Genomic DNA, 144,179 nt, shown 5'->3' with positions numbered 1-144,179 from the left:
GGCAGTCAGGTTTGTTTTTAACATCATGGCTTCTTGTTCTCTCCTCCAGATAACAAGGAAACTCTTTGTGACCATGTGCAGTGCATAGACGTGCTGCGAGAGCTGGAGGAGGAGGTTCAACAAGAGGCGCAGCGGGCGTACAACACCTCAGAGGAGGGAATCCCACAGCTGGAGCTGCAGCAGCTGACGGAGGAGCGGGCAGAGGATGGTGGGCACCACGTGGCATCATTTCATCACAAAGCTCGGGCATGGGGTCGTCTGGCTGCGCGTGACCCATAAAGTGCCTCTGAACTTCCTCAGTGATTACAGAGTTAAAATGTTTTATATAGTGCCTTTGAAACTCTTACATGATTATGCAACACACAGAAGTTGTCCTCACCCCAAGAGGCCTGGCCCCAAACTCAAAAGGGCAGGCCTGCACAGTCCCAAAAATGGGGCTCAGGTTTTTAAAAGTTCAAAATACTCAAAAATGCCCCTCAAGGAAGAGGATAACCATAAAACCTCTGACTGAAAGTGACAAAAAACAAAACAATGTTCCTTAAATATTAAATTGTTTCTGAAATTAAAATCCACAAATCTGATTTGCGTTGGACCAATTTAACCAAACCGCATTTTCTCTTTTCTTCACAGCCATCAGCAGGGTCGTTCACAAGTACTGGGCCAGGGTGATCATAGGAGAAGGCGGCTATGCCAAAGTCTACAAGGGATACAGGAGGGACGACAAACTCCCGGTGAGCTCAATTCTGTGACCTCATGTATTTGGTGACAGTCTGTGTGTGTTTTGGGGTTATGGGGCAGAACAAAGGCCCCTCCACCAGTCCAAGAGCTGCACGGCTCTGCCTGTTGTCCCCATCACTCCAAGCACTTTCTGCTTGACAATTCTCACTCATGCAGTGTGGGGCACCGTTGGCCCAAATTGGAACCCCTCAAATTTCCAGGATTGCCACTGTGATGTCCCATGTTGTTTGTTGCTGGTTGGCCTTCTTGGTTATACTTATTGACACAATACTCTTACATAGCTGAGGGTCTACGTCACTTTGACTAGAATATCGAGCATGAAGGCCATTATTAGTGCCCTCTAGTTAACAAACTAACAAAATTAAATTCTACAAGTTGTACCCACCAGCACACAGGGGTGCAGTAATCAAAAATAGAGAAGAATTAAAAATGAGGCCACAGGGGTGCAGCCCATAAATGACCTTCTAAAGCCAGGGCAGTGCTGCCCCCTGCAGGTTGCTGTTCACATGGTGGTGGTTCTTTTCACTAATCGCTAAAAAACAGAAAACCATGAGATGGGGAAAGTGTTAGGAGTGCAAAGACTAAGGCTGCCTAAATCTGCTTATTGCCCGCAGGTGGCGGTAAAGGTGACGGGCTTCACGGACAAGTGGATCATCCTGGTGAGTGCACTTTAACTGGAATTATGGACCATAAAGCATGGGATTCGTGGAAAGTCTGTTTTCACCATTGGTTGTGAACATCAGAAACGTACAAGTGGTCCTGGGTTCAAATCAACTACCTGGTCACTGTCTGGGTAGAGCTGTCATGTTCTCCGTGTCCACATATGTTGTTCTCCTGTTATGCCGTTTTTCCTTCAGCATCCAATACAAACTTTTGTCAGGTTAGCAACTTGTGACTTTTAACTGGGCCCACGTGACCGAGTGTGAGTGTGCACTCTGATGGACTGGCCTCCCATCCACAGCAAATCCATCAGAATTAGGGTCCTATTAAGGAATAAGCGGTGTGACCTGTACGGGCGATGGGTGTAAGATAGTGCCAAACCCCAGACACAACATCAGCACAGCAGTCCTGGATTCAAATTAAAGCTATTTTCCCATCCATCTGTAGATTTTTCATGTTAGGTTTATCCAGCGCAAGGTCAAGGGGGTGTTGGACAAATGTCCACCCATCCCATTCTGGGAGCTGTGCCATCCCTGCCTTCTTTTACAGCAGTTAAAAAAAAAAATACACCAAAAAAGTAGAGAAATACAAGATATTGCCATCTAGTGGTGGTACTGTAAATGACATTTGCTCTCCAAAGTGTGTGACGTTTTAGGGTGAATTCTCTCTCCTCTCACAGTGCCAGAATATTTCTAATAAAATGTGTGGGAGCTTTGAGGTAAACATTCAAGTTTCTGCCATCTAGTGGACATAATGTAAAATAACCACTGAGGATGTTTTGTTTGAAATGGTTATGGGTTACTGGTGCCTGCATTGCACCAGTGCTTTCTGGGATTGGCACCAGTTTCCCTGTAACTCTGCCTGGATAAGTGGGTTTAGATGATGGATGGAGGTTATGTGTTTTCATGTTCTCCTCGATCTGTGTGGGATTTCTCTTTTAACCTCCCATACCCTAAAAGTGTAAATATTGTGTAGATTGGCAAATTCTCTTCTGAAAGACTGGCATAGACCGAGGAAGTGTGCCCGTCCTGCACCCGATGCCACCTAGATGGGCTGTACTTCCCTGTAATAGACTGGTGTGTAGGTTTATATGTTCATTATTGTCACAGCGCAGTGAAAGTCCAACTCTCACATTCAAAAATGAAGTTCCTCGAATTTCCTGAATGTCTTTGTATTTGGGGTGGCACAGTGACAGCTATGGGTTCAAATCCAGGACCACACTCTCTCTCTCTCTCTGTGGACTTCCCAAATCCTCTCAGTATCCATGTGGGCTTCCGGCTCCTAAAGATGAAGATGTTGGATTAGGTGACTGACTCTGAATTAGCCCCTGGTTTGTGCCCTGTAAAACACTGGCAGCTGCCGCAGAGGGATGTGCCCAGTGTGCACCCAAGTGGAGATCTTCTTGTAATGGATGCACGCCTGAGTGAGAATCTTCTCCAGTTTCTTGACTGACTCAGTGGCACAGTGGCTGGCTCACCTACCAGGAGTCTTAAGATTAAAATCCAGGCTCATGCCCTCTTTGTGTGATCTTGCGAGTTCTCCCAGCATCCATGTGGGGCTCCACTCCCTAAAGATTGGATTTGGTTGCTGACTCTGAATTGGCCCTGTGTTTGTGCCCTGTGTAGGACTGGCATCCCTTTAGGAGGCGTGTACCCAATGATGTCTTGTTAGACTCTGCATTCCTGTAATGGATGCATGCCTGAGTGAGGATCTTCTCCAACAGTGGCCGCCTCACAGAACTGGAACCTCAGGTTCATATGCTGCCCCTGGCATTCACGTTATGGACTTCTCAGGTTCCTCGTGGTATCCTCATGGGCTTCCAAAGTTGACTGGTAGCTCTGAATTAGTTCTGTGTGTGTGTGTGTGTGTGTGTGTGTGGGGGTCCTTCTAGCAAGTGTGCCTTCCTTGATAGGCCCCGCCCACCTGTAATTTTGTCCAATGACAGTTGTAATCAGTTTTTTTTTTCTTTTTTTTTAAGTTTTTGCATTTTTTTCCGAACTTTCTATAGCCAGGAGAAATATTAGTGTGCCCTGTCTGCTGACACCTAGTGGTGGACTGACGAGTCACATCTTTGGCTGGTTACGTGTATTTATTTTACGTTGTACCGCTGTGTGATTTATCTTTCTTGCTTAATTTTCTCTGAATATTTTTGCAGTACTTTAAGCTAGCCCTAGTGTGTGCAAGGCACTATATCACAACAATCTGAACTGAAATACACACTATAATAGGTGACACATGCCAGTCCCCCAGCACACATCTTCTGTGTAATCCACAAAAGCATCTAGAAATTTCTTTGACTCTCCTTGTGAAATTCACAGCCCGGGGAGACAAGCTCCTGCCCCCTAGAGGTCGGCCTGATGAAGATGGTCTCCCAGGAGCCGGCATGCCCGTCCATCATCAAGCTCCTAGACTGGTGCGAGGCCGAGGACAAGTTTGTCTTGATTATGGAGCGGCCCAAGCCCTGCAAGAACCTCTACGAGTTTGTCATGGTGAATGGCGGCTTTGGCGAGGTGGAGGCACGTCGCCTGTTCCGGCAGCTGGTGGAGGCCCATCAGCACTGTGAGGCACGGGGTGTCTTCCACCGAGACCTCAAGCCCGATAACGTCATCATCCAGACGTCGACCCACAACGTGAAGCTGACCGACTTTGGCTGCGGCTCCCTGGTCAAGGACGCACCTTTCTCCAGCTTCATTGGTAAGCGGGGCTGAGGGCCAGCAGCGGTCCGTGTGATGACTAAATGGCAGCCCACCCCGTAAGTAACCCTAATGCCTCTCCCTAGGAGCCTACCTGTTTGCACCTCCTGAATGTTTCCGAGATGAAGTCTATTATCCGACCCCCTTCACTGTCTGGACTCTGGCCATCAATCTTTTGTTCATTGTTGATGGCCATCTGCCCTTTGAGAATTTCAGGAGAGAAACCCTCGCCATCCCTGACGGCCTGTCCAGCGGTGAGAATGGAGAGCTGGTGCACGTGGCACAGGGGCGTCTGTGGGAGTGCATGCGGTGGGGCACCAGTCTTCGGTTAGGGAATCCCTCAAGCTGGTAGGGGGTAACATAATGCACAGCCGTTCGGGGTGGGGGCCGTTCTTGGGTTTGGCACAGATGACTCAGAAAGCATCTGAAAAAATACATTTGGAGGTCCCATTCCACTGGGTAACTGCAGACGGCTGGCTCTGCTACTAAGGTCCTGCCCCGTGTCACCTTTGTCCAGAATGGGGTAAGAAATCCTACGAAAGTCCTCACGTAAATCCTAAAAGCACAAACAAAATGGAAGACAAAGCCTTGGCATGGAGCTTAAACATTAACAGTCTGGAGGAAATATTAGAGTCACCAATAAGAGTCCCATGTGCCGTCTGCCTCTGTGTGTCCAATGCACATCTGATCATGAAGCTCCTCCCACCAGTTAATTATGAATCAAATTGGATTGGCTGATCCACTTGCCAATCCAGTCCACCCTCCCCTAGTGTTTATGAACATACAGGCCTTCACTTGAAAGAACAACCTGATTGGACCTTTACTTATTAACACTTACCTTAATTAATAAAACAAAATCACAAGTTATGAAAATAAAAGAATGACATGACGCACCAGCAGCCAGCCTACCTTCCCATTCACTGGAGTCTCATATCCTAGCCATGGTGGGCAGCATTAGACATCACCAGGCCTGGTTTGTGCTTAGACACCAGACAGGAACTGACGCAAGCTGGGATAGCCATGGCTACTGTGGCCTGCCACCAGTAAAGTCGCCCCTCTTGTAAATGGCCATTTTAGCCATCAGTGTTATTGGTGATATATAATTATCAAGATAATTCATAGAAAAGGCACTATATAAGATAGATAGATAGATGTTTACTGTAAAGCATTATATAGTAAGTATAAAAGGTACTAGATAACAACTAGAAAAACAGATAAAAGGCAAATAATTTGATACAAAGATGGCAGTCACTATATCTCTCTCTAAAGTTAGGTCCATAAATATTTGGACAGAGACGACTTCTTTCTCATTTTGGTTCTGTACATCACGATGAATTTTAAATGAAACAACTCGGGTGCAGTTGAAGTGCAGACTTTCAGCTTTAATTCAGTTGGTTGAACAAAACGATTGCATAAAAATGTGAGGCAACTAAAGTATTTTTTAACACAACCGCTTCATTTCAGGGGCTCAAAAGTAATTGTACAAATGAAATAACTGGAAATAAAATGTTCATTTCTAATACTTGGTTGAAAACCCTTTGCTGGCAATGCCAGTCTGAAGTCTTGACCTCATGGGCACCACCAGATGCTGGGTTTCCTCCTTTTTAATGCTCTGCCAGGCCTTTACTTTCAGTTGCTGTTTGTTTGTGGGCCTTTCTGTCCGAAGTTTCGTCTTCAACAAGTGAAATGCCTGCTCAGTTGGGTTAAGATCAGGTGACCGACTTGGCCATTCAAGAATTTTCCACTTCTTTGCTTTAATAAACTCCTGGGTTGCTTTGGCTGTATGTTTTGGGTCATTGTCCATCTGTATCATGAAACACCGCCGCCCAATCAATTTGACGTCATTTAGCTGGATTTGAGCAGACCGAATGTCTCTGAACACCTCAGAATTCATTCGGCTGCTTCTGTCCTGTGTCACATCATCAATAAACACGAGTGTCCCATCACACTGCCTGACTCATCCTTGTTTTACAGACTTTGGATAATGAGCTGTTCCACGCCTTCTCCATACTTTTTTCTTGCCATCATTCTAGTAGAGGTTGATCTTAGACTCATCTGTCCATAGAATGTTTTTCCAGAACTGTGCTGTTTTTTTTAGATGTTCTTTAGCAAAGTCCAATCTAGCCTTTCTATTCTTGAGGCTTATGAGTGGCTGGCACCTTGCAGTGCACCCTCTGTATTTACTGTCATGCAGTCTTCTCTTTATGGTAGACTTGGATATTGATACGCCGACCAAGCCCTGGAGAGCGTTGTTCACTTGGTGGCTGTCGTGAAGGGGTTTCTCTTCACCATGGAAATGATTCTGTGATCATCCACCACTGTTGTCTTCCGTGGACGTCCAGGTCTTTTTGCGTTGCTGAGTTCACCAGTGCTTGTTTTCTTTCTCAGGATGTACCAAACTGTAGATTTGGCCACTCGTAATATTGTAGCCATTTCTCGGATGAGTTTTTTCTGTTTTCGCAGCTTAAGGATGGCTTCTCTCACCTGCATGGAGAGCTCCTTTGACCGCATGTTGTCTGTTCACAGCAAAATCTTCCACATGCAAACACCACACCGCAAATCAACTGCAGGCCTTTTATCTGCTTAATCGATAAGACATAACGACGGACTTGAACACACCTGCCCATCAAATAGCCTTTGAGTCAATTGTCCAATTACTTTTGAGCCCCTGAAATGAAGGGATTGTGTTCAAAAAATACTTTAGTTGCCTCACATTTTTATTCAATCTTTGTGTTCAACCACTGAATTAAAGCTGAAAGTCTGCACTTCGACTGCACCTGAGTTGTTTCATTTAAAATTCATTGTGGTGATGTACAGATACATCCAAATATTTATGGACCTAACTGTATATTAAATCCAACATCTGTCTGTCTGTATGTATGTCTGTCCGCTTAACGGATTTAGATCAGGTTTTTTTCTAGAATTTGCTTGAACTTTCCGGTTGATTTTGCGATTTCTCTCATTGTGTTATGTATTGTAGTTTGCTTGCAGTACCGATTTATTTGCGCAAATCCAAGAGAGGCGCAGCAGGCCAAGGGGAGGGGGCGGGGCCTTCCTCACTCACACACCAGCCTCGAGGCGTGTCTTACATCCACTTAGCTAGCAAACGAGAGAACTACTTAACGGATTTAGATCGGGTTTTTTTCTAGAATTTGCTTGAACATTCTGGTTGATTTTGCGACTTCTCTCATTGCGCTACGAATCATAGTTCGCTTGCAGGAATGGTATATTCGCGCTAATCCGAGGCAGAGGATGTAGGCCGAGGGAAGGGGGAAGAGTGACGTCAGGAGTGGGGAGCCATGCAGGACCCTCCTCACTGTCCTGTTTCACTTCTACATGGGCAGAGCCGCGGGGGACGGCTAGTAGTTATTATGAAAGGTGTTTTATAATAGATAATTAGATATGAAAAAGCACTATATAACTCATAGATATGGAAAGGCGCTATACATAGATAGATAGATAGATAGATAGATAGATAGATAGATAGACTGATCAGATAGATATGAAAGGCACTATACTAAACACACAGATATGGAAGGCACTATATAGTAAATATAAAAGGTGCTATATAATGTGAAAGTTACTAATTGATAGATATGGGAAGGCACTATATGATAGACATATAGATGAAAGGCCCTATGTAACAGTTATTAAAAGACGTATCAAATATAGACAGATAGAGGAAAGGCACATTGATACATAGATAAATAAGTACTGTAGATGTGGAAAGGCACTATATAATAGATAGATAACCTTGTGTGTTGGATGGTAAGTTCATTTTTCATTGGCCAGCACAGTACTGGACCTGACGCCTGTATGATGGGTGGTGTCTCCAGACCAGCCAGGCCCACCTGTAATCTTCATATTCATGTTGCACTCTGAACGCTCGTTTAATTTCTAAATGCCCTCTGAGTATTTTGAAGCACGCAAGAGAGTTTGGACGAAGCAGCCGTATTTCCTAATCATGTTCCATGTGAGTCTATGCGTGTCTGCTGGACGTACACATGACTGGCGGGGTCTTAAAACTTGCTGTCTGTTTCAATTTGTGTCTTGCTAACACAGAGCTGAGAGACCTCATCCAGAAGTGCCTGAACGTGTATCCTGAAAATCGTCCCACGCTGGAGGAGATCCTTGAACATCCGTGGATGTGCTAGAAACCTGCACTGAGAAATGGAGAGAGGGATGAGAGCTAAAGCCATACAGAAGAATCTTCAAAGGAAGTGCAAGTCTTGAACTGCATTTATTTGTCTTCACTGGACGCAGAAGTTGACATCCAGAGCAGTAGGGTAAGGAAATGGCAATGACCGTCAGAGGTAAGTCTTCATTTTGCTTTTGAGACCTTTGCACAATGAGTTATGATGTGACGAGGAGGAGGAGAAGGAGGAAGATGAGACATATGTGACAGTGATAAAGAAGTCACCTGATACAGTAAGTCTGAGTGAAGCACCAAACCACCAGCCAACCCCCCCCCACCCCCCAAATCATGATGCCCCATAGTGAACTGGTAGAGCAGCTTGGACTGGTGAAAACCTGCCTCCCCACTGCTCCCACACTGGTGACTGCCCTGGATACCCCAGAGTGGACTGGTTACATGCACTGATTGGGGACTGGGAACTACCTGGGAGTGAGCTTGTGTAGGGGGCAAAGTGTGCCGAATGGTCACTCTGTCCCATGTGGGGTGTGGATGTGATGCTGAAAGAGGGCCAGAGTCTCACTAGAAGGCAACCCAAAGTGAGGGTCTCAATGCAGATGATGTGGAAACATACCACAAGATGGAGCCAAAGGGTCCGCAGGAGGAGGGGTGTTGTGGTGCTGGGATGGAGGGGCTCAGTGGGTACATTCATTACTGAAACAACTGAACCTCCTGCCAGACAACATCACATGAGCAAGGAAGCTTAGAAGTGGACCCCAGAGTGCCTCGGTTTAAAAGCATGGTGGGTCCACAAAGACAAAGCACTGATGCAGAAAAAGGTTTGAAAAAATAAGAAAAGCACAAAGTGAGCAAAGCTGCAGCACAGCAATGAGCTTCAACCGTGACACAGTTACACGACATGGCATAGCAGATCTGGAGGCCAAAGGTGCCATGCCTTTGTTATATAAGTGACACTGGCATTGGGCACAAAGAGACAGGGCAGTGCTGGTAATTGTGGGCTGTCGTAAAAAGAAAAGAATAAAAGCCACATTGACCAAAGCAAGCACTTTAAGACTAGTGTGTCAGCAGCGTGTATCCATTCACTACAGAGAGAGATGGGGAAGGCACTACATAATAATTAAGGCAGATAGATAAGAGACATCAGATAACAAACTGTATATATTACATAAGTACATAGATAGAAAGGCGCTATATCACTTATCTTTGTTTTATAGTGCTTGTCTATCAACTATGTAGCACCTTTCATAATTATTATACAATGCCTTCTATATCTTTCTCATACAGTGCCTTTCATACCTATCTCTATTATACAGTAGCGTTCTTATTTCCTATATAATGATTTATATATCTGTTTCCTCCCACAGTCCAAAAACATGCAGGTCAGGTGCATTGGCGATCCTAAATTGTCCCTAGTATGTGCTTGGTGTGTGTGTGCCCTGCGGTAGGTTGGCGCCCTTCCTGGGATTTGTTCCTGCCTTGCGCCCTGTGTTGGCTGAGATTGGCTCCAGTAGACCCCCATGACCCTGTAGTTAGGATATAGCAGGTTGGATAATGGATGGATGGATGGTTTAGGTGTTAAGGGAGCTATTTTTGTTGTGTTGTGCATAGAAAAACAAAGGAGATCCAGATTCTAATTTCCTTATACAGTGGATGGGGATTCATTTTTATCCAACCCGCTATATCCTAACACAGAGTCACAGGGGTCTGCTGGAGCCAATCCCAGCCAACACAGGGCACGAGGCAGGAACACACCCTGGGGAAGGCGCCAGCCCACTGCAGTATCTATTTATCAGTCTCTTACATTTATATATCTTCTAGAGTGCCCTTTCCTTTCTAGTAGTTTTGGCATTTGAAGTAAGTCGCCATTAATAAAAATGTCTAAGATCATAACAATACTCCTAGTAATAACTGTAATATGCAGATTCCTGGGGCTTTGTATTCTCACAGCTTTATCAGTCAGCTCCTTTAAAATATCACTTATTGGTAACAGTTACACAGAAGTCAGTCTTCGCAGTATTAAAGCGCATTCAAAACCCCAGAGATAGCTAATCCTCAGATGCCCCGTGCCAGTACTCATGTCCGGCCCCATGGCGTTTTTGTGGCATGCTCTTTTTCAGGATTGCTGTGCTGCCCCCCTTTCCCCATCTCCCTTAACTTCTGTGCTTACTGACTGGCAGTGGGCAGCACCCTCAGCATACAGTTAGACGAAGGTGAGTCTCCTCCATGCCAGCCTTAGTGAAGGAGCAGACGTTCTTTGTCCTGCGGGAGTGCTGACCCGGTGATGTGCGCAGCTCCACCAGATAGGAGGCCTAATTCTACAAATGGAAGTAAGCGGATTATGTCTGCTCCAGGGAGTGTAAGCTCATCTGTAGCATGTCCCTGTGTGTCTCTCTCAAACCCATTACTGTCTGCCCCCAAAGAACTCAAATGTGGTTATAATTAGACAGAGGGGCTTGACTCGGATGACATCACAGAGCACTTTGGTGTTCTCCAGTGTAAATGGTTTCCTCCATTGTTCATTCATGGAAAAATCATTGCTGACCAACTGATATTCAATACCCCCTCACCTCCCACCCCCCAGTCATCTTCACTTCACAAATGGCTTCTACCCAAAGTGCTAGCAGGGGCTCTTAGCTTTCCTGTTATCACCAGGTGAGACTGACACACACAAAATGAACACTTTAAACTCTCCTCGCAGACAGGCAGACCCTGGGGGTTTGGATGAGCTGAGACTTTATCTGTCCTCTGGGTGTCGGAGTCCTTGAGGTTCTGGTGACGTAGGTGGGCTTTGAGCGGGGACACTTGGCTCCAGACTTGTAATGTATTTGAATGGGTCATCCGCTGCGCCTGAGGAACGAACACTCGCTGTGGCAGAACGGCCATCTCTCACACTGTGACCTCTTTTGTCCTCACCTGTCTCCCCATTTCTACTTGAGACTTTGTTGTGCCCTTTTGCCTTTTTAGCACCTCATGATATTTCAGGCCACTGTACAAAAAGACCCAGAGAAGGAGTGAGGGAGGTGAAATATGAAGACGGGTCACAGCTCAACTGTGTGAGGTGAGGCCAAAAGGGGGGAGTCATGGTGGTTAGCACTGCTGCCTGACAGAGTCCTGGGTTCAAATTCAGGTATAAAATACTATTTGTAAGGGAATTATCCAGGCAGTTAACAAACGAGGCTGATTGAGTGAGTGGTCACCCCGTTTATTTAGCCCGTTATCCTTTTTATTACGCATGCCGAGAGTCTCATTGAATCAGCAACTCGTATCTCGCTAAAAACAGTTGCCGTCCCAGTTCTTGCTTTCCGATACCTTGCGAAGCTTTTCCCAAATAGGTCGCCTAGCCTTTCGACTAACCGACCACACGAGGGCGCCGTTGTGCTTCATTTGAAGACTTTTTTTAGGCTTGGATTTTAAAGTCCACGATATACGAGACGCAAATGGGCGCCATTTGTGCAATTGAAGGGGCGCGGACTCCGGACACCGAGGGCGACACACACCGTCGTCAATGTCTAATAATACAATATTACACGCTATTGACAACGAGGGGCGACGTCCGTCCGTCTAAGTCGCCTAATGGCTGCAAATAGGCTTAGAAGTGGATCGCCACTTGACCCAATGAGCGTGCAGGATGTGAAGTACGTGCAGCCGAGGGTGCCACACTTTATTGGGTTTTAGATTTAATTTCAATTGGATAAATTTGCCATTTTTGTCCATCAGCCTACATTCAATAACCCATAATGACAAAGTGAAAACATGCCTTTGGAAATGTATTATGTTTATTAAAAAATAAAAACTGAAACCTCTCATTCATAAAGGATTCAGACCCCTAATTCAGTACTTTGCAGAATCCCCTTTGGCAGCAATTCCAGCTTCGAGGCTTCTTGGTAAGCTTTGCAGAACCCAAGTGAACAGAATCACAGGTTTGGCAGTGCTAATGCAATTAAAAAGGTTTCTCTAATAACCAATTTACATTTCTATTTGGCTAATTAAGGATACGCTAAGCTATGTGACAGTACACTGAAGGAAAGTCTGCGGAAATAGGGGGTTTGCAGTCATGTGTGAGTAACAGATGAAAAATCTCTCATTTCAAGCACTAACTGCCATCACAAACACTAGTAATGTCTTGGCTATATATATATATATATATATATATAAATATCTCTGTGTAACTTACTTACAGATACATATTAAATAAATGCACTTAAGGTTATTCAGTCACTTACGATATTGTTCATGATGTGAATTTAAATATTACTTGAGACCGTTTACAGCCTTCAGTACGTCGCCGGTAACTACGGTAGATATTGCGGGCTGTACTAACAGCGCACCTCGCCTGCCCTCTAGTGTTGGAGAAGTAACGAACAACACGAGTGAGTTTGACTCGGGATTTTGAATTCAATCTCTGGTCCTGGGGAGACACATTACTTCACCTGTCTTGTTCCTGAAAAGCCACGTGTAAACTCCATGTTGCCAGCACTGTTTTCAGAAAATGGATGGACATGTTAATAATAATAGTGTATAAATAATAATAAAAATAGTGATAATAGGAACATAGGGGTGGCACAGTGGTACAGAGGATAGTACCGAGTCTTCAAAACTCCCAGTTTGGAACAGACTGTGTGGAGTTTGCATGTTTTCCCTGTATCTACATGGTTGTTCCTCCAGTATTACTAAGGTGCCCCTGCTACATTAAATGGCATTGTGCCCTGTGGTGGGTTGGCACACTTCTTTTTTCCACCTCATGCTGGAACTTCCAACCCACAAGAACCTACATTTTTTGTTCAGCTGTTCTGGTGTTGGGTGGATGGATGGATGGATGGGTGGATGATAGCACCCCCTTCTGACCACAGAGAAAGTCCTCATTTTATATATAATAATATTTCTTAGTTAATCAGGTCAAATCTTTTGTTATTTCGCATGGCTGGTAAGGTGCTATATATAAATGTCTCGTTATTGCCCGTCAGCCTTTTGTCTATTGCTTGGCATCAGATGTGACAGATGAAAGATGCTGTGCCATCACCTTCTGCTCTTGTCGGCTTTGCTTTCGATTGCCCCCCGGACAGCCAGGACTTTGTTAAACAGCGCATCAGGAAGTGGACGAGATGCTGAGTCAGTCAGTGAAATGTAAAATAAAAGAAAAACAAGGAAACATGCAAAACAGAGTCTCTGTGTTTATTTGAAGTTAAGTGCATTTCTTCACAAAGCAAGTGGATCCCAATTAAATAAAAAAAGAATGGAGAAGCAGCACCGTCTGCAGAGCGGGTCGATAAATGGAATGCTGTGGTGTCCTTCTTGGCCTACATTGGCCTTTAGAAACCCCACTGGGTAAAGCAACAAAGAGAGAAAGTGTTCAGAAAATTAGGGAATCAATAAGTAATGGGGCACAACTACAAAGAGAACCGCTTAATGGAGCCGACAGGAAAGGCACTATAGACCCGAGGGGGTCACGTATCACTGAGGGCTGCACCAGACGGCTCTTCTGTCTGCCAGCACTTCCTTCAAATGCCCGCCTCCCCCTAAAGAGAGTCATTGGAAGGCTGGCAGCTGGGATGTCCATTTAGAAACACATGGCAAAGTCAGGGGAGAGTGGCACTGCGGTCAGAACAGCCGCCTCCCACCTCAGGACCCCCAAACTCATTTCTCAGCCCAGTCTCCATCCATGCGGGGTTTTCATGTTCTCTCTGTGTTCTGGTGCATTCTCTGGGAGTCCCCTGGTAATCGAGCACATCCCAAAAATACGCATTTCACTGTTGATTAATTGGCACGAGGGACTGCATCTGTCTAAAAAGACCATTTTAGCAAAGCATTCATGTGCGTCACTCAGGAAGATGTTCAGTTCTGAATGTCGATTACTTGTTAGAAAAGCATCAGTGCTGGGGTGCAGCGATGGCAGACAAGCGTAAAATGACAGAAAATAAAGTGCAGGATCGGAGGAGGAGTGCTGGACGGGTGCGGAGGTTAACACAGTCGACTGTCTCGGGGCTCGCAGTCTGCTCTACCAAATGCATTTGAAGAAAAAGAACAACACATTTATGTTATTACAATTGCTTCTTCCTTACAAAAATATATTGCATATCTGATAAATATATTGGAGTTCTGTATCTTTCTGTTATTGGATTGAAGAAAGTTTGTTTTAAAAACTAAACTATCTGTCCATCTGTTATATAGTGCCTTTCAAATCTATCCATCTATTTACAGTGGAAAGAGAAGAATGTAACCATGCATAATCAATCAATCAGTCAATCAATCAATCAGCATGCCATTCTCAGACTGGCTTAATCCAGTTTAGGTTCTTAGGTTGTCTGCCACTGCAATGCCAAACACATGTCCTGGATGAGGTGTCAGTCTATTCCAGTCTCATACTCCACTCACACTCACTCCTCCAGTCCTGCTTTTGGGTGAAGTACCATAAATAAATAAATAAATAAATAAATAAATAAATAAATAAACAGTCCACTCAAACGGTGTAAAAGTCGGCAAAGATAATGGCTGGGTCAGTAACTGAAAGCAAGCCCAGCAGTTCTGACCACTGCTTTACTGTGCCATTCTGCTCAGATTATTTAGGTCTTCAAGTATTATTTACATAAATTAGCCTCGTTTTTTTCCTTTTATTTTTATTTTCTCCATATTTATTTATTTTCTTGGTTTCAGGAGAGAGCACTTTGAGCCGCAGGGCCCCGTGCAGCGTACTGTATTTGCGGTGAGGAGCACACAGGTCAGAGTGAGGTGCTGGAACGACTGGACGCCGCAGCTGTGAGTCGTGTAGTCGTGAACTCGGCGCAGCTTCTTTTCGCCATTGTTCATATCCAGCAGACGTATTGACTGAAAGGTTTTGCGGCCACCAACTTGCAGGCTTTATGTGAGGCTAAAGGCCGTTTCCCTGGAAAGATTTATTGCGTTGCAAACAGCTCTCTCTTTTTCTCTCTCTCTCTCTCTCCTTCTCTCTTCCATTATTGATGGGAGGCAGGATTTTTGGGGGGGGGGGATATGGTGGTCCTGAGCCTAATGCAAATTTGACTTGTAAAGTTCTTTTAAACGAGTGCAGCACAATCAGAGCAGTTTGGATCAATGAGACAGAAGCTGGTGATCTGCCTGCTCCGATTGAGGCCTATGGTACAGTCCTTAGCCGTAGCCTCTTTGTTATTTTTACCTCTCTGTTTACGGTCTCTAGCAGTACCTCCTGTCTTCAGCATGCAAGTCTTTTGTTAAAGAAATGGCACGTGATCTCCTTCCTAGTCACCCAACTACTCGTCTCCATTTCTTACCCATCATTCTGTAGTGCAGGTCTGTCCTACTGACTACCCTATCTATAGTCTCCTCTACTTCAGTCCTGTCCAGGTCTATCCTACTGACTACTCTTACCTGTCTTCACTAATTCTGTCTAGTGAAGGTCTATCCTACTGACCCCTTAAGGCCCACTTGATGTCTATTCAATGCAGGTGTATCTTACTGACCACGCTATGGACCTTCTGCTTTTGTTTGGTGCTGGTGTATCCTACTGTCCTAATAACACACTCTGTCTTCTATACTCCTGTCTAGTGCAGGTCAATCCCACTGACCATTCTGTGTCCCCTAGTATATCCTACTCACTGGATTTCTCTATTGTTTTTTCCAGTACAGGTCTATCCTGCCAATTGCTCTATCTGTCCCCGCTACTTTTCTCCAGTGATGGTGTATCCTATCGATGATTCTGCCTGTTTCTTATACTCCAGTCCCATGTAGGGGTCTCTACTACATCAGTGATGCCAACTGAACGCCAGTCTACAGTAGTGCAGGTGTATCCTACTGACTACTCCTAGTGTCCTGCTAAGCACTCTCTGTCTTCTACACTCCACTTCAGTGCAGGTCAATCCCACTGACCACTCTGTGTCCACAAGTCTGTCCAACTGACCAGAGCCACCCTGCCTTGCTGACATTGTCATTACTCCTTGACATCATCTCTCTGTAAATGTCACAGGCATGACACACTCTAGATTCCATGATGAGGTGCACTAGAACATGCTGGCGTCATGTCCGGAAGCTGGCATTGCTACACTCTTTCTGCCACACTCCTGTCTCCGTGACGCACTCAAGCTGTCTCCTCTATTGGCTCCTGCCATCTGCTTTTCTCTTCAAACTATAGAATGTAATTTTGCCAGCTCATGCATAAAATATTGTGGGCACCAGGAGACCTGCTTTACACAACATGGGTACTACGAGGCCTGTGTAAAAATGTGGGCAGCACAAAGCATGATTCAAAGATGAGGGCAGCTGGGTATCTGTTTAATGATACACATTTTACATGTTGACACTGAGTGTGTCTCGAAGTATGAAAGTAGCAAGGCCTACTTTAAAATGTGCCCACCAGAGTGCATGATGGACAGAATGTGGGCACAAGGAGGCCTGCCAAAAACTCCTGGGCAACAGGAGCATCAGGAGGCCTGGTTGAAATAACGTGGGCACCATAAAAAGTGTTTGAATAAGAAGGACACCACAGAATACTTAAAACATAGGGGCATCACCATGGGACCTCCTTGAAAATGTGGGCAGTGGGGTGTTTGATTTTTAAGAAAATGAACATCAAGGTATCTGTTTGGCCACGGAGCTGAAATAAAAAGGGAGCATCACACACTCTGCTTAAAAGGCACAGCCAACAATGAGCAGCAAAGAAAAATGGGCACAAGATGATGATCTTCAGAAATGGGGCTGGTAGGAAACCTAATCAAAAAGATGCCAGCCTCGGGGTGTCTAAAGAGAAAGAATACGCGTGTCAAGGTGAGAGTTCGTTTTTTTATTTTTATTGAATGTGATTTAATTCCTGATATTCCGTTTTAACTTTGTCATTCTGGGGTGTTGAATGTTGCTTGATGCGGAATACATGTGCGCAAGTCTGCAACATATGAAAACGTGAAGAAAGTGAAGGCCCTGAAGACTTTCTGAATCCGCTGTATGAAGGAAACAAAAAATATGGGGCACGTTAAGTCTGAGCTCGCCCTACGTGGGAAGATGTCAGAAAAAAGGGGCAAAACATGAAACGGTGCTGGAAGGCCGTCACACAGTCGTGTACTCTGTCATGCCCTACAGCATTCATCACGTCTGACATCCCCTCCAACTGGAAGTCGTGTAATGTGACATTGGCTTTAGAACTTCACCTTGTGACTCTCCAGCAGCGTGAACAAGGACTACCAGACAGCCATGGTGGCCTCCAGATCACATATGAGGCCAGCTTGTGCCCAGAAGGCCTGTCGCCCCAGCAGCTCGGTGACGGCTGCCCACTTAGTCGGCTGCATGTTACACAACAGGCCTTCATCTGTCAAAGCGGCCTTTGTTACTGCTCTGAATCTTCAATAATTCAGGACGTGAGAGCACTGCTGAGGTGTGCTGATTTCCAGCTCTGCTGCATGGGAGGTTTTTGGTTTTTTTGGGGGAGGGCCAAGGGCCCTTAGATGACAGAACAGAGATATGTGAATGTCCTAAATAGCTAAAGGGTCTCAACGTTTAACGTAGCAAAAGGTGAGAAGCTGAAACACCCAAGTGAGTGTCGTGAAGTGCAGGAGAGCCTATGGAAGTGGCTGGGTATCGCTGTTGAAGCCCCCGACATGTCCCAGAGCCTTACCATACCCCTACCAGACTGCTGTGTGCCACCAAACCCTTCCTGATCTACCACCTTTCATAGCCTAAAGACCTACAGCAAAATAAATGGAATATGTGAGCGCGCAGATAAAGGGAAACTGCCGAGGTAAAGAGATGTAAAGGCCTCAGTGAGCACATAAAGAGAACAGCGATGAGTGGGGTAGGCAGGGGGTACGTGGGAGAAACAGAAGACATGGGGGGCTGGCCCACACTCAGAACCTAAAGTCCAGTTTGGGGGGACCATGGAGTGGGTTGCCCCGTGGTCAGTGTGAGAACTGCTAGGACCCAGAGCCCTTGCCCGTGTGTGGAGTCCATGTGCATTTTACACATCCAAAGGTGCGCAGCTTAGTCAGGGTAACCAACAACTCTAAACTGGTCTTTTAGGGACCTTTTTGGACTCTCAAGTGGGCTTTCATGTGTCTGGCCACCTCTTTCATAGAGCCCAGATCAGTGGAGTATTGCAGCGACAGCCGTCCTTCTGGAAGTTTCTCCTATCTTCACACAGTTTCTGTGGAGTTCGACTAGAGTGACCATCGGGTTCTTTGTCATCTCGCTTACCAAGGCCCTTCTCCCACTGACTGCCCAGTTTGACCAGATCTAGGAAGAACTCTGGTGGTTCCAAACTTCTTCCATTTAAGAATTACGGAAGCCACTGTGCTCTTGGGAACCTTCGATAATGAAGATTTTTGTTTTTGTAGCCTCCTGCAGATGTGTGCCTTGCCTAAAATCTTGTCTCTAAGCTCAGGGGCCGATTCCTTCAGCGTCATGGCTTGGTTGTTTTTAAATCAGCTGTGGGACCTTCTAAAGGCAGGTGGGTGTCTATGCTAACCAGTCCAATCAAGTGAAGAGACCACAGGTGGACTCCAAACAAGGAGTAGATGATGATCAATATAATGGGGAGCCAGGGCAAAGGGTCTGAATAATTGGGTCAACGGGATATTTCAGCTTTTTATTTTTTACTGTATTTGGCAAAAAATTCTAAAATCCTGTTATATACATATATATATATATATATATATATATATATATATATATATATATATATATATATATATATATATATATATATATATATCTCCATACCATAATACACACACACCCACACACTGATGGGCCAAAGCAGTCTGTGCACTCCCACATGAAGAAAATGATGTTCAGAATCTCGTAACAACGGCGCATGTCAAGGTCAGGCATATATTAGACAGCACTCGTAGTCAACATGCAGAAGATGTGGACAGATGTTCAGATCTGGGTGACCCAGTCGTGGTGAATACCTACTGACAGTGGTCTGAGGAGGATAAAACCACAAACCTTCAACAGGTGCTGGGCAGCCATGACTCCTTAATGTGACAAATCGATGTCTGGTGCAAACCAACAGAAGGCCACCACTGTGGCACAAACTGCAGTGCATCTTAATTTGGGTTTTGGAAGTCGTGTCAGCACGCGGTGGAGGACTATATAATAGTCTAGCTGTGTAAGCCTGTACTGTAAAAAGCCCAGGGTCCTGGAAACTATTGAAAATGTCAGAAAAAAAATTGAAATGAAGAAATTTGTTTTGCCGATGTGCTCACATCACCTGTGCATTAACGGCAGGAGGAAAGGTAAATGGGAAACCATTTTGCAGATGTTAGTGACTAAGCGACTTTGTCTTCTGAGGTTTCGTTTTGCTGACATGCTGGCCTTGCTTGTGTTATTGGCGGCTAAGCAAGTTTTCTGTTTCCTCGGAGGTGGAACCCTTACCCCAACTCCACCTCTCACTTCAAGGCCAGACAGACACACACACTTCTACCCTTAGACGTTTATATATAAGATAAGTAGATGTGAAAGGCACTATATAATAGACAGATAGAAGTGAAAGGCACTATATAATAGATAAGTAGATGTGAAAGGCGCTATATAATAAATAAAATGAACACTATATAATAAAGTGAACACTATATAATAGATAAGTAGATGTGAAAGGCACTATATAATAGATAGACAGACAAAAGTGAAAGGAGGCACTATATAATAGATAAGTAGATGTGAAAGGCGCTATATAATAAAGTGAACACTATATGATAGATAAGTAGATGTGAAAGGCACTATATAATAGACAGAAGTGAAAGGCACTATATAATAGATAAGCAGATGTGAAAGGCACTATATAATAAAGTGAACACTATATAATAGATAAGTAGATGTGAAAGGCACTATATAATAGATAGACAGACAGAAGTGAAAGGCACTATATAATAGATAAGCAGATGTGAAAGGCACTATATAATAGATAGATTTCCTATGAAGCAGGCACATTAACATCATCATCTACAGAGCCTGGCCTCCATTCTTTTAAGAAGATGCTTTTGATGCCTACTGTGCCAGTGATGACATCTTCCATTTACTTGCAAAGATGAGTAGAATGGGCTGGTGGACATGGTAGGAAAAAGAGTCAAATACGGTACTTGGAATGCGCCCAGAGGAGATCAGAGCGACCCCTCAGGGCTGCACCATTAACATTTTTCTTGATTCAAGGGTGCCATCCACTCAGGTAAGATCCGAATGTTATTGCAGAGCACCACGTTCAGTAAATGAAGAGCAGATTTAATATCTGAAAGTCGGAGAGGTAAAAGTGTTGTCAGATGACCTGCAGCGTGTGCTCCATCAGCGGCTCCCTCGCTGTCTATAGTGATGCCTGTTAACTGTGAGTGTCAAATTCGTATATGCAATCAAGATTATGGACAGAATTCAAGCAAAAGGTATTTCCATTAAAATCTACTTGAGTGTTGTGGAGATTTACCAAGCCAAAGTATTTCACGTTTTTATTTTAGCTGATTTGATGAAATTGTGAACATTTGGTTTTCACGTTAATGTTTTGTGATACTGTGTGCAAGTAAAGGGTGAAAAATCTTGGGTCTTATTTTCGAGGGCTGTTAAGTCATAAAGTGTGAAATTTGTTGGAAGGGTGTTTAGCTTTTAAAAAGCACTGCATTTTTCTACAGAAAGGCAGAATTTGGACTGCGAATTTTCTTCCCTAAGATCTGTCCTCCATGTGTAAATTGGCACGTATTATTATAATGATTATTATGCACATCATACAATTACATCTACACAGTGCACACCCCAGGGAGAGTAGATTTTAAAATGCCCACCCTCGTATACATAGTCCATACGCAGTATAGTGGCCATCACGTCGGACCCCCAGTTTCTTAGATTACTGGTCCATTAGTGAATTTAGTTTACTCATATCCCACAATGCTCGATATTTAAAGCCTGCGTTGTATTGTGTTTTTTAAATGACGTTTTATCTCGTAAAGTAAGTCATTTAACGTGAATGAAAACCTCCTGGGGTTTCCCCTTTGGGATGTCTGTCGGCCTCCTTGCTCCATGTGCCTGTAGAAGGTCCGTGTAGCTGGGGGGGTCAGTTCTTCCTCCGAAAGGTGTTTTGCGTGAATCGAAACACAAACTTCCGCTCAAAACAGACCCCGCTGCCCTCGCCGTCCCTTTCCTCTCCTCTAACCTTAAGGGACACTAGAGCTCCGCCGTCAATTTCACGGTTTTAATCCGAGAGCAGCTCGCTCCCGCCTGACGGATTAGTGGGCGGGGTTTACATGGAGCCGGAAGGCTTGCCATTGGTTCCATACAGCGCAAGTCTGTCCTGTGATAGGCCGGCAGTGCCAGCTGTCGTAAACGCGAGTGAGAGGGCCAGCTCAACCCTGCCTGGTTACAGGCGACAGGCCCCAATCCGTCTGTTTTCCGAACCCGCTCCCTCATTCACGTGCCACCCTACAGAGTCCAACTCCGGTCGGCTGAGACGCCGGCCTATGCCAGGGCACCCTGACAGACGCGATTGCACTGACCGACACCGGGGTCATGTAACAGTCGCCAGTCTACAAATAAACCGCACGTCTCTAAAACGTGATATGCAACCAAAGTACTTTAAACGAACCCTTAAATAAAAAGTAGCTTTTTAATGTTATTAGTATTGCTGCAGATTAATGGGATTGTCTTCTTTGTGGGTTTTAGAAAACTAAACATATTCTACATGTTGGTAGCTTGTGGTGATTTTTTTTCTGTTATTTTAGTAGTGATGTATTTTTAGTGTGTGTAGTTTTGAGGTTTTTAGCAGCCTGTGTATTGTCATTAATAACATTTTTAAGAGATGGTGGCAGTATTTTTAGCAGAATTCGTATTATTAGCATTAGTGGTTCTATTGGCATTATTCATATTTGTATTGGTGTCAGGGAAGCTAAACCAAACTAAACAGAAATAGAAATAAAAAAGCACCACACTGGGCATTGTTGCTTTCTTGTGTCCCCAGCAGTCTTGCTTGTGTCATTTCTGTTACAAAATGTCTGAGGGGGTTGATTTGAACATCTAAAAACAAGCAAAGGGCTGTGATGTCAGCACACTGACTGTTATACGGACAAGGGGAGTCATTTCCAGGGCCTCAACTCTCTTTCCTCTCCTGACAGATTGTCGACCCCACACTTCCTTCACTGTAATGAATGTTAAACAATGTGCCCTGTGGTCGCTCTGCCCCTCCACCAGCTGGCCAAGCAGATACTCCTGGGGTCAATGCTCCTCCAAAACACAGCCTGGGGCCTTAGGGGCTACTTGGGGTATCAAACATCAAAGCTGAACTACAGTCAGTTGAATGGCCTATCTATCCATCTATCTATTATATAGTGCCTTTCATATCGATCTACCTATCTATTTATCTATCATATAGTGCCTTTCATATCCTATCTATCTATCTATCTATCTATCTATCTATCTATCTATCTATCTATCTATCTATCTATCTATCTATCTATCTATCATAAAGTGCTTTTCACATCTATCTGTCTATTAAATTGTGCCTTTCATATCCTATCTATTTATCTGTTTGATTGTGCTGTCATTGTCTGCTTGTGGTCAGACGGGGTCTCTTACTGCACTGGCTGTCAGACTTTTGGCAGTTCATTTCATTTTCCCTATGGACTGTTTCTCAAATATCTCTCATTGTCCCTCTGTAATCCTGCGGCTGGACAAGAGGAAGGAGTTTTGATTTATATATTTTTCCAAAGTATTTTGCACATCCGCCCTTTTGTTCCTACCTTCCTTTATGAATCAGCTGATTATGCTGGTTCCCAACGCCAGCACTGACTGGATAGTGGTCTGTGCTCCTTGGACCCCCCAGCCCCTTCTCTTCTTGCTCTCTCATCTCCTTCAAGACCCAATGTGTCATAACAGAAAGTAAAGTGATAGTAAGATGATTTGACATTTTTACTGTTACATGTGGGGTGCCACCCATCTTTCTCATCATCCAAACACTCCTACATAAAAGATGATTATTTGCTTCTGATTTGAAAGTAGATTTCTGCATTTAAAGCGGAGAAATGTGTCGCCCTGGAAAATGTGTAAATGCAGTAATAAGATAAATGAGAGTGATACACTTGTATAGCGCTTTTCCAGGCACTGAAAGTGCTGTACTTAGACAGTTGGGAAAGAATACATAAACCCACAGGTCCTTCCTGGACTTGGACAAAGCTTCTGATTGGTTCCCATATGACTATATTTGGAAGCCCCTCAGAACCCACCATGTCCCTGAAGTCTACATCTGCTGGACCCAACTCCTCTAAAACAATGGCACAAGTGGCATACAATGCCCTGCTGGTGTTTCACCTCTGTTCACTATTTGAGTTGGTGTTCACCTCTCTCGCCTTTGCTTTTCATATAATCTATGGAGTAGCCCAGCAAAATGGCGCAATGATAGTCCATCTGTTTTGATCATTTCATGCATTTAGGAACCTCCGTTCACTGGATATGTTACTTATCACTCCTTCTTTTTGCACCTTGATGCCTTTGTTCATCGGTCATTCCAGCCCTCTTTTGGACGCCAGACATCATTTAGTCCAGCCATGGATATATTATATTAATAATATATTATATTATATTATATTATATTATATTATATTATATTATATTATATTATATTATATTAATCTTGGGGAGGCTGACTAGGGAGACGAGACGTGATCTTCTCGGAAGACACTTTTAAGTCCCGTGAGAGACACTTTAACTTGATCCCAGCTATTAAAACAACAACAAGCGACAAGCAAAACACGCAGCTCGCCAGCAGTAGAAAGCCAGCAGATGATCCAACCGGTTCTCCTTGCGTGCATTCTGCCACCCGCAGAGACACAAAGTGGCAAAAAGGACAGCGGCTGTACAGGTTTTAAAATGATCGACGGGCAGCGCAACAGCAGCAGCAACAGAAACACAGCAGATGATCCGAACGGCATCTCCTTAGCATGCGTTCAGCTGCCCCCCCTTCACAACGCAAGCAGCGTTATACATCCTGCGAGAAAGAGATGTAACCACGCCCAGGGCCGGAAATAAAGGACAAGTATTGTTTTTACAAAAGTTTTAAAGTAAAAGTGAAAATAATGCATATGTAACAATTCCCATGAAAATAACAATCTCTTTAAATTGTATATCCGGTTAACCAAACCCGGGGAGTGGGCGAGTGAAGTGAGTAGGAGAGAGAGATGGAGAGATGGAGAGATACAGCCACGCTGGTTATCCAGATACCACACTACTCTATGCTGATGACGTTCTGCTCATGAAAGAAACAAAATGTGAACTTGAGTCCTACACACAGCAGTGGAAGATGTGACTGAAGGAAGATGGCCTGCAACTCAACATCAAGAAGATGGAATACATGGAACGTGGAACAAAAATGAATGGAACTATTCGCATTGATGTCCAACCCTTCAATAACGTCTCCCAGTTCAAGTGCTTGGGCTCACTTGTCTGCTCTGATGGCAACTCCGTTCCCAATGGCAGAACATGAGTCACGCCAAGTCACTGGAGTGATATTCCTGAAGTTGAAATTCTACAACACTGTCGTCCACTTAGTTTCCTTGTACAGAATGGAATGCTGGCCTGCAACCACGAAGCACAAACAAGAGCTCCATGACTGATGAAAATGAGATAAAAAGAACCCACTAGACCCTTGACCTGAAAAGGGCCAAGTCATTAGTCACACATATCATCAAGAAGATGTGTGATGCCTACCTTCAATAGTATGGCGGTGTGGTGGGCCCTTCAGCTCAGTCCAAGAGGAAAGTGGCCAAAGACATGATGGCTGGACCACCTGAAATAGGATAGGCAACATGTGGACGTTACCCCTGAAGATGTCCTCAATCAGAACAGATAAGAGACCAGCGTGTTGAAAAGCAGACCCTGTGAAGGTGTGTAATAAGCGCTAGGACGAATGGTACAGCAGAACATCTCATGATGAAATCTGTCAAAAAACTTCATAAACACGTATACATGTGTTGATATATATACTGTCAATCAGCCCACATAGCAGTGAAACAGGACAAACTTTCAAAATCATCCAACCCGTTATATCCTAACTACAGGGTCACGGGGGCCTGCTGGAGCCAATCCCAGCCAACACAGGGCGCAAGGCAGGTAACAAATCCCAGGGCAGGGCACACACACACACCAAGCACACACAAGGGACAAGTTAGAATCGCCAATGCACCTAACCTGCATGTCTTTGGACTGTGGGAGGAAACCCACGCAGACATGGGGAGAACATGAAAACTCCACGCAGGGAGGACCTGGAAAGCGAACCTGGGTCTCCTAACTGCGAGGCAGCAGCACTACCCACTGTGCCACTGTGCCACCCCTTTAAAAATCAATACAAAAATAAAAAGAAATGTAATTCTGGCCAAGAGGAAGGTAGGTACTCTCCAATATCAAACGATGGCACTATATCTGATCATGTTCAGCTCTGACGGGAGAGCGTCTACCACATGGGGAGAAGAGCACATGGCTGTGATATCTCTGCCAATCAGCAGCTACCCTCTAAAACACACATAGCTCTGATCCCTCTCTCTCTCTTAAAAAATGTCAAACGTTACTCCTTACCAATCTGTAGATGATAATGTCTGCTGAACAAACAGGTATCGCTAGCTAAGCGGAGGTGAGGTGCACTCCAACACGTGGTGACAGGTAGAGCAACTCGAACGGAGGCTGGCATTTGAGTGAGGAGGGCCCCGCCCAGCTCCCCACTCCTGAGGTTATGCCTCCCCCCTCCCCTCAGCCCACAGCCTCTCTGTGGAATTCGTGCAAATAAATCGCAAGCGAAATGTGATTCTTAGCGCGATGAGATGAGTCACAAAATCAACTGGAATGTTCCAGCAAATTATAGAAAAAAACTTGATCTAAATCCGTGAAGTAGTTCTCTCTTTCGCTAGCTAACCGAAGGTAGGATACACACCGAGGTGGGCGCGTGAATGAGGAGGGCCCTGCCCACTGCCCTCTCCCCATGGCCCGCTGCGTGTTTCTGTTGGATTCGCCGCAAGCGAACTATGATACTTAGCACGATGAGAGAAGTTGCAAAATCAACTGGAATGTTCAAGCAAATTATAGAAAAAAAACCCGATCTAAATCTGTGAAGTGTTTCTCTTGTGAAAAGCAGACTGACAAACAGATGTTCGATTTTATATATATATAGATATTAATATATACATACTGTGGTGTATGGCCGGCCGTTCATCGCGGCCAATACCCCCAAGCCACCAGGTGGAGCCCTCCCTGCTGTATGGAAGTGCCCCGAAGACCAGCACGACATCATGGACATTGGAGTCTTTATGCACAGCCCTGCTGGATACCATGGGGGCCACTAGGAGATGCTGAAACGATGTTTATTTGCCATACGCCCCGGAAGTACGTCCGAGTCACATGGACAAGGGGAAATGACGTGCTTCCGGGGTGAAGAAAAGGACTTTTGATCTGACCCAGAAGTGATAGGAGTCACATGGACTGGGGATTGGAACACTTCCGGGTCAGGGAATATAAAAGGACTGTGGGAACTCCCAGACTGCGAGCTGAGATGGGTGGAAGCGTGGCAACGCGTCTGGGAGTGGAGGAATTGTTTATCGTGATTATTGTGTTTATTTTAATGAGTATTGTGGAGGAGAGGGTGCTTTGTGCTCTGTGCCGTATAAATAAAGTCTACTTTTGGACTTTTATCTGGTGTCTGGCATCTTGGACAAGGGTTCAAGGGAGTGATAGCCCCGCCTATCTGTCAGAATACATATACATATAGTATATATATAAACAGTTGAAATAACTCTGAAAACACACGAAACAGCAGTCACAACGTGTGTTCATGTTTTTGTTCTCTTCAAATGCTGCCAAACATGCCTGACAGATAGATAGATAGATAGATATGAAAGGCACTATATAATAGATAGATAGATAGACATGAAAGGCACTATATAATAGATAGATAGATAGATAGATAGATAGATAGATAGATAGATAGATAGATAGATAGATAGATAGATAGATAGATAGATCCCAAGGGGAAATTCACATACTGTCTGCTGTTACTGTGGCCAAACAACTTCTTTTCTTTTTCTTTTTCCGGTTTTCTGTGGTGACGATCTGCATCACCACCACCTGATCAAAGCACTGTGCTGTCCTTACGTTGATGTATTAAAGGCCAGATGTCCACACGACCGTCATCATCAAATTCTTCCATAAGAACCCTGAGTACAATGAGGACTAATTGAGGTCATTTATGTTAGGTAGAATGGGGGGGTCTCGTGGCCTCAGTCAGAGCCCCTGCAGATTTTTTTTTTCTCCAGCTGTCTGGAGTTTTTTTGGCAATCGGACCTTCCTTTTATTCTATGTTAATTAGTGTTCCCTTATTTTAATTCTTATTTATTTTGTCTTTTTTCTCTTTCTTCATCATGTAAAGCACTTTGAGCTACATCATTTGTATGAAAATGTATAAATAAATATTGTTGTTGTTGTTAATTCCTGGGTCCAGAGCACTCTGGTCCTTACCTAGATGTCCAATGGCAATCTGCACACTTGCTCTAATGTTCTTATATTGGACAGCAAAGGCTTTTTCCGGCTACACTTCATGTGCAGGTCAAGTTTGGGCCATCTCTTTCTGATTGTAGATGACTTTGACAGAGTTACTAGCAGTTCCTGCCATGACATTTTGAGGCTCAAAATGGGAGTCAAACGGACAAATCTTGAGCTAAACTTGCAGGTCAGGCCACTCCTGGACAAATTAGAAGTCATTTGAAATCCACACTACTTGTAAAAGACCTCCAGGAGATCTTTTGAACTTGTTCTGATGACACCACGCACGACAACAGCCAAGAGAACACCGGACCCTTAATATATGTGGTTCTACCTGCATACTCCCTAAGGAGGTCCTAATCAATGGCACCTCATCTGGAACACCTGATTCCAGTTTATTGATTTGAAAATGGTGATAAATGGAATGGTGGATTTACTTCATTTTGATTATGAAAATGAATACACCATGTCAATCCTACTGTATGTGTCATTTCTTCAGGTAGATCACCCTTTATCGGTAGGCTCTGCTTGCCTGTTCAAGTATGTTGAAAAAGTCAATGATTTCAATGGGGTGTACTTACTGTTTCACATGACTATATTTTAAAATAGGACAAGCGCATGGACTGACCCTTGTGGGGGCCTACTTTTTGACATACTTATGTCCTGACCCATGGTGACTTTTTGTAAGGACATATTCTGAGGAATTTATAGAGTAGACTGTCCAGGGGTGACAGAGATAGAGACAAAGGACAACTAGGAAACAACAATGGACAAGGCCACAGTGAGCAATTCAGCCAGGACATCAGAGTACACCCTGATCTTTACAAAAATGCCCACAGAGATCTCTTTTATGACCACAGTGAGTCATGTGCTCAGTTTTATGACCCCCCTCCAAAGGACGTTGGCAATTTTTATAGCACAGTGTCCTTGCTACCACCCTGGGGCTTTGGAATCCCCACACAGGCCCCAGGGTTAAGTGCTCCCTGCTGGCCTCACCTTTAACTCTTCAAGCAGCTACCCAAGCTTTTCTTAGATGGTCTCCCATCCAAGTACTGGCCTGGCCCAAAATGAAGTGAAGCTGGTGTGGGAAAGAAAGAAAGAAAGAAAGAAAGAAAGAAAGAAAGAAAGAACAGCATCACTAATGCAAGTGTTCATTCATTTGTTTCTTCATTGATTAAATCAGACCTTCAGAAAAAAAGAAACAAAGAGCAATGGATGGTAGCGGAATGTAGATCATTCGTTTATTCATTCATTAATTGATTCGATCGTTAAATCAATCATTCAGAAAGAAAGACCAAAGCTGAAGGCGATGCACGCGCTGACACATCTGACCGGGGACAGCCGTGTGTGTCCTGTGACTTTAATCGAATGGCGGCTCCTTTTAAATGCAGAACGAGCGTCACCACTCGCGATCGAGACCACGGCGCTTTCAATATTTTATGCCCGAGCCGTATAATGTGAATATTTTATGATTTAGTCTTGACTGCTGGAATTTAACCACTCAAGGATGGATGTTTTCCAAAGGGCTGTGCATCGGCGACGCCCGACAGGCTCTTTGCGCTCCTGACAATTGTTTTCCATCTTCCATTTACAGCGGTGTGGAATTTGACGTTTTAAAGTAAAATCACAGAGAAAGTTCTCATTTTCCTGGGCTCAAATGTTTACCTTTCGCATTTCTTAGCTCGAATGGCACACGAAACATTAAATGGTTTGGTACTGGTTGCGAGGGAGGCATGTCTCTGAAGGGATTTATTGATTAAAAGTAAATCGATGCTGTATGAAGCTCGTGTTACGCTTTTGAACGTCTCTCGTCAAATCCAAGGGATGAATGGGAGGGGAGGCTTAATAAAGGGGCGGGCGGGGGTTGTTTCTTGCCTTTCCTTCCGGATATTTAAAGGTTAAGCAGGCATTGTTATATTAGGCTCGGCTGCGGGTGAATGAGGGTAATAGCATCGGGTGTCTGGTACCGTCAAAAGGGGCAAAGAAAGAAAGAAAGGAAGAAAGGAAGGTGGGGAGGAGAGCGAGCGCGCGCACACGTGAGAGAGAGAGAGCGCGAGCGCGCGCCACACGAGCGCCGTTTCCACATCTGAACGCCACGCCAGTGCCTTAGCATCTCTCTTCAAGGAAAGCAGCAGCCGATGTGTTTTAACCCGGATTTATGAAACACACATCATCGTCAGAAGGTTATCCGGCTAGGATTATTGCATTTTGCACACAGACACATCATCGGCACTTGTTTATCGATGTGAAGAGCAGGGATGGAAAATCTGACTTTTAACAGACGACCGACACGAAAACACGCAAAATAACAGAGTGCGTCGGAAAACAAAAAAAAAGGCAGCAGTGGCGCCTGTAGCTGGAACAACCGCCGCATCAGGAGATATGGGACAATGACCGGTGATGCCAAGTTTTAAGAGGGCCAACATGGCCAGGCGGTGCGGGCATCTTTACCCACAAGTATTCATTGTGAGCGATGCAACACCACTGAACACTTAGCAAGTAAGCATTGTTGTTGACGCACCCTTCGGTTGTTATTGTTACCAGTTATGGTATGGAATTAATGAAATGTACAGGGTGGTCGATCTTTATTTTTTTGTTTCGCAGTTTAAAATAATATAACTTTTTTGTATCGAGTTTCTAGGCATGTCTTCTCAATGCTTGAAAGTTGCCATAATTACGATTTTGAATATGATGTTGATTATATTGTTGTGCAATATCCGCGATTTCTGGTTTACTTTTACGGATAATATAATAATATTTTGTTATCAAAACTCTTTTCCTCATTTTTAAATTTGTATTTGCTAGGTGAAATGGAAAGGGTCACTTTTGAATAAGCGATGCCCCTTTCGGTTATTTCACTTGTTAAAAATTACAGACAGGCATTTTGTCAGATACCGTAGCCGTTTCTTGTTAATCCCGGGGGTACCTCTTTGCTGTACTCTGGTATAAACAATGGCAAGTGAGAACGGGAGAGCCGGGACTAAAAACGAAACGAACCAGGGATGGCACTGGTTATGTGTCTGATCTGACAAACAGAAAGGCGCTATATGAAAGATATGCTATAGATAGAAAAGGAACTATATTAATCATAGATGAACAGATATGAAAGGCAAGGTATAACAGAAAAAAAACACTATAGGATAATAGAAAGTGTGATAGATAAAAAGGCGCTATATAAAACACAAAAATACAGGTAGATAGGAAATGCACTATATAAGACTAATAGGTAGGTAGAAAAGGCACTATATTAAACACAGCTGGATAAGAAATGCACTATATAATAGAAAGATTTATTGTATTGTATGTAAAACAAATATACAGTTAAGATAGGAAAGGCAGTATGTATATAGTTAGATAGATTTGAAAGGCACAATATAAGAAACACATAAGAATACACTAGATAGATAAAAAGATACTGTATAAAACTAATATATAGACAGACAGGAAAGGTGCTATATATAAAAAATATGACAGACATAAGAATAGCACATAAATGATAATATGTTACAGACGACAGGAAATTGACAATATAATAGACAGATAAAAGGCACTATATAAAACAGATAAATAGGAAGGGTGCTACATAAGACAGATGGATACAAAGGACACCAAAAGGTAAACATGAAAGACATTATAAAACCTTGCTAGATATGATATAGACGGGCAGATATAAAAGGCACTATACAACAGGCACAACTGGGAGGAAGATCATTTTCAAGCAGCAAAGGCTTCTGCCAGACAGATATGAGAGGTCCTCCTTAAATAATGACTGCTAGACCCCTAGCTGGGCGCAATATAAATGAACCTTTAGACAGATTTGAAGGACACCTGGAAAGTCTCTGTATAGACTGAGAAGAACATGTTAGGGAATTGACAGTCCGAGAAGTGAGGCGGTCTCCAGGATAATAAGGAGGTCTAAGTGCTCCAGTATTTGTCATTTGGCAGGTGGCGCCCGCTCTTTCTCTTGTGTCGTGACGCCTGTTTCTTGTGTTCCTCTCTCCTGGCCCAGCCGGTCTCTGCAGCCTGTCTGCGCTGCATCTCTTAAACGTTACTGCCGCAGAGGCTGAAAGTGTAAAGTGCTGACGGGACCTGCAGATGGAGATGGACGACTCGGGAATTATCCACCGCAGGAGAGTCCAAGTAAGTTTCAGATTTAATACGTTGAAGTATGCCATTTGCTTTTTGTTCTGTTGGCTTATTGATATTGTTATTATGTGTTTTGAAAACCTACATGGTACTCTGTATTCCTGTTCTGATAGTCAAACCACCCCCTTCAAGTAAAAGTGGAGCCCAGGGCCTTTGTGAAGTTCATAATGTGTTTATTTTAGTAAACCTCCAAGACTGACATGGAGTCACCAGGGTACCCAATGGTGTCAAGATGTAGTCCAGAATGTCTGAATTGTAATGGAGGCCCACCTCTGCAAGTCACTGACCCCTCTTCAATGCAGGGCACATTACCTCTGTAGATGTAGGCACTATGATGTGCCGGTCCTCTCATGGTGTTGGACCTTTAAGACTCCCACAGAAAAGCGTGAGGTCCTTCCTTCAATCTGTAAGTTCAAATTGCACTATAGCATGTTGGGCAGACCACCTGATCTCAGGAAGGCCAACAACTCAACTCCAGTCAAGTTGACTCACTGGCCTGTATGACTGATGAACAAGTCATTAGGCTTTCTTTGGTCGGTTGCACACTACATGACTTTGAGTCAGAGGACTACTCAAAACGATTGCCTGCAGCTGCTGAATCTCATCACCATTATGATGTCCAGTTATGCAGTTAGGAATCCCAAGGGATGTCAGATCACACAACCCCTCACGACTTCTCACTACTGTTTCAGATTTCCAAAGTATAGCAAGCTTGGAGCATTTAGATAATCAAGTACGGTGCTGGCTGATTGCGCTGGTGGCTGCATGGCTGTTTTCCAGGTATAGGACGTTCAACCTCAGTCTCAGTCTGCCTTTTTCCTTTTAGCATTTTGTTGTGTTATGACAAATACAAGATGTCACACTGGCAGACTCTTTTTTGTTTGTTCAGTCTAAATCTCCCATTTTTCTTCTTTCCTTGCCGTCTTAATGTATGCATTGGCTGTCAACTCTCTCCTCTCTCTCTCTCTCACACACACACACACACACAAAGGAGCCTGACTCCTGCTATTTACGACAAAATCAAACTGGTCTGACTGTGTCACTGGGGATATCAGCCTGTACAGCAGCTGCCCCCGACTTGCTAAGGTTATATAAATGGAGGCTGAGAGTCAGGTAGTGTGAGTTGTAACCGCGAGTACAAGCATTCCATGAGGAAGGTCAGCTCAGACACCCTGGTGACATAAGCAGTGCCAGTAGTAGCCCTCTGGTGGTATAGTGGACATGTAAACCTAATCTTCTATCTCTAGAGGAGGCAGGATGTCAGGTGAGCTGATGCAGTGCTGCTGGGTGACACTACTTTTTTGTCACAGAGTGAATATTGTATTTAAAATCTTTGATCGCAGTAGGGGGAAAGTCCCAGCCCTGCATTGCCCTGGGTGGGCTTGACAGACGTCGCCCCTCGTTGTTTATAGCGGGTAGTCGGTATGATTAGACTGTGATGACCTGTCCCTTTTAGTGTCCAGAGCATGCGCCCCTTAATGGCAGACTGCGGACTTTGAGGAGTGCCCACTCAGTATCCTCAGAGTTCGATGACTGGAGGAGGTTTACTTTCATTAACACTGCCCACTCATTCTCATCATAGTTTTGGTGGGGGGGCTCCTCTGTGTCTGGAGAATGCGATAAATATATACAGTATGAATGAGAGAGAGAGGATGATTGGGGGCACCCATGAACCCCCTCCAAACCCAAATGATTTTAAGGATGCCAAAAAAAAAAACAAACAGAAAAGGAGTTTTATTGATAATCACACAAGGAAGGGGATCAATATAAGGAATACTGAAGTAATAAAATAAAGTTGATAACACTAAACACCCACTGCCACACCAAGCCTGACTACCACAGATCTTGCACCTCTGTTTCTCTGGCAGGGTATGTTATGCTCTTATTCATTTTTAAAAGCCAGCTGTCTGTCATGTCTCACACCTTCCGCACCTTCTTCATCACCTCTACCTACTCTTCCTCCTCCAAATCACACCTGCCTTAAATTCTGATCAGAATGAGTTTCAAGCTGCAGGCAGGGACTAGTCTCAGATACGTCCTGGAGCAGGTCTGCCTGTGGGTACCAGCCTAGGCGTGCCATGCCCCAGGGGGTACCAAACAGAAATTTCATTTTTGTCGTGTTTTGGCTTTGGTAGTGGTACGGTTGACTTCTCAATTCTTGAACCTCTTCTCCTCGTGATTATTTCAAATCTTTCTGCTAGCATAGCATAAGCATACAAGCCTCGCATCTATTTTTTAATAATGAACCTTTTTTATGTAAGTTTTTAAGGATAAGGATGAGAATTTCACAAGACATAAACCCCAGAGTTGTTTCTAAGTGGTACCAGAAACCATGAACTGGCACACAAGCCCACCGAGCCAGGTGAGGGTCCCCAAGCAAGACAAGCTGGTGGCCTACTGGTCAATAATTTTGAGTAGAAATTTCCATCCTTTTGGTTTATAATTTCTTTGTGATGACATTCACAGAGCTAGCAGTGTCACCTGATGCTGCACCACCTAAATTTCCCAAGTACACAAAGCCTTTATAAAGTGTTCCCCTTTACAAACTGGGAATCTGTGCTAAATCGAATGGAGGAAGATTCAGCAGTGTGGACCGACTAGCCTGTGGTCTTTACCTGTACCATTGGGGGATACATGCAAAATATGACAGAAATGGCGAATCTACACCAATGACCCTACTGGAAAAACACAAGCAGGGCTACTCTGGGGGTACCAGGGGCTGTCCAGAGTAAGGGCATCAAGTAAATTGTGGAAGAAAAAATAGCCTGTGGTCTTTGCCTGTGCAAATTTGGAGTGGACAGGTTCAACAGTGTGGATTTGCATATCGGACAAACACACATTCAGCGGTATATATTAGAGGATATAGAAGTACAATAATTTATCGTACTCAGTAAGTGCCATTTGGGGTACCATTTACACAAATGGGTTGATTGGAAATCAATGTTCCTTTCCACACTGCCTTTCCAAAGACTTATCTATGATGCCTACATAACAGTCAAGTGCTGTGAGTCAGCAGAGAGATGGGAATCCACAGCAGTGCCGTTTAGAGTCTATCCACTAGGAGGCGACATGCCAGATTTGCCTCGCTATTAAAAATCCTCTGTGGTTCTTCACATGGTTGAAAGACATCAAACAATAAGAGGAGAACAAAATGAAAGAAAAAGCCAGTGTCCTAGTGCTCCATGCAGAAACCCTCAGGGGTCCTGGCATGGGCACTTCTGGGCTCTCTACATGTTGATGTCTGGTGTAGACTGAATGGATCAGCAGCCAGCCCTTTGATAAGGCCAATCATATTGTCAAAAATATGAAGCTCTTTGACGCCAAGATTCTCATTGAATGAGCAACCTGCTCTTCAGTTGGCACCAGTGCCATCTCACAGTTCCAGTGTCCTAGGTTCAAATTCCAGCCTTACTCCTTATTTTGTCAGTGCAGTTTTGCAGGCTCATCCTAAGATGAGGTTGTGTGTGTGTGTGGGTTATCTGGCAGTTTTAAATAGTGAGTGTGTGCCTAATCGTGCCCTGTCCAGATTGCATCCTGCCTTGGCATTAAGTGCCAGCTCCCTGTAACGCTGAACTGGGCTGAAAAATGGATAGTTGAAATTTTTGCCTAAAAAGAAGGAGAGGGGAAAGGACAATGGGTGTCCTTCTGTGGAGAGAACCTGGTGGGCATCTTACCGTGAGGGTGCTTTTTTTGCCCAACTGGTCACCAGAAAGGGTGGAGTTCTGCTTTAGCTCAGCTGATTAATATGGCTGAATCCGGGGGTCTAGGTGTAAGAGTGGCGTTGCCCAAATTAATTTCATGCTACTGTGCCGTGTCTGAGGAGACCCCTAGCCTGCCCTTTGGAAGTTTGTATCATTGAGAGAGAAGGATGAAGAGTAACTCGCCAATTAGGGACCAGATTGGAATGAAAAAGCCCTTCGTCTGGCCCAAGCCCCCTCTAAAATGCACCCCCTTTTTCTGTCATTTATTGCTCTTTTCCCTTAAATGTTGTGTAGACTGAAGTAGCCATGTTTATCTCCTGACTGAATAAATCCTGAATTACTCACCAATCCATTAACATAAGGGTGGGAAAGACAAAAAAAACATGACATCAGCTAGAATGACTTACGGTCGCGTCCTGAAACCCGAGATGAGGTCAGCGTCTAGAATGAGTTGGCGAGAGATGCTGAAGGTGTCCAGATTGTGCTGGGTAGGCTTTGGGGCCATGGCACGCATCCCGGGAGCCACCAGCCTTGGGACGGGCATGCACTGCAGTGCTGGCACTTTATTCATATGAATAAAGATGAAATCATGATAAAATTTCATGATGTACCTGTAAAACGTTTTGTGGTGTATTCAATGTGAAAGGCACTATATATATATATATATATATATATATATATATATATATATAATCAAAAATTCCTGAATATGCTCCCTATCTGCTTTTCAATCCGAATGCTCCTTCCTTCTTTATTGACAGGCCCTGCTTTAAAATGTACGCCAGGCTCGGATGTCTCACTAGATGACATATGCTTTCTGTGACATTTCAGACTTGACAACTTTAGGCGCTTCTCTCGATGACAATCATCTCCCGTGTAATTAAGTCGGCCTCATGACTCTAGAAATGCCTGGAAGCTCCAGGGTAAAGACGCTGTCCCCTGACTCACCCCTAGGTGAAATTCAAATACGCTACGCGGCAAGCGTTTTGCCGGCTAATAAGGGGGTCGTCTCCAAGCAAAGAACCAAAGCACTGATTGGGCAGCTTGTGTGCCAGTCAGCTGTGACCAAACTGTCAGCCCGCAGCTCTTATGTCCAGTTGGTGAAAGGCGTCTGCTCTGGGTGCAATCCGTAGGAAAAACAGATGGCATGAGGTATGCAAAGTCGGGGTTGGTTTGAGTTCTAAAATATCTGACTGGGCTGCTAATTCATAAAAAATAAAAATACAGGAGGGTTTGTTTTCCGCATTATGAATCAAGGTTAGCCTACCGGTTATTACTGCTGCTCAGAGCTCTGCAGACTTGGGTTCAAGCCATTGTCTTGTATGTTTGGGTTGGGTTTATTGGCGAGTCAAGTGAATGAGGGTGCCCTGCATGGGACTGGCATCCCTTCTAGAGTTGCCTAATGAAAGCTTGGGGACTTAAACTGAATTGTTTCACAGATGGCCCCGGGGTTTTCTTTTTTTGTAAAAGGTGTTATATAAAGGCATATAAAGAATGAGCATGCTGTAAGCCTTTGGATGGTCTTTTGTTTAAAAACACAACATATACAGCAAATTCTGCAAGTATCAGACCCCTTCACTCTCTGCACACCTCATTGTGTTGTATATTTGCCATTTTTGCCCATCAGTCTACACTCAATAACCTATAATGACAAAGTGAAAACCTGTTTTCAGAACGGCTGCAGATTTATTGAAAATCAAGAACGGAAATTTCTCATTTCAAGAAGCATTCAGACCCTCTGTGGTGGCACTCCACATTGTGCTCAGGTGCCTCTTGTTTGCTTTAATCTTCCTTGAGATGTGTCGAGAACTTGACTGGGTTCCACCTGTGGTGAGTGGTCGCACCTGTGTATAGAAGGTCCCACAATTCATACTGCATGGCAGGAGAAAACACAAGCCATGATGTCCAAGGAACTCTCTGTGGATCTCCACAGTCAAACCGTGGTGAGGTATAGATCAGGACAAGGGGATCAAACCGTTTCTAAAGCTTTGAGTGTTCCCAGGAGCAGAGTAACCTCAAGATTTGTGAGACAGAATATGTTAGGAACCTCCAGGGCTCTTCCTAGAGTTGTCTGTCTGGCCAATCTGAGTATCCATGCAAGAAGGACTTTGGTCAGGGAGGTCACCTAGGACCCAGTGGTCACTCTAAATAAGCTTCAGAGGTCCTCTGCTGAGCTGGTAGAACGAGTCAGAACGATGACCATCTCAGCAGCACTAAATCAATTAGGCGTTAATGGTAGATTGGTTAGATGGAAGTCACTCTTGAGTAAAAGCCATTTAGGAGACTCTGGGAGTCACTCAAACAGAATTATTGAGCCAAAGTGTTAGTCAGCCCTGCCACAGAGGTCAATAGCCCTCATCTTCATAGCCCTTAGTGGGTATCCTGAACACCAGTGTACAAATATCTGCTTGTGAATTTTAAGGCATGTCCACCCACCTCTGCCCAGACACCTGCACCATCGAGTGACCCATCATTAGTGAAGGTGTGCTTACGCCTTGATGCTTTGCCTGCTGTGTAACATCAGTGGAAAGATGGCCTGGTCTGGATTATATATTCTTCCAAGGATTTTTTGGTTGCAGTTGGGGTTGAGCACCGAGAGAGTTAAGCTTCTCCTGAGAGTCTTTCGAACCATGGAAGAAGAGTGTGAAATGAAATTACACTTCACATCTCTCTGCTGGTCTTTCCGCATATCTCAGTCTTCTGCTCTGAACCCTCATAACGAAGGAAGCCTCTGACATAATCCTGAGCTGCTGATCCAGAACTGAGACTCTCATGAACCCCTTCATACAGACATGAACATCATCTGAGGGAGGGAGTGGAGGGGGCAGCAGGTGGACACCCAAAGGTCCCAGTGCATTGCCAACCTGTTTGTTCATGTCCAGCTCGGCCCATAATGCAGACATGTCCCCTTCGTGAGTATCTGAGTCTTTACTGCAGGACTCAGCTCCTCATATCAAGTAAAGATGGTGGTCAGCTTTGTGCATTACTGAGCTCATCATCATAGACCTGAACTGCCAGGTGGTCAGCCACAGCGGCAGAATCAAGCAAATCCGTTTGAGGCAAGTCCATCATACGCTGCAAACTCTCTAATGATGACACAAGCCCACCTTGTACAACTGACCCCATCACTAATCCTCTAATGATGACCCAATCCCACCCACTAATGCAGAATGAGGCACATCACATACAACTGACTGTCTAATGCAGAGAGGAGTCCATCTTGTGCCGCTAAGCTTCTAATGATGACTCAAGCCTATCTTGTACAACTGATCTGCAGACACGAGCCCATCACCTAAAACTGACCCTCTGATGCCAAGGTGTCTGTTATGCATAACTGAGCTTATCATGTCCAGCTAACCCTCGAATGATGACCCATTTTGAACATCTGACCCATGAACGCAGAGCCAAGTTCCTTGTCTGGAATGGAAGCCCCCAGTTATGTCTTGAGCTCTTAATTACAGCAGGGTAACTAAATCCCAGGGAGTCCCTCATACAGAACTGATTTTCTAGTGCAAAATGAGCCGCTCAAATTAGCATTGAATGCCCAAAGTGGACCGGAGGCAAGTTGAAGCCTTGGTACTCATCCTGAGTCCCTAAATAGGAATGGAGCTCATCGTATAAGGCAGAGTCTCTGAGGTCCCCTAGAGCAGAGCTGAGCTCATGGTGAAGAAGTGAGTCCACAGTGCCAGGCTGGGTGCTTAAAGCTCATCGAAACCCTTAAAGCATATCAGCTCACCCAGAGCTAAGCCAGCAATGCCAAGATGAATCTATAAAGCCAGGCCGCTCAGCTAATTGCAAACGAGGTCTCTTACACACAGCTGAGCTCTTCATGTCCAGCCTATCGTTTCTTGTCCAAATGAGTTCATACTGGCAAGCTGAGCCAATTATGCAGAATTAACTCTTTAGTCCACAAGCGAGTTCCTAATGTCTAACTGAGCCCACAATGCCAGGATATGCCCACTATGTCAAGCAGTTTCTTGTATAAAACTGATACCAGGCTAAGCTTTTTGTGCACAAGTGTGGTCATCACATCAGGCTTATTCTTTAATGCACCACTGAGCTCCTTCACATCAGGTTGAGCCTCTCATGTATAAATAAGCCCACAATGTCAGACTGAGCCCCTTATACAGTGCTGTACAGTGCTTAGATCACTATGCCTGGCAGAGTCTCTTGTGTGGAGCTCAGACTACAATGCTAGGTTGGGACCCTCATGTAAAGATAAGCCCACAATGTCAGGCTGAGTCCTTTACGTCGAGCCAATCCTGTCATGCAGAGAGCTTGACTCCCTCATGCCATGCCGAGTGCCTTGTGCATGAGTGCCACATCACCGCCAGCCAATCTCTCAGTGCACAGCTGAACTCCCTCATGTTTAACTGAGCCCCTTTGTGCAAAGTTGTGCCGCTCATGTAAAGAGGAGCCCACACTGCCAGGCTGAGCCCCTCATCTAAAGATAAGCCTACAGTGCCACACTGACTATCTCATGCAGATCTGAGTCCACAATGCCAGGCTGAGCCCATCATCTAAAGATAAACCTACAGTACCACACTGAATCTCTTGTGCAACGCTGAGCCCACAATGCCAGACTGAGTCACTTGCGTACAGCCTAACCCGCAATGCCAGGCTGAATCTTTCATGTAAAGATGAGTCCTTTGTGCTGAGCTGAGCCCACAATGCCAGGCAGAGTCTGTCATGTCCCACTGACCTCTTCCTGCAAAGATGAACTCTCTCATTTGCCACTGAGCTCCTCGAGCCAAGCTGTGCCCTTTGCAGGCAGTGGGCCAAGTCCTTCATGGAACCCAGAAAGGCAGGAAGACACGACTCTTTAAACTTTGCTTAATTAAATGAGACGATTTCATTTCTGCCGCTAATTGCTGCTGTCTGGCATTGTATGTCTGTGTGGGCTGAACGTGCAGTGAGTTCTGCTTGTTGAGGAGCCTGTGATGTCATTTTTTTTTTAAGTCTGCTAATAATGCTTTAAATTTAGATAACGTGCAGCTGTGCAGGTGGAAACTTGGCAGTTGTGTGTGCGTGTGTCGCTGAAGTACGTGTGATATCACTTCTCACCACGTCTCCTGATAAACACTGTGCTGCTGCCAGACTGTAGCTGGGATGACACTGAAGTCACTCCTCCTCCTCCTCCTCCTCCTTCTTCTTCCCAAGTTGTCCCGTGTCAGGTTTCAGTGACTCAGCAAGTCACATGGTGCCCACTGCGACACAACAGTGAAGGCTTACTGTTGAGGGTTTGCCACACTGAGCAATTTAAAGAGGAGAACTAACAGTGACTCCCACCTTTGGGTGACGGACACAATGTTGAGTTACTAATGCAAGCCAGGAGCTCCCAGTGTCTTGAGCCCAATAATGGTTTGGAGCCTCGGACTGCTGAGTAGATGCCCAGCTCTTTACTCAGCTTTGCCAGGTGGTGGCACTCTTTTTGACACCATTTTATCTACCCTAGCCATGTAATCTTCCACAAGTGTTCATTGCTATTATTTTATTTCTTGCAGCACTAAGCCATATTGAAATCAGATTTATTAGGGGACTTGGCAGGGGAAGAACTATTAGAAACAGGTGGTGTTAGACCCCTGGAGTCACAGTGGAAAACATTTGGGTGTGCTAGGCTATGGTTTGTTCTGTTTACACTTTTATCTTCTAACTGGTATTTGAGGGCAGTTAAAGTGGGTGCCCCTTTGGTGCCAACCCAGCTGCCTGCTTCAGACTGACTGGGCTAAGATGAAGTGGATAAACGTCTTTGGCTGTGCCAGCTGGGACTTGGCATCTTGTTAATAGAGAAGGGCAGTGGGAACAGGCTGCCACTGGCATCGTCCTGCCCGTCAAGTGCCACAATGGCAAATGAAACTGTGAAGTTCGGAAACTTGCCACTAGCTAGAGAATGATTTGTCGGGGCAGTCTCACAATTAATCAATCAAATTTTATGAATCAATTTATAGAAGTTGCAACGGGCTAGCGGTCCACCCCAGGTTGTTTCCACTCTTGTGCTGACACACCTGAGATGGAATGAATAAGCCTGTGTTAGTTAGACTTATGACATCTCGCCGCAGTAATGGAGGTGGGAATGCATCCAGTGCAGCCCCCCTAGCAGCAGCTCATCAGCAGGCCAGAGGAACACAGCTGACCACAAGCAGCAAACTTAAACTGCCGATGAAGGCAACAAAAGAGGCTCAGTGAGATGTGACATGTTGTTTGTCATTTTAGTTTTTATGATTTTTCTACCCATCCAAAGGGGGTGGGGATGAAATCTAAGTAACTGACGTCGACTCCAGTGCTATCATTTGCAGTGTGCCCACCTATGTCTCTGTTACATGTCACTTGGTACAGGACTTGAAAAAAGCAGAGCTAATGTTTGTGATGCGCCATCTGTTGGATAGCAGAGGCATAGCAACCGGATGGAGAAACACACACACTTACACAGACACTTGTGCTTTTATTAAGGTGGAAGGTTACATATTTTATTGTGGATTCAGAAACTATCGAGATCTCTTCACTTTCTACATGCTTTACTGTGTTGTAGATGTAAACTTAAATGGATACATTTACCATTTTTGCCCATCAGCCTACAATCAAAGTTGAAAAGATGTTTTCAGAAAGGTTTACAAATTTAATAAAAACAAAAAACTGAATTCTGTCATTCCCATTAGTATTCAGAGTCTTTACTCTGGCACTCCACATTGTACTCGGGTCCATCTGGTTTGCTTTAGTTCTCCTTGAGATGTGTCTAGAACTTTTTGGAGTCCACCTGCGGCAAATTGAATTGACTGGACATCGCAAGTATAGGGTGGTCCAGATCTAATTATACAATTTTCATTACGTTATAACTTATTAAGTTTATTACATAGAAAATCACCCAAGAAATCCCGGACCACCTAGAAGTGTGCGAACTGACAAAATGAACAATTGTCTTTGCGCCGAACTGGAATCGTCCCCGCATAAATCAAAGTCATCCAGACAATCTGGATCTACATAATTAATTCTGGACCACCCTGTACCTGTGTATAGAAGATCCCACAATTGACATTGCATGTCAGGACAAAAAGACATGAAGTCCAAAGAAATGTCTGCCGACCACTGCAATCAAATTGTGGTGAGCACAGATTGGGTAAGAAACGCAAGAGTTCTGCAAACAAAGTCAAAAAAAGAGAGCAGAGGTCAAAAATCAAATAGCAAAAATACACAAAAATCACTCGCCAGCTCCCAAGTGCATTCACAAGGGCTGAGAGCAGAGCCTTGACGGTGATGGGCAGAAGGTCAAACCTCTTGGGGAGCTACTCACAAAACACACGGAACAGAAAAGAAGATAGAGATACATAGAAACTAACTGAACAGCAATATTAACATAAACAAAGGAATCGATAATGGACAGAAAGAACACAGACATGGCATTTGAAACCCTGGCTGATATATAACAAGATCAGGGCAAGGACATAAAACCATCTCCAAAGCTTTGAGTATTCACAGGAGCACAGTGGCCTCAATAACTGTGAAATGAAAGAGGTTTGAGAGCACCAAGACTAACCTAGAATTGATGTTCTGGCCAAACTGAGTAACCAGGCAAGAAGGGCCTCGGTCCGAAAGGTGACAAGAACCCAATGGTTATTCTAACTGAGCTTCAAAAGTCCTTTGCTGAGATGGGAGAACCTGTTGGAAGGACAACCAGCTCAGCAGTACTCCATCAATCAGGTGTTTATTGTGCAGTCGCTAGATGGAAGTTTTCAGTTCCATACATATAGATACATGCATATGTGTATGTGTACATTCATGTTTTTGTTGGTTTTATGATTTTATTATTTGTACTGTGTCCTTGGGTTTTTAGAAAGGTGCCTTGAAATAAAATGTATCATTACTATTAGTACTTCTGAATTAAAGGCATATGACAGCCTACTTAGACTCTGAGAGCATGAGAAAAACATTGTCAGGTCTAATGAAAGAAAAATTGAAATCTTTGGGCAGAGCTCTAAGCAGTATGTCTGATGAAGACCAGGCACAGCTTATCACCTTCCTAATGCCATCCCTGTGGTGAAGTAAAGTGGTGGTAGCATGGTGCTATGGTGGTGCAGCGACAGGCAGACTGGTCAGAATTGAGGGCAGGATGAATGCAGCCAAATACAAAGAGGGCCTGGAAGATAACCTGCTCCAGAGTGCACACCAGCATAGACTGGTAATGGGATAAACTGCCCAAATCCAGGACGGCAAAGCTTATAGAGACTTACCCAATATATTCAAACTTGGAATTGTTGCCAAAGGAGTTTCTACACAGTACTGAATTAATGAAGGAAAAAAAATGGCAGTTTTTGGATTTTTATTAACTTTGCAAACCTTTCTGAAAACACATTTTCACTTTGTCATCATGGGTATTCAAGTGAAAATGGATTGGAAAATATGGCAAATGTATTGTCGATTTAATCTCAAAGGGATACAAGAAAGTGTGCAGAAAGTGGAGTGAGTCCACTGTATGTACTGTACAAACTGGGTATGCTTTCTGAGTGTTGCACTTGTGTTCTGTGGGTGGGTCCCAAGAGACAGGTCCACCGTGATGTCACTGCTAAAGGACTGTCCACGGCCTATGTTTTCAGGCTGAGGCCAGAGGTCTGGTAGATTCATTAGGAGCTGTGCAGTAAGGATCTTTAGTGTGAGTATTATTTGGATTTTAGGTTTCTGATTATATTTCGCCTTCTCATAATGCATTTGTACAGTAAGGCTGAGCTGCCCAGTCAAAGATTTGGAATCCCACTTCTGCCACCATAAGCTGGGCTGAGCAAGTCACTTGATGAGCCTGCAGCCAATCTGTATGGTACACATGAGATGCATCGAGGTAAAGCATTCACCAAGAAGGACGATACATCAGTAAGGCCGAGAGCGCCCCCCCGATGTACCTTTCCTGCCCTATGTATGACCCCAATAACTTGGAAAAAAAAAATCCTAATCTTTCCAAAAGAAAGTTTAGAAGTAGTAAGAGTTAATGCACTGCCATGCACTTGTTTCACTCCAGCTCATCAAACTTTTATTTCTCTATGGACCCTTAAAGATGTCTGGCTGAGATTTTATTGGAATTTCGTACTTCAGTTCCTGCTATTACCTTTTACTATTTTTTTGCAACATCATGTTTTCTTAGGCCAAGATTTGGCTTTTTGTTTGTCATAATGCTCACCAAAGCTGTGTAATTTTCCATAATCAGGAGAAAAAGGACAGATGTGTGCCATGCCATAGGAAGTCAAAGTTTATTTTTGTCTCTCTTGCTCACTCTCTCCGTCTCTCCCTGGTGGTTTCTAATTCCTCTGTGGGCGCGTCAAACATGATTTCACTCCTAACGAGGTTGCATGGAAATTTCTCGTGCGTCTTTCTCTTGTTTTTTTTTTTTTTTTCTCTTCTCATCCAGGGTGAGATGACGAGATGTTAATAGGCTGCCGCTAAAATCAAAGCTTTGCATTAACACGAGTCACAGGAGGTAGCGCACATTCTCAAAGGGACAGGCGCCTGGAAAATAAAAACGACTGCTGCTCTGATCCTTGTGCTTTTCTACAGTTTGTGCTGTCAGTGCTGTGACTTACTTCACTCTTCCTGGTGGTTTCAAATACCCCTTCCAATCCTTATAGCCCCCTAATTCCTTTGAATCCACTGGTTCCCTGACTCCATACGTTCATGGTAGGCAATGCAAACGCAGCCAATGATGTGCAAAAGTCACTTGCTGAGTGGATCATCCTGTATCTGGACCAGCGCTCAGAGAGAAAGGACAGCCACTGTTATGGTGGGCATTTATTCATATTTTGTTTATCATTTTGAACAATCTTACACTCATTTGGGGGTCATTTGGAGTTGTAGTATCCATTTCTAAGATTTATTTTTAATAATAATAATAATATATTTTAGTTATTCATAGGCGCCTTTCTAAAGACTCAAGGATACCGAACAATAGATAAAACACACATTATAAGCAAAACTAAAAATAGAAAATTTAAAATCAGACAGAGCAATTGTAGTCAAAGAGAAAAAGCAGCCTTAAACAAATGAGTTTTAAGTTTAGATTTGAAAAGTGAGAATGAATCAATGTTTCTAAGCTTGGAAGGTAATGAGTTCCAGAGCTTGGGAGCAGAGTAACTGAATGCTCTGCTCCCCATGGTGGTAAGACAGGTGAAGGGGACAGTCAAGTGGATGGAGGAAGAGGATCGTAGGGTGCGGGAGGGAATGGCAACATGGAGGAGGTCGGGCAGATATGGAGGGGTGAGGCTGTGGATAGCCTTAAAAGTTAACAGAAGAATTTTGAATTCAATGTGAAACTTAACTGGAAGCCAGTGAAGCGGCTGTAAAATGGGAGTGATATGGTGAATAGAGAGGGTTCTAGTAATGATGAAGGCAGCTTCTCTTATAAAGAGATTTGCGAGAAAGACCAAAGAAAAGGGAATTGCAATAATCCAGACGAGAAGTGACAAGGCTATGAACGAGGATAGCAGTGGTGTGGGGAGTGATGGAGGGGCGAATACGCAGATGAAAATAAGCAGACCGGGAGATGTTATTGATGTGGGACTGAAAAGATAAATTACTGTCAAGGATGACACCTGTGGGGAAGGGGAGACAGAGGAATTATCAATAACAAATGAAAAATAATCAGCTTTGGATCATGTGGATTTTGTACAACTTTTTCAGTAGTTTTTGATGGCACCTTGTAATTTAACAATCACCAGCATGTTTGTTTACTGCCACTAACTAGGAGAGCCTTCCATGTTGTGAGGGGCCGTGTACTCTGATGTTGTTAACCGCAGGTAATCCATGTGCAGGTTAAAAGGTTATTTCAAAGAGGATTTCTTTATCCGAGATACGAATTCAAAACCCCTACTTAATGACTTTGCTGAAACTTTTCTTCATGGTATTTCTGGTTCTCACTTGCCTGCACACATACTTTTGACTTTAATTTTTGTCTCCTGCTTCTGTTCTCGAGCTCCTGGATTTAACACCTTTGCTGTTTTTACATCAATTTCCTGGTTTTCCTCAAAAATGTCCTGTCATCCTTTCTGGTAGTTCAGCCAGAAAGTCAAAGATTTCAATCCCACTTTTGCCACTAAAAGCTGGCCTCTAAAGGAGACTGCAAACAATCTGTAAATGTATCTCTCTAAACTGTCTTGTGTTGTATATGAGATGTTTTTGCGATTCCTGCTAAAACAAATTGCAAAAAGGGAATCAAGTCTAAAAAAAAGGCAAAATCAGCATCTGCCCTTATTACAGATCTCAGCCCACTGGATTGCACTCACTGCAGGCAGTCCAGCCCCAAAACTCAAACGGCAGGCGTCCTACACAAACCTAAAAATGGGGCTACAGCTTTTAAATATCATTGGAGAAAGTAAAACCCATGAAATCTTCAGGTCTATGAAAAAAAAACCCAAACCCAAAAGTTCCAAGAATGTGTAAATATTTATTTTTGGAGGGGTTAAAAGTATAATAAAAATAACTAAGGCAGTTAAAAAAAAGGAAAACCGGCACAATCTAAAGAAAATAAACCCCAGAAGTCACAAAACAAAGAACATTAGCTTAAATTAATGGAGGGGCCAAAAGGCAGGAATTCCAAATGAAGCAATAAAATTACAAAACACGAATCGAAAAGACTAAATATAATGCTGAAGACACTGGAGCTTTACATTAAATTCTACCTGGGCCAGCAACCCATCTGCCTGCTCTGGTGACTCTGCCTCCTTTGGCTCAACATACACGAGAAGGGCAGACAACGGAAAACAAAATACACAATTAATTAACATAATACATAATAATAAAAAAATCGCGATCACAATACATTATCACATTAAAAGGGAGATTCATTTTAAAAGAAAATGCAACCCAAATTTTCTGGTTTATTTTTAACGTGAAACCATTGTGCGTTAATAATTATAATTCTTTACGTTTATATAGCACTTTTCTCACCACTCAAAACAGTGAGTGTGGAGCCACTTCAACCATCACTAATGTGAAGCACCCACAAGAATGATGTGACGGCAGCCATTTTTGTGCCAGTACGCCCTCCACACATCAGCTGTTAGGTGGTGAAGTGAGAGAGAGAGAGAGACAATTAGAGATTAAGGATTATTAGGGGATCAGAATGACTAGGCTGAGGTGGGCAATTTAGCCTGGACATTGGGATACACCCTACTCTTCACGAAGGGTGCCCAAGGATCTCTGATGACCACAGAGAGTCAGAACCTCGGTTTTACATCTTGTCCAAAATATGGCACCAGTTTCTACAGCACAACGTCTATGTCACTGCACTGGGGCACTGGGATCCACACACAGACCACAGGGTAGGCACCCCCTGCTGGCCTCACCAAGACCTCTTCCAGCAGCAACCCAAACTTCTCTTGTCCTGATTTGTCTCCCATCCAAGTACTGCCAAAAGAAAGCATAAGTCCTTCAAATTATAAAGGCACTTGGAAGCAAAGCATGGTACTCACATAAGTAAATTGTTCAACCTCTTTTAAAGTCTTGAGGCGTCACAAAAATCACTCTAGCGTGTTTGTACAACATACCAGCAGGCACTCTGCACATTGTCTCGATGCACATCAAATATAAGGAATGGCACACAATAACAGGACAGCTCATCTCGCTTTGTGCAATGGATATGTGCACTGAAGTCCTAGAAGAATCAACCCCCAGCAAATTAAAACACGTTCGTCTCTGCTGTCTCTTCACCTGCCCCTGATTTTGAAAAATCAGACAAGCCCATGTAGCCAAATAAAAAGACAACTGGACACTAAAGATGTTTCAGTTTGGCTTGTTTACATTCAAATGACTGCTAATAAAGAGTAATCACTGAACAAAACTCGATAAAAATGGGCCCCTAGGCCAAAAAGGTTGAGAAGCACTAATCTGTAATACATGATGAATAAATGTCTCCTGCATGCTCTGGTACTCTATCTTGTTGTCTGAGATTCAAGAAGTAAAAGGTATTATAACATGTGAGGGCTACTGCAGGGATCTGGGAACATTTTGGTTGGGTCCATTTATTTAAATATTAAGGGAAGAACAGGATCACCCAGAACCCTACCATGGAAAAACAGACTGAAAATTGCTGGAAAAGTTATGTAGTGCGACGTCTGCCTTAATGCTTGTGCATCTCTGCACCTGTGTACAAGGATTTAGCACAAATGTGTCAAATGGATGCGCTCACATGAGTCTTTTTAATGAACGCACTTGTATGCGTGAACATTACACACTGATTTGTGCTCACATGCATGTGTGTGCATAAGAATGCAGGAGCAAAGTGCCAAATGCAAAAGCCATTAAGTAACAGAAGACTGAGCTAAAAACAAATAAAGTAGGACATGGAGAGGCGTGAACTCGAGAAGCTGCCAGACCCCTAGAATGACAGACACACACATGTATTTTTGGTATGAACTCGTGTTTAAACAGAGAATCCGTCTCAAGGGAGTGTTCAGGAACTTGGCAAGTAAAGGAGGGAGATGGAGGTCCTGGCTGATACTCTGAAATGCCATTGAGCATCAAGAGCTAAAAAACTTAATCCTTGTAGATGCTAAAGCACTCAAGACCCTTGGGATATTGACACTGACAACAGAGGAAACCATGGAGTGAGTGTCTGCCGTGGCATGTTCTATATTCTTAAGGCTAACGTGGGTGCACTTGCAGGATGCAGTTCTCTCGTCGGTTGTTAAAGTCAACAGAAATAAAGCTGAGTAACCACCAGGAGGCAGACCTCAATAAGACCGGGTCAGCTCCTCTTCCACACTTAGCTACTATGTTGTGAGGAAATATTTGGTGCCTTCTGCTTTTCTATGCATGCTTCGCTGTGAATTTGGTCCAGTCTTTCCAAAGGTTTCAGTCAGGTAGTGGAGAGAATCGGAGGAAATTAAAGGACATCATGGTGTGCGTCTTCTTTAATTTGTTGGTGATCAAGCAGGTGTACAGTGCAATGGCATGGCAAGGCTTTTATTTCCTGGCTCATGTTAATTGTTCTGTGTTTTGTTTGATGTTATTCTGCATATAGGCTATCGTTGATGCTTTTGTCAATTATGTGCTGAATATTAATTTAGCAGCAGCTACATATTGGAAGGACCTGAGGTAAGCAGTGGGCAAAAGAGCTGGCAGGGGCGTGGCCAAAAACACAGACAGGAGAGTCCAGGGAGAATGAGGGACACAAATGGGAGAGGCCAGGGGAAAACAGTAAGCACAAGGAAAGGCACGGGGTGGCGCCCTGGACACAGTTGGGAGGATCCAAGGGAAAATAGCAGGGAGAAGCTACACCTAATTCTGAACACATATCACCTAAACATAGACAGCTTGAGATTAATTAATCTCCCTAGGAGTGGAGGTCCAGCCAAAATCTTTCCAAGACCAAGGAGTCAATGTACAAGATATTAGAAAATTCATCTGTAAGGCTCTCTCTCACCTTAACTATTTACATTAAGAAAAAGGGAACCTGTGCTCACTAAAATGAACCACAGTGAACATTGTTGGCTTGAGAGAATGAACCTGAATGGGCCACAACAGTGCTAGGAGCATCTTCAATGGACAGATGAGTTTAAAATGTTTTGGATGAAATGTCACTTTAAAATAACTTCATCCCAACAGCCAAGCATCATGGCAGCTGTGTCATCATTTGGGAATGGACCTGGGAGATGTGTCCTCATTGATGGGACCTTAAACTTAGCTCCTTTTTATCAGAGGATTCAACACTGGAACATTTTAAAGTCAAAGTCCAGACCAAATTGCTTTGAAATTGCTAAAACAAGCAATTCATCCATTCAAATCAAGAAATGTCATTTAAATCGTGCAGGGAAGACTTGGCTACAAAAAACTATGACAGACAGGCAGGGGGTCATTGAGTCTGGATTACCTTTTCACGTGGGTATTTCATAGCTTTATTTAATGAAACGTAAAACATTTAAAATTAAAAACATACTATTCTTTGTTTACCCTATGTGTAATATTAGACTTTGATGGAGGATCTGACTTGACTGAAATGTCAAATAATAAGGAAGTATAAAAGATACCTGTCTATCTAGTATAAGCTGTGACAGGGCACGTCTGGGTGCCACCTTACTTAAAACAAAACAGTCATAAGCAGACTTCCTTACCAAACAAATCAGGCGTATTAAAACTAAGAAACAAGAGAATGTTAAATAGTGGAAAACAAAAAGTTACATATATAAACAGAAAAGAAATCCTTACTGCATAAGCTGAGATAATCGCCAAAAGATGAACAGGCAGACCCACAAGCACACAATTCAAAAATATAGCACATTAGCATCTATATGAGAAAAAATCTCCCAGTCACCTCTGTTTATATTTAGATGGACACACTACCTCCTTCGCAGAATGAGTCCTTGCTCAGCTGACCTTACAACTGAAATGTTACATTGGATAAAAAGCTACTGGAAATCAAACCCAAATCCACCCAAACCACTTTAGGGACAGAGACTTACTAAAGAGATCTATGTGGTCCTATGACTCCTAGCAATCACCATGGTCCTCTCAAGTCTCTCTGTGCCCACGAGCCTTTTGAAAAGAGTTAGGGCCCAAAGAACAGTAACTCTCAGGGCACAATACTTTCTGGCTCAGGTAACCCCCTTGTGTGGGCCTGCTTGTATTACAGTTCCCATCCATGTGAGCATGAGGAGGATGACAGGTGTTCCAACAGGTTTTAATCCATCACAGCATTATCAGGATTATCATGGGTCCTCCTGACATAAGACATACCAACTCCCTGTTTCCTGCTCATCTTTACCTTTCATACCAAACTTACCCTGGCAGCTTACCATGCCAGAGTGGTGGCTCTGTGACTAAGGATCTGTGCTGGTATCTGGAAGGTTACTGGTTCAAATCCCATTGCTGCCAGAAGGGATCCTACTCCGTTGGACCCTTAACCTGAAAATCGCTCCAGGGGTGCTGTACAATGGCTCAGCCTGCACTCTGTCCCCCAAAGGTCATGTGAAAAGACAATTTCCCCTCTTGAGATTAATAAAATGTATCAAAAATCAAATTCTGACCCTGTCTGGTCTCCTGTCACAATATATATCTATTATATAGGTATTTTGTATCTACCTATCTATCTAGCTAGCGAGCTATCCAGCACTTGTGGAAGCTAAAATAAATAATACAGTGCTACAATATATGTATTACTAATGTACTGATATTGATATACTGATATAAGCAATTGACTACTATAAGTGTGCGTATAAGCAAGAATATTTAAAGCTGGGTGACAACAACTGTTAACAAAAGAATGTTTTGTAATTTCCTAAAAGCAACCATTAGCAAAAGATTGTTCTATGTCTAGGAATAAAAATAAAAATGTGATGACATAGAAAAAAGCATGCAAAAAGAGGAATCACTGAAGCAAGTGTAAAAATATTTTGGAAAAGGGCACAGAGAGGTAAAAAAAAAAACTATATAAACAGCCTGAAGATGGGGAAGTTAGAGTCTTTCTGGCTTGCAAGAAGAAAGCTACATACTTGCTACTCACCTGTTTATTAATTTTTTTTTAACAAACTAACATTGATTAATTGCACTCCTGGCTTCCTCAGCGTCTTTCTTCCACACACTTGTGACTATGAAGAGTTCACTTTAATAATTGCAGTGATGTTATGTGCATTCTTGCTTATCATGGTGATGAAGAGTGGAGACATGTAGCATGTTGGTCAGACATGCAAGTAAGAAGTTCACTTTACGTGTAACAATATGACTACTAATACTACTATCTACCTCTTTAAAATGTATTATTTTTTCTATGTATTTGTTTATTTTGTCATCTATCTATCTATCTATCTATCTATCTATCTATCTATCTATCTATCTATCTATCTATCTATCTATCTATCTATCTATCTCCTGCTTGACAACATGATCCTTGGTTAGTGGCCATCCTCTGACTTTTTCCCTAACTGTGTGATTGTTAATTCTGTCATGAGCCAGAGGCACAAGGGCAGTAGGACATACAGTAAGTGCCTCATAAATGATGACAAGAGCATACGCTCTTGTAAAAAGGAGAGACAAGAGAGCCATAGACAGGTTACAAATGAGGACAGAAACAGAAAGAGAGACAGGCTAAACAAAAAGCTCTTCATTAAGAAGCCAGGGCACACACAGTGGAGTCTTTTCATAGTAAATGCAGGTTTTCCTCTTTGGGGTGCACAGAGAGAAAGTGTTGGGTTAGCAACCCCCACTTGGCTGCTTTTGTAATACAGTCATATGAAACAGTTTGGGAACCCCTCTCAGCCTGCATAATAATTGACTCTGCTTTCAACAAAAAAGATAACAGTGGTATGTCTTTCATTTCCTAGGAACATCTGAGTACTGGGATGTTTTCTGAACAAAGATTTTTTGTGAAGCAATATTTAGTTGTATGAAATTAAATCAAATGTGAAAAACTGGCTGTGCACAAATGTGGGTCCCCTTGTAATTTTGCTCATTTGAATGCATGTCACTGCTCAATGCTGATTACTTGCAACACCAAAGTGGTGTGATTACTCGTTAAGCCTTGAACTTCATAGACAGGAGTGTCCGATCATGAGTGGTAAAAGGTATTTAAGGTGGTCAATTGCAAGTTGCGCTTCCTTCCCTTTGACTCTCCTGTGAAGAGTGACTGCATGGGATCCTCAAAGAAACTCTCAAAAGATCTGAAAACAAAGATTGTTCAGTATCGTGGTTTAGGGGAAGGCTACAAAAAGCCATCTCTGAGATTTAAACTGTCAGTTTCAAGTGTAAGGAGTGTAATCAGGAAATGGAAGGCCACAGGCACAGTTGCTGTTAAACCCAGCAGGTCTGGCAGGCCAAGAAAAATACAGGAGCGGCATATGTGCAGGATTGTGAGAATGGTGACAGACAATGCACAGATCACCTCCAAAGACCAGCAAGAACATCTCGCTGTAGATGGTGTATCTGTACATCGTTCTACAATTCAGCGCAATTTGCACAAAGAACATCTGTATGGCAGGGTGATGAGAAAGAAGCCCTTTCTGCACTCACGCCACAAACAGAGTCGCTTGTTGTATGCCAATGTTCATTTAGACAAGCCAGATTCATTTTGGAACAAAGTGCTTTGGACTGATGAGACAAAAATGTAGTTATTTGGTCAGAACAAAAAGCGCTTTGCATGGCAGAAGAAGAACAACAACATTTATTTATTTATATAGCACATTTTCATACAAACAGTAGCTCAAAGTGCTTTACACAATAAAGAATAGAAAAATAAAAGACACAATAAGAAAATAAAATAAGTCAACCTTAATTAACATAGAATAAGAGTAAGGTCCAGTGGCCAGTGCATATATACAGTGCAATATTGTCCAAATAATGCTTCACAGGCTGTAAAGAAACAGCTTGATCCAACACTGCTTTTAAACAGACTGTTTATAAGCGATCAACAAAATTTGGAAGACCAGAAGGAATTATTTGTATCAACCTGGCCATGATCCTCCATAGGAAAAAGTTGGACTGCCTTCTCTGAGTGGGAGGAGAGTTACTGCCTTGAGTGGAGGATCTTAAGTACCTTGGGGTCTTGTTCATGAGTGATCGGAAAACTGATGGTAAGATCGACAGATGTGTAGGGGCGGTGATGCTGTCACTAGTGAAGAAGGAGCCGAGTCAGAAGACAAAGCTTTCAATTTACCAAGCAATCTATGTCCCTACCCCTCACCTATGGCCATGAGCTTTGGATAATGATCAAAAGAATGAGATCCCAGGCAAAAGCGGCAGAATTCAGCTTCCTCCGCAGGGAGGACACCTCATTCCAAGAAAAACACCTGCTACCTCCTGTCAAATGTGGTGGAGGTCCCATCATGCTGTGGGGCTGTGAGGCTAGTTCAGGGACTGGGGACCTTGTTAAAGTCGAGGGTTGGATGAATTCAACCCAATATCAACAAATTCTTCAGGATAATGTTCAATCATCAGTCACAAAGTTGAAGTTATGCAGGGGTTGGATATTCCAACAAGACGATGACCCAAAACACAGCTGGAAATCTACAAAGGCATTCATGCAGAGGGAGAAGTACAATGTTCTGGAATGGCCGTCACAGTCCCCTGACTTAAATATCATCGAAAATCTATGGGATGATTTGAAGAAGGCTGTCCATACTCGGCAGCCATCAAATTGAACTGAACTGGAGAGATTTTGTATGGAAGAATAGTCAACAATACCTCCATCCAGAATCCAGACACTCATCAAAGGCTATAGCTCAACTAAGTATTGATGTAATATCTCTGTTGGGGTGCCCATATTTATGCACCTGTCTAATTTTGTTATGATGCTTATTACATATTTTCTGTTAATCCAATAAACTTAACGTCACTGCTGAACTCCTACTGTTTCCATGAGGCATGTCATATATTAGAAGGAAACTGATACTTTGAAAGCTCAGCCAATGATAAACAAAAATCCAAAGAATTAAAAGGGTTCCCAAACTTTTTCATATGACTGTATGTGTGCTTTCTTCATATTTGTTTGCATGTCACTTTGAGAAGTAGACGCCTTCAAAGAAATACTGTACTTGTAACCTCTTACAGTTAGGTCCATTAAGTATTTGGACAGTGACACAATTTTCGTAATTGTGGCTCTGTACAACACCACAACAGATATGAAATAAATCAATCATTACGTGATTGAAGTGTAGACTTTCAGCTTTACCAAAAATATCATATGAGCCATTTAGGAACAACAGACATTTTTCTGCCTAGAAGCCTCCTAACCCCCTTCACACCCCCCAATTCCAGGGGCTGAACAGTGTATGGATGTTTGACTGACAAGCTGTTCCACAGTCAGGTTCCCTCTGGAATAGATGGTTATGAAAGGCACTTTATTCAATTGATAGGCCACAATATTATATAGATACAGTAGATATGACAGGAACCATGTAAAATAGATAGACAGATATAGAAGGCACTATACAAGATAGATAGATTAGCCATTACTGATAAAATATTTACATGTTTTTGGTGCTCAGATGACTTTCAGACTTTGGGTTTAGGATCCAGTACTTTATATATATGTGTGTGTGTGTGTGTGTGTGTTATACACAGATAGATAGAACTTTGTTTGTCCTCAGCTCATTAAATATATAAATATGTAGATAAATAAATAAAAAACATACATACACACCATGGTATGAAACACACCAGAATGATTAATAAGCAAGAAAATTAAAAAGAAAGAAATCTTCTGACGTGGCTTTCACAGTCACAGTGAGGCATTATGCAGGTGTATTGCTGTTGGTATGAATGAGCCCCCCGTAGCGTTTCCTGACACACTTGTGCAGAATGATTTGTTGGCTGAAAGTCATCAGTGTTAGCGTGCCTGTAAGTGGATGTGCAGCATTGTTCATAATGGCACTCAGTTTTGTTTTATTTCTCACAATGAGTTTGAGTTTTATACATAATGCACTTGATGTTTCTTATGAATGAACTACTCAAAATTCATCCATCCATTTTGGAGGGCTCTGTTCCTTTAGAGGATGATTGAGCCAGAGCCTATACTCAGTTAAAAGAGGAGTGACGTGGGATGAAAATGGCAGAGCGAGAGAGAATGTCTCAACAGGACTACTTTGTATATCTGTTTTAAACATGCACTTCCCAGGAGTTGCTACTGCCTTGCGCCTGTCACTTACTGGGACTGGCTCCAGTTTCCCCATTACCCTGCTCATCATAAGCGGGCTTGAAAATGGATGGATGGATTAAGTCTGTGGTACTTGCATGCCCTTTCCTCATTGCTTCTTGCATTTTATTTTCTTTCAGAAGGATCTGCCTTTATCTAGGAAAAGCAGCGGGTGAGTACTTTTCTTAAATTTTCATATGTCTGCACCCCGATATCCTCCAACCCTAATGCATGCCTGCCTCATAAAGTCTATGCCTCTGAGGTTGACGTCTTGCCTGAGGATGTGGTTGATAATGCTTTGCTGCTGGTCACTTGTTATTTTATTTATAATACAGAAACCGGCTTGAGCCTTTTTACAGATGGCCCTCTGCTGGCTTTTCTCTCTCACTACACTACACAAGCCCAGGTGAATCTCAGGTTTTCCCTTGGTCTTAAATGTAGGGTACAACTCAATTCCAAGCCCTGTCAAGAACACTCTGTGATATGTGCACCAAATAGCTGAACTGGTTGTTGGCTCATAGTGTGAATGGCGCCACCTAGTGTTCCATCCAATCATTTGTACTATGCCTTATAAAAATTGAAGAAAACATGTGCTCACTAGACTTCAGAGAAAACACCACTTTTCCCTGACAGAAAGTCTGTTGGTATTGTGCCTGCTATTCACTGTACCAAGCTGATTTGATTGCCGGGTGTAATCACTTTTAGAGGATCAATTGCTTGCAGATACAGACAGAACAGGGGGGGTAGTTGGTTCAAGCAGCAATGACTGATGTCAAAAAGGGACTCCAAACATCAGCCCTGCTGTATCCCCCCACATCAAGGAAAGCAGGTATAACATGAACAGTCACTCAGGAGGGGATTGGTGGTGTTGAGAGTGTGCTTTAAACTCGAACCAGTATGCTTTCTAATAAGTTGTTCACCCTCAGGGGCACATGACCAAGCACACAACACTCCATGGGGAGTCACTGAATTGCTCTCATCCTCACCCAGTGGGCCTCTTCATTAGGTGATCTATAAGATGTCTTTAAAGATAGCCCTGCTGTGTGCTCTAGAGACTCCATTTTGCCACCCCATTGCAATCACATCTGTGTATAAAGTACTTTAAAATGCTGTTCTGCTGCACTTCAGGCCTCCACTGGTGCTGTTCTGCAGCAGCTCAACACCCCAGAAATCTGCTCGTCAGCTGCAGTTCCAGATCCCCATTGCCTGTTTTCAGATCCCTACACACAGTTACTCTCCTGAACAGAACTCCCAGAATGCTCTCCTTAGGCAACAATTCAAACATTCTTAGAATGGACCTCTTCTGTGGTAGCTAAGAGCTGATCTTCTGCACAAAGTTAGAGCTGCAAAGAATGTTGTCCTGTGGTGGGGATAGAGGTTCTAGAATGAAGTCCTGTTATGATTTTATTATGCTTGGCAAGCCAGAAAGAACATTTTTATGCAGCATCTGGTTGAAGAAGTCAAAACCAAGAAAACAGCCAAAAACCGACAAGTCAGCAGCACTGCCACCCGGGCCAAATCGAGAGGTGAAAAATAAAAAATTCAAGCAAGTCAAAACCTGGAGAAGCAGAAGTAATAGGATTTCAAGGCACAAAAAGAGTTGCTTTGAATCTGCAAAATTGGAAAACGAAGTGCTTCCAAAGATGACTTTTTAAACCATCGTGTTGTTGACTGGAGGTCACAACCTCTGAAAACACGCCCTTAACAACATGAAAGGCTGCCCAAACAACTGAATTCAAAATAGCAGCAATGATGAATAAACAAAAATGGCAATGAAAATGGACCAAAATTAAAAACAAAAAGCCTAAATTAGTACAAGCTGAGGTACACAAGATAAAATTACATAATAAACTAGAATAGCTGCATCATATATTTGAAATATTAAATGTGTGCTTCAATTCAAATGCTTAAAGTCTAAATATTCTCAATTGTAATAGAAATGTGTCATTTTCCACCCTATGATAAGGAGAGCCCTCTAGCTATCTAACCAGAGCAGAACAAGCTTAGGAGTAGGAGAGCATTGGTTTAAATCCTGCCTGTTCCTTGTTGCACGTCTCATCTTTGCTTTTCTAAAGTGATTGCTGCCTTTCTTGATCAGGGCTGTATAACCAGAAAATACAATCAAAAAGACAAGCCAAAAAATTCTAAATCAAAAATCCATCCTTTCACATAAGCTTAAACAAAAACTTAGAGTTGATATAAACAGTTGAAGCTCAAGATCAACACACTAAAAGTCCAAAAAGGAACGTGCTTACTAACTTTCAAGATTCCGCTTATTTTGTTGTGGTATGGTCCTAGAGTGACCCTATTCCTCTTTATACTTTTTATTATGTGAACATTAACTGAATGCCTCAAATCACAAATTCTTTACACAGTGTCAAAGTTGACTGCTACTGTAGTCCAACACTTCCCACTGTCTGTGACCCCAGGCAATTAGAGAGGGTACCAGAACAGGCAGGAGAGAAAGTTACAAATTCATTCATGCTTTATAGATATTATGTCCAAATGAGTGTTGGTAAAATAATACAAACTGATAAAAAGCAGCTCATCTTGCATAAAATATGTTTACTACCAGGTGACTCTCCATCTTAATAAGATGAATTATTTTCTTGTCTGGCCTGGTCTGGCATGGCCCTTGAAGGTTTCTCTTCAGGATGGAAAAGGCAGAAACAGGCAGCATGGACAGCAAGTTAGAGAGAGTGGGTTTCTTTGTTCCATCTGTCTTTGTGTTGGTCCAGCTTCCTTGTTGCGCTACCTGGACCAATGGGATATGTCCCTGCTTCATTCCAGGCCTATTTAAGCAAATTCAGACCCCATTCCAGCCTATGCTTTCCACCTGGAAGGGGAAGAAGTGCCATAAATTCTACCTATCCTTCTTATTCCAGACATTCTTCCTGGAGGTATGGGTGTCCCTGCATAACTAGCCCACTCTGATCAAAAGGTCTTACCTGATCTAGTAGGGTTATAAATATGCCAGAGCAGCAACTGATTATATAGCTTCCTATTAAAAAAAATAATAATAATAAAAAATTATATACATATATATATATATATATCTCCTTATATATAATTTGATACTATCCGTATGTATGCTGTTCGTGTCAATACCTCGACTGAATACAAGTTAGAATCACGCAATGGGACTCTGCTTCTGTAGTTAGAACATAACGTGGCAACTGTGGACGCAGTATTGCATGATTGACTAAGAAAGTTCGAATGCTTCAGTGACGTCGCTGGACGGCATAGTATAGTAAGTCAGTGTTGGTTCGAGCAGATAACAGCAAGTTCAGTTGGTTTTTGGAATGTTGGTTTGGTGGGGCGTACTTTCCAGGACTAACATCGTCGACTGACTTAAACCCTTCGACAGCTCCAGAACCGTAAGTAATATATAATGTATTGTCATTTGCTCGGTACGTTGAAATATATCTTTGGGCAGTTCAGTCTTGGCATCCGTCCTTCTGAGATCTATTGGCAAACTGAGTAAGGACGGCTGGGTATTAACAATGGTCATTGTTTAAATTTTAGCTGATCTCAGATCTAAAATGACCACGCCAACATAATTATTACTCCAAAATACGGTTTGTTTTGAAAATTTGTTTGCCAGAAAAAATCAAATGAGGTGCGCCGAAGAGCTGAGTTCACGTCTCGCAGCCCCGTTTAAACAGGAAGCTCTTCATTACATCAGCCGAAAAGGTCTATTTTAAGCACAAATCAGTGCCATGATAACAAAATCATTTCAAGGACTTAAAAAAACAAATAATTCTTTGCAGAGAAAGTATGGATTTCACAAACGTAGGATTTGTAGCCCGATTTAATCGGGCTCCCAGTTGCTAACATATATATATATATATATATATATATATATATATATATATATATATATATATATATATATATATATATATATATATATATATATAAATGGAAGAGCAGGTCTATGATACGGTTTGCATATTTGCAGCTGGAGATCCACAAAGGGAGAAAATGAATCACACATCATAAAGTAGTTTTTACTCCTGAGCTTTCAGCCCCTGCCAAGGACCTTCATCAGAGGATAATGCTTAGACTTATAAGAATCAAAGGCAATAAGCATTTTCCTCTGATGAAGGTCCTTGGCAGGGGCTGAAAGCTCAGAATAAAACTACTTTATGATATATATATATATATGGTTTTATATATATAACCATAATTAATATGCTAGATATTATTCTCTATTTCAGTGTGCAATCTCAGATAACAAGGAAGGCATTGCAGCAAGCAGTCACTCCAGTGTGTCACATGTTACAACCTCCAAGACCACAATCCTAACATCGTAGGAATAAAGCAATTTATGCACCTCAAAACAAAAAGCAAATGTTGGATTTTAATTCCCTAGAATTGACAAGTAACTCTTACCTATAAACCCAACAAGACAAATGGAAAATGAAATAAAAATAGCAATCATAACAACACGTTTCACCCCATGTTACACAACTCTATACAGTGCTTTGTGCTAAACATCAAAGAGAATTCCAACTGTTCAATAATCCATAGGCTCGAAGAAGCAAGTCGTCATTTTGGTTATGTATTGCTTCTCTTTGCAGTGTGCAGTCAAGAAGAACATGGCCATCTGAAATCAAGTGAAAATGCAATTTGGTACTTGGACATTAAGAACACATTAGGTTCATCTCAAGCTGACTGAAGGCTCCCCAGACACTCGCAGAACACAATAAAGTTCACAGCAGATGGACCAGGGTCTGCGCTTTGTGAGCTGATGTTGTATTTAGGACACCTCCCCCTCTCCAGTGATAACAAACCCTGCCCACTTCCAGCATTCCACCCAATCATTGTGACAACCTCTTACCTAACTGCCCACCCCCAGCTTATGCACCCTCACAGCTGATGTGCAAATGTTCAGACCTCACTTAGCAGTTTGCCTCCAGCTACTGCCCATCTTCAGATCCTCTCCATTATAGCCCTGCTCATTTTCTCTACCCTTGCAGTGTAGGCAAAATTCATCTCAAAAGGACACTGTGGTGGACGCTCATCTGCTCCTGCAGCTTTACCTGCCCTGGACATGCTAGCCCTGAGAATCCTCCTGCGATGCTCCTAGCGGGTGATGTTATCATTTCACTACTAATTGCTCCCGTGTAGAGCATTGTGAAGCTTGACATGTTGGAGAGGCTGACTGACTGATTGACTAATTAACCCACAAGAGGCTCTGTGGATCAGATTGGAGAGCTTCTGCCTCGTCATCTGGGAGTAAATTTCAAGTCCCAGCTTGTCAGCTCCACTATATGAACATGGCACTTAGGGCCTTGTGGGCATTGCACATGTGGTTAACTGTTTCTTTCAAACAGTGATTCTATAAGTTACTTTAAAAGGCTCTAAGAAAGGATGTATATGAAATAAATTATCCTCCATTCATTATTGAGCCAGCTTAATCCAGTTAAGAGGCACCTGGGTTACAGGCTGTCCCAGCAGGAACACATCCTGGATGAAGCATTTACTGTAAAAGGTGCCATCTGACCATGTCTGTAGTCAAGAGGCAGGAAACCCAAGAACCCAACATTGAAAAACAAGTAGGGAAAAATCCTATAGGAAATAAACTATGGTTCATTGAATTGATTTGAGAAGTTCTTGATGGCAGAACTCATTGTGAAACCATTTAAATTATTTTTTTTTTATTTGAATTGTTTTAGGAAACACTTTCATGTAGTCATTAGAAGAGGTGCTCTATAAAATGAAGAGGGGTGCAGTGGTTCCTAGCCAGTGTCCTCAGTTCCATTCCAATGTATGCCCCCCCCAACCCCGTGCCTGCATGGCTCTTCCTCTGGTTGTCCTGTCACATCCCCAAAGATGTTAATTGGTGCCTATTAATCAATTGTGTGTTTGAAGTAGTGTTTTGTGTTAAAGGTGCTATATAAAGTAAGAAATGTTTTATTAACTACTTTAAGAAGCTTATGGAGGTGGTGCTCACTATTTAAAGGGCAAATGACAGGAAAACATCCACAATTTTTTTATATGGCCTGTTTTGCAAGATATCCTGTTCCACTTCATATTTCTTCTATCGGGTGGGAACACACTGGACTGGATTTTCACCATTGCTAACACAGGCATCGCTTTCTGGAGGTGGTCTGTTTTAGATTGTACACTGAATCCACATTTTGCACCAGTGTGCAGGCAATCTAATCTGGCTGGCACCTTCACTCTTAAAAATAATGGCTCTTTACTGGATTGTGTGCATCCTTGTTGAACCATCGCTTGACAAAGAACCACTTCATTCTGGGAAGGCTTCCTTGCATATTGGTTCTTTCCCATTTAAAAAAGTTTCTAATATGTGGAAAAAACAGAGATATTTAATGTATAATAGACTAGAAAAACTGATAGAAAGGCTAGTATAATCCTGGGAGTCAAGCTGGACTCACTGGAGGAAGTGGTAGAACAAGAGGTCACTCAGGAAGCTACTTGCTATTCTGGACAATGACTTTCATCCCCTGTATGAGGTTTTGACTAAACAGAGGAGCACATTCAGTAACAGAATGAGAAAACTGCACTGCTCAGCCAACAGGCTCTATAATGAGTGTCCCCTCAGCCAAGGTGGTATTGTTCCCTTAGTGTTGAATGGTATGGAGCCAGTCTAGCAGATATCTCAACAGTCAATGATGCCATGTGCAGTATACTGTGCCAAAGTCTGACATAATGTACTGTGAAATTTTAACTTGTTTGTGTGTGCAATTATAATCACTTTAAACTTAGTAAATACCTACACTTTGTTAATTTACTTATAGATATAATTCTTGTTATATGTGTATTTGAATCTTGTTAGCATATGTATGAATATGATCATTCTTGTTATATGTATATCTGTGCCTTTTGTGTCTGCTGCTGCAACCCTGCAATTTTCTAATAAACCTGTTAAGGATATAAATAAATAAAGGTTCTTTCTAGAATCTTCATGTGGATGGTTCTACTGGGATCCACAAATGGCTCCCCCGAAGCACCACTCTGAATAGCCACTTGGGCACCTTGATTTTTAAGAGTGTTTTCATTCCCTTCCTGTGTGTTGCACAGATCCTTGAATGGGTGAAGCACCACAAAATGTTACCAAGTATCTGTGTTGGGCAAAATTTGTTGCCACAAAGTTCACATTACGGCAGATATTGCTCTTCTGTATCAACATATGAAACTGTCATCAATTTAAAGGTGCTGCGTACCTGAAGAATGACATGTCCTTCCCATAGAGCCATCCAGATCCACACCCTGCTGTCCACTGTCGCCTAAAGTCATTAACACTGCATAAGTAGGGCTCTGGGTTGGGGATGCAGAGAGATCACTGCATATTCCACTACCAGATTCAGAAGGCTACATTCCTACATCTTTTGCCCCCTGTGCACCCTGCTAACCTGATCTTTACAGAAGGCATGATGGTGAACATTGTTTGAAGCTTACTCCAGGCAGAATAAATGGGTTTCCTTTTTTCATTGTATTATTCATTCAAAGGATTAAAAGCAAAACATGCTCCCTCTGATAAAGATTTTACTGAAAGGTTCACAATATTAAGTGTAATGTCTTCTTAATGGGACCCTGGGGTTGGTGCAGTGTTGCGGTTGGTCCTTGTCCGTGGTGCTAATATTTGGCTTGCACAGTCCCAAAGCATTTATGGCTTCAGTAAGGGTATTTTTAGCACAGTTACTCATGATGTCAGGGTGGGATGATGCTCTGATCCACTCTGTTCCCTTTCTTTTTCCTACTTTCTCCTCACTTGAATCGGTGTTCTGTATTGTTGAGACTATAACTCTGTCTAAAGCAGTGAATCTAAAAGTATTAGACATTGAAAGAGAATACTGAGAAACAAAAGGACGACCTACTCCTTATACCCAAATCTGCAGTAAAAGGAAGCAGAAAAGGAGAACAGTGGGGAATAAAAGACACAGGCACCTGTCAGATACACCAGACAAATACACCAGAACATCTCCAGTGTTAAACTAACTCTTGTAATGTTAAAGTGTATATATGGAAACATTGTTTTAAGTGTTAACAGAGCTATTTTTGTTGTGTTGTGTACAGAAAAACAAAGAAGATCCAGAGTCTAATTTCCTTATACAGTGGATGGGGACTAATAATACTATCATTATATCACATTTGTATATTTCTAACCTACTCAAAGTGCTTTACATGCTGTACACAGTGGGAAACCACTTCAACCACCATCAATGTGTAGTATCCACCTGGATGATGTGAAAGCAGCTATTCTTGTGCCGGTATGCTCACCCAATATTAGCTTATAGGTGGGGATGAGGTGAGAGACAGGGGATAATTAGCAGGCCAGAATGACCAGACTGTGGTGGGCAGTTTAAGCCAGGACATGGGGAAGCAGCCAGTTCTTTTTGAAAGATGCCCAGGGATCTTAAATGGCCACAGAGAGTCAGGATTGTCGGTTTTATGCCTCATCTGATGGATGGTGCCAGTTTTTACAGCACAGTGTCGCCTTCATTACACTGGGGCATTAGGATCTACATACAGACCACAGGGCAAGTGCCCCCTGATGGCTTCACTAACACCTTGTCCAGCAGCAACCCAAGCTTTTCCTAGCTGGACTATATCTTGTTTATTGCATCCATTCGTTCATTTTTCAGGGTTGAGAGGATACAGGAAACCCTCCCTGGATAGGGAAGCAAAAGTGTCTTTATAATGGTAAAAATGGAGAATGGATAACATTTCGCCTGAAGAAGGGGACTGAGTTGCCTCGATAGCTTGCATATTGTAATCTTTTTAGTTAGCCAATAAAAGGTGTCATTTTGCTTGACTTTTCACTACGTTTAGAATGGAGATAAAGGCATATTCGACTCTCACCATGCAAACGTGCAATTTTTAATATTGAAGTGAAGCTGACTGAATTTACAAATTCCTCATTCATTCAATGACAACCATCATTTGCAAAACTAAGGGACATTATAGCAAAGAAGGCTCTCATTACTCAAATATACAACTATCCATGTAGAAGTAAAGCTGAAACTCCAAATTCTTCATTCATTCCTTTTTCTAAACCCACTTAATCTAATACACAGCAGCAGAAGCTTCATTACTGGTGGAAGGAAACAAAAAAGGAGAAGCCAATCGCAGCTTTTTAAGCGATCAGGATAAATAGCAAGGGTACATAAATAACTCTTCTGTGTGATTATGGACAAAGCAGCAATGCAGACTCCCATTCCAGCATTCTTATGGATAGAAAAGGTGGCAGAGGAAACAAATTCATTCACTAGTTTATTTTAAAGCACATTTTTCCTATTCATTGTGATAGGCTACTTTTTAAGAGTCAAAGAGTCTATCCCTGCAGTGTGTGTGGGGGTTGTCAGTGGGGATACAAGGCAAAAACCATTTCTGGAGGGGATGCCAGGGGAAAAGTGACAGAAATGGAGTGACAAGTCCAACTCCTCATATCCACGGAAATAAATGAAAATTCATTCATGCATTCATCCACTCAATTAATCGTTTTTGTAGCCCTTAAGGGTCAAGGAAACCAGTGTCTAGCCCATTTGTAATGGCATGAACCAAACCTGAGCACAACGCTGGTCCACTGCATGGCACGGCGACTCGGACACTCACCTGAACGGGCCAATTTAAAGTCGACAATAAATCTGACACGCAATAGACATCATAATTTCAAATGCATTATAAGCGGAAATAATAATAAAGGAATCAATAAACAGAGTTTCAAAGAGAGCAAATGCCCCCAAACCACACACACGATGCACAGTCCTTATTTCATTTTTAATCTCCCTGTTTCTTGCTCTCCGCCTTGCACTGTCATTTCAAACCATTTCATCATGAATCAACCCCCTGCTTCTTAGCACCCCACCCCTTACACCCGGTGTACCTCAATTGGAATTCAAGAGACTAATTAATAGAGAGACACTAGGATGCTCCCGTCCCAGCTTTGCGTTATGGTGATTTGCAAGCATTAAAATCTTAAATAATTAACCGAATCGTAAAATGTAGCCAAATAACTGTAGAAGACGATAAAAGAGAGAGTGAGGCGAACATTCCCGTCTCCTCTGTCTCTGTCTGCTCTGAGGTAGATTTCTGAGCAGTCCCGCTCCCCCCGGAGACGGCTCTTATCACCTCACTCTGGCTTCTTTTCCTGCGCTTTCTGCCATTCCCTTTGAGAACCGCACAGGAGACGAGAGCCGCTCCCCCCTCCCCATCCTCCCCCTTCTCTCTCCATTCGCTCTTTCTCTTCTGCCTCACTGCCTGCCTGCCTGTTTTCCATTCAGAAGTGACTTGCTCGCACAGACGCCAGCACAATGTCATCTCTAAGGGACCATGTCTGATTCTCTCTGGACAGTGCTGTCGAATTTCTCTATGCCTCATTTCTTCGACAACAACATGTTTCGACGCACCAAAAGGTAACGTTCGTACGCGGCACACCGGTTTTCAGCCTCCAAGTCCTGTTGTGTCCTGTCTGTCCTGACGTTCCGGTCGAGGTCTCCTCCGTGCTTAAATTAATTATTGTGCATTACAATGCTGCCCGTCACCTCCGTGCCCGTTTCGTCGTGCCCGTGCGACCACCAGGAGAGGAACCACAGCGACACCTCTTTAATTATTAATAGGGAGTCTCACCGCGCCTGTCGCCTTGCTTCCCTATACACAGTTGGTCAATATAAACGTAAGAACCTCGGCAGGGAGAATTGAACGACGGGAGAAATTCACTAGAATCACGAGGCCAACTCCTCACGCGTATGTGCGATGAAACATTTTTATACGAGGCGGCGGTTACTCAGATGAAAACATAAGGCTGTGTGCTGGAGGCTGAGCGAACTGTCAGCATTAGCCTCGAGTGGAACGTGCTTGCTGTCTGGCTGTCTGTCCGGCCGCTTACCCAGCTACATATTCGTTATCTATATCTATCTGTAATAAAAGAAAAGAAACTATACAAAACTGATATTATAGATAAGCAGTATGTAAAACAGATATGTAAGACTCTGTAAAAGGTAGATACATAGATAGGCACTACTTAAAACACATATGAAAGACTCAGTATAAGATAGATAGATAATAGACAGGAAAGGCACTATTTTGTATCTGTCTGTCTGCTAGCTAGCTTATATAGTGCCTTTCATCTTTTTAAGATATTGCCTGTCTATCTTTCTATTTAGTACCTTTTATTACATCTATGTGTCTATCTCTCCATTTTGCTCTGTTCACCTGGTATATGGTACAGCTAGCTGTACATCACATATTCCCTGTATATCAGCAATTAAATGTGGCTACATGTCTACTTCTGGGATAGCTAAGATGCTTCCACACAGCATTGTCCGGATGGAGCTGCAGATTCTCCTTGTGTCTCTGTAGGCTCCTCACATTGGCTGTTTCACGTTTTCTCTCACATTCCAACGATATCCATGTGAGGTGAACTGATGACTCCTAACCAGCCTCGTTATATGGACGTGTACCCTAGACAGGGTTGGCCTCCTCCATTAAGAGGATGAATGAATGTCTCATTCTGCTAGTCTGTGTTTGTTTCATTGTACCAGTTAATCTGCCTCTTTAACCTCCAGTCCAATTATTTCAATTTGCACTTTAAAGTTGTTTTTTTCCAACCGTTATTATTATTGCTTATTATGTGATTGATGCCTTTATCCAAGACAGCCTACAATATATGGTTACATTAGTGGGATTTGAACCCAGAACTCACAAAGGCCAAAGCCTTAATCACCACCATACTTACTGCCTGCCCAAATTTTTGCCATCACCACTGAATCTTTTTGTTGTTGAATTAACTGTCACTTGAAGGACTGAATATCAGCCTGTCCTTCTTGCAGGTCATCCTTTTGTCTGATTATTTTAATTGTTCATACAGTATATACCTGTAGTTGTCCATTATGAGTGAATCTTTCTGTCCTTTGGCTGAAAGTGTCATCTTGGCTGGTAGATGTCTCCCCATCTAATTACAGTAAATGTTATTAAGACTCATGTCCTAATGTCAGTTTACCTCTCCATCATATGTTTTTCTGTTACAGCTGTCAACATTTTTTTTTTACTTTATTCTAAGGAATTGATCTGTCTTTTCATCTATCTATTCATCACTCTTATTTATTAATACAATGTTTACATTTATATTTTGATGAATATTCATCCATCCATTTCCTTTACTTGCTTAATCCAGCTTTAGGGTTGGTACACTCTTAAGAATACTGGTACAGTACTGGAACTTAACTGTGTTTGTGGTTGCATTGCTTGATAAAGAACCATTTCATTCTGGGAAGGGCTGCTTCCATGTGAAAGTTGTTGTTTTGGCTTTGAAAAGTGCCCTAAAGTGTGAAAAAAGCAGAAGTCTTCAATGTCTGGTAGCCTACTTAGCAGGTCTGAACAGACCTAGAAAACCTGACGTTAGTCTTTGAGTTATTGGTAGCAGTGAGAGTCCTAAAATCAGGAACTCACTGGGATTTGACAAATCTTTTATCTGGCTATTTATGGAACCTGTTATAGATCTCAATAAATAAAGATTTGCTTCAGAAACATCATGTGGATAGTTCTTTTGGAAACCAAAAATGGTGCCCTTATGGCATCACCCTGAAGAGACACTGAGATTTTCAGAGTGTGGAGCGGAGTAGCAGACAGATACAAGACTCCATCAAAATCTTTTCAAAGTTATCCACTGCCCATTTACACATGCAAGGCTTGAACCAGCCTCAGATGGGATGCCATTTCATGGTGGGTCTATTTAGATGACTATCACTTTCACAATCTCCTGTCACTCAGTGTGTCTCTCAGATTGCCTCTCCGTTATCGGTTTATCTTTGTGTCTGGGTGTTTCCATTATTCACTGAAGGATTGACTGTCAGATTATCTTTCTGTACTTTTTACTGTCCATTTTCTGTACCCATTTAATCAACCCTGGCACCAGTTCCTCGCAAGGCACACCCACACTCAGTCACACCTAGCAGATTCAAAGTTGCTAATTAACTTAATTGTTTGGGATGTGGGAGGAAGACTGGAGTAGCAGGAGAAAAACCCACGCAAACACGGGAGAACATATAAATGCCATGTTGTGAGGGAAGCAGAGAACCCTGCAGCTCTTCTTAGTTTGCAACATTAAGTTTTCAATGTTCTTAAATATATGTATCTATATTTTTGAATATTGTGTTGGCTTCTCATAGCAGAAAATGTGTTGTCTCATTCTCTGATTGTCACTTTGCCGCCATCATTCAGACAAGTACTTAAAAGCTTTGGAGGAGGCGTGCCGTTTGAACCCTTTAGGCAGAAGGTACCCGTGCCTTGCTAATCAAGTTCAAGCATCAATCAGCCAGCCCCTTATGTCCGTCTGGTCACGTCTCGGTTCTCTGCTGCTTGTGGAAGTTTCTTTTGCTTATCACCCGCTAGAGCGCTCGCCATGCAGCCATAAACAAATCGGATGAGACGTCCAGGATGTGTTTGGGTTCTCAGATGAAGGCTCCTGTGAGCGCTTGCGTGCGTGTGTGCCTTATTAATGGGCGGCACGTCAGCCCTGGTCTCTGAGGGAGAGCGGTGCCCAGGTGCGTTCCTTCCGGGAGAGAGATTGCTGCCGTCTAGGCTGAAGGCGCTCTGTGTCTTTGCAGCTTTTCTCCCCTTTTTCTTTCTTTGCAGACGATTTAAAAAGTAAGAACAAAGGAGAGCCAGCGTGAATCTGTGTCAGGTTTAATGGAACGCGAGTCTCACAGGAGGAAGAAGGCGCTTGTGCGTGCGTGCGTTGATGTGAACGAGGACCTCAGGGTCGCGGTGTGCGTGTCGGCACAAATATCCGGCATTGCCTCAGTGCGCCGAGCTTACCGTACGAAACTTGTAACTATTGTTATGATGAGCTTCTGTTTTGTCTTTTTGGCAACAGGGTGGCCGTGGGAGGGCTTCGGCTGCTCAATGCAAATTGCTTCTTTAACAAGCTAACGTGTTCTTAAAATCTCTTGGCAGACTCCCCACCACAAATTAGCCTCAGACGCACCTGTCATATTCACCTTTTCTTCAAGCCTTTTCAGACAACAGTTTCAATATGCTGCTTTTTTATTTCGGAATGTTCAAAATAAGATGCAGGCACAGATGCTTTCCGGAGCGCTAATGAGTTGGAGATAAAGCAAGCCGCTTTGGTATTGCCGATGTCAAAATATTCATGAAACGAGACAACGGCTTGTGCTCAGTACTGCTTCTGTAAAGCTATAGGGCGTGGGGGCCGGCGGCCACTGCAGAGGATGTGGTGGTCTTCAGCATTTCAGTACCAAAAGGGGGGCTTTGACAGAAACATTCAGAAGCGTTTCACTGACTCCCTCTGTCGAAGGATCTTTAATGTGTATTGCACATTTACCAATAAGCATTATGATTTCAAATTTGCATGTAAACACGGAGTGGACTGTCATCAAAAGAGCAATGGAGTGGCGTGAAAGAAGACGTGAACATGCAATGGGCTGCCACTAAATGGCCATTGGCCTGCTAACAGTTTACTACATACCTTAATAAGCATACTTCACTCAAAACACCAGAGTGGGGACGTGGGGTAAGGTGATAAGGTGATGAGCTGGTATTAGACCTGCAATGGGGATTTAACAAAGCTTAAGTTGGTACCAAATGAAATATTAACTGGTACATTATCTACTGTGAACTGGCAATACAACTGCTATAGAGTCATAGCAAACATTTGATAGGTCAGTCTCAAACATGTTATGGACTGTCACAATGTAAATTATTATGGACTGGAAGCGCTGTAGATTGGTATTAAATCTTTTTTGGAGTGATAGAAAACATTTTATAGGATGGCGTTAAAATGCTTTGTTGCTTGCTCTTAATGAGCTATGGACTGGCACTGTATACATTGTGCACTAGGACTAAACCTGGTATAGAGTGATAGCAGTGTCAAGTGCTGTGGACTGGCACTGCATATGGGCTGGCATGGCATTAATTGGGCTTTCAAATCTTAGTGTATATGCAACGGCAGTAAAGAATGTATAGTCAAGTGATAAACTGGTATTAAGCCTGCTATAGGTGGGTTTTAAAAATGCGAGGGTTGGCATCAAATACAGTAAACCATCAACTGGCACTGTATAAGGGATAGAGTGGCACAAGTTGTGTGATGGACTGGCTCCATAAATGTTATAGACTAGAATTAAATTGGCTATAGATTTATAGTAAATATTTTATATACCAGCATTAGATATGTTATTGGTTGATACTAAATGAACTGTGGATTGGAAAAATATATTGTCTTAAAGACATGCATGTACCTCTAAGGTGAATAAGCAATTGTAAATGAATGAGAGTGTAGCTGTCTGCCTTAAATGGTCTGATATTCCACATAAAGGTGGTTCCTCCTTTGCATTTGATGCTACCAGGAGTGGCTCTGGCTCCGGCTCCTCATGACCCTGCACTAAATTTTGCAGGTTTGAGAATGTCATGTCATTTTAATTCAGTATAGCTCTGAACTTGGACAGTGCCCTTTGTTCACTATGGAAAGGCTCTATACACAATAAAACATGCTTGTTTTTTTCTCCCTGTGTGTTTAAGCAAATCTCTGTATTTGTATGTTCTCATTATGGTGTCAGTATTTTGTAAAGTTTGTAATTGCATATACCTGTTAACCTACTGTATTACATCACTGTGAGTCTGTACTCAGTGAAGAGCACTATACAAAATAAACAAATGGTATTGTGTCATTTATAAGTATACATGTAAACCGTCAGACTGTGGTTGTGAATGAGTGTGCAGAAAGACACTATATACAATAAAGATTGACTGTTTCCATTATGATGCACTGTGACAGTCCAAAATTTCATTCAGGATGACAACCTCCGCCCCAAACATCTCAGTTATGGTAAACATAATTAAAAATGAATTAGATAGGTAGATAGTAAAAGGTGTTATATAATACATACATAAATAGACAGTAGTTTAATTGTGGCAAGGGGGAAATTTAGTTTTTTTACAGAACTTCAATAAATAAAATAAACATTATAACAAACAGCAACAATCCCCTCAAATTCCACAATTACTACAAAAGTAAATCTTCAGACTTAAGAAAGCAGCCAGAGCCACTGTGAGGCACTATAAAGGCATATTGCTGTAGGTATAAGGAGCCCCAACAGCGGTTGTGAATTATTGATTGGCTAAAAGTGCCCAATGCTAGTGTGTCAGGGAGAGGATACGCACTATTGTTCATACTGGCTATCGGTTTTATTCTCATACTTTCCTTTGCTACTACTTCCAGAGTCAAGGCCAGATTAAGACCCCCCAATAGGCCCCTGGGTGTCTTGCCTCCTTAACAGAGAATTGATAATATTTGTAACAACGCAGAGTGTGCCTCCCTAGGTCATTTAATAGCACACTGTATTTCTCACTTTTGATTTTGGTGTGAGTCTTGATCTTGTCAGCTTTTCCATCTTCAACATAGTGGGGCTGTGTGGATATTCCTTAGTTTCTTTAGCGTTCTTGATGAAAAGACCCCTCGCCATCACAATCCTCTGATTGTGTACCCAGAATGCCCTGATGCTAGATCTACCCCTGTCCAGATGGCATCTCTTTAGAATTGCAATTAATTTTGAATTATTAATAATAAGGTCTTTCTATATTAAACAACAATTACATTCTAGTAGAGACACTGACATTGTCACCAGTGGTTCATTCATTCATTTAGGGCTGGACTGGCACTCTCATGAGGGAAAATAGATCAACATTTTAGCCACTAGGTGGCCACACTGCCTGCTGTGTGCTCTGTTCACTCACATTCTGATTGTACTGTAACAGTGGAAATGTGGAGCAGTGGTTGGTCCTCTTGCTTCACAAATCCAACATCTCACATTTAACGCCTGCTCACAGCAGTTGTCTGTGTGGATTTAGCGTGCTATTCCTGTGCCTGTGTCTGCATTTCTTTTTTTCTTAAAGACATGAAGATCACATTAATTGGCAACTCTCAATTGGCCCAAGTGTGAGCCTGTGTGGGTCTGTACTGGTGTACTGTTCTTTATGATTTCCTGCCTTACATCAGGTGTTTCCAGGATAGGCTTCAGTCTCCTGCAATCATGAATTGCATTACGTGAGCCTGAAAATGTACTGTATGTATGTATGTATGATAATGCAGCATATCATTACCCAGATGGAGCTGTGCTTTTTGTTGCTGATCAATGATACTGGGAAATGCTATTCTCTCTTTATGTCACTGCTATGTTGACACTTTTATTGGGAGTGGATGGATTTCACTTTTGAAGGCCACCTCCTTCTGAGAGCTTTTACTGACCTATTGAATGTTTGTGGGGTTACAACATCTCACAAATGCTGTAGCTACTGTATGTCACTTGAGTCCAGACCCTGGGTGCAAATGCAATGTCCAGGAAATGTCACCTGGGAGTCATCACCGAGCTAGTAGGCCTCCCTAAAAGTACAGAAGAAGACATTTGGTGGCTTGAACAGGTTGGGCTTGTTTCGAGTCCAGTGTCTAACCAGTGTTTAAAGTATATAGCACATTTCATGGTGAATGCCATCTCTGAGCTCTTTATTGGTACTATAGACAACATTGCTGCCTGCGACTGATTTATAAATCACAATAAAGTCAGACGAGATCTCTTCTGAGCCTCTCCTCTGCCAGTCACAGCACAGAAGAAGGCAGTGTGAGACACTGACAGGAAAAGCTGCCTGCAGCAAAGTGCTCAAAAGCCTCCAGGATGTAATCCTTTAAGGAACTCGCCACTGATTTCCTTGTTCGATCGAGTCTTTGGTCATGACACGCAATTAAGGAGTAGAAAACAAGCCATTTTCTGGCCAATCAATGAGGCTCTGCTGTTGTGTGTGTCCCAGAAACCTTTATGGCTTTCTTTAAGGGGTATATCTGTCAACAAATGGTGCCTACAACAGCCTTTGGGTGGCATCTGCTTGAACTTTACCAGGAGCGGAGTTTTAGGTAGCAGACCTGGAAAACAGCTTTGTGATTGTGCCTACTGTGACAGGCACTAGAAGGACTGAACTTGTTTGACAGATTGATCGAGATCTGCTCTCTTCAAACACACCCGACTTTGCAATGCTGGGTTGCATTCTGGGCTGTTTCGTGCTTGGCAACTTGGTGTAAAAGGTAAATTGACAAGCCACCTCAAAAGAAATTGATATTTATGAATGTCAATAGAAAAATAAAAATGAAAAATGCAAAGTTAGCCTAAAATAAGGTACAGATGTAGTATCTTTCAACAATCGATTTATGCAGTTCCTTTCATCTATTATATAAAGGTGCCCTTCTTATCTGTTTATCTGTTTGATATCATGTCCTTCATATCTATCTGTCTATTACATGATGTCACTCTTGTCTAATTGACTAATATACCACCTTTCATCTATCTATGTATGTGTCCAATAAGTGCTCTTCATATGTCTATCACTTATATAGGTGCCTTTTAAAGCTTTATCTATCCTAGAAGGATTTTCATGTCTATCTAAATTACATGAGACATATTGCCCTCCTTGTCTGTCTGTCTACCTAATGCAGTGCCTTTCATTTACACTTCTGTCTGATAGACAGAATGCCTTTTTACATCTATCTATCCTGTATAGTGCCTTCTGTATCAGTCTTATGTATTGCTTTTCATATTGATCTATTTATTTATCTATCACTGTAACTTGTTAGAAGTTGCTAGTATGCTGCCCATCTCCGTCCATTTTCAAATTCACATTTTCGGCACAGCACAGATAATTGTTGCCTAATAAGACTCGTATCAGTTACCTGTCTTTGTCATTCTCTTTCTCACACTACCTGTTTCTTCCCTACCCTCTTTTCCTTTTTGCCGTGTTTTTTACTCGTGTCCTTTAACCTCTACGCCCAGCTTTATTTCTCTTTCACATTCTCTCTATTTACACATTGTTTATATTTATTATATAGTTTTCCTCCATAACAAGAAACACAAGACTGCGATCCTCCGTGTGCGTAAAGGCAGACACACATAAATGCGCGAGTGTGCTGACGTATATTTTACAGCATATTGACCTAGATGTTCACATTTTGGGAGTGTTCTCAAAAATGGCAGACATATTATAAATATGAAGAAAAATAAAGTTCGCATTCGGCATCGTCGCGTGGCGCGGGCTGCACGTATTGAACCAAGCCATTTGTTCAGAGTTACCGAACCTGGATGTCTGCCGCCGGCTCTCACTCGCCTGTTCCGTTTCACGCATCGGTTGCCGGTAGTTTATTGCATTCGGAGGAACATTCACTTTTATTTCGCGCGTAGATGCGCGGGGAGCTCTCGTTTCATTCAGACGTCCGTTGGTTTTTCGGATACGCGGGCCCTGGCACTCGATGTGTGACTGTGCAATGGGCGGCTCGGTTAGTCTCTGGTCTTCGCCCGGGCCCTGCGACAAGGGAGGAGCAGATTGCCTGAGTCCTAATAGGTCTTTTTTTTTGCCGAGAGTCGCCTTTTGGTGAATTTTTATGAAGCGGTCATCGTCGTCATCGCTAAGCTACAGCTGATTCACGAATGATACTCATCTATTGGCACTCATTCCTTCTCGAGCCGGCCAGAGGCGGATCATAATTGCAAATTTCCAACGAGAGTGCAATCCCAGAAAGTCCCCGCAGTGGGAGAGCAGCCTCACGTTTACAAGTCATTGAGCACGGGACCTGAGAAACAACATCGGGCCTTTCATGAGTTTAGGCATGTCTACCAGAACTGCGCATGTCTGTTTTGGTGGGCTTAGAGATGTAAGGTGGTGCTAATCAGATCTTGGAGAGCAGGACTCATCTTTCTTTTTTTTTTCTTTGGAAGTATCAGAACGTTTTGTTGCAGCTTCAATAAACCGGTGATCTCCTGGTTTTACAGAAAGAAGTGTATGCATCGCTGGTCCCGTCTAATGCCCTTTCAGACACTCCTCTTACACCAAATAGTGGTGGTAGTAGTGGTAGTAGTGTTCTATTGGTAACAGATGACAGTCACTCAGGATCCAATTATTAAGTCAATCATTACATAACAGAGCGCCAACCAATTAAATCTGACCATGTTTCAGTTTTCAATAATTTTCACAGCAAGTGCCATAATAAGGTATTTTAGTAAGAAAACTAAATGCCATGCTATACTGGTTAGTCTTGCTGTAGACTCATTTCAATCATATGGATATATACTAATATCTCAAAGAATCAACCATTTAAAAATTCAAGGGAATGTTGAAAACTGAAATTTCAATTAACCTCTCAAAAATGAGTGGAACTCAGCCATCCATAGACTCTTATTCTACCGTATATTCATCAAGCATTCCATAATTCATGTAAAAGACTTTATCAAATTTATCATTTGTCTAAAATGTACCCAACCTGTACAACTTGTGCATTAAATGGACTTCATTTTGGACAAAAATCATAACACACTCCTCAGATCGCCTTGGTGTCTCAGCCACTCCTGTTGCATTAATGGCGACATCCCGGATGTCATTAAAGTGCACAGAGGTAAATCGATTGTAATAGCCTATACCACACTACTAGCACGCAGACTTATCTTAGGGAGAATCACAACCTACTTCTTGAGCTCCATTGGTTCTATACTATCTGAAATTAGAAAGAAATAAAATATTCTCTGTTAGAGGCTATGTTGAAATCTTTTTAAAAATATGGCAAGAGTTCATTATTGTTTTTTAGGATACGGATGTTCAGCCTGTGATTGACTCTGGTTTTTTTTTTCTCCTTTTGTAGTTCTATTTTTCCTTTGTTGTCTCGATTGATTTTGAAGGAAATAGATGTATCTGTTAATATTAATTGTTTGATTGAGTAGTATGCCACTGAAATGTTCTGCTTTTTGAAAATGAAATGAAAATTTATATATAAATATATAACAAAAAAAAATTGATGAATTGAAGATAACACTAAGTTTCGTCTTTCATCAAATCCTAGACATGCGCCTCTTGAAATTCTGCCTTTGGCTCATCTTTACTTACAGTAAATCTGCCTTTGATCTGCCATTCTTTTTAATTTTATTTCTGATATACTTCTGTCATAACTGGACTTGCTTCTGTTCCCGACACTCACCGCAAAAAGCACTACACACATTTGATACATTGATATTTACGGTTGATTGATATAACAATTAAAACATGCAGGTTTAAATATCATAAAATATTGTAATTAATCCTTCTAATCCTTAGAGTTGGGCAAAGGTGGATGAGTTTAAATACTTGGGTTCAACAGTACAGGGTAACGGGGAGTGTGGAAGAGAAGTGAAGAAGAGAGTGCAGGCAGGGTGGAGTGGGTGGAGAAGAGTGTCAGGAGTGATTGGTGACAGATGGGTATCAGCAAGAGTGACAGGGAGGGTCTACAGGACGGCAGTGAGACCAGCTATGGTATATGGGCTGGAGATGGTGGCACAGGAGACAGAGCTGGAGGTGGCAGAGTTAAAGATGTTAAGATTTGCACTGGGTGTGACGAGGATGGACAGGATTAGAAATGAGGACATTAGAGGGTCAGCTCAAGTTGGACGGTTGGGAGACAAAGTCAGAGAGGCGAGGTTGTGTTGGTGTAGACCTGTGCAGAGGAGAGATGCTGGGTATACTGGTAGACGGATGCGAAGGACAAAACTGCCAAGAAAGAGGAGAAGAGGAAGACCTAAGAGAAGGTTTATGGATGTGGTGAGAGAGGACATGCAGGTGATGGGTGTAACAGAACAAGATGCAGAGGACAGAAAGCTATGGAAGAAGATGATCCGCTGTGGCGACCCCTAACGGGAGCAGCCGAAAGAAGAAGAAGATTGTAATTAATCCTTCTTAACAATTTAAAGAATATGAAGTGTAACTTAATAAAACCACATTCATTTGCAATAGGGCATAGCGCTTCCTAATGGTGGGGGTCAAGTGATGAGTATCATCGTCAGCACCACAAGTCACCAGCCCCTCATACAACTTGTCCTGCACAACATTAAACAGCTAACTGGCCCAAGCACAACTGCTTCACAGATAATACGACACTGCCGGGTGCCATTTGAATTGTCATATCGTTAAGTGTCTTAATGCAGCCATCACTAGTAGTAGTGACTATGAAAGGCACTATAAAGAGTTTATGTGTATAGTATAAGATGATTTATACCGGCAGCACATCTTGATTCCGTTTGACTTTTACTATCAAGTCTCTATTCATGGCCATCTTTGAAGGTAGTGACTATGTCAGGCGCTATAAAGACTTGATATATTCTGCCAACACTGCTTGCTTCCTTTCTGTTTCAAAATGTGTCTCTTGAGCCCACTTTGTGCTCTCATGCCAGATATGATGGCACCCTTTTTGATTTATAATATTAAAAGTGTTTTTACGATGCTATAGAAAGTGCTATAAAGAATGTATCTTGATGGCTATTTATAATGATCTAACCTCTTGATTCTATTTGGTTTTTAATATTACGTTTCTTTCTTCTGCCTTCTTTCAGAGTAGTGACTAGGAAAGCAGCTGTAAAGAATGCTTCTCAAAGGCTGAATTTATTCTGCCAGCTTCCATTCTTGTTCAAGTGTCCGTTGTCTTTTGCTCCGTCCTGGGTATGACATTAATCTGCATCCATCCCTGCATGTAGGCCCTCCAATCCGAAGTGAAAGACCTGGGGGTTGGTGGCAGAATTGGCACTCCAGCCACCATAAAAAAAACCTCACACTGTTCAACTCCATCTGAACTAGTGTGGTTCTGAGGTATCACCTGTTGCATGGCTGCACTCGGGTCCTAATCTGGATCCTGAGTTGGTTTGTCGTGTGGTGGGTGTGGTAATGCGCTGTATCAGCATATGCTCCTAGCCTAATGTTGTCTTCGGCATCTTCTTTGTGCTCATGTCCAAGCTGTGCAATGAGCCTGCTATAAGAAACATGGTGATTAGATAGGGAAGTGGTAGCATAAACCAGTGAGAAGCTCTGGGTGTGATGGAGATGTTTTGAGCCAGCTGGGTTCATACAGCAAATGTCATGTTCCTGCCAGGCTGTGTTCTCTGGCTCATGTTTATTTTCCTTTTTTGTGCTTTGTTGTTTATTTTACATTAATGTTTTTCATATGTTTATTGTAATTATATTGTTTTGTTGACATTAGTCTGTTTATTTATTATTTAGCTGCTGTGTATTTTGTGTTATTTTCCTATGTTTCTTATACTTTGAGTGTGGATCACTAAGTAGTGGGGTCACCCTGATGTCACTGCTGCTGGCTCCTTCATCTGGCTCTATATGGTAGTCAGAAAGAGAGACCTAATAGTGGATCGCTGAGTTTGTTTCAGTGTTTACTGTTAGTATTGTTTTTTTTTTGTCATTATTCTGGTTTATTGGAATTTTTTTCTCTTCTATTATTGGATTTCATCATTTGATTGCAATTTTGGACTTGTTTGCTTTTTTTTCCTCTTTTGTGTATTTTATTGTAATTTTTAATTTCTGTTAACAAGTCTTCATTTTATAGAGATTCATCATTTCCCTTTCATTCACAAGTCAGAGGTTTGTGGTCATTAATTAATGTTGACTTATGTTTATTTTTTATTGTGTCTTCTATTTTTGTATTCATTTTGTAAAGCACTTTGAGCTACATTTATTTGTATGAATATGTGCTATATAAATAAATGTTGATTGATTGATTGATTGAACCTCTACCTTGTGAGGCATGTTAATATATTTTGGGATTTTCTTTGTATTATGAATTTTTAAAGCCATTTTCCCCATAGCCTGCAGGTTGTAATAATTAATGCAGTATATAGAAAGTATAGAAAGTTTTAATTTTTTGTATTCCCATCTGGTTCCTTGTTTATGCAATACAATAGGAGATGTCACATGACCACAGGATGTGGTGGTATAAGCATGCCAGTGGTTTCAGACATGTATCACCCATTGGTCAGAAAGCAATCAGTACAAACAGGTCTAAAGTTAGTTAGCTTCTCAACAAGTAGGCTCTAGTGTCAGGTTTCTCACCCATTTATTGAAGCTTTTCCTGCCTATGGCTTTGTTTCTTGTTTTGCCCTTGTGTTTTGGTTGCCTAATCATTTTGCCTCTTTCTGTACTGACCTGGTTACTCTCTTCTGATGTTTTTAAGCTCACATAATCATCTCCTGGTTACCTTCCTTCATCACAATAATCCTTGGGCGTGGAGTCTTATTACACAAGTAGCAGTTGGGGACTGACTGACTTGGGGTGAGCCTCTTCTGGGCAGGATGGTGAAGGCCTGCAGTGTGGGTCATTTGGAGGCCTCACACACTTTTGCCATGGCTGTGACTCTGAGTCACAACAGAGGGGTGAAGGTAACAAACTGCAGAGTGTCGAAGATAGAAGTAATGGGATGCCTGCTGGCCCTGCGTACTTGCTTTAGTTACATTGACCCACTGACCATTAGCGTAAGAGTGATGCCAGTGCATCCCCCTGAGTCAGCGCCCCCATTTTAGGCCACCTACCCCATGACCATCCATCACTCATACATGTATCTGTGTGACACAGGGCTGATGGTTACAGATTTAGAAATATCTCATGGCACTGTTATGTGCTGACATTTGTATTTTGTGTTATCTTTTTCTACTAGATTTTGTGTTTTTCATTTATTTTTTGTATTTTCAGCTATGCTGAAATTTTCTCTGACATTTAGTTTGAGCTGCACTGTAGTTGTGTTATAGTTGACCTTGTATTGCGTCTTTTCCGACTCCATTTTGAGTTTCAGTGGGTGCGATCATGTTGTGTATGTTTGCTATGGCATATCGCTGCTCAGTTGACTGGAGATGCACAGTATGTGATGTCATCGATGCGACATGATAAAAGGTCATAGTCATGCATTTTCTGGTCATCCAAAATTATGGATAGCTCTGTGGTGATATGGGTCCACAGCTCGTTGAGTAAAGGCCATTTTTAAATAAATAATCAATGTGCTCGCGGCTTAGCGAGGGGACGTTGGGCCATAGTGAGCCGCGGGGCGATCCGTAGGGTGTGGGCGTTTCTCACCTAGTGCACAGGTGAGGAACTGCCAACATTCATTATTGTCCCGCGGCTAATGCTGCAGCTGCTGTGGCCCTCGTCATATTAAAAAGAAGCGCGAGTCGTTTTTAAAGGAGGAAAGAAAGAAACGAATAGAGAGAGAAAGAAGGAAAAGAGAGGACGGAGGTTACCGGGAGCAGGAGAAGAAGCGGGCGGTACGTGAGTGTGGTGAGCGCGCGATCGAGCGCTCGTGGACAGCTGCATGGAAGCTGGGTGTTAGGCCGATACCCAGACGTTTGTGTTGATGTCGCTCCCGCTGAGCGATCAGGTAGCGGGAGTGACCAGGGAAGGCGACTGGCCGCGGAGGGGCCATTGAAAGGCAGCGGAAGTCGGGAGACTTGGTGGTGGGAATCCCCAACGTGAGCGACCTGGCCGTTGTGGGAAACCAAGTTCTCCGGGACTGGGATGAATGCCATACCGAAGCCAGGGATCGGGAGGTCTCCAGTCTCGTGCGTGTGTTTCAGGAGGGCAGCTGCAGAGAGCGTCTTGCCTGCTGCGATGCCCAATCGGGATTAGCAGGTGAGACGCTAACAAAAGAACACCGGATTTGTTTGTTGTTGGTTTTAAAACTGCTTCCAAGAGAAGATTTTAACCTCCGATTTTTAAGGATGTGTTTTTTTTCTATTTTTTGATTTTTAACCTCCACATGTTCATTTAATGGATTATTTATTTATTTATTGGAGTACTGCACTATTTATGAACACTGTTTTTGTTTTGTTGACTGCTTTTAATAAAAGCACTATTGCACTTTTGTATACCACCCCTTGCTCAATTGTTTATTTGCCTCCATTGACTAGCTCACTCGGCAACATTATCGACGGTGTTGGGTTCAAGGGTTCCCAAACATCAAAGGGAGTGTGGAGCCAGAACCCACATCGTCACATTGCTCATAACAAATTTTTTCAGTCTATTTGCGATTCTGGTTTTTGACTCTTACAAGTGTGGGATGTAGTTTTGGCTTCAATGTCTGATACTAGTCTTCTCAGAAACAAACCTTCCTTCATTAAAGTAGGCATAACAGGCACATGGGAGCATCAGGAGTCAGAATGGCCATGGGATGGCCCCAGTATTTTCTGCTAAATCTCTCCCTTCCACCAAAGTGAAGAGTAATTGACTGTAGAGAATGGAGGCCTGATGAGTCTGAGGATGTCAGGTTTGTCAGGGGCTATACCCAGTGTGCTGCAGCCTGGCAACACAACATACAAAAATGAAGCTGGAAGTATTAATCAATGCAGAAATGTGGAAAGTTGAGGCACCCTATAGCATAATTTAAGAACAGTAGAGTGCAGCTTATTCAGCTACATTTAAACCTTCCAAGATGTTCAAGAAAGACAAGTGAAGCGTCAAGCCCCCCCTCCAAAGTGTGCCCATCTGCACAATCATCACTTGGCAAATGTTCCCTGAAAGTGGTGGTAGGGGGTGCTGGAGTGACCAGGAAAAACAGAAATGGAAAACCAACATGACAGCAAGAACAAGGCACCAGCGGGGACGGCCCAGTGGCGTGTCATACAAAGTGTGAAACTGTAGCAGCTGTGCACGTGTGTGTGTGTGTGTGTGTGTGTGTGTGTGTGTGTGGGGGCAGTGTGCATGCGTGTTTGACATTTAGTGTATCTGTGAATGAGTCTGAATAAGCCTGAGTGTACACATGTGCGTATTTTACAAGCTGCGTGTGTGACTTAGTAGCACATGTGAGTAGCTGTGTACTGTAAAAGTACCTCTGTACACTCACTGAGCAAATTCTTAGGACCACTACACTAATCCTGAGTAGGACATCCTTTTGCTCTCAAACTAACCTTAATTCTTCATGGCATGGCTTCCATAAGATGTTGAAAACATTCCTTTGAGATTCTGGTTCATGTTGACATGATTGAATCCTGCCATCTCTCATCCCAAAGATATTCTATTGGATTCTGGTGCAGTGACTGGGAAAGCCACTGAAGGACATTGATCTCATTGTCACGTTCATGAAGCCGATTTGAGATGGTGACTTTTGCTTTGTGAGATGGTGCACTGTCATACTGAAAGATGCCATTAGAAGATGGAAAAGTTGTGGTCATGAAAAGATGTACTTGGTCACCAACAATACTCAAGACATAGTAAACGGTATCTGTTTTTCAGTTCCTTTTTGTTTTGATTGCAAATAGTTTTTTGGACTGTTTTGTCCATCATTCTGTGCTTTCGAAGTCACCAACATTTTGACCTCCTGGTTGTTAGGGTAGCATGTCTTTGAGGTCGTGACCTTTGATCACAACACTATGGGATAAAAGGTCACCCGTGAAAACACTTCTTTATCCGAGCTGTGGATTCAATGCCTAATTCTTAAATCACTATTTAAAACTTTCTTGCTATGCTATTCTGGGATTTTGACTTTGGCTCTTGCTTTTGACCACAATTTTTACCTTTACACCTTGGTCTTGTGGTATATTCTTTTTGATCTTCGGGTTTTGACCTCTTTCTGGCTTTTGGCAAATCTTCTGGCTCACTCTCAGCACTGGACAAATTGGACCAAATTAAAATTTCAAAAAGGAGAAGGGAACCGTAAAACCCCTGTCCCACAAAGACAAACATTTGTCCCCTTAGTACCCAATGTGTGCTTGGTGTGTGGGTGTGTGTGTCTGTGTGCATGCCCTGCGGTAAGCTGGCGACCTGCCCAGGGTTTGTTTCCTGCCTTGCGCCCTGTGTTGGCTGGGATTGGCTCCAGCAGACTCCTGTGACCCTGTAGTTAGGATATAGCAGGTTGGATAATGGATGGATAGTATATTTATAAAATGTATTACAAAATATTTCCACAAACAAAAAGAAGAGGAATCAAAATGGTTATCTGAAAAGAGCAAGCCACAATGTAAACAAAAACATGTCCATAATGCAAAGAAAGAATCCAAAGTCCTATGCAGTGTTCATAGACATTACTCACAATAATACAGAAGGGGTCAAAATCTAAAAAACAAGAGAGAGACAAACCTAAGCTACACTGTCCAGAGACCCCTACCCCTTAGGTTCAATATAAAAGGGACAGGAACATAATAAAAGGTACTAATATACACATAATTGACATACTACAAAAACTGCAGAAATAATAAAACAAAAAAGAAGGCATAAAAATGTTCAATAGCATAAATTACAAGATTATACTAAAATGACAATGAGAAGAATAAATGAAAGCAAAAGACACTTCAGCTGGACGAAACCCTAGCTACACAATAACAGTTTTTGTAGTCGTCCTGAACAGCCCTCTTAGGTTTAACCAATGCGCAGTCATAACATGTGTTTATTGTTTATGTAGCATCAACAGATTTGTACACAGGGTTCATTACAGGGTCTTTAAAACCATCACAACTGTTACCAGGGGTCGCCAGCTCCGATCCTGGAGGACCACTGTGGCTGCAGGTTTTCATTCTCACCCTTTTTTAATGAGTAACCTGTTTTTGCTGCTAATTAACTTCTTTTAAACTAACTTTAATTGACTTGTTCTTGAAGACTCAGAACCCTTAATTATTTCTTTTTCCTTAATTAGCAACAAAACAATAATGAGATACAAAATGATTAAAAACAACTGGTGTCCATCATACAATATCTGAAAATAAAGAAAGGTGAAGGTCTCAGGAATGTCGATCTGCTCAGGTCCCCAAAACATTTTCACAGAAAAGAGACAATCAACAATTTCAGAAATGTCTGCTAATACAACACGAGAGCAGCAAAAAGCCATGGAATTAAAGAATCGGTTTAATTAACAACAAGAATCGGCGCCTCATTAAGCAGCTGGTTGGAGTGAAATTGGTTGGAGTTTGAGGCCTGACTTTGCTGGTCTTCTGTTGGCTCCCTCACTTCACATTTCATTTCTGTTTGGGTGCCATTTAAGGAAAGAAATGAAGCAACTCAGAGGAACGATGAAGAAATTCAGGGGAACAAATCTTAAAAAAGCAATTCAATTAAAATGAATTCACAAGAAGTTAACTAGCAGCACAAGCAGGGCACTCCATTAAAAAAAGGATTAGAATGAAAACCTGCAGCCACTGTGGTCCTCCAAGAGCGGACTTGGCGACCCCTGTGTTACACCATCCATGCAAAAGTGTACAGAAATACAATTGTTTGAAGGGAAAGCCATCACAATATTTCTCTGAGACACATTAGACCATCCTAAATAGCTCATCTGAGAAAAGTCTGTTGTGTTCCTTAATACTGTATGAGCAACTGGAATGTGGATTGTGTGTCCTGAGTGCCCAAGGAGCATGGAGGCAGGTCTAGGCATGTATGGTAACTGATGATCACAGTCGTTTAATCACCTTGTTGTGTTGCCCCACACCCCTGCCCTGTTTATATGAGTTCCTTTGACCTGGTGATGTCATGTGCTGCACATTTCTGGTTGACCTTACCATAGCAATGGAAAGAGCAACTGTCAATACAAAGATCTCAAAATGACAGTGCCCACCAGAAAAACAAGATGGTAATTCATCTACAACATTGTAAAAAAAAAAAAACATTAGTAACAGAAGTAAACTTAATCACTGGGATCGTCCCCAAAATGACGTTTGAAATATTTTTATCGACCAAGAAACCATTTAGAAAAATTGAAAACAAAAAACAGATCATGACACACAGAATAGGCATGCATAGAGAGAAGAGGTGAAACATATAATAAGAAGGGAAGGAACTGGGGCCCACAGTGGGCACCGTTAGGCCCCACAAAGGGGAGAGGAAGGGTTGAGTGACCAGGTGGAATCAAACTGAAGGGTCACCTTATTCCAGTTGCTTTAGAGGTCATCACTTGTGTTAACTCTTTGTGGTATGAGATGTCCCACAGTAGGAAAGGTGCTAAATAACACATATAAGCCTCTTGGAAACACAAACTTTTCTATAAGCTCTTACAAACAGCATACCCATCTTGATTTTTCAAGTAATGGTAACTCAATCAGTCTTGATAAGTAACAGGTAAAATAAAAAACATGTACCAGAGCACACAAGGATATGGTTCAGATCATGAGGAAGGCTACTGCTTACTAACAATGGCCCTGCTGTTGTGCCGGAGAGGTGTGTTTTCCTTAAATAGTTCAAGTAACAATGACTTCTGGCACAGTGGTGGTCTGCTGATTGCCAGCACTATTCAAATTTGAGAAGCAGACATCTTAGTTGTAGAGTAACAAATGTTAATTCAGTTGGCACACTGTGTGTGTGTGTCAGAATGCTACTAGCACCAGCTGGGCAGAGTTTGATTTTGCGTTTTTTTTTTTTTTTGTTTCTTCCTGCAGTTGCCGAACAAGTAACAGGAAGAGCCTGATCCTGACAAGCACGTCACCCACTTTGCCTCGGCCACATTCCCCACTGCCAGGACACATAGGTAAGTCTGAGGAATGTAAAACCATTAATTAAGCCTTAAAACATGATAAAAATTGCTATTAGGCCAAGTCTGTCGTTCTGTATGTGCATACTGCTCTAAGTTACCACAAGGGGGCACTCGGCTGACCTTTATGGGGAACAGTGTGTCACTTGTCTGTATTTTTTATAGTTTTGTCCTGAAGTTTACGGTATGGTTATTTGTTCGGGGTTGTTGGATGAAGTCTTCTGTGGACCCATCACCCTGTATTTTAGTAATCATAATGCTCAAGTACAATTTGAAGAAGCAGATAGAGAAGCACGACTTTAGATTTGTGCTTTCCTTGATTGGTAATGATGAGGAATGTTTCTTATTGGATTGATCTTCTAATGCACCCTAAACTTTACACACACAAACACACTCACAGACTATCAACACAAGCACTGATTACCACTGATTATATGAGTGATGCTTACACAGCTTATCACACCTGAGTACTCCACATCAGCGCTCATGAGCTTCAGTGTGAACAACACACAGGTGTCCCTGCATATAACCTAGTGCTCAAGCTACCTTGGTCCCCAAGAATAATCTAGACACATATATATCCCCTGATATAATCTAAACCTAAAGGCGGACATAAGAACAAAAGAAATTTGACAAATGAGAGGACACCATTCAGTCCATCAGGCTTGTTAAGCTAATAGCTAAGTTGTCTCCGTCCTGGGTAAGACGTTAATCTGCATCCAGCCCTGCATGTAGGCCCTCCAAACTGCAGGGACAAACCTGGGGGTTAGTGGCAGAATTGGCACTCCAGCAACCATAAAAAAACCTCACACTGTTCCACTCCATCTGAACTGGTATGGTGCTGAGGTGTCACCCATTGCATGGCTGCACTTGGGTCCTAATCTAGGATCCTGAGTTGGTTTGTCATGTGGTGGGTGCGCCAATGCGCTGTATCAGCGTCTGCTTCTAACCTTTCTCTCTAAGTTGTCCCAATACCTCATCCAGATACTTCTTAAAGGTTTCTGGTTCAACTACATGTCTCAGGAATTTTTTTCAGATTACCACAACACTTTGAGTAAAGAAGTGCTTCTTAACTTCAGTCCTAAATGCACTTTGCCTTAATTTCCACTGGTGTCCTCAGGTAGCTAATTCACCATTAAGTTACAAGAATTCTGCTGGATCTACTTTATGTATGCTTTTAAGGATTTTGAAGACCTGAATTAGATCCCCATACAGCCTCCTCTTTCCTTTATTTACTTTATTACTTCATTCACTCTTGATATAAAAACAAAGTATAAAAATTTAAAAGCAAGTAGTATGTATTTAAATAGAATCATAGCACTAGAATAAAATATAGCAAAGTCTGAATGTACAGTATATAGTCTTGGAAAGCTTACAAAAAATTAGAAGCAATGTCAAAAAGGATGTTGTCCTTTGAGGCTTTCAGAATTTAGCCATCAGGCTGATGCATGAGTTGTGCTCTTTGACGTCCAGATGAAATGGTGTCCCTTTCTGTGACGTATTTCTGTCTTTGACGTCACTCTCTGCTCTCTCAGGTGGACTGTTATGTTATGCAGATGTAGTTAGCTAAATTGCCTTCAAAACTCTGTTAAAGTTCACTGCAGTCCTACTGAACAAAAACTTGTAATTGTGTCAGATTGCAGTTTGTTTTTATTATAGTGTTTGTATTTCCAAAATTGTGATATATATTCCTCCATTACATACCCCACCTGAAACAGGACAATTACTGACTGACATCCATTCTCCTTGTATTTATTTAATTTTAGACATACACTTTGAGGAGGCTGTCTAGTGACACAGAACTTCCATATTGGCGTTCTGTAGTCGCAGACTTAATCAAATCAAGAGGCACTTCACTAGCGCAGAAAGCTTCCCAGAAGCTCTGATGAAAGAGTTCAACAGAGGAAACATGATCAAGAGGCATGAAATATTATACCATTGACAAAGATGCTCGGTCCCGCCACCCCACCTCCCACACACACTCACGCACACCTCTCTATCAGAAGCTGACAGTCAGAGAGTAAGAGCTCCCGTCTGGTCACCTCATCATACAGAGTCAAGCAGAACTCGGAGCTCTGACAAGAGCCAATCAGGATGAAGAGCTCTCTTGTGAAACTCATTCAGTCCAGAAATGGAGCTTTCACATGAAGGCCTTCCCCCATTCTCAGCAAGAACCTATTAATGACAAAACCCTCTGTTTTGCAGAGCCAATGAGACGTTGAAGCTCTAACACTTCACCTTATATTAACAAGAGTTAATCAGAAAAGCTTGCCACTCCTCCTCTCTCCGGTCAATCAAACGCACTCAATCAGGAGATAGAACTGTGTCAGTTAAGTACCTCCCCTTATTTTAACCAGAGTCAATCAATAGCTAGAATGCTTACATTTGGCTCCTCCCCTGCTTTCAGAAACCGAAGCTCTCCCTTATGGGTCTCCCCAACAATCAACTAGAAACTAATAAAGATAATGAAGTGTTTACTCTGCCCTTGCCCACCTCCTCAGTCAGAGCCAATAAGAAGTAAGAGTTCTCCTACTTACACCCTTCCCTTCTGTTACCTATAACCAATCAGATGGCAGCCCCTCTTTTGTGTTGACAAAAGCTAGGGATCAGATGTACTTCCTCTACTGCATATCCAGTTATATTTACAGGTTTCCCAGTTTGCCTGAGAAATTGCAAAATCATCTGGTTTTATCTCAGCCAGAACAAATCAGTATATGAATCTTTTAGACATAACCACTCCCCCTCCAGCAAACAACACCAATCAGATCAAAGAGCCCTCCAGTTTGTGCTGTTCACCCTTTCAGCCAAAGATTTTGAGCATTTTCTCACAAAAGTCCCTTCCTCATAATCAAAGACCAGTTAGGCCGTTGACTTTTTTCAGCCTGATGCTGTATGTCGCGTCAGCCAGAGCCAATCAGAATTTTCCTCTCTTCCTCTTTATCCAATGGAAACCAATTAGGGCAAAGCTCTGCCCCCTACTCGCTTCACTCGCCCACCCCTGGGTTTGGTTTACCAGATATACAATTTAAAAAGATTATTTTCGTGGGGATTGTTACGTATGCATTATTTTCACTTTTACTTTTTTAAAAACAATACTGTACTTGTTCTTTATTTCCGGCCCTGGGCATGGTTAAATTTCTTTCTCGCAGATGTATAACGCTGCTCGCGTTGTGGGCGTGGGGGACGGGGGCGGCTGATCACATGTTAAGGAGAAGCGGTTGGATCATCTGCTGCCTTTTTGCTGCTGCTGCTGGCGAGCTGCATATTCTGCTTGTCACACTGCGCGTCAATCATTTAAAAGCCTGTACAGCAGCTGTCCTTTTGCCACTTAATGTCTCTGCCACTCTCGTTGTGAATTGGGGTGGGGGGCAATGGGGTTTTGCCTGAATGCACACTAAGGAGAAGTGGTTTGATCATCTGCTGGCTTGCTGCTGCTAGCAAGCTGCGTCTTCTGCTTGTCGTTGTTTTAAGAGCTGGGTGCACATGAAGTGTGTCTGCCAAGAGCATTCCAACAACTGTGAGGTTTGATGTCTGTGAACTTGTTTTAAATGTTGTCTTACTGCCTTGTCTCTCGCAGGACGTTGTCTTCCGAGAAGATCACGTCTCGTCTTCCTAGTCTCCCTCCCAAGATTTTATTTTATTTTTTTATAATAGAGAGATTTATAACATTTTGTTTGACCTCCAAAATATCTGAGGTAGCGTTTTGGGGGTTTTGCTTTTTAATTAAGGAGGTTTATGAAGACATTCATTTTGTTTTTTGTTTGAGAAGCCATTTTGCTTTTACCATGCTGCCCCCATTGTTTGCTGTTTGTAATTCAGGCTGGGAGTGTTTGACATGTGATGTAATTACTGCAGCGGTGTAAAAGTCACCGCCATATGCTCCTTTACTGTCCAAGTTTAGGAACTAATATAAACAATTATGAAACTCTAGCGTCGTTGTTGTTAAAGATCACTCTAGCTATAAAATGTTTTTTGTTTTTTGACTTGTGTTTTGCCATAATACATGAAATATTCTGGTATTTGACTCTTTGTTATATCTCTTAATTTATGATTTTATGTCATATCCTGGCCATTGTTTATATTTGATTCTCAGCTTTGCCTAATTATTACTATTATGTTTTATCTCATTGTTTCATCCTACTTAAAACTGCTGCCACCCTGTGCAGTCATCACAAATCCATAGTACATGTATGAAGAGTGTTAATTATTACAGAAAGGGAGTGAAGCTTTTAAAAGACCTCTAAACTACCCTGCCTAGAATAAGCCTCACCCTAGGAAGCCTGTCCCCCCAAAACTCCACAGACAGGCTTCAGCCTACACAGGCCAGAAAACATGAACTGGTTTTTAAAGTTCAAAGAATACTTTAAATGTTCCAAAAGATGATACAAAATCCTTGAAACCATACTGTAAACTTCTGCCTACAAAAAACAAATCCAAGAAAGAATAATTTTCAGGCTTGACATATCTCCAGTCTGGACCTGCTCATACCATCAAAATTTACAACACTTCTAATGACTCCTCCTCTTTTATTAACCAGAACCAATCAGTACAAACATCTTTCACTCACACGTTGGCCACCCCAATACCTCATCCAATCAAAAGCTAAATATGTCAGTTAAAAGACCAGCTAAATTGACCAGAATGAGTTGGGACTGACTCGCTTTCAAATGCAGTCAAAGAAGATCAGCATTAGCGTACAATGCTCTCTGTTTTTACAGTATGTAATGCTGCTTCTACAATCGGAAGGCCATTTGTAACCATGTGGATAAGAAACAAGAAGCACTGGTGTGATTAGTCATTTTAAAAGGGTATGAAGTAGAGATAGCCACAGGTGTTAGATACGTAAGCATGCTTGTTTAAAGTATGTTTAAAGTTTATCCCCAGATTGAAAGCAACACTTTTCTTCACCTTCTCATATATTTTTTAGAAATCAACCCTAATTTTTGAAATGACTACCAGAAACTTTCACCAAAATGACCAACAGAGACAACCCACCTATGGACTGTTAGTGCAACTGTGCTTATCACGTCTCGTCTGTCTGAAACTAGAAGCTGTAGGCGTCAGATGTAACCTACAAAACTGAACCTCAAGTTGGTTAGGAGACAAAGAGTGCACATATGAGGAGAGTGCTCCACATGGAGTGATGTCATCAGTGACGTCCCTCAGGAGTCTGTCCTTGGTTCATTACTTTTTCCTGATTTATATTAATGACAAAGATTCCCATATGGTTAGTAAACTTGGTAAATTCCTGGATGATACTAAAATTGGAGGAATGGCAGACACTGAGGAGGCAGCAAAAACAATTCAGAAAGACTTGGATACGCTCCAGAGCCGGGTGAACACTTGGAAAATGAAGTTGAATGTAGAGAAGTGGGTAAAATGAACATCAATTATAAATACAATCTGAAACAAACTACCGAGCTATGCATTTAAAGCAGAAACCTGGACAACCTTTGAGAAAGATCTGGATGAGATATTGGAACAGCTTAGTTATTTGCTTAATAAACAACTCTGTTGGACTGAATGGTCTCCTTTTATTTGTCAAATTTCTTATATTCGTATTGTCATGGAACTTGAGTGTGTGGAAAACGTTTTTGGGCAATATGAGTAAACTCTGGCCAAGGGCCAGAAAAGTGTCGGAGCTGAATAAAATCCTGAGCCAATCCCATTATGGTCAACTTGATTGCAGTTAAGCACAACCCCTCATCTTATTAGAGAGTAATTGAATTAAAAACAGACAAAAACAACTGCCAAAAAGTATGGAAGGAAGAAAGCCAAAAGAAATGTATCACTTGTTCAGTTTTCCTCTTGGAAAATATACTTAGCTCACTTGCACATTTTGTCAATATATGTATATATTTTGCCAAGGAATGGAAAACGAGTACACCAGAATGCACGCTCTATTAATTGTCAGCTCTAATGGGTGTACCTATGAATAAAAGAGGACAGTGAAAGTAATTTGCTGGGAATCAGTGAGCCCGATTAATAAGAAGAAAGCAAAGAGGGGTAATGAGGAGGCCATTGAACATGACGCTTGACTCCTCAGCGCAGACCTCAGACATCAGTCTTTTGTTTCCATTACTCAGGTTCACTATGAAGTGTCTAATCCTTGCCCAGTATCCCTGCAATCTCCTCATCCTTTCTTCCTGCAATGCACAGTTGACGTTGGAAGACCACACCTTCATTGCTTACCCACTAATTTCAAAAAGCTTCAGTGCCTAATGACATGGATCCCTGCATACATTTCTTTGCCAGAAAAACTACATCATCCATTCATTCCTTTTACAGACCTGTTTACTCCAGAATACTCCAAAGCATGAGATGCCAAATAGGAATAAACCCAGAATGGGATCCCACTTCAAAACAGGGTCAGATTGTAAGTTGTGTACATCTTGGGGATGTTTTATAAAGAACACAGTGCCAAAGAATTTCCATGATATGATTCAGTTAATAATAATAATAAGTTAAATTTATTGAGCGCCTTTCACACTTTCACAGAGTAAAAAAAAAAAATTACACATAAGACAAAACTTTGTAGAAGAGGAAAGTTTTCAGTTGAGATTTAAAGGTGGAGAAAGAGGAGCAATCTCAGAGAGACTGAGGAAGAGAATTCCAGAGTTGAGGGGCCATAACACTGAAGGACCTGCCGTCCAGGGGGGAGAGTCTGGTGTGCGAGACAGTAAGGAGATGACTGCTCGAGGACCTGAGAGAGCGACAAGGAGTGTAAGTAGCTAGGAGCCGAGTGGGGTAGAGGGGTGCAAGGCTATGTAGGGATTTCAAGATGAGAAGCAGAATCTTGAATTTAACCCTTGATGGAGCCGTCCATTAATAAAATTGTAGAAGGATGCAGTGGACACTGTTCATCTCTATGGCCATTTCTTCTCATCATTATTTCTGATGCAAGGGTCAAGGAGACACAACAGGCATGTGGCAGGATCAGGCTGCTCCGTGTTAGCATTGATTAAATGAACTTTTAAGAATTAATGATGATCAGCTTATGTCAACCGCTTAATTCAGTACTGGGATACTGTAAGTTGTGCCCTGTCATGACAGCCCTGGGCAGAAGGCAGAAAAGAAGACTCAGCAATAGTCCAGCCCAATGCCCATGCGCACACTCGATGGACCAATTCAGAGTAGTCGCTCAGTTTAACGCACTTGTCTTCTGACTGTTAGCGAACACAAGAGAAGGCCAAGGTACAAATAAAAAACTTTTATTTAATACAGTGGCTTTCTGTAGCAAACACCATTCCGAAGCACCAGATCCAGAATACAACTCATCATATATATGTATATATATAATTTTTTTTTTTATTGCTGGAGCACAGGGAGGTGAAGTGACCTGCAGAATTTGTTTTGATGATTCTGCACATATGAAGTGTATTGATAAGGGGGATGAGACGGAGGAGAGGAGTCAGGTGGAGAATTGTGTTTCTGGGTACAGAAAGAATTGTATGCAACATCAGCAATGCCACAACGACCCCCTTTCCCTCCCGAAACTTCAATGCCCGGCCAGCAAACTGCCATAATCTACATATACACAGTTCAGAGCCTGGGCACTCCTAACCCCCTCCATTCGGGAATGGATACCCATTATTCAATAAGCATTGTTTAGCACAAGCTAAGAGCTTAATGATTTTTCCAGTCAATACTGTTAAAGGCCTGGCACTGCAAAAAAAAAAAAGATGTGGATTATGAAACTACGCCAGGGCATGAGTGGGCATTTGCAGTTAATGAAAGGGATGTGTGGTCACTTAATGCACTGTTAGGGTGCAGGCTAAAGCACTGGCGCACGTGTGAGCACACAGGCAGCCCTAATACACGGCTGCACGTCGGGCAAACAAACCAGGAGCTGGGTGGCTGCCTCAAGCAGGTTACATCCCTCACCTGCATACCACTTAGCTGGTTGTCTCTGTCTTACGTGTTACTCAGCGCCGCTATAAGACAGGGAGGGACAGGGCAGTGGTTGGGGAAGCTTGTAGTTGCCTGATGTTGTGACCCAGAGGGAGCCATGATCTTTAGCTGCACATCCAGCATCCGTCAACATTTTAATGGAATGTGCATTGAAAGGCACTCTTTAAGAACACTTCTCAAGGGTTTGATAGAAGTGGGTACATTCTGGCATCCGCATTCTTGCTGGTAACAGCCGAGCCCCTCCTCTGGGTTCTGACTAGGCCGCCCTTTGTGTGTCGCCTCCTTCTATGATGACCTGTCAGTATGGCTGTGCCCTTCCCTCTATGATACCTGCTGTACTAAAGTGGCACAGTGGAAGAACCATTCATCATCCATTTGTAAACCTGCTTAGTGACTTCATAGTCACTGGGACTGAAACCAGTCATGGCAGACAGGATGCCAGTCCATCACAGGGCACACTCATCCACACACCCATGCTCATTAACATACAGCAATTTAGTATGACACACACCTTTAGAGGGTCGCATGGTGGTGCAGTAACAGCTTTGCTGCCTTGCAGTAAAGAGTTCAAGTTTTGCGTCCCAGTTGTTTCCTGCATGGAGTTTGTATGTTCTCCATTGCTCCAGTTTCCTCCCACAGTCCAAAGGTATGCAGGTTAGGTGAGTTGGCATTGCTAAAATGGCCCTTGTGTGTGTGCGTGTGTGTGTATGCATGTGTGTTCTTCCTGTTATGGAGTATCATCATCATCTAATTCTTCCACATGAAGCCTGAAAACCATGATGACTGATTTAGATTATTTATGTTTGGCAGAATGGGGGCTAGGTGGTCTCATGGCCTTGGAACCCATGCAGATGCAGGCGCAAGTTTCAGTAACCTGGCCCAAGGTCATATCAGGAGTGAGATATTTGACTGAAATTAAAACTGGGTACCCAGTATTCACCCATTAATGACTCGGGAGCACTGGGTAGCAGCACGTGGCTGAGCTGGGACTCAACTCTACAACTTATAGTTGTATGGCACTTGGCCTAATTAAAGGGCAGTAAATAGACGAAACGGCTTGATTCAGAGATATCCACACTTAAAATATTTAATGGAACTGGGAGCCTTATAGTTCTAGAACACTGTGCCATATGGCGTGTTTAAGGGCACTAATGGATAAAAAGACTTGGCTCAGATGCCAGTCTATGCTGTAACTAAACTAGGAGTCTTATTAACATGTAGAACACTGTGCTACATGGTGTCTTTATGGGCACTGGACTTGGCTCAGAGTTGATAATGCTTACTTGACTGAACTAAGTGAACCTTGTAGTTGTAAGTCGCTGTGCCACATGGTATCATTAAAAGCACTGAGGGGGCGAAGTAGCTGGGCTCAGAGACGCCAATGTACTGCATATTGTAATTGATCTGGGAGCCTAATAGTCACAGTTACTTAAGCTACCGTGTCACAAAATATTTTTAAGGACACTGCAGAAGCTGGGCTCAGAAGTGCTGGTGTATGCTGTACGTGCACTGGGCTGTGCTGCGGGTATGTTTAAGGATCAAAGGTCAAGCGACTTGGCTCAGAGAGGCCAGTGTGTGCTGTATTTGGTCTGAAAGTCTTGTACTTGTGGTCAGTGTGCCACACATTTTTCCCTGAAGGTCAGTACATGGCGAGCTGACTTGGCTCAAAGACTCACTTGGAGTCAGCATGTAAAAATAGGACTGGCACTGGCACCAGTGGCACAGTGTGGAGTAGAAGAAAACAAGTTTAATTCTTAGTTTAGGTGAGAAAATGGCAAGCCTTTATATTAAAAATAATATAAAGATCCAGTGAATCCCATCTGTGACCCAAGTTGGTTCACGACATGTCCCGCATGTGACCCCTTGTTGCAGTTTGATCCGTTAAATAACCAAACGTGTCCTGCATCTGTAAAAGGTGAGTTTGGTAACAGCCTTACAGGGTGTGTCTTTGAGAAGGACAGTTAAACAATAAAAGCTGAAAACACCAAAGCTTGACCAAGCAGGTAGAACAAGAAGGTAAATTCTAGAATGTCAAATCTTTTTACCCTGTGCACAGACTGTCTGCCCAAAGTCTAATAAAGCATGGTATGTCCTTTCACAGTGGCATTTGCACAGGTTAGCTGGGCTGCCTTCACCTATGGCCTTTACTCTTATCTAATGGTCACTTGCTCTTTCTTGCAGGGAGCAGTCCGCTGGACAGTCCTCGCAACTTTTCACCCAGCGCTCCAGCTCATTTCTCCTTCGCCTCTTCCAGAAGGTAAGATGTTTGCCCTATAGTACCTTTCCATGCAGACTGTGACGGAACAGAGTGCCTGCATGTTAATGGCCCTCATAGTGTTGTTTTATACTGTGACTCGTGACAAAGAAATGTTTTACAACAAACTAGATGAAAGTGCCAAAGACAGTCACCGGTTCAAAAAGCTTGTTTATTTAACAAAATATTTTCTTGGAGACCTCAGTTTCACACAAGCACAAATTCTCCTTCCTTCAAACTCCCACTTTTTCCAAAGCAAGCATTGTCTTTCTCCCAACCCTGACTGATCCAACTAAAGCTGAGTGGCTGATTTTATGCTGGAGTCAGGAGTAACTCCAGTGGCAGAACATTGTACTCAGGTAGCACTTCTGGGGTTAAGCGGAAATGCCCAATAGTAAGGGATTCCTCACCAGGCAGCTTCCTTTGGTATCCAGCGGGCCTGCCATGAGGTCTACGTGTCCCATACAGCCCTGTGGGTATCCAAAGGTGAATCGCACAGAGAAGCACAATCACCATGAGGAAAACAAATGGCTTTGTGAAGAAGTCTCCCTCTGTTCATCTACTATTCCTACCTCTCTGTGGAGGCAGGCAGAAGCACCCATCCAGACTGGAACGCCCATCTATACTTGGCATTGAACCTCCTCTGATATGGCCACCTGCCAGACAAGGGGTCATCATGCAACCTAGACAGAATGCCTGGCCATCCATTTACTCTGTCCTTTCTTATAAGCCTAATGGCTTACCCAACTTCTTCATGGCCTCCGAGTTGGGTAAGGAGAAACCTGTCATCCCAGCCTGGATGTCACCCCATCCATGACACTGTAAATCATTTTTGTATAGGTGCTTTTGAAAGACATTTCAAATGTTACTTCAGGAAACCCCAGTTATTAACTGCCGCCACTAGAGGACACCATTGTCACCCAACCACTTTCAATCAAAGAGAGAGGTAAGAGCATGCACTGACGCAGCATAACAAACCACCTCCTATCTATCTATCTATCTATCTATCTATCTATTTCTTAGCCATAGATCATAATTTTAACTGCTGGTTTAGCCAATTTCATAACCACAAATTCTCACAATATGTACACATATCATTTAGAAAAATATTTTTGTTGCCCATTAATTAGCATCAGGCCCTGCAAGCAGGTTCTCCAATTTACAGGGAAAACTTGGGGGTTAGTGGCAGGACTGGCAATCCAGCCACCATAAAGAGCCTCACACTGTTCCACTACATCTGAACTAGTGTGGTGCTGAGGTGTCACCTATTGCTTGGCTGCAGTTGGGTCCTAATCAGTCCATGATTAAAATATTAAAGATAAAACTGCATACATAGAATTAATAACAATAGAAAAACAAAAGTGGATATAATCTGTTATTTTTTCAATGAAAAAACAGTGCAGAAATACAGAATGGATTAAAATTATTATTGAAATAGTCAAGGTGAGTCTGTATTTACTTGTATGCAAATATGCCTTGAGATGTTTGAGGTAAGCAAGAAAGATGCAAGGTGAAGTCATTCATGGCAACATATAGTGGGTTCCATCCTTAAACATAACACGGATAACTAAAAGAGTAGTGAAGTCAAGATAAATGCCTCAGTCCAAGTGAATGTCTTTATATTGCACCTTACAACTAACTGGGTGCCGGGTTGAACCACTGCACGCAGAAACTACAGGAATACTTAAAAGAGGAGCACAGATATATTATGTTCACCATCTAGATTACATGGTCCAGTAAGGCTTTTTTAAGTTGTACAGCACCTTTCTTGTGATAATCAGACTGCACCAATGAACACCAGCAATGAAAGTTTGCTCTAACAAACCAACTGGGTGGCTTCAGGACAAGTGTCTGAGTGTCCTCAAGTGGCCCACCCAAAGCCCAGACACAACCCCACAGAACACGTTTGGAGAGACCAGGAGATGGCAGTTCACACACACTTCCCCTCCAATCTAATGGAGCCTGAGAGGATCTTCCAGGAAGAATGGGATGAACTGCCCAAACACAGATGTGCAAAGCTTGTAGAGACAAACCCAAGAAGATTCAAAGCTAGAATTGCTATCAGAGGGGCTTCTGCAAAGTACTTAAATACTTCTATGAGAGATTTCAGTTATTGCTTTTCAATAAATTTGCAAACCTTTCTGAAAAGATGTTTTTAATTTGTCACTGTTAATTACTGAGTATGGATTAGTGGGCAAAATACCATATGTATTCTTTTAAAATTAAATCTGTAACACAATGAAGTGTGCAGAAGCTAAAGGGGTCTGAATACTTTCTCAATCCACTATAGTTACTATATATTTGTTTTGTATAGCACCTTTCATTGCATTCCATCATTCAGATTGGAATTGGACTAATTTTCTTATAAGAGGCAATCAGGCAAGTGAAGCACAAACCCATTGTGGGAAATGTCAGCAATGACCATCTGACTATTTAAAAGCTCAAGGCACTTTACCATGATGGACAATCTTAAAAAGGAACTCAATAAATAATTCATTGTGGGTGATGTGAGCAAATGCTGATTTTTGTTTAGTGCCTTTCATCTGTTCACCAACGCTCACTCATCTGATGTAAGCAAAGCCAAAAAGGGTACACTTTTACTTTACATATCACCCTTCAGTATGAGTGCCATCACAAGAAGCCTATCAAGGTCTGTATTGCTTGAGCAAGTGGTTCAAATGCTCCATGAGCAGCACCATTCTCAAGTGATTCCAAGTAAATGTATTCCTCAAGCCCAGCCTGTGCCCACCGTGCCTTAAATTATGACACTGCAACCCAACGTGTCCCTTTGGTCAGCTGCTGCAATGCTGGCCTCCCCAGTACCTGCCACACTGGATCTCCTTGAAAATGTAAAGTCAGGTCTGCAGCATCTGTGGTGCTGGAGAATTAGTCGCCACCATGTGGGCAGTGCCAGCATTATTATAACTTTCATTAATACATGTTAGCCAAAGTCCCCAAGACAGCTTGATCTCAGCATCATAAGCTATTTGTTTTCTGGGAAGATTTAATGCCAGCAGCTCCCATTTTCCTTAAAAAAAGTCAGTGGCACTACATTTCAAAATAAGCTTTTCGTACAAATGGTCAGATCAATTCAAAACCTTTTATCAGCCTGGCGCTGCCCACTGATGCCAAAAAAATCCAAAAATGACATCCAAGTGACAGGATTTGAAAGGGTTGCCGAGGACGAGTTATGCTTTTAATGTCAGACTAGGAGCAGCGTCTGCCTCTGGCAAGCTGTTTGTCATTGTTGCCCACCGCCTGATGCCGCCCATGGGGACTGATGCGGAGAGACGGGGTTTGAGCTTTTCTTTCTGCTGTAATGATGTCCTGCATTTCTCCCTTGTGCAGCCATGGGCACAGAACTGACAGGTAATGTTGACTGTCCTGCAGCTGTTGCCTACTTGTTTCTGTCTTCATAGAAGGATGAATTGTTTTGCGCTGCTTTGCTGTTTTCCCTGAATTTTGTCCTTTATTTTGCCCAGTGGTGTTTCTGTGTGAGGCCATACAGCTTTTGTGATTTGAATGACCTGTACATGAACGTGACGCCTGTTTGTCCCTCTGTGTGCCGCCTGATTGATTAGTGAAAAACAGAAGTGCTTTGGCTTGTACAGCACTTTTCGCTTGCAACAAGTTTTCCATTTATTAATTTTTTACTTCCTATTTGTATTCTTTTTAAGACATATAGTAACAGCTTTTTAGGCTCCAAGTCCTGGTAAATTCCCAGTCATTAATGGGTATTCTGTAAAAGTCCAGAGTCATGATGCCTTATAGTGGCCCCTACAGGACATTAGAGCGTAAAACATTTGCCAAACAAGAGGAGGCCATTGAGTCCATCTGAGATGGGTCTAACTGCAGCCTGCAATACCTATGATGTTGCTCAGCTAATGCCCACAACATCAGTCACAAAACGCCCTTTGAGTCAGATGACCCTACGACAAGCCTAACCCTAGTCACAGTGTAACAGGGTCCTAATTGTAACTGTACTGTAATGCGTGACTGGTGTTGAGGGCATGTTGTGATGTTGGGGCGTTACGTGACTGACCACATAGGCACTGTGGTGTGCAATTACACTCTGTTGGTTCATAAGGCTTGTTGCCCCAGTGTTTTATCTGGATACTTAATAAAAAAACACTTTTAAACATGAGGTCTTTTGCTGTCTGCAGGATCCCTACCAGGTCTGCCTAATATTTTACATTATCTGTTTGGAACCTTCTAACAAGGGAAGCGATCAAAACAGTGGAAAAAGGGCCAAAATGTAGGCAGGAATTGTAGAAACAAAACAATGAAGCCAAAGTCAAAGTCATCACACAATTAAAAGCCAGAAACTGCAACTCTACTTTAAATTAACTTGTCCAAGAGGCTAACTTTATCTCACCAGCATGTCTATTTTTACTGAGCATGCTGCTTGACATAACAGTATGGTAAGAAAACACAAAACAAAAATTAAACAAATACATTAATAAATAAAGCCAAGCTTTTCTTTAAATTGCTCACAGTCATTTCTTTTGAAGCCTCCCTGCCGTAAATGACAGTTTCTGTGACCTCTGGCACTCCATGTAGGAGCAGGATGAGGAGAACTTGACTTTGTGCCATTTATTTTAGTGGATTTGCTTCTGTTGCCTAAAATGGATGTGCCTATCGTTTATGGAATGGCTCAGACCCCTGAGCCACCTGAACCCACCTTACCACTCTCGGGGTCCTCCCTGGAATGCCTACTCAGACCCCCAGACTACCCCAGTTGCCACAGGGAGGTCTCCTCCTCCTTCTCCCTGCATTGCACCTGCTTAAACCTGGGATGCCTCACCCTACCCGTGTGATGACAGTGAGGTGGTCAAGCGGGTGTTGTGAGAGGGAGGGCAGTCGTGCTGGGCACTGCTGCACATTCTGCTTATGGCTCTGTGTTTTTGTGTTGCAGGGCAGACGGCCGACGCTGGTCACTGGCCTCCTTGCCTTCTTCAGGATATGGAACCAACACTCCGAGCTCTACTGTGTCTGTAAGTAGCACATATGAATTACAGAAGTGTAAATATTGGGTGGAAATAAAGATACCATCTCTCTTACCCATTGGTCCTCAGTTGGCATCTTTTGACAGTTAACGTCATGATGAATAGGGCACATTTCACAGTACTTTATATAGCCAGTGTTTCTCTTTATTGCTCTTGTCACATGAATTATGAGGGATGTTAAATGACCAGACTTTATTTATTTAAGCACCTTTCCTAACAACTTCCATTATAAAGCACTTTAAACAATCAGTCAGTGGCACAGTAATGCTGCCTCACAGATCCCATGTCGTAGATTTGAATTGCCCGTTTATTTCTGCCCAGCACGAGTCCTTTATACACACTAAGTCATTCTGGGCCAATGTAGTGTTGTCACCTCCTTACATTTTTATGTAATGGGACAAAAATGCTTGGGGACTCTGGGAGAACATTCAAGTTTCTCCCAGCCAGTGCCTGGGCCCAGGATTTTTGAAGCTGTGAAGCACCAATGCTAATAAATGCTCCACTATGCCGCCACACTTTCCAGTTTATTGTTCATATTTTTTTATAATGTACTTGATGATCTCCATAACATGCACTTTGAGTTTTCCTGTGCTTCTATGGATTCATCAGTTATACTGCAAGTTGTTTCATTCTATTGTAGAATTACAGGATGTACTAAAAAGAGCATCATAAGGTCGCCAAAAGTGCACAACTGCTCACTCAGGGTGCGGTCTGCTCATTTAAAAAGTTAGACCTGTGCTGGCCTGTCAAGTTTCCTCATTTTCCTTTGCGGCTGAGCTGTTGTTGCTCCAGCACAGCAGAAATTTCATGTATTGACTTGAGGCAAAGTGGCATCCTCTAATAGTGCCACATTTAAAATCACTGAGCTCTTCAGTACGATCCATTCTATTGCAGATGTTTGTCAATGGAGAATGCATGGCTATATACACCTGTTAACAATAAAACACGTTAGGAGGGGTCTCCACCAACTTTTGGTAACAAAGCGTAAATAGACGTCTGGATTTTAGACATCGCTGGTGGCTGTGGGCGGGGCTCTAGGTCATCTTGGTCCAGCAGAGGGACCACCTTGCCAGACAATGGGATTGCTGGGTGATACACAAATGAAAAGACCTTTCCTGTCTTTATGTAGTGCTGGGTACAGGACCTAACAAGTCACTCATGTGACAGTATTGACCCTATACATTGGTTTTTATTAGAAGTCAACACAGAGCAGAAGCCAGTGAATCTGCTGAAGAGTGCATCCACTAAGTCACAGAGTCACAGTGTAGTAAGCTTCAGAGACACTACTACAGCCATTGCCCAGCTCCTCACACAGATCACCATGCTCTTACTTGGTGTCTCCTCACCTTCTGCTGTACTCATTCTCTCTGCAGTCATCCTGCTCCTCACAAGAAAAGCTTCATCAGCTTCCCTTCCAGCCCACCATGGATGAGCTGCACTTCCTGTCCAAGCACTTTGGCAGCAGCGAGAGCATCACGGATGATGATGGAGGCCGAAGGTCACCTGCCGTGCGACCCCGCTCAAGAAGCCTCAGGTTAGTGTCCAATCCAAAGATCTTTACCTGCCCTCAGAACTCTCGTGTTGTGGTGTTGAAGTTGCATGTGCTGACATGGGATAAGATCTTTACTTATGGCCTGTCCTATCACAAGGGGCTTTATGCAGTATTTAACATTCGTATTAAATAGCTCCTTTCAGTCTGTCACAAACAGCTAATTTAATTGGTCATTTTATAAATTGACTGCTGCCTCATAAAGCTTTATAAGGTAATTCATCATATGCTAAAATGTAGTAAAGCTACATGATAAAAAAAATCTTTATAAAGTATTCAGTTTGTATTTATATAGCATCCTTCATGACATTATCTGTTACCTACCCTGTGTTATTTGTAGTGATGGCTAATGTGTTTTCATGGAGAATGGATGTAGCAAAATGTATGATACAAATGGGCTGCAACAGGGACAACACTGAACAGTGGCAAACAATATTAAAAAATGTAAAGTTGTTTTTATTGCATAATCCACAGGCCAGTTTCAGTCGTACACTCATAACATTCATAACACATGTACAGTAAAAATTCCCAGAAAATGAGAGTAGTGCCTGAAAGTGAAGTGTGTGCAAGCAGATTCAACCTTTTAAATTGAAGACCCGCCTCACTCGTCATTCATTGGTCAAAAGTCCTGTCTTCAATTTAGGTGCTCAAATCTGCTTGAATACACTACAGCATTGTCCCCCAACTGTGCCCTATTAAGGCAGATTTCTATCAAAAAGTTTTGTTATCAATGAAAGTGTGAGATTAAAAATATTTCTCTGCTATCACTATAAACAACACGGGTAAGTAACAGATAATAAGCTAATCTGGGTGGAGTATTCCACGTTTGTAAAATAGATGTGTGCATGATAGTGATCTGTGATGGACTGGCATCCCATCCAAAGTTGGTTCTTACGTTTTGGTTGATGCCATGTGAGTGGTCTCTGTGACCTACAAAGGCGTCCATCTGGTTCAATAATGAATGAATGGATTATCTTCACCTGCTTGTGTCCAACTGCTATGAGAAGACAACAGAAGTGGAATCTGCGCTTCCTCATTACGGAACCCTTTTTAGAGCTCACGGCGTAAAAGACAATTGTTACTTTAAGGTGATGTCAGGTGGACTGTTCTGCTTCTTTTCTTTGTGACTTTATTTTGTTTTCTCCACTCTATCTTTCCAGCCCTGGACGCTCACCATCCTGCTATGACAATGAGATAGTAATGATGAATCATGTGTACAAGGAGCGCTTTCCAAAGGTAACCTCTCAGTCTTTACTTCACATTCAGGGAAAGTTAAGTTTACATATCAAATTCCACAGCTCTTTACATGAAACAATAATGTTCTTAATTACACTGTAACTACTATGTAATTACCTGTATAAGTACAGTGTAACTATGAGTTATTACTCTGTACTTACTGTGTAATAAAAAGTAATGTTATAGTTAATTACTCAGTTGTCATTGTTGTTCCACAGTTAATATAATTACAATGTAACAATTTATCACTGATCCAAAAACAAGTGTACTTGCATAGTTACACTGTCTGTACTTTCAAAATGTAATAATAACATTAGGGTATGTAACTACAACTATGTAACAGATGTTCCATGGTCTGTTAATTTTAATGGAGAATTGCAGTGATAACTGCATAGGTTTTCGATTATATTTCAAGATCTGTTTTAAATGGTGAAAACACCTTTGCAATATGGAGTAATGACTCATAGTTACACTGTACTTATACAGGTTATTACATAGTAGTTACAGTGCAATTATGGACACTTAATGTAAAGTTATACCATGTTCTTTTTATATTTGTACCAGTCAGCATTGGTACGTGCACTAATTATTACTTGGGGGACGATAAGAACCAGAACCTTCTGTTTTACTGTATAAAGCCTTGGCCACTAGGGGGCTCTCTGGCACCTTGTACATGTATCCCAGTTTTGCTGTTTCTGCCGTATAATATGGGACATCTGAAAGTGACTTTCTTCAACAGGAGTATCCCATGTATGTACTCTTAAATTTCTTAAATCCTATCAAGTTGTATGACTCATTCAGATTCCAAAAACCAAACAAGCTTCATTTTATATTGTATCTTTCATCAAACTATAACCAGGTATTTGTCATTGAGGTAGCTTAAGAAACTCAACTGGCTAAATGAATGTCTTTATACTGGGGGTGCCAGTAACACAAAGCACAAGATATGAATGGTGTGATGTATTTTTCTTAAGATTACAATACTAAAATTGATTTTCAGTTAGAACACCTGCAAATGATTTCTTAATCTTCATTTTGTATAATGCCTTTCTTCAGAATAAAGTGGTAATAGAGTATACAGTTCAAGCTAAAATTACATATCTGTGTGAAGAATACACTCTTAGCCAGTCTTTTTATATACAGTATAGCAGCATCTTTCACCATCCTGAAAATATGAAGTATTGTTTTGGATAAAAATATATAAATATACATACAAATAAAAGTACAGTAAAATGTGACAATAAATAAATAATAAAAATATGAAATGTGAATCTAAGTGGTTAAATTTGTCATGAGATATATTTTTGTGGCTTATTTCTTTATGTATTTACTTAATTCTTTTGCCACTCCTTGACTTCAGTGACACTGAAGTGAAATAAGGGCTAAAGCTAAACTGTCACTTTCACTCATCACAGTTGGGAGGGCGGGTTCTAACTAGTACTGTTTCTTCGATTGGTGAGTCATTGGTAGAGTGGGCGTAAACCATTGGACATCAAGGGTCATGTTTACAGCAGACACTGCAGATACCGACTCCTAACGATAAATTCGGAGTTTCTTGAATTAAAGAAGCTGCTCTGCACAGTCAGGTTGTAGCCAACGAACACAGTCACAGCTCTGAGCACAAGCTTAATCCTCAGGATTTCCAAGTCATGCAAAGCACATACGTCCACTCAGTGGACGATTCACCAATCAAAACACAGAGCTAGCTAGAGCTCACCCTCTCAAGTTTGACGAGTGAAAGTGACAGTTTTCATTTCAGAGTATATTTCATGTTGTAAGTGGTGCCAATGAAATAAATAAATGAAGTCATTACACATATACATAAAGAAATAAGACAAAAATACATTTTGTGACACATTTCATTATTTATACTTATGTTGTTATTATTTATTGTCACATTTCACGGTCCTTTTATTTATTTGTATGTTTACTTACTTATTCCCCCAAATGAAAAAGGGTCATTTACTCTGTATTTGATATATAGGGTGGTCCAGATCTATTTATGCAATTTTCATTACGCTATAACTTATTAAGTTTATTACATAGAAAATCACCTGAAAAATCCCAGACCAACGAAAAGTGTGCGAATTGGCGACATGAAGAATCATCTTTGCACCGAACTGGAATCATCCCTGCATAAATCAAAGTCGTCCATACGATCTGGATCAGCGTAATTAGATCTGGACTACCCTGTAGTGCCTTTCACTCTGAGAGCAGAATATACAAATGAGGCACAGACAAAGATGTATAACAGAGTAGGCGTTGCACAATCAACAAGCACAGTATATATTTTATACTAGCAGTGTTATACTAGCAGTCTGTGGTCTTCTGCAGTACAGTTTTGTGCAACATTTGGTGGTGACGGTTTCAATGGTGTGGGTTTGCATACTAAGAAAAACACAAGCAGGGGTACCTGGGGCTGCCTTGTGGTAGGAGAAGTGACTAAATTATGGAATGAAACATAGCCTGTGGTCTTCCTCGGTACACATCTGTGCCCACACAGCCTCCAGTCTTCGCCTGTACAAATTGAGAATCTGTACAAAATTTTTTCAGACACAGATTCAACAGTATGGATTTGCATCCTGGACAAACACACACAAGCAGGCATTCAGCTTTATGTTTCACATAGCGTCTTTCTCTGACATCTAATGATATCAGGTCACACAGTTTTAATGCAAGATCGAACGAGCTGACATCATCTTCTAGAAGTGTCCAGTACTTCAAAGCACATGATGTGAACAATACAGTACTTTTAGCATTAGCTTACATTTTGCTAGGCTCTGAAAATTAAATGACCAGCATTGTGTTATTTGTGCTGAATACAGTGCCTTTCATCATTGAAACAATGGCAGAATGACTTACAATTTAAGCAAAGACAAGTTATATAACTTGCTAAGATTCACACAATCAACAATTTAGTGTAATATGGTGCCTCTCATCAAATGGTAATCACGTCAAGTCACATAATTGATATGCGGTGTCTTACCAAACCAAATGACCAATTGACACTGATGATAATTATTTTTTTTTAAAGTAGCCAATATCTCAAAGTACAGGGTGAGTCAAAAATATATTAACATTTGAATGGCAGAAACAATTTTTTCATAAAACGTACTTCATATGTGCAAGGTGATTTACAGGAATGTCTCAATCTGGTCGCCATCATGTTCAACACATGTACCATATGTGGCACATAAATTGTCCACAAAAATTGTATATAAGTCTATACATAGCAGTATCATTAGTGTTAACATAATTTTGACTCACCCTGTACATTATATAAACAATATGGTGCATTTTCCATCAGATTAGAGTCATGCTCTGCACAGCGTCTTTGTCCATGTAAGAATGGCAACTATATGTACAGCTGAAGTGAAGAAAAGCTCATTTGGTAGTGTTCATTCAGTCTTTATGTCTTTCACCAAGCTGTAGTTATACAGTATGTAGTAGATGATTCTGACATACTGACAGGTAAAACAGCTTGCTCAGTGTGGCACAGTGGAGCTATGGTAGCACTTTAGCCTGGGATCCCCTTTGCCCTCCCTTTCCTGTCAGGAATTTCCTTTTCCTTCACATAGCACTTGTCGTAAATTACACAATCATAATTCACTTCTGCAAACACAAAAGAACACACCAGAGAGCAGCACAAGGTCACATACTGGCTTTTAGATGAGACCCCCAACAGTCAGGGGGTTGCCACCAGCCAGAAGGCCTTTGCACCAAACTGATAAGCAGTCAGTGGGTCAGAGTATGCTCATGGACATCAGATGGCATCTTCTCTCTGTTTTCCACCAAGAAATCTCGCAAACAAACTCACAAACCCAGGTGCATTTATCAAGATTAATGCCAAGGGGGTCAAACTTTGGTCTATTGGGCCACAGTGGCTGCATGTTTTCATTCAGGCCACTTTCTTCATTAGCAATCAAGAACTAATGGTAATGAAGAGTGCTACGTCACCTTGATTTTTTAAATGAGTTGCATTTTAAATTTTTAATTTACTCAGCAGCCAAATATAATGAGGTGCAATGCAAGCCAACAAATGACACAGCTAACTAAGGTTCTCATTGGCACCTGCGTCTTTCTTACAATATCTGTCACAATAAAATATTTAAGAAAAAGAATTATGAAGGTCTGTGGTGGGCTGGTGCCCTGCCCGGGGTTTGTTTCTTGCCTTGTGGCGTGTGTTGGCTGGGATTGGCTACAGCTGACCCCCGTGACCCTGTAGTTAGGACATAGCGGGTCGGATAATGATTGGATGGAATTGTGAAGGTCTGGGAAAAACTGATCTGCTCTGGTCCACAAAATATTTGGATGTTGACCTCATGAAAAAAGAAATCCAACAGTTTTGGAAATGTCAGCCATGAGAGAATCAGAGGATTAATAAGCCAAAAAAAGTAAATAAACATGTTTCATTAAGAGCTAAATAGAAATTGGTTGGAGCAAAAATGGTGGCACTCTGAGACTGTATGAGACCCCTGTGTTTGCTGGTCATTACTTTGCATCACAATGTTTGCCTGCTGGTAAAGAAAAAAAGTAACAAATAAGAAGTCTGGATTTTGGAAAGCACGCCCATTAATATTAAGGCAAAAGAGTTCTGTTTCTTTAGCAGGAACAACTCGTGGCTATGCACTGCAGCCCACCAAGATCTGAATTTGACTTCCTGAATGAGGTGTGACATCCCAAGCAGGAGCACAACAATAAGGCCTCCTAGATTTTACTCTGAACATTGTATTTAACAGTATAGAACAACAGCAGACTGACCATGAGAGAGAGAGATCTGTGTGGCAGACATAAATATCTCGTCCTGTGCTTTCCTAGGCAACGGCACAGATGGAAGAACGTCTGTCTGACTTCATTTCATCATTCTCTCCGGAGAGTGTCCTTCCTCTGGCTGATGGAGTCCTCAGCTTCATCCATCACCAGATTGTGGAGCTCGCGAGGGACTGCCTGGACAAGTCTCGTGAGGGAGTGGTCAGCACTGTCTACTTCTTGGAGCTGCAGGAGAACCTCGAGAAACTCTTGCGAAATGTAAGTGCGCCTCTGCTTGGCCGGTGTATTTCTATTTGACACACGCTATGTTCATAGCTACTCTTTGTGTTATCATTCACCTTAGTGGTCCTTCTGCTCCATAATGTCTACAATAATGTACAATAATGACTGTACATAACTGATAAATTCTTGTACGTCACTCTGAAGGTCCTTATAACCTATCGCTCTGTATGTCAATGCATTCTTCTACTCACAAGTTCTTCTGCTCGTTCTTCCAAGCTCATTTGTCTCTTTCTGATTAGATTGGAGGATCCAGCACTGGCTGTGTCTATGATCAACAATTACTTTACATTATTTAAAAGGACTGTTTTTGTAGATTTACACTGTCTGGGTATTGCTTCTTAAGAGATGAGGATGTTATGTATTGAATGGATTGATGCTTTCTTTCCATAAGTGCTTGTGTCTATCAAAAAGTGGAAACTGCTGTTCAACCAGGAATTTTAAGACGTATCTGAATGAGATACTGGAACAGCTTAGCTATAAGCTAAACAAACAAGCTTGACGGCTGCCTCTCACCTGATATTTCAATGAGTTGCATCTTGTCAGGTTTAAAATGTCTCCTTCCTAATAGGATCCCCCTCTTCTCTCACTTTAGGCATTTGAGCGCTCTGAGAGCTCTGAAGTGGCCTTTGTCACTCAGCTGGTGAAGAAGTTACTCATCATCATCTCCCGGCCAGCTCGATTGCTTGAGTGTCTGGTAAGCAACTTATCTTAAATTTATGATGACCCACTGCTTGGATCTTTTCTTTAAATAGCTGCCAGCCACCCTAATTCTTTGAAGACCTGAGGCAAGTTGATGTGCAGGCATCCAGCAAAACTGAATTAAAATAAAACACAAGTACGCTCAGCACCTCAGCTCTGTTTAATGCGCATACCAAAAGGACTAGCAGTGGTGCACTTGATTCTCAAGGTAGCAGGTGAGATATTAATGACTTTAAGCAGGTCACTTTACCTGTCTACCATCTAATTAAAACGTCCTATTCTGGTGGAGTGTTTTTCTGTTGACAATGAAACATTGACCAATCCTATTGGTGCAGACGTGACTGCTCTAAAATCAAATTATACTCTCAACCAGGGCTACAACACCAACTCTCTAATTTTGATATAGATATTATATTCACTGTATGTGCTGTTCCAAAAGCCAGCACTCAGCAAGCTTCTGTATCCCATTAAAGGGGTGCAGAAAGGGTTACCTGTGGCACTCCCTGTATGCTGCACGCTCCTTCTGCCGAGTTTCAGTACATTCTCCCATCACTAGGCACCCCTGTCATTTTTAGGATAGGACAAATGTCTGCTGTCTCAAAAGGACAAATGACCAGTCTATGTTACTGGGCTGAAGTGGTGTAGCACTGTCATTCTTCCTTGTAATCCGCCAGTTATTAATGGAGTCCCTAGTAAAGCCTGCAGGAAATCTACATAATCATTAGCCTCTAAGCCATCGACCTTTTCATTGCATGGTCAAGGACTATCTGACCAAGTCTTATATTTGGTAGGAGTTTAATCCTGAGGAGTTCTACCACCTTCTGGAAGCAGCCGAGGACCATGCCAAAGAGGGTCACCTTGTGAAGACAGACATCCCACGATATATCATCAGCCAGTTGGGCCTGACACGAGACCTCCTGGAGGGTGAGCACTGCTCTTATTTTTCCCTCAAGAAATTTTACTATTTTACAATCTGCTTGACGAACCGTCCCATTTGGAGGAAATCCCCGTTTCTTAATAAGTCTAGACACACTTCCAGCAGAACTGTTTATTAGTGAAACTGGCCCACCTGAAGTCAAGTGTCGAGGGGTTTAGTTGAAGAGCAGGGTTTCAGACATATTATAATACAATACAAGGCAGTGCACATTTATTTGAATTTTTTGACACATAAAAACATAAAAAATCTAAATAAGAGGAGGCCTTCACAATCCTATTACTCTGTACAGGCTTATTCTACAAAAATGAACAGGCTTTATAACTCTAATAGGATTATTTAAAATGAAATGCAGATTGAAACATGGCTGCATTTTGAAATACCTAATAATAAATCAAAGATACCTTTCAAACATCTTAAAGCCTGAAATCAATTTTATAATGTCAATATAGATTTATTATTGCTTGACTTATTTTTTAATCTTTATATGTAAAATGCTAAGGGCTGTCTGCCCATTTTGCACTGAACCTTGATCTTGGTTTTAATCAAAGGCTTGTGACATGATACACATAACATGACCCAAGAACTGGAGCTGTGGGCTACATCACCCACGTAATTAGGCTTTGGATTCTTCTAATGGCAAGCAGTGGCATGGCCATGCATCCTGGCTGACAAGGAAAGAACACTAGTATGGGTACGTGGCATTGCTGACTGAAAGAAAACTTTGGCGACCTCTGCTGACAATCAAGCACATTTCATTTTTAGTGTAAATGCAAGTCATATACTCCAAGCCTAACAGAAAGTCATACATGACCAAATAATTGGAGGTGTGGGCTTCCTCCATCACGTTATTGAGCTTCAGGCCCTTCTTACGGCAAATGACAAAGAACAGGGAGGCAAACACGTGGCATGTCTGATAGGAGAAGAACTGCAGCAACATCTGATGACAGTAAGGCACATCAAACTGGCCGCCTGTGAGTGCAAATCATACACTCTGAACACAAAAGACAATTGTACACACTGTAAGGGCATGACAATGATGGCAACATGACCCAGGGTGCTATGTTTTGTGAGAAGCGCATGAACCACCTTTATTTAATAATATAATATAATATAATATAATATAATATAATATAATATAATATAATATAATATAATATAATATAATATAATAGTATAAACATTCAGCACCCATACCCAATCTGTGCAGACTTTGCATGATCTCCCGGTGTCAGTATGGGTTTTCCTCTGAGCACCTGTGCTTTCCCTCCAGATCCCTAAAGATGTGCTGGTGATTCCATATTGGCCCCTGTGTGAGCGTGTTTGTGTTAGAGCGGGTCCTATGATAAGCTTGCAGCCCATCTATGTCTGTTTCCTGCTTTGTGCCCGGTGCTGTTTGAATAAGTTCTGACTCTCCTGCTACTCTGAATTGGATTAAGCAGGAGCATTACACTGATAACCACTGATTCCTACCTTAAATCTAATTTTGCCAGGACCAGCACTGGCTACCTGCTACCTGACACTGGACAAGTGTTTGAAAGTGTATAATATAATATAATATAATATAATATAATATAATATAATATAATATAATATAATATAATATAATATAATATAATATAACCAGTAACGGCACACTGCATGATAACATGCAGTGAATACACTTGGCTTGAGCATTTAAAGTTTTCATACTCTTTCTCTGTACATTTAGCATTCGTTTGCTCAGAGGTAGATTGGCGATTTAAGATATGAATAGGTAGGGGAAGTGACGGCAAAGGTGGTAGAGATGAGAACAGCGCTCATACACATGCGCCGCACTGCCACCCTAATGGCCACTGCCGAGAGTTGATTCTACAATAAAATAAAATGAAAATAAAAAGAGGAATAACCCTGGAGGTCAATCATCACTCCAAAAGCATATAGTAAAGGTCCATTATTATATGTGTACCTAATTTCAGGTCAATAGGTCAAAAGGTTTGCAAACTACAGGTGATTTAAAATCCTGGAAAGACAAACGGACAGCAATGGTAGCGTATTATATATAAAGATTATATATAATATAATATAATATAATATAATATAATATAATATAATATAATATAATACCAGCTAGGTCAGAGTTTTCATACACAGTTTCTGAAGGGCCACCATTTTGTGCCACCCAAGTTCTGTATTAGAAGCCAATTCTTGTTGTTAATGAATCCTGTTATTTACTTCTGTAACTTGTGAGGGCTCTCAATATGCCACTCCAGATACTTCCAAAACATTTGATTTCCTTTTTTTATTTGAGCACCATCCAAATGTTTTATGGACCAGAAAATATTTCTCAGACCTTCACTATTTTCTTCTCAAATATTTGAGACCGATATGGTCTAAATAAATGATGGACACACAGAAGCTAATGGGGTTAGGTTGGCTATTCATCTGTTGTCTGGTTTTGTAAGTCTCTGTTGTAAGAAAAACGTAGGAATCTGAATCTTTAAAAGAAAATCAAATAAAATTAAGTCAAAAGAAGATGTTCCATTAGCAGTGATAATTGGTTACTTATTTAAAAAGTGACTGAAGTGAAAACCTGCAACCTGTGCAGCAGTCCAAGCTCTCAGTTTAGCACCACTTAATATAATATAATAATTATTATTTTCATGTATATATTGTTTTTGATATTACAACCCAGCAGTCTCTAAACAAGAAAGAGACCTGAATAACTGGAGATCCCCAGACAACTACCTGGGCCAAAGATGGTGCCAGGCCGTACTTAACTCGGGTACACCATCTTGCCATCAGGCGTACCATAAATCAAGCAGAGACAGCCCAATGAAGGTAGATACTCAGTCTCGCTCAAGCCTTTGAAGGGAAAAAAGTGGAACATAATTGATAGTGATCCAGATCCCCAGGGGGTGCATGTACTGCGTGCATCAAGCCAGAAGGAGAGCAGAGTGGCGCTCTCAGTGGGTTCCTTTCGTCTGTCCAACTGTTCACTGAGCTGACTAGTAGGCGTTTGAAGTACACAACAAAAGAAGAAAAAAGCTGTCTATGAGAAGATGTTTTTTGCTTTGTTTTTTTGCAGAAGTGGTAAATCTTGAAAGCTATGATAGCGAAGGAGCCAACACCCCAGAGACAGATGATTCAGTCGAGGTAAGTCTGAACTGAGTCGCTGTGGACTCGTTCTCATTTTGGGTGAAGGGGGATTGAATGTTTTTCCTTTTTATCTGCTACTACATTTCTAAATAACAGATAGTGAGACAGGCATATACTGTATAAGTGTATTCTGACTTCACATGAGCACTGTGGCTCAACATGTAAAGCTACTGTTTTGCAGTATTTCAACCTTGGCTTATTTGCCATCTGGGTTTCTTCTTGCAGAAGTTGTACTTTTTTGCATTGTAAATGTGAATTTTCACTCCATATTGCCTGGTGTATGTGAGTCCAAGTGTATGTCCTTTAATGAATTGGCATCCCATTCAAGTTCAAAGTTATTGTCACACATAAAGAGTACAGTGAAATAGCAGGCTCTTGAATTACTGTTACAGCACAATAATTGCACAATTACTGAATTTCTAATGAAAAACTGTCTCACCAGGCACATGGACTTAACTCTGTACTCACAGGCCTATTTCAGAGATCCCATGAACTAATTATCATAAAATTCAGAGATGGGTTATTATTCACACTGAGGCCTGACGAAATCTTTAAAAAAACAGCTGACTGACAGTCATTTAAATCTTTCTTGATGGAAATACCCTAAATAAAAATAGCATACTGTTGGTCTGGGGTGCCATAATTGTTTTTTTTTTTTTTTACATAATTATCCATGTGCTCTGATTTTTAGGGTCATGTCAAAGCCAAGAAGCCACCCAGTGAAATCGACTTCCAGAACATTAAGCTCATCAGTAATGGAGCATATGGGTGAGTACATTCCTGCGAAAGCTGTAACGAGGTTCATGCCTGGCGCTGCCCACCCCTTCACATGTGCTGTTCCCCTTTATTAATTCACTAACTGCTTTATTCATGCCAGTCAGAAAGGGTTGTCACTTCTGATTTTGCCCACAGAGCGGTGTACCTCGTGCGGCACAAGGAGACCCGGCAGCGGTTTGCCATGAAGAAGATCAACAAGCAGAACCTGATTCTGAGAAACCAGATCCAACAAGCCTTTGTGGAGCGGGACATCCTGACATTTGCAGAGAACCCCTTTGTGGTCAGCATGTTCTGCTCATTTGAGACACGCCGCCACCTCTGCATGGTCATGGAGTACGTGGAGGGTAAGATGTGAATCAGACAGTGAACACTGATCCCAAAACTCTGGACAAAAGATTTGCTGTAATTGATAGGGTGGAGTAAAGAGATGGTAGGGGTTGTCCACTAACCTCATGACCTCCATTTAGCCTCTATCCTAATCCCAGTAGTTCCAATACACATCTCCAGTGGAAAGGGCTGTTTCCTTCAGACAACAACACCCCATCCATTGGTTTCCAAGACCCAAATGTTCTGCTCACCTCCCTCATAACTCTCATATATTTCAAATTTGCACCTCCAACTGAACCTTTCTTCTACCTCCTAGCTCGGTGAGGTTACATCATACAGGTGGTTCAAGCAAACTAGTAGACACTGACGCTATATGTGACCATAATAGAGGAATAGAATGGCCCTCAGGGAGGTGTACGGGGCATGGTCAGTAGTCTTTGTTAGGACCCTCCTCTTTGGTGTCTGTCTATTGCTGCCTATGGATAAAAAGCACACAAACACAACAGCCATACCTATAATGTGCCCTGGCAGCCCTACACTCAAATCTTGTGTTCTTTCCAAGGTGGGGACTGTGCCACGCTGTTGAAGAATATCGGCGCTTTGCCAGTGGAAATGGCTCGGCTCTACTTTGCAGAAACGGTCCTGGCATTGGAATACTTGCACAATTATGGAATCGTCCACCGGGATCTGAAACCTGACAAGTAAGAACATGTGTGCCAGCCCAACACACAAACAGTCATAAGCATTGACATCCCGCAGAGCAGGGAAAGGCATATATACGTACATTGTCAAACCTGCGTAATCCACTTCAGGGTCATTGGGGGATAACAGGAAAAATGACTGTCCACACAGAGAGAACATGCAGACTTTTCACAGAAAACAATCAGATGTGGGCTATAAACCCAGAAGGCTAGTATACTAGGTCTGAATGGGATTTTTCAGTTTTTTATTTTTACTAAATTTGTAAAACTTCCTAAAATCTTGTTTTTCGCTTTGTCAGTTCTGGGGTATTAGGTGTTACTTTATGTGGGGAAAAAATAATTTTAGTGATTTTAGCGTAAGGCTGCAACATAACAAACTGCATAAAAAATGAAGGAGTCTGAATACTTTCTGAAGGCACTGTCTGTGTGTATCACACACACAATTTACTGTAAATACACACATGCCATGTATTATAGTTAAATCTATTTATTTAATCATCTTGTACACTCTCATGTGACATTTATTATAAATCATTCAAAATATTTCACTCCTATCTAGTTTTATACATTTGCTTTTCTAGTAAGGCGGTTATTTTTCACAGGTAGGCCAATAAACAGTGGGCCATCAGTGTTCTCCATGGGGTCCCTTTCTGTCACTGCATCCTGCCATTTATAAACATTTGGCCCCAGCTTAGCCATTCATTCCGTGAACCACTCCGTCTGACAAATGCACATGCTGGATGTTCAGCCAAGCAGAACTCATCAAAACATTGTGTTGGCATGGCTTATGTGTACAAAAAGGCCATTGGCATTACGTGTATGCCTTCATAAGCGACTTTCTTTTCTTCTTCTTTCCTCAGTCTTCTGATCACATCAATGGGTCACATTAAGCTGACGGATTTTGGATTATCCAAAATAGGACTCATGAGCATGACTACCAACCTGTATGAGGGGCACATTGAGAAGGATGCCAGGGAATTTTTAGACAAGCAGGTGAGTGGTAGAGTCACCCGCAGCCGCTGTACATTCAGGGTGCAGCCAAGCATCATAGGAATAGGAGGGAATCTCGATATTTGCACTTCAGGCACTTAAGCTCCCAGATTTGCCCATTGATGCTCATGTCTTAGACCATTTGGTATAGCAGCAGGGGCACACTTTAGGATGCCAAAGTACGATTTTCTTGTCAACATGTAACGCACTTGCACTCTAGTAGTGAGGCTTGCACTTTGCTGATGCCAACAAAGTAGGCACTGTAAGCCTGACTGGATACCACAGAGATTTCAGGGCTCCACCAGAGTGACTTTCTGTGTTTTTTTTTTTCCCTTCTTTCTTTAGGTCTGTGGCACCCCAGAATACATTGCTCCTGAAGTTATCCTGCGTCAGGGATATGGCAAACCAGTGGACTGGTGGGCGATGGGCATTATCCTGTATGAGTTCCTGGTGGGCTGCGTGCCCTTTTTTGGGGATACCCCTGAGGAACTTTTTGGACAGGTCATCAGCGGTATGCTTCTGCCTCTTATAGCTGGGAACTGATTTTCCATATTTAATATCTTGACTTACTTTCAGTTCTGTGTATCTACATATGGTGCATATCACTGCTGGCAGGACCAGAGCACTCAGACACTGTGTCACTTATCTTTATTTGTCATATGTATAGTGCCCTGCTGCCCAGAAAATAAAAGTATACTACATGAAGGGCAGGCACAGGGAAATTAACTTACAGGGTACTCTTCAGCAGACTCCTGAATTATTAAAGTGGGACTAATTGGCCTCTGTGTCAAGCTGGCATGGCACCAGTCCCATTCTCTCAGACCACTAGTTGGCACAATGTGGGAGGAGGGTAGGCAGTGTATGAACAGTTATGGGTACAGGACTGGTGGGTACTTTGGAGGCTTTCCCCAACTCTTTGGTTGTCAGGGTATACACTGATGCCCTCTCCCCTGACATAACTGAGCTGTAAAAGGAGTTTGCCTGCCACACCTTCTCCTCACCCCTCTCTTCACCGCACCTACATTAAAACCTTCCTCCCATATCATGACTGCCGATACCCCAAGTTGACTCTTTAAAAATCACTTTAAGCAGTGGAACTAACATGGGCACATTCATGCATCATTGTTCGTAACACCCTCTTGGGTCTCTCAGGTGGCCGGTGTCAGTATGCCCATGCATAACAAGAAAACCTTAGCATGGTTTGGCAACGGCATAGTTCCAAGGCCGTAACACACTCAAACAAGAAACTAGTCTCATACTAGGGTGCGTCTAGGAGGCATGTCCTGGGCTCATTAACAGTGTCTGTGCCACCCAGCCAGTCCGCTTTTCAGTTAGTTCCCAAGGGCTACTCCAGATCCTGGTCTTCACTTTGTAACATCTGAATGTAAAACGAAAGGCTACTGGAAAGAAAAAAGTGTTCACCAAGCTTATCCATTACCTTTCTGTCTACTCAGATGAAATTGCCTGGCCAGACGGGGACGAAGCCCTCCCGTCAGATGCCCAGAACCTCATTTCTGCACTGCTCCAGACTGACCCATTACTCCGGCTAGGAACAGGTAGAGGATTAAAGCAGAATTAGTCTGCAGCTTATCCATCAAGCTCCTGCACCTTTGTTTTCTGCAACTAAATGGAGTTTTGTTCTCCCATTTCTTAGGAGGGGCTTTTGAAGTCAAGCAACATGCCTTCTTTAAGGAACTCGACTGGAACAGCCTGCTGCGGCAGAAAGCCGAGTTCATTCCACATTTGGAGTCTGAAGAGGACACCAGCTATTTTGACAGTGAGTTTACTTTCATGTCTTTCTTTCCTTCTTTCTTATTCAAACTTTAGATTGCTGTAAGGTTCTGGATTATTAGATTTGTTATTGATTGGTCTACTCCCACAAACCCTAAACTGAAACCACACACACACACACACATACACACACACACTAAATCCCAAACTGTAAGCGGTACTCCTGATAGACACTCATTAGCATTGACTAAAGCAGAACAATTGGGTATCCCCAAGACAATGGCGGCTACAGCACCTTATCCCTTAATGTCATTTACCAAAGGCACATTACTCCTTTCCATGCTGCTCACTGTTGGTGGTGCCCCTCCTTTCCTGTCTTCACCCCGTGGGATAGAATTGTCAAACTACTCACACCAGATCCCCTGTATTTACTTTATTTCCTCAATAACCCAGATGTGCACAGAAAGAATAGGAGTTTAATACAAAGCAGTATTTAGTAGCAAATAAAATGAGGCAAAGCTGTAAAAGTAAATGAATAATACCAAAGTCTGAATATAAAGTGTCAAAGTCTGAATATAAAGTGTTAATAAAAATTCACCCTTGTATTAAAAATGAAAAAGCTTTACACTGATGAAATTAAAAATAAAATGATACTCTTGGTAAGAATATGAAAGCTGATAAGCAGAGCCCAAAAAGGAAGCATCTGTGCAAGGGAGAGAGAGAGAGAGGGAGAGAGAGGGAGAGCGAGCAAGTGAGTGAGTGAGTGAGCGAGAGAGAGCGAGAGTAGGTGAGTGAGAGAGAGAGAGAGCAAATGAGTGAGCGACCCCCAGGTGGCACGTTTTTCAGAAGTTATGCTGGGTCATAGACACCATTGCTGATGTCCAGATAAATAAGCTTTTCTTCTTACTTGGCCTCTGGCAATCCATTCATTACATAACATTCCCCACATTGGGTTCCAAGGCCCTGTGATGCTACCCACAGGTAAATGGCAGATTGTTTTAATGGTGGATGGCTCAGCTTAAAGCTTTAATCATGAAAGTACTGCATGTTAAAAATACTGTATCTTGTCAAGAGTCTGTACTGCATCTCTGGGAATGAATCCATACCACAGGCTTTTGAGCTGTACTGACCAGTCATTCTAACTTAGGATATACACAGAGAAAATAGTCTAAATTTAGACAAAATACATTAATGTATATAATGTACTGAATGCACAGTGCCATGGCCATCATTCATTACATGAAACATCTGTGAGTAAAGTTTCAGATTTATAGGTAAACAATTTATGTTCAGTCACAATTCAGTGGAGCTTATCAGAACAACCTGCAGCAAAAAGCACTTCACTGTAGTTTTATGTAAAATGTCAAGTTGTCGCTCCAGCACAGGTTCATGGTGAAAATGGATTATAAAAATCTACTCATTTCTTTCTTCTTCTGAAATGCACTATATAAGGCCCTTTCACAGTGAGGCACCATGGAGCAGTGGTTAGAATTTCTCCTTCACAGCTCTGTGTCCTGTGTCACAGATCAGGCCCAGTCACAGTCTCTGCACAGTTCTTCCAATGTTTATGTGTTTTTATTTCTCCAGGCGTTGCTGTTTTCCTCCCACATACAATACAACTTATTTTTTGTATTGTGCTCTTCACTGAGTGCAGGTACAGAGCACTGTGAACAATTCTCAGTTAAAATACAAGTGTAGATTATAATTAATTACTAAATATGGAACACACATCACAAAGACATGCAGGTTAAATTAACTGGCGCTTCCAAAGTGGTCACTGCCCTGCAGTGAGTGTGCCTTGTGTTAAACTGGCATCCTTTCCACAGCTGATTCATGCCTTGTGCTTTATGCTGCTGGAGGGAGGCAAAGAAAAGAAAAAGAAAAGGTGCTCCTTCCTTGTGGTCCGGTCTGAATTAGACTTCCAGTGTTTCTCTGCATTGATGAAAACAGACAATCCCCTTCATAAAGGCTCAGGCTCATTTAATGCCGAACTCTGAAGGCCCCACTGTGTGATTTGCTCCCCTACATGTTCTTTTTGGTTCTTGTATCTTCCCCTAAATAGAAAATTATGGCTGGGATTACAGGAGGTACAGCTTCTATATGCCATGACATTCCTTAAAGGAGCATGGGTGTGCTGTCAGCTACAGGAACATTTGCATACTTTTGTGGCCTTCTTAGCCCCATGTCAGTCAAGATGTCTCTCGGAGTGACATTTTAACGTATGAAGTAAGTAAATATTCACACCCTATAGGATCCCAAAGTCGCAGCACGGGGGATGTGGACTGTACCTTGGTAATCCTAGATTGATTGCTGAAGAGTTCCAGTGGCCAATGTCAGACGGGCTAGCAGAAGTGCTTCTTTCAGCACATACATATTCTCCATGTTTATTTGTCTTAGAGGCACACCTGGCATGCCTTTTGGGCTCCCTTACTCCCCAGGGTCCTCCTTGCCAGCAAAGACAGATGGCAAGCAATGGTCAGTGAGCATGAATGCTGCAGCACGACAAGCAGAATGCAAACTTTCAAATGATCTTGTTGTCTGCCCACAGCTCGCTCGGAGCGCTACCATCACATCAACTCGTACGACGAAGATGACACCAATGATGACGAGCCTGTGGAGATCCGGCAGTTTTCTTCCTGCTCTCCCAGATTCAGCAAGGTAGGGTTATTTTGGGAGGGCATGGAGTGGGACGGGCCAGGGAGGGGTCATTTGCTTGCTACCTGTCTGAGGAGGAGGAGTGTGGAACAAAGACTCAGTTTAAATAGGATAAGCTCTTCTAAACAGCATTGTCCAACTGGCACTATAACATCTAAAATATTAATTTAAATTAAGAGAAATTCAGTTTAAAAAGTCGAGTAATAAGTAAAACAAGCCCTGAAGTCATGATTAGTTCTTGTTTTAATAATACTATTGCCTGGTAATGGTATGGTGGTGCAGTGGTTAGTGTTGCGGTTTCACAGACCTTGCATCCTCAGATTTCTTGCTCGGTCGTTGTCTGTGTGGAGTTTGGATGTTCTCCATATGCTGGCTCAGGGTTTTCTTCATATCCTATAGTTTTTTTTTCTCACATTCTAAAGACACACACATCACAGCCCCTTATAAGGGATACAGTTACTTGTGTGCATGGACCCACAAAATCCAGTTTGTTTCCCACTTTGTGCGTAAAATCCATCATACACTCCAGCCCCCTTCTACCCTGAAATAGATTATGCAGGTTAGCATGGGATGTGACTTTAATTTGTAAGATAAACGCAACGACGATGCTTTTGTATATTCAAACAAGGATTGCAAGGATGATGTGCTATAGTTTTAACAATTTGAGTTTGTAACACAAAGCAATTTTTAATTTCCCCTTGACTAGAGTTATGGATGACTGCCAAATAAAATGCATTCATAGGGAAATCTATTGCAAAGATTGCAAAGCTGTGGCCTGCTTCCTGTTTTTGTTAATGTGGGTGAATTTTCCAATTGATTCCAGGTTTACAGCAGTATGGAGCATCTCTCTCAACAAGAACAGAAGCCCACCACGGTGACCAGGCGTGAACACAAAAATCAAAAAGAGGACAAGGTGACCAAGAGGGAGAGTCTGGGCAGCTTTGGAATGAGAGACAAGGGCTGGAGGACCAGCTCTCCAGAGATGTAAGTTCTGCAGTCTGCTTGGTTCAAGAGTTCAACCACCCTGTCAAACAGTTTACAGGCCTCAGGAGTCCCTGGAGCAATCAGAACTTCCCTTGAGGCAAGGCTTCAATAGGCTTTCCGTGTTTCTCGTCTCTGAATGAAATAACATAGCATAGAGTGGAATTGAAAGTGGAAGGCAGGGCGGATATGAATCACATTAGCCAGGATGGCATTAAATGGCTTTAGGTCAGTGGTTCTCAAGTTCAGTCCAGGGGGCCCCACTGTGGCTGCAGGTTTTCATTCTGATCAGTTTCTTCCATTAATTAGACTCCCACTTTAATTAAGCAAGCAGTAACTTCTCAGTTTGTGTTTTTTGGTGTCAATCCAGTAGTTACAAACTAGTTATGCAATTTTTTTTACTAAATGAAGCTGGTATTTAGAAGCATGAGAATAATAACTATGAGAAAATCCAAACTGAAATGATTTTAGCGAAGAGGTCTAAAGACTTTCTGAAGGAGCAGTATGTGAGCCGATTTCTGTCTGTCCAGCGGCTATACTCTGTTGGGTGTATTCAGAAGTAATATTTGAGATGTACCATCTGTTGGAATGGATTTTGCGATACATAGCAAATTTATTCCAACAAATCAGGCGTCACAAACATTATCATTGACATTAAGAATTCTGTATCAAATGCTGTAAAACTTAACTTAACTTAAAAGAAATATATATAGGAGTTACAGACCTCCATGAACAGACCATCACTATGACAGTCAGTGGGCTCCAGTGGGATTATTAGCACTTCCTCAAGTAGCATTTCCTATCATTTTTTTCTGTTTAACATTTCCTTTATTTGGATATGGTGTCAGCTGTATGCACCCTCTGTTGGAATGAAAAATGGGCATATGGAGAATGATGCCCTTGAGTGAGCTTGTTGTGTGTGACCTCATAGGTTTGGCAGACTGTAGTTACATTTTGTTGAATTCATTTTAATTAAGTGACACTTCTACACTTTAGATATGGGAGTTACTGTACATATAAAGCCCTTTGATATGGCAACCATTGTAAAAATCACTATATCTTGTGAGATAGGTCACTCTACCCAGATTTTGAACAAAATACTTACACAGGCCCAAAATACTTAAAATAATGGTGTGGCCCATAGGGGGTGTTCCTAGCCCTTCCCAAACATAAATAAGGAACGACAAAAAAAGGGAGAGCTATTATAAAAATAAAGCTCACAAGGGCCAGTTAGACACAATGAGAACACAAAGTAGAAATAAACAGAAATAAAGCAAGCTGTCCTTATTAAAGCACCAACAAGAAGGGAAGCCTCCCTAGATTTTTTTATCTTGTAGTGATCAGGATGGAATTCTGGGTTAGATGTGATTGAACCATTAGTATCTAATGATGATATTATAATAATTTGACACTGTTTTGGCACATATTCAAAACCAAAGACTGCTAAGTCTGATGCCTGCTCTATCCATGTCAACACCTTGCCACTCGCACAATACTAATAGCAAAAATACACATGTGTGCATAGTCTCGTGCCACAGACTAATAATTTACAACATAGCAAAAATCTGGAATTGACTCTCAAAGTGTAGTGGCAATGGGTTCAAAGAGAGAAATGCAAGATGAACGACTGGGTTTGGAGCACCTCTAATGTGCTTATTTGCAGGAAGCGTCTGTCTGCCTCAGAGTCATCATACACTGAGAGTGATACCAGCCCACCGCTAGCTGCCCGTCGACGCTTCTCCGCTCTTATGGACACGCACCGCTTTGCATCACCCCTGGAGGGAGAAACTGAGCCTCGCAACAAGCAAACCCTGAGTAAGCCCTCACAGGACGGAGGGCCTTTAGCTGCTGGAACTCAGTCTGAAACAAAAGATTCTAAAGATACCAACGAGGCGGCCATCACCCCTATAAGCGGTATTAGAGAGTTTTCTGCCATTATTTACAGCACTGAATTGTGTGACTGTACAGTATTACAGAAAATAACAAAAAATACACATTGGCTTTCCTTTCTTGCAGACAAATCTCCAAAGGCAAGCAACCTCCCTGGAGTGCAAAAAGAGTCTGTGGGCACTGATCCTCTTGCTCCCCGTGCCACCAGTGACTTGGTATTACGACGAGTGAGACAGCAGCAGCTATCTGGGGAAGCCACAGATAAACGCACCTCACGAGCTGGAAACAAAGTCATTAAATCTGCCTCAGCCACAGCCTTATCGGTCATCATCCCCACAGGTACATGCCCGGAATAGTGTGAATAGTAATTATAGTTTTGGTACAAGACCTGCTGATGTACTCTTTTTCCTGCAGTTGAGCAGCATGGTGGATCTCCACTGGCTAGTCCCATGTCTCCACGTTCTCTCTCATCCAATCCATCCTCAAGGGACTCGTCACCAAGCCGAGACTACTCTCCAGCTGTCACTAGTCTGCGCTCTCCCATAACCATTCACCGTTCAGGGAAGAAATACGGGTTCACTCTGCGAGCGATCCGTGTCTACATCGGCGATAGCGATGTGTATAGCGTCCACCATATCGTTTGGGTAAGTCTGCACTGATTTAAAATGCCATAATTAATTCTTCTTCCTGTCACCACTTATGCAGTTAGCGGATTTCTGGTGGTCTCTGTAACTTTGAACCGAGCTAAAGAAGATATATTAAAGAAATGCTCCCCCCAAAAATATATTTTTTTTTTAATATGTTACTTACCCCGTGTTGTTTGTAGTGATGGCCAAGAAAATTTTTAATCTCATATGTTCATGCAGAACAAAGAAAAAAAAAGCTGACGATATACTAGAATCCAATGATGACCAATGCTGTTCAGCAGCAAACGATGTGAAAAACATGCAAGGAAAAAAAAAAATCACATACTACTTGTGTCGCATAATAGACGTTATTTATGTGTATGCTCAAAACATGCAAAACACATACATTTTTCCTAAAATATTATTAAAGGTTATTTCCAGAAAAAAAACAAAACTTTAAAGGTATTCCCATAATACTGTGTGTTTAAATTGAAGACAGGATTCATGACCAGTAACTGAGAGGGAGAGGAGGATCTTCAATTCAAAAGCAGACTATTATGGGAGTGCCTTTCCTTTTCATGAACAGGCTTTACATATTTAAATTCAATTAAAGAGACATTATGTGAAAACTTAAAGAGTCTACTGATAAAGCGAAATCAGGCAGTGATGAAGATGGCTCTGGTAAAACCCAAGGTAGTAAAAAGGATCTGTGATTAGGCCGACACGCGGTACACTTAGGTAGGTAACGTCATTTGTCAAGACTAAAGTGTGTGCAATGTTGTTGATCACTTTATACATCTTGTACTACGACTATGGAAGCTGTTTTGGCAGGAGTCTCGAGGTGTTTAGCTGAACGGATTTTCAGGGACTTTTGCTGGTTATGTTTTTATTTCCTTGGTAATAATTTTCTCGATTCAATCTTACAGCATGTTGAAGAAGGTGGTCCGGCCCAGGAGGCAGGGCTCTGCGCCGGTGACCTTATAACACATGTTAATGGAGAGTCTGTGCATGGGCTGGTGCATACAGAAGTAGTGGAACTCATTCTGAAGGTAAGAAAGAGAGAGAAAGGCAAAGAGAACAATCACCTTGTGTGTAAGTTTGATAGTTGGGACACTGCACAAATCCATGCTGTATATATTGTATGGGATTGTATTAACGTGTTGCACTCTATGTATACATTTTTGAGTTTCTGACTATTTATTGGTATTTTGTCAAAGTAGTCAAGCAACTGTAGGCCAGTAAGCTTAATGTGCACAAAAGGCAAATTAATGGAAGCACTTATTAAGGAAAAGAACTCAGCTGTACATGTCTGGAACAAGTGTATTAACCATTAGTCAGAATGATTTCAGCCGTGGAAGGTCGTGTTTCATGAATATGCTGGAATTCTATAAAGAAACAACAAAGCAGACTATAAGAGAGGTGCATATGCGATCATCTATCATGATTTTCAGAAGGCTTTTAATAAAGTATTACCTGAACAGTTAATGATCTAACTAAAAGAAGTGGGAATATAAGGTATGGTGTATAGGTGGGTACAAATTTGGCTCAATCACAATGGACGAAGTGTAATGGTGAGAGGAACTTTCTCAGAATTAGGTGATTTTAATAAAAAGTGGTGTCCCTCTTAGGGTCAGTGCTGGGGCCGCTGCTCTTTTAATTTTACATAAATGACCTGGACAAGAAAATAAACAACAAGTTGGTTAAGTTTTCAGATGATACCAAACTATAGGGAAGGGCAGATGATGTAGAATCAGCTGAATTGTTACAGAGGGACCTGGACAGCTTACAGACTCGGGAAAATTGGTGGCGGGTGAAATATGATGTAAGGAAATATAAAGTTTTACATGTAGGAAGAGAAAGTGTCAGGTATGAATACTCAGCAGGAGGTCTGAAACCTGAAAGTATCCATTATGAGAAGGACCTAGGAGTCACTGTGTCCATCAAGAAAGCTAACAGAGTGTGAGATTATATATATCACAATGCGTGGTGTATGAGTCAAGGTAGGTTATGCTTAAGATTTATAATGCACTAGCACGGCCTCATCTGGAGCACGGTGTACAGTATTGGTCTCCATATTACAAAAAAGTCAAAGCAGAATGAGAGAAGGTCCAGAGAAGAGTAACTGGGCTGATTCTGGGACTAAGGGGGTATGAGCTATGAAGGGAGATTAAAGCATATGAGCCATTTTAGTTTAAACTAACAGACATCAAGATGTGACATGATCAAAGTGTTTAAAATTAGGCTTCAAGCTTTACAGGTTGATCTTCTACTTGCCAGATACCAGGTCTGCCGCTGCTTCCACTTCACTTTTTTTTGCTACAGGGTCATCAGCCTGGGGCCACCATTCATAGATGTTTTGCTTTTTATCCCAGAACATCTCCCAGTAGGGGGGCAATAAACAGGAATATCTCCCCGAGACCCCCTGCAGCTACCCTATCTCAGGAGTTGTTTGCACCCTAAGTTTTATCCCATCTTCTTAACCACAGTCAGAAACTTGCCTTCTCTGCCTCTTTTGATACCTCCTTTGTTGCTTTACACAGGTTACGACCCCATAACCCAAGGTCCCTAAGCAGCCATGTTGTTGATTAGCCCCAGTGAATCTTCTGGCTTCTACCTGCACCAGGTGTTGCCTTGCTCTTCACCTGCCACCTCTGCATTCCACCTTCAGAGTGGCACATTTTGTATTCTTCCTCCCATGGAATTGTAAGTTTGACCTGCAGTGTAGATTTCTCAGCTGCAACCCACAGCACCATACTGTCTACCGTGTTGTGCTTCAAATTTTCACCCGGAAATGGAGCTGCCTGTCCACATCCACTTGCATTTCCCACCCTACTCCATATGTCAGAAGCTTGGGTACTGTTCCCCTTGCTGGTGCTGTCCGCAGGCTCCCCCTGCATGAGGAATTCAATTTTTTGGCAGTTCCCTACCAGTGTCTCATGGCTTTCCTCAGCTTCTCCACCAGCTCTGTCAGTTTTCTGAGTACCTGGTCACATCACCACCTGAACCAAACCTGTGTCAGTACCGTCTTACAGCCTGACAGAGTGTGCTGCAGAGAAAGGAATTAGTATAGTGGATCCCTGCTGTTATTCTAAAATAAAACCTGCAACAGGAACATAGACAGGTGGCTAGTAACTTGTTAAGAGCAGATTTTGCACAAATGATAGAAAGAATTTATTCACGTAAAGAACCACAGATGTGTGAAACGATTTACCAAGTAGTGTGATGGAGAGAAGGATTTTTGTGACCTTCAGATCTCTCATTGATGTTACTTTGGAGAAGCTAGATCAAAAAGGATGGCCTGTTCTTATCACAATCGTTCCAATGTTCTAACTGTCCTGAAGTAAGAATTTCATTGTACTATTCAGTATGCGCACATGATAAGAAACTTGAAAGTAAGAAACAGCGTTTCTCTGTTTTTCGAATGGCAGAGCGGCAACAAGGTGACATTGACTACAACACCTTTTGAAAACACCTCGATTAAGATTGGCCCAGCACGGAAATCAAGTTACAAGTCAAAGATGGCAAGGCGCAACAAGAAGACGGTGGTGAAAGACAGCCAGGAAAGGTGGGTTCCAAATACTGTATCTTCTTTGCTTTTCTGTCTGTCATGTGATTGAACATGAATATCACCCACATAATATTTTGACCTTCTCTCATCGTTTCTGTTATACAGCTCCAAGAAGCGCAGTTCTTTGTTCAGGAAGATCACCAAGCAGTCGAACCTCTTGCACACAAGCCGCAGCCTGTCGTCGCTGAACCGTTCTTTATCCTCCAGTGACAGCCTACCTGGGTCACCGACACACAGTCTGTCTGCAAGGTCCCCAACGCAGAGCTACCGCTCCACGCCGGACTCGGCTTACCTTGGTATGTAAAATGCCTCCCATGCCATCATCAAGCTTCACGGTTACGTTAGTATTTTTCCATCGTGTATCACATTTTCAAAATTGGTTAGGATAGGAGCCCTTTAGGGATACCCTGTATATTATTTTTTGGGAAGAGAAACAACATTTTCCGTCTAAAAGTGTTGCTAAGCTTGTATGGAGATATAACTGAGAATTTTGTAGGTTTGCCTCCTGTTGTGACATTGGTTTGAAATTGTGATAAATTGTTTTGGAATTTTGCTGACCCTGGAATTAGTACTATGGTAACCTGTGCTATCTGTGCGCTTCACATCCTTTAAATTGGCACTATTACAAAATTACTAAATTGGATGGTGTAACATCACATCAGGTCTGAAGATCTTGTACCATTCACCTAAGTGAATTGTGAAGTTTTTCAGCCCTTATTGCTAATAACTGGAAATGTATAATGCTTTTTCTTAATGTGTCTCTAAAGGTATACATTTCCACTGAAATTTCCCTTCCTTCACATCTAGGGGCATCCTCGCAGAGCAGCTCTCCAGCTTCCAGCACTCCCAACTCCCCTGCAACATCCCACCACATTCGACCCAGTAGTCTACATGGGCTGTCGCCAAAACTGCACAGACAGTACCGCTCTGCGCGCTGCAAGTCTGCTGGAAATATTCCCCTCTCACCTCTGGCGCACACACCCTCACCAACCCAGTCTTCTCCTCCACCTTTGCCGGGACACACCATTGGGAGTTCAAACACCACCCAGTCTTTCCCTGCAAAGCTGCATTCTTCTCCTCCTGTAGTCAGACCCCGACCAAAAAGTGCAGAGCCTCCAAGATCTCCTCTGCTGAAGCGGGTACAGTCAGCCGAGAAGCTGGGTACACCTTTATCATCCGACAAAAAGGTGGTGATGAGGAAGCACAGTTTGGAGGTCTCCCACTCAGAATATCGCAAAGAGTCTTTCCACTCGGAGCTTGGCCTTCAGAGTTTGCTGGAATCGGAAGGAGAAAATGTGCCTCCTCCCTCTTCTCCTTGTGAGACAGGGAATCTCAAGCAAGTGGCTGTGAGGAAGATAGGCCGGCAGGAGTCTCCCCTAAGCCGGGATGCTTTGTTAATTGGAAGGACCCCGGAAAAGTCAACCGAAGGGGTGGCGTTAGAAAAACTGGAAGAAGTGGGCTCTCCATCTTCTGCAACAAGTTCTGGAATGTCAACAACTAAAAAATCGGAACCCAGCCTAAAATCAACCAAAGAAGATGACTTTAGGCAGCCTTCACCATCCAAAGAAACTTGTACTAAGTCAGTTGAAGTCACAAAATCACCAAACCAGGACCCGTTCAAAAGTAATGGCAATGTAGCAGACAGGCTCGCGGCAGGACAAGGGGATCAGTGCTTAAGTAAGCCTCCAGGAATTTTACCAATACAAAGTAAGGCATCGCCACCTACAAGCGCTATTGCCCCAAGCCCAATACAGGAATCACAGGCTACTTCATCAGTGCATGCTTCAGGAACATTAAATTTAGGAACAGTAAACAGGGGTGTAAAAACTCCAGAAAAGGCACCCCAGGAGGACATCAGGAAGATGGACCCTTTCGACAAGAAGCACAGAGGTATTCAGACAGATACCACTTTCAATGGTACCAGAAATCAGGACAGACCTGAAAGTGGTCAGCCAGAGCAGGAAACCAAAAAAGCACCCACAAAAATCTCAGACTCTGTTAAAGACAGTCTACCTAGGGACACAAGTGTAGAAGGAACCTCAAAACCAAATAGGTCTGAAATGCCTGCAGTAATAGCATCCATGAACAAATGTACTCCCAGACAAGAGAAGCAAGAAAAAACAGTGGAAGTGCCCACTAGTTGTAGCATTCAGGTCAAGCAGCAGGCAAAACTTAGCCCAGCAGAGGCTGACCGTGGTGGAGTTACAGATGAGGTTAAGGGGACTGAAATAACTATGGAACCCCCACCTGCAAACTGTTACAAAGCTTTAGAAAAAGAAGGCAAATGGCTTTTAGAAGTAATGGAAGAGCACACCACCAGTGTCTCCCCATCAGGCAAGTCCAGGCCCTCTTCCTTCAGTGACAAGTCCAGCTTTGTTACCCAGCTGACAACCGTGGCCAAAAACGTGCTGACTCCCATGAAGATGAGTGTCCCAGGAGTGGAAGTACTGAAGGGGAAATCAGCAGAGGACAAAAGAGGGAGCACAGTGGGGAAAGTTGAGACGGGAGCTGGTAGCAGGCCGGCAAGTTTAACAGCAATGCAAGGTTTGGCAGTTGCCCCCCAGGCTGATAAAACAGAAATTTCTCCAAGACATTAATGATGGCACTTGCTCCTATGGGGGGAGGAAGGAGGATCAGAAACTTGCAAACAAAATGCCTTGTATAGACTGAAGAAAAAGAAATCCAGGTCTGTGTCAACAAGTCAGAGGGAGAACGTGAGAGATAACCAAGTGTGCAAAGATGAATTGTGTATAGGTGCTTCTCTAGCTGTTTCCAATCACAAGTATATATATATATATATATATATATATATACTGTATCTCCAAGAAGCTGACATTGTCACTGATGATGATCTCTGCGTGGTTGCATGTTCTCTGCAGTATACAATGTCAGGAGGAAAAGGAAGCAGTTTACTTACAAATGCAAAATACTGTGAATTCAAAAGCCGAAATGGTGTTAAAATCAGTTTTGCTCGGATGCAAAAAAAAAAAAAAAAAACTAGGGATTTTTCTATGCTCTTGCATTGGCCTACCAATTTCAAATGGAATCCATTATTCAATAAATACCCGCACTCCTGTCTGCAGTATGCCATTTTGCAGCAGGACGTCTGTGCATGGCAAACCAAATTAACATTGATATTTTCAAAATGTATCTGAGAGGTTATAAAATGCAGTTTAGATTGTTTACATTTCTTTTGCAAAAGAACATCCCACCACTTTTAACATTTCATGCTCGTCACTTTGAGTACACTCAGTAATGTTTTCATGTGAATTTAATCTATGCATCTTATTGAAACAAGATCATAGGAATGTCTTGGAATGCAAGAATCGAATCCTAGTCCAGTACCGGTGACACATATCCACACTTGCATCTGCTACTACAGAGTTGTTCACTAATAGTAACCCAGTTCATTACCAGTAGCTCATAAAACTCACAAAAACAGCAGGCCAATTCAGAGTCTCCGACTGAGCTGATATACTACTGTATATGTGCCCCTTTGATGCAGGAGGACCCCAGACCACCCACAATAAAACCCACAGAAGTACAAAGAGAACACACAAACTCCACACAATGACCAGGTTCCTAAAGACGCGAGGCAGTAGCACCATCTTTATTACATTTCAGGATAACTCAAACATGTTTTCAAATATATCAGCATTCTATGCAGATGATCATTTATGGTAATTCAAATGCATCATCAGACACAGTATCTCAACATCCTATGCAGTTCGTGAAAATCTGAACTCTTTTTCTGATACATCTCTGCATCCCACTTATAGTTCATGATGGATCAGATCTACTATTAAATATCCTAACATCCTATGAAGTTCATGATGACTTGAATATGCTAAGAGTCCATGATCAATCAAACTTTTTATTAGAAATTTCAACTGAAATGTATTGTCAGATAACTGAAAAGATTATGTGGTTCATGACAGCTCACAATACATTTTTCTGATATCTCAAAGAATCATCCTATGCTATTCATAATTAATCAAGTATATTTTTAGACATCTTAGTGTACAGCACAGTTGATGATAAACACACAGTGCATTATCAGGTATCTCAGCACCTCATGTAGTAATGAGAACATGAACACATTTACAGATATGTCTCTTCATTCCACCTAATTCATCATAAATCAGATTCATTTTTAGACACCCCAACATCTTATGCAGTTTATGATGAACTGAATACATTGATAACTCTTTATTAGAAATCCCAACAATTTTCACGGTTCATGGGAACTGAAATGCATTAAAGCCAATGTAGTTCATGATTGCTCAAAGTACATTTTCTGAAACCTCAAAGAATCATCCTATGCAGTTCATAAGAAATCAAATATTTTTTTAAACATCTCAGCATCCTGCATGATTCATGATAACTGAAATGCATTGTCAGATATCTCGACATCTTTTGTAGTTCATGATGACTTAAATATATTTTTAGACATCTCAGCATACTGCATAGTTCACGAGAATTTTATTATTAGACATACCAGAACCTCACACAGCTCATAACAACTCACAATGCATTTTGGATATCTCAAAGGACCACCCTATGCAATTCATGGTAGATCAAATATATTTTCGTACATCTCAACATCCTAAACAATTCATGTTACTCAAAACACATTTTTAGTCATCTCAAAACAGCATCCTATTCAATTTAATGATAGCTCAAATATATTATCAGATATTCATTTATTGCATTGCTTTTTTTCTATTCAGGGTTATTGGAGCTGAAGTCTACCCAGGCAGCACTGGGTACAATGGAGGAACCTACCCTGAGTGGAACACCAGTCCATTGCACTTACACTAACTCATGTACAGTCAGTTTAGTGAAAAACTAATCCCAACATGCATGCCACTGACAGGAAAAGCAGAGCACCCAGTCAAGAACCCAAGCAGGCAATTGGAAAACACGAAGACACCAACCACACTGGGTCCAGGATTCAAACCCAGTCTACTCAAACGGCAAGACAGCATTGCCAGCCACATTGGCAGATATCCGAAATAAATATCCTAAGCTTTGGACATTTTCAGATATCACAGCATCCTACATAGTTCATGATAAATCAAATACATTTTCACATGTCTCAAATTATCATCCTACACATTTCACAATGGCTCAGAACCATTTCTAGATGAATTCATTATACAAACCATTTGTGGATAACTTAAACACATTTTTCAGTTCTTCAACTGACATTCTATGCATTTCATGCTAACTGAAGAACAACATTTTCACATATTTCCAATTAGTATCCTATGCACTTTATGATAGCTCTAATGAATTTCAAGATATCTCCGATTTTAAGATGCCTGTCAACAATTTTGTGAAAGTACTATTTTGTTCAATATAACTTGTCTGTTTTATCATATTCCAAAAGTATATCATTTACACCATGATTTGTTAATATCATGAAATATGTATCTTAAAATAAATTTCTGTATCTACAGACGTGTATGGTGCTTGAACTTTGGCAAATATCCTTATGGCCAAAGAGAGGAGCAACACTATCCACTTGTCTGATCTTTTAAGGGATAAAGGCAAATGAGCCATGGTGGACTTACCATCGTTGCAAGAGTTCAGGTGATATGTCCTTCTTCTCGATTGTGGGCATACACAGATACTGCGAGGTGCACAATACCTGAAAATGGGAAAGAATATATTTTAAGATATTAGGCAATGGTTGTGATATTTCTGTTGAGATGACCCTTACACAAAGTGAGCAGGCTATGCCGCATGCGGTGGAAAGGCACACAGAGAGAAAATACACATCTAAATCCCTCAGCGATTCCAGGATTTAAGGATGTCACATAAAACCCCCACCCAAAACCTCCCAGCACACTTCTTATACATGCAGGGGTCACTGTCCAATATAAATCATGGACTATTGGTCTGGTGCTCAAATCTAAGTGGAGAAGTGTCATTGAAGTGTCGGTTGAATTAAATTCAACAGAGTGGAAGTGCGGCCCAAAATATCTGTGACATATCTCACGTAATGCTTACTCAAGGACATTCAGGCCCATTCAAAGATGTTTGTTGCCTGTGCGAAAAGAATGAATTGCATTTTTCATTCCAACAGATGGCACATACAACTGACACTATAACAGAATAAAGGAATTTGTAAATAGGAAAAAAAATAGAGAAAAAAAAAAGATGATGGTGGAAGTGTTTATCTCATTGGCACCCACTGATTGTCACACAGAGGGTAGTAGCTGAAGGTCTGGCCACCAGAGTCTCAAATTCAGCTTCTGGAAGGCTAATGTGCCCTCTTCATAAGCTGTTAACAGAATTGGGTATTTATTTACATGATGATTTATTCCTGCTCTCATTTTGCTACATTAATGATAGCAGATCCAAAAAGTGGTTAATGGACTTGAATGAGATTGTTCTCATTCTTTTTTATTTCCTATATTTTTCTATTTAGATTTTTCTTCGTTAAAATGATGGTGTCAGCTTGTCTGTTGCTTGAATTATACAGCATTTACTGTAGGATTCTCAGTGACAGTGCTAATGCAGTGCAAACAGAGATTAAGAGGACACATGATTGAAGTGTTTTATATTACGAACGGAATTAAGAGTAGATCCCAATTGATAGTTTAAAATAAATTCTGCAACAAGAACACAGAAACATAGCCGGAGCCTTATGAAGGGAGGATTTCACACAGATGTTAGAAAGTTTAACTTCACACAAAGAACCACAGACACTTGGAATAAATTACTAAGTAGTGTGGTGGAAAGCAGGACTTTAGGGACTTACAAATCTCGAATGGATGTTGTTTTAGACAATTTAGGAAGAGCTGGTTGGGCTGAATGGCCTGTTCTTATCACATTTTGTTTTTACAATACTGTAAAAGAAAACACAATGCATTGCATGTGTATCACACATCACACACTGAATAGGCCCAACTGAGTGTAAGTGCTAGAAGGACAGAAAGTGACTAATAAAGCATCACATTCATTGCCTACAATCAATCATACAGGATAAGTGAGGCGCACCCCTAGAGTGCTCGACTTGCCTGTGTAATTCAACTTAATATATGACATTTCTTTGGTCCTTGCCCAAGATCTACATGGTGGTCGTCACAGTGCCCACCCTCTATACAGGCCACCCATTAGTATACTGTAAACTTCATTTTAAGGTGTCTCATAATCACTGTCTACTTTACATCTCATTTAAAACACAGGGCATTTACACAGGAAGTGCTTCCGAGATGCCTATAAATGTTAATTTGGTTTGCCATTTGGTGGGTTCTGGCCAGAGATTATGCGTTCAGAATTTATACATGTGTAGTTTGCTGGCGTGACGCCACTTTTTGTTCATTTTCAGCCAGCTGGGCTGCTGCATTTGAGAGTCAAACCCAGGGCAATATGACCTTTGGTTTTTGTTTTAGTCTGCTGGCTTCCATCCTTTTCATTAGATCTCATCTTTTGGTCAGGATTTGTTTTTTTCCCCTCTCATTGTATCACTCACTAGGGTCCTGGCCCCCCAGGACAGATATATCAAGTAGTGAGGGTCTTGTATTTAAGCATGCTCAGCACTCAGTCTTTTTTTTTTTTCTTTTTGGAGGTCAACGATCTAGACAAAGCTACATCTAAATCCAAAAATCACCAGACTGAATTTCACAGGATCCCTTTGTTCAAAGACTCAGGACAATGTGCCAGATGGCTCTTGGATCAAATACGAGATGTGCCAACCAAATAGTACCAGTCAGCCAGGTGTGATCCTCTGCCCCGCCTCTACCCGTCTTTTCCATGGGAGGAGTGATAGACATGAGTGGAAGGGGCTCAATGCTGCTTGCTTCTAACGGCCCTCGAGAAGAATCCCTGCGCCTGTTTTCTGGGGCCCCGTTAGCCATACATCTTACGCTAAGAACACCCTCTCTTTCCTGCTGCCATGCCGAAATCCCTGAGTAGCTCCCAGCAACGGCTATTTGAAAGACTTTTTGGACAGTTGCATGGTGGGGGAGGGCTGAAACGTAAGTGCCTGTGAAAATTGTTCTTATATGGGGAGGGAACAAATATTTAATATGAGAAAATTTGCTTTGCATTGCTGCCTGGTCCTGTGAAGAAAAGAGGTTACTGAAATTGCTCTTTAGACACTAAGGATATTTGAAAAAGCCAAGGAAACTGTAATATCTGTATAAAGTTGATGTAAAAATTGTTATACAGTTTTCAGGTTATATAGCACCTTTGCTGGAATCATCTCAAGAAACAAGGCAGCTTTGCCTAATTGCTGAAACGTATACTTTTTTTTTTTTTTTTTAAACATGCATTTAAGTAGACCTAACAGGGCTGAGGAATTCACTTTAATAAATTAGAGATGGCCAGCCATCTGCTGCAGGAGGAAAGTGCAAAGGGAGTGAGGAGACAGCAACCCAGTGTTCATTCAGGCTGGTGGCCAGTCAGAGGTGATCATGAGGCCTAGGCAGTTGGCCGATGGTTCATCTCTAAAGTGATTCTGGTTTGAACTGTGTGTGGTTTCTTTGTCTAGTTCTCATAAGTGCTCCATCTCTACTTAATATAATATGCAAACCCAACAAAACATTCCTAGTTTTGGACGCTTAAACATGTGTAGGCCGCTATGATAGGGAGAAAAGGTAATATACTAAAAACAATAACAATTCCATGGATGTTTAATATCTAAATTTTGTGACAGGGCACATTTGTGCCAAGGTAGCACAGAACAAAGTGCCAAATGCAAAATGTATCAAAACTGAAGGATGTATTAATTAAAGTAAGACTGAGGTGGGAAGTCAAAGGGTGTGAGCAGAAAGTAATAAATAAATAAAAAAAGGGCAAAACAAACCCAGATCTCCCACTGAGGCTGTCAAATTCAGGTTCTTTTTCATGTCTATTCACGTACCTACTACTAAACTCCTCTAACAAGCTGCCATCCTCACCTCCCATTATCTTTGCCCTTATCAATAAATCATTGACCACATTGCCTCCAAGTCATGTGAGTCTCTGCCCTAGTTCAAATCATCAGACCTCATTCCATGGCCCTGAACTCCCAATGCTACTTAAAAGGACAGACTCTGCCTTCCAGAGTTCCTTACCTGTACCAACTGGGAACACTTTTGCTGCCACTGTTGGCCTGGAGTATTTCCAGTGGACTACTGCAAGTCCCTCAATGTCTCTGTCCCTCTCTTTATAGCACACTGAAAATTATCTTCATCCTGGGGACCCTCAGCATTGTAAACAGTTACAATATCTCCCCCAATAGCCTTGTTGCCTCACGCTTGCATTCAGAAGGGCTCTTATGTTGAGGGCTAGGGTTGCAGTCACTATTAATGGCCACTTTTATGTGCCTCATCCTTTCTGTGCACTTTTTGCAAATGGTTTCCAGCAGTGCCTGAAGTGGACAAGCACAAGTGATGGCACCTTGTGTTTAATTAAGACGGATGTATTCACTTGAAGAGAGGGAGTGCTGAGCCCCATGACACACTGACATTCGACAGAATTTTGCGCACCACAACGCAAATCAGATTTCTTTGAAGGGGCAGGGAGTTTTAAAGGGCCTTGATGAGGTGGTTGGGGTTTGTTGGGGCTACACTTTAAAACACTGCCTGTGCCCACCAAACAGTGCTGGTACACAACAACTAAATATTAAGAAGTTCTAGTCCATGCCAGTTTGTACCAGCCCCACTTCAACCCCTGATTTCAACGTGATGCCATTTTAAAGAAACTAGGTAAATAGGACTGGGTGAGCTTATTGAGTTGTGTGGACTATTTGCATCAAAAACTGTTCTAATTTCAATATATTAATTTTAATTTACACTTGCTTGGCATGTATATGAATTAAGAGTTGTTCTTCTGTGTCAGCATTTACACTAAAGGGAAGACCAATTAAGAACAACTTTAACTAAGCTCATAGAGTAAACATCTAGCCTTGGAAGAAGTCTGTACAAAATCCAGTTCTGGAACTGGAGAATCATGAAATTACTTTTCTCTTTGCCTGCCACTAAACTAGCATTGCACCCAACTCTCACCCATTGTCTTGCAGGTGGTGAGCCAACACGATGGCTCCACATCGCTGTTATGTGGGTTTCCTTGCTTCTGGGACTGGGTCCCGGTAATCCTATCCCAGGCAGAGCACACCGTTTTTTATTTTTGTTTGTACCATCGTGAGGGTTGTTGTGAATCATTCTTTGTCTGACCTTTCAGCCCAAACCCGTTTGCCAAGGGAGACACTACCAGAAGCACAAAGTTCCAGATAACCTGGATCTGTGCATCCCTGAGGTGCACAAGCCCCACCACCATGTCAAGGTGACAGTCAGTCAAGGGTGGGGTGGTGGTCTCGAGGAGGGGCTTAGCAGTTGATCTTCACCTATGGTTATGATCTGTGGGTAATGACCAGAAGAATGAGATTGTGAGTACAAGCGGCAGAAATGAAGTTTCTTTGCAGGGTGGCTGGGCTGACACTCTGAGGTGGTCTGGGCATGTCATAAGGATGGCTCCCCCTAGAGCTTCCTCGGGCACATCCCACTGGGTGGAGACCTTGTGACAGACCCAGGACATATTGGAGGAATCTCTGGGAATTCCCCAGGAAGGGCTGGGAACAGTAAAGTCTAGGCTGACCTGCTCGGTCTGCTGCCATCATAACCCTCACCAGAAAAAGCAGCTTCAGAAAATTAGATGAGACTTTTCTCATTGATGAGATCAAATGTGGAATTCAAGTCTAGAACCCACCTTGCATTGCCTGTTTAAGGTCCCACCCAGTTTCAAAAATGAAAAATGAAAACTAAGCATTCATCCATGTCATTCAATCCATACTCCAGATACTATATCAATGTATCAGCCCAGTGGGCTAAAGTCACCTTTACAAAGTGGTTTAGGTAGCAATTTATGTTAGCTAGAAAAAGTTTGGGGCTTTTTAAATAATAAAGCAACTATACACTGTGATTTGATTAAAGGGTTTAAGTATTTTGTAGTAGTGGGGGTGTATAAGGCCAATCGTCTGTCAGTGAATGTTTCAACTCCACCCACTTATGCATTTTCCATATCACTTATCCTGGTGCTGCTTTGACTTGCCATTTCCATTTGTAAATTGTCTGCCAGATGTTTTAGCATAGCCCTTTAGTAGCCCAAATGTTGAACTACAAATCCCAGTGCTGCCATTTCAATCACCACCCCCTACTTCCTGTGTGATCCTGAGAAGGTCACTTAACCTGGCACAGCTTGCACTGTAGGAAAATGGAGACAAGTGTACTGTACCTGTAAAGTGCCTTGGGATGGTGTTCCATATAGAATGGCACTATATAAAAATAAACATTACGCAACAAGTAGTGTGGACCTCTAACGGCCTAAAGTTTTGGTCTGTAACCCACAAGGTTGCTGGTTCATTTCTCAGTACCAAATCATGGTTGGCCCTTGATCGGTCCCTTAACTTGCAGGTGCCCCCAACTGTAATCACTTATATCCAAGCTAAAACAGAAAATGTGAATATAAATTCACAAAGTATAAAACGGAGAACACTGGTAATAGTTTGCCTCCTTTCACTTACCAGACACAAAAATAATGTCTCTTCCATGTCAGTTTTGTGTGCCGCATGCTCACAGTCCTCATTGGCAGCTAACAGAGAAGCAGGGCCTCTTTCTCTTTACTCATTCACTTTCCTTTAAAAATGCCATTCCTTAAACTTCCTTCTCTCAAGCCAGAAAGGGGCTAATAGTAAAAATAAAAAAAATCTTCTGCCAACTTGTATCACAACTGGTAAGAAGGAACTATTGGGGACTAAGGGAGTCTTGATGACTTGTAGCCTGGCGCTCAATAGTAGGTTTAATGGTAACAACCTTAAATCAAACAAAATATACATATATGAAATTCCCTTTAATACTTCCAATGAAGTCCGCTTCTCCTTATGCTGTTGTTTGAACACTCGTGTCTCTTTTTCTTTCACATTTCATTTGTTGTCAATCAAACCGATGTGAAAATGGTTAGTAAGGTAGTCAAGTACACTGTGTGATGTACTGTGAATGAGTTTGCTCACTTTCTTTAGTGACTGCGGTGTCGTGGAAGCCTTTCTCTTAGTGTGAAGTATGTGGTAGGTGATCTTCATTTCCAGTAAAGTCCTGCAAGAGTGGAAGAAAAATATTATTATAGAGGTGGTTTAAATGCACTTTATTTTACACATTATTTATTTATTTATTAAGTATGTATTTATTTGAGAGAAAAAACTATATATATATATATATATATCCTTAAGACTGTCATTTGTTGAACTGTACTGTATATTTTTGGCCTTTTTCTATTTGCGCATTATTATTGCGACATCATGGGCTTAATTATTTGAGATCCTGTTGTATGTATGTTTTTTCTAATGCACTTTTCATGTGACCCAATATTAATATGGTTGACAAGAGGAGAGACACGTATTAAATGTAATAGACAAAACTTATTAAAAAAAATCTACACAAAGTCTATTTAAATTGAACCTTTTGTGCTGGGTTTATTCACATTGCATAAATATTGGTAAATGTTTTTCAACTGACTAAAAAGTATATCAGGTGTGGTTTCAGGATGCCACTCTCACGGTCCCCTGAATTAAAAAGAATGCCAAGGAAGCCAATGATTTAGGAAAAAGAAGGAGTTATTCCAACTAAAATGTAATAATGCAGAAGGGTACAGAGCTCTGGAAACACAAGTTCCAAAGTAAAAGCACTTCACATTTCTGCTTGACTAACTCCTTCTACCTTCCTTCCTTCTGCACTGCTCGTCCTCCTGCCAGCTGAAAGCTTGCCCACTCCCTACCAGACTCTAAGTTCAATAGAATAATGGCCAGTGGTCTATTAAAGGTCAGATCTCTGGAGTAATAATGATAAATAATTACATTTACATAGTGTTTTTCTAACCTACTCAGAGCACTTTACAAAGACAGTGGGGAAACACTTCGGTCACGTTATGGCTCCCCCTTCTTGTGCCAGTATGGTCACCACACTTTAGCTATAAGGTGCTGAGGGGGAAACAGAAAGTTAGATAATTAGAGACAGGGGATGACTAAGATTCAAATGGACAAGGTAGTGGTGGGCAATTTAGCCAGGACATCGGGAAACACCCTACTCTTTTCAAAAGGTGCCCAGGAATCTTTTATGACCACTGAGAGTCTGGACCTTGGTTGTAAATCTCAATTGAGGGATGCAGCCAATTTTTACAGAACAGTCTCTCTATCACTGCACACACCGAACACAGGGTAGGTGCCAACTGATAGCTTCACCAACACCTCTACAAGCAGCAACCCAAACTTTTCTCAGATGGTCTCCAGTTCAAGTACTGGCCAGGCCCACACATGCATATGCAGCTTCAGGTGGATTACCTGTTGTGAAATGTAGGTGGTCCAGCAGCTGTCATTTTTGATCTCCCCTGAAGCACTTCTGGGTCAGCCATAGCCCGAATAAAACCCTGGGGTCATCTCAACAGATCTCCTTCTGGCAGGCCCCACGTATACCTGCCAGTCTGCTGGTCCACTTCTACCAAAAAGGGCCAGTCAACCCTGCAGGGGCCTCAATTGCAGCTTCCTAGTGCCACCAGTTACAACAGTGGAGACGCTATAAAGTTGTATTGTGCCTTTCCCACAGTCCTTCCATTATACTCGTATCCCTGGAATAGTCATTCAGGGGTCTGTCTTGACTGTGTTCCCTTCTGGCATCGCTGCTGGGCTGGTTAAGACTGGTCTCCCTCCCAGGATATCACCCAACATCTGCTAACACAGGCCCTGACTACAATTACCTTTGCACAGAGAATATAAAAGTGTTCACTGTACACTCCTATTAGCACCTTTTAGTGGAGATATGTCTTTCTGTTGTGTCAGTCTTTAGCATAATCATTTACATACATAGCCATGCTGGTCTCAGATCCTTTTTTTCTTATAAATTGGACTGCTGCTTCTTCTGGGTACCACTATTTATTTTATCACAGAATGAATCCACAAACACGCATATAAACACTTTGTGGATGATAAGGCAAGATACGGCTAACCACCCTCTAAGCCACTTCCTCCCCACAGGATATTTACATGTGAGCAAAATCTAACAGGAAACAACAAATATGAAGATTGGTCAACCAGTTTTTGCTCAGTGTGACAAAAAGATCCTCACTAGATAAACAGATACTGTAGATCAGTTGACCTAATAGCGCTAGAGTCCAGCCCAATGAATGACATATGTTTCCTTTAAACTATAACATAGAAGGGGGAGCCAAGCTAAAGTTAGAAAATGGGATTGATTCGAAAATGGAATGAACCTTAACAAAACTGATAATCTCATTTCTCAATGCGCTTGTGCCACCTGCCTGGCAGTGCCTGGACTCCAGCAGAATAAAAGGTTTTGACTTGTCCTCACCACCACTGGTGCATCTTGTCAAGCACTACATGCCGATGGGTACTACAGTCACAAGATTACGAGTTACAGTGACTTGCTGGAGACCAACGTGAAGCCTGCTATTCAATCCAAGTGGCGGGAACTGCTGTCTCAACAAGTCCTTTTGCTGCAAGACAATACACACAAACACACACACTGCTAAGAACACTAAGGCTCGTCTGGAGAAACTGAAGTGTGAGGTATACTGCCACATCTTCCTTATTCATCAGATTTGGTACTGTGTCATTTCCATCTTTTTGGTCTGCTAAAAAAACATCTGGGTGGTCGTCGATTCAAGAGAGATGACGACGTGAAGAAAGTGGTGCACGAGTGGTTGTGAGGATGACAGAAAACCTTTTATTCTGCTGTAATCCAGACACTGCCAGGCAGGTGGTGTAAGCGCATTGAGAAATGACAAGATCAGTTTTGTTAAGGTTCGTTCCATTGTCTAATAAATGTAATTTTCTAACTTTAGATGCACAAACCAGTGTGTTTCTTCGTGCTGGTCCCAAGCCCAGATAAATGGGTTACGTCAGGAAAATTTTGCCAAATCAAAATGTGGGCAACAATTTTGGATGATCCGCTGTGGCAACCCCTAACGGGAGCAGCCAAAAGAAGAAGAAGAAGAAGAAGCTTCACTCCCCCTCATACAATGTAAAAACAAAGAGCCCCTTGGTTTGCTCTTGGAGTTTTGAGATCCTCCATTCACCATAGGTTAAACTATAGAGCTTTCCCAGTTGGTGCTTTGGGCATGCTACTAGACTGGTGGTTGAGGTCGTTATAGAGCATGCAGTGACATAATGGATTTTCTGATGCACTTTAAAAAGGCACACCACCAAATCGAAATTCTTACCCACACAATGCTTTCAAAAACAGCCCAACTTCATGGAAAACCTACAAATCTGGCAACCCTGGCCTAAGCAGAAACTTGGCTTTTACACAATGAAGGGATTATATCTCTTGGTTGGCTTGGGAACACCTAGGAATTCATCAGGCAGAGCTGGAATCTGTAGCTGGGGACAGGGATGTCTGGGCTGACCTGCTCAGCTTGCTACCACTGCCACCCTCACCAGGAAAATGAGATGAAATGAGACATAAATATTATAACAAGTAAATACACAAAAGAATTGCTAAAAAGAAACAAAACTTCTGACTTGGTTAAAGCTAAAAAAAAACATCAGTCACAGTCACAGTGAGGCATTAGGATGGCGTTACTTCTTCCATTTAATCTGGAGAGGTATGCAAGATGATTGCCAGGAAAGAGCTTCCCAAAAAACTAGCAAATCACATACGGGAAACTGCCAACAATATCCTCAAAGCCAATAAAAACCAGCTAAAAAGAAAAGGGACGAAGCATGGAATTTGC

The 144,179-nt window shown here is 42.1% G+C and overlaps 1 protein-coding gene across 2 annotated transcripts; it reads left to right on the top strand.

Moving 5' to 3' along the window:
• Positions 1-29,596: 29,596 nt before the first annotated feature.
• Positions 29,597-139,393, top strand: mast1a (microtubule associated serine/threonine kinase 1a). Of its 2 annotated transcripts, XM_039772611.1 has the most exons (29): positions 29,597-30,213; positions 31,724-31,854; positions 56,298-56,329; positions 86,331-86,419; positions 96,515-96,590; positions 99,936-99,956; positions 101,503-101,581; positions 102,967-103,127; positions 104,303-104,378; positions 109,197-109,406; positions 110,023-110,124; positions 110,921-111,053; positions 114,131-114,198; positions 114,893-114,969; positions 115,114-115,322; positions 115,868-116,006; positions 116,867-116,999; positions 117,342-117,507; positions 118,451-118,552; positions 118,651-118,773; positions 121,276-121,385; positions 122,206-122,366; positions 124,027-124,277; positions 124,380-124,592; positions 124,668-124,897; positions 125,806-125,928; positions 128,308-128,444; positions 128,553-128,743; positions 129,255-139,393. In XM_039772611.1, exons 2-29 carry the CDS (start codon positions 31,810-31,812, stop codon positions 131,042-131,044), a joined length of 5,247 nt encoding a protein of 1,748 aa, XP_039628545.1. In that variant the 5' UTR covers positions 29,597-30,213; positions 31,724-31,809; the 3' UTR covers positions 131,045-139,393. The 2 variants fall into 2 exon arrangements, with proteins under 2 accessions (XP_039628545.1, XP_039628546.1); XM_039772612.1 differs by lacking the exons at positions 29,597-30,213; positions 31,724-31,854; positions 56,298-56,329; positions 99,936-99,956 and adding an exon at positions 66,463-66,545.
• Positions 139,394-144,179: the final 4,786 nt, after the last annotated feature.

This window comes from Polypterus senegalus, chromosome 12, assembly GCF_016835505.1.
Source record: "Polypterus senegalus isolate Bchr_013 chromosome 12, ASM1683550v1, whole genome shotgun sequence".
Taxonomy (NCBI): domain Eukaryota; kingdom Metazoa; phylum Chordata; class Cladistia; order Polypteriformes; family Polypteridae; genus Polypterus; species Polypterus senegalus.
Note: the sequence above shows the minus strand (reverse complement) of the source record. Positions and strands in the feature narration are given on the sequence as shown.

Excerpts from the sequence above, each read along its gene's own strand:
- mast1a (XM_039772611.1), top strand. The coding sequence starts at position 31,810 with ATGGAGATGGACGACTCGGGAATTATCCACCGCAGGAGAGTCCAA. Across the intron at positions 104,379-109,196 it reads ACAAGGAGCGCTTTCCAAAG|GCAACGGCACAGATGGAAGA; the intron begins GTAACCTCTCAG and ends GTGCTTTCCTAG. Across the intron at positions 110,125-110,920 it reads CTCGATTGCTTGAGTGTCTG|GAGTTTAATCCTGAGGAGTT; the intron begins GTAAGCAACTTA and ends TATATTTGGTAG.